We start from the raw sequence: 105,486 nt of genomic DNA, 5'->3' as shown, positions 1-105,486 counted from the left end.
GAGAGAGAGGGAGAGAGAGAGAGAGTTAGGTTCAGAGGTTCAGATCTTCAAATCTCAAACATTAGATTTGAGTTTTGGACCTATTGTACCTGCTGCATGTAGAGAGAGACGAATCTAGTGGGAGAATGAAAATCACTGATAAGTGTGTGAAGAGTGTGTTCAAACATGTAGTGTAGCTGTCAGTTAGGAAGAGTGATAATGATAGTTGAGTGGACTAAGTTACGCAGATGCGGATGCAAAGTGATTCTACAAAAAAATAACTTTCCTTGAATTAAAGTCGTGAAAAAAAAGACACATCTGACACAGGTTTTTATTTTTTTATGTAAATTTCTGGTCTTATTTTAAATAAAAGAAAACAAATACACACACATGCGTGCAAAAAACATAAAAAATACTCCACCTCTGAAACAAATTAGAAATTTGCTGACATTGTTAACCCCGTCTCTCCCACCACTCTCTCATCACAGACCAGTCAATTCCGATAAACACAAAATATAACAGCAAACAGGCCTACATTTATTTCTTTTAAAAATGTTTTTGCTCAGAAATGCGTCACATTTCGTAAGTAAAATGGGTCTAAAATATATTTTTTTCTTATAGATTGTAGAAGTTAATCAATAGACTCCAAATGAAAATCGTTTACTCACCCTCATGACGCTCTAAAACAATATGACCATAAGAACATAAAATAAAACATTTTGAACAATATCACAGATTTGTGTGTGTGTTTCCCATGCAACGGAAGATTACCAACATTTTTCAGAAAATTTGCTTTTTGCGTTCCACAGAAGAAAGCAGGCCAGATTTGGAATGACATGAAGATGAACAAATAATAACAGAATTTTTTTTTTGTGATTTGGTGAGCAATCGCTTCACGAAGACCGCATATGCAGCATCCCTAATGTTTTGACTAAAGATTTGGGCTTTTAGGATCTGAAAAGTGAACTACATTTCTCTATTGCAAAATTCTCCAGTGGCCATAACTCCCTCACAACCTGCACCTGCGAAGCTACTTTTAGTTTTTGGCTGATAAGAAAAAAGTGAGCTCTTAAAGCCTATATATAGCGCTGGACAGGTTTTAGCTTTCCTGCCATATACTGCAGGAAAAAAAGTCACCTCATTGAGGTCTTTTGTTGCTCTTGGGTGGTATTCTATCTGAAGCACTTTCAAGTAGTTTAAAACTGTTAAGCCTTAATGGAGAGACAGAGAGTGATAGAAAGCGATGGCAGCTGGATGTCTCTATGTCCCTGAAACTGACACTAGAGAGACAAACCCATTCTTTGTCAGTTATCCTTTTAAAGACATGTTACATTCTTAAAGGTAAATCTACCATTTGGAGGAACTTAATAACCTTGATCAACTCCTCCAGGTAAGCTTTTACATAATTAGATGATTGATTTCATGTGCGAGTGAGGTTTCAGCTGTATAGAATGAATTGTAACCGCAGACCAGATGATCCAGTGTGCTGGCAGAAGAAAGATAAAGCTTTATTTTTTATTCATTTTCTCAATATCAGCCAACTGTGAGATGAGTCACATTGCAATTTAAAAAAATGTATTAAAATACTGACTTATGGTCATTGATATAAAAACATTATATAAATGTGTTACTACAAAGTTTGGGAAAATAAAGAAATACCGACTTGATTGTTCATAACAATGCTTCATGGGAGTGGGCGGTCCCAGATTTTTTTTTTTACTGCCATTTGTGTTTCCATAGTAACCGTGAATTCTCTTATTGGTGGAGCTCTCTTCGGATTATGGATATTGTAATTAATAATTACATTTTTAAATAATTTATTATAAAAAAATTATCATTTGTACTTATGAAATGCTGTTGTTGCAATTTATTGTAGCGTATTTATTGGGCGGAATAAAGTTTATTGGGTTTTCAAAGCGCCACATATTTTGCGTGTGTGTTTACTGTATACATTTTAAAGATGTATTTTTCATTAAAGCATGCATAGGCAAGGAATCAAGAGATAGTTGTCAGAGGATTATACAAGCCTTAGTCTGTTATATAAAAACACAACATTTGTAAATGGACGGTAATGCATGAAGGTCTGAATATAAGAACATTTCAAATCAGTTTAATATAAAAGTAAGAACCTTTTAAAAATTGTATGTCATCTTTTCGGTGCTGAAGCCTTAATTAACACTGTGCTGCTATTTCATAAGCAAGGCCCTCACCTCAGTAAAATAAGGTGATTCATTCATTCTCTAATTCATTTACAGTTGCTATTCACCTCTTATAAGTTTTATTGTTTTACAGCACTAAAGAGGATTTAATTTGACTTTTTTTGACACTGATCAACAAAATAATATTCATTCACGTCAAAGTGATTTTTTTTCTGTCTTTCTTTTTTCTTTCTTGCTTTTTTTCTTTTCTTTTTTTTCTTTTTTTTTTTACAAATTAGCGCAAATGTATTACATTTATTATACATGAAATAATAATTTGCCTATGTTTTCATTCTCTTTGAGTTGGTTTTTAAATGCACTTCTATCAATGATTCTAGCCTTGAGTCTGTATGGTAAATTATTAATGTGACTTCTAAAACCAAGTAACTGTACCAGTGCTGATTGAGGGGTTGAATACCTTCATTTTCATACCTTCATAATATTTTAAAAATTATGAAGAGATATTTTCAGGATTAATTTTGGTTTCAGCAATGTCAAAAGTGCACTGGATATTTAATATTTTATCGATAAATAAATATAAAGATAAATATAGACATGTGAACAAAATACTATACTATATATATGGTACCCAACCCCCCCCTACCCCCACCCCCATCGAAATGACCCCCTTTGGATTGTTAATTTTGTGCATTACGTAAAACTTATGAAAAAAAATGTCTAGTTGTGATAATTCACGAATTAAATAACGCCGATTGGTACTGTAAAAAGCGCGAGCGAACAAAATTCATCTTTTTTGGCGCAAAATGGTTCAAACGCCACATTTGAAGTTCTTTAGAAAGAAGACACAAGGTATGATTTTATCTTGTTTGGAATTTAATCAGCTACATTTCCCTGACGTATTGTGCTGTGTGACTGTGAGGGACTGCGAGAAGAAAGGAGGACATATGCAAAAAATGTCATTGTTGTTGTTATAATATTTAAACTATTGAATATTGAAACGCGTCCAATAACAGGTAGAATGCTCTTATAATTTCAGCAATGGAAAAAATATATATATATACATACACACACGTGCGCTAGTACATGTGAGCTATACATTTTATACAATAGTGCAGAGCAACATATATTTCGAATCTATTTTTGAGCGAATCGAGTGATCCAGTGAATCAACCGTCCATTCAGATGGACTCGCTCTCTGCTTCCCAAATGTGTATATACTATCCAACCTATCTTACCTAAATCATATTCAAAACTTCAAATATCACATGGATTTTAAGATGGACAGTATGCACACTGGGAGGCAGACATAGTTTCGTTTCCAATCGAATCAGCCGTTTTGAACGAATCGTTTAATTTTAATTAATTGATCAATAGATCGTTAATTAAAACAGGGATTTTCTGCCACCTACTGGCAGTTTTATTGCCATTTATTTAACCATGACAGACCTAAACCAGCCAAAACCACATTCAGCTAAATATTCATTATTTATAAATATTGTCCAAAGTGCCTTAATTTCAAGCCAAAGCAGAAAAACAACTTACTTGCAAATAATAGACTAGTTATTTTAATAAGGCATTTTCATATATAAAATAAAAAACTTTTTTAACTGAGACAAATTTTGCAATTAGTGTGTAAAATTAGCCACAAGACCCATATCACCCCTATCCCCAACGACCCCCTCACCCTTTTTTTTTTTTTTTTTTTTTTTTTTTTTTTTTTTTAACAATTCTACCACTGCTCGTAGTTTTCAGTGAGCACTTCTCACAAGTCCTAGAACACAAAAGTAATTTCGTGGAAACTGTTCTTTTTAGACGCTTGCTGACTCGTGCTCGCGCTCGCGCTTGTACGCGGTCGCGCGCACGTTTTTACGTGTGCGTGCACGAGCGCCACTTCCTGACCACGGTTGTCATATGATTCTGCCTCTTCATCCGCTCTCAGCGCAGATCTGTTTACACTTAGACCATTTAATTTAATTAGCAAAAATATTAACAATGTCTACGCTAGTGGCGAATCGGCCCGTGGATCTGAACGGCCCTGAAGCGGCGGCACGGCAGCACGCTCAAGCCGTGGTCAGAAACTACATCTCCCAGCCCAGACTGAGTGAGTGTCATTAGCTTTCATTCATACAGCTAAGAGCGGCTCTCCGATTGTATTCTCTTTATAACTCTTTAGTCTGCATTTTAACTTTGCATCAGAGGTTAAACACCGTCAAGACAAAGCTGATCTAATGTTGGCGGATTTCATGTTGGAGTCAAAGTAGCACAGCTGTCATGCTAACACCAGCTTAAGCTTTTTATTGTAAATCGATTAGCACCTTTGCCCTTTTTTTTTACAAATTCCTTGAACGGTCGTTGTGTAAATAAACCAAATAAGTGTGTTATTTAAGCTAATTTCAATAAGAAAGTGAATAACCTTTGGTGTCTTTGAATGTCCAAGCAAGTGTAAACATGCTAGCTAGCCGAGCAGGTCTAAATCTCATTATTTCTAGATAGACCGCTTAATCTAATGTGAAATAGTCATTCAAATCTACAGTTCACCATACATTTTTGATATGTATTTTTAAGGTTGGTCTTTAAGTTTATTATATGATTGTTTGAAGGCTCCGTCTGTGCTTGGTTTATTGACCTCCGTCAGTTGAATATTGATAATGCGATAGCATTTATATTATATGTGCTCTTTAGGTCTGTATTTGGTGAACGGAATGGACATTTTTATGATTTTGTTTTCGATGAATTTCTCACGCAATAGCTATTGCATGCAGAGATGGACAGATGGAGTGATGATCCCTCTCATGTGACATAATCACGTGACGCCCAGCTGAGCCGCTGAATAATGTGCAATGAGGAACCACACATCATGTGACTTTTTTGCAACTGAAAAAGTCACACATTTTTGCATTACGCTGACACAAAGTCCTATCTGCATATGTGTAGTTATTTTATTTTCATTTTTATTAATAGTTGTTTTTGATTCAAACAGCAATGAGAGTTGTCTCTTTATATATTGGTATCTGCCAGGTCACCGATTAGTCTTTTTCGTAATTATTGTAAATTGATTAACGGTTAAATATTCGTTTGCCAGGCTCTAATTTTGCAGTGGTTTGTGAAACGATCACTGGTTCAGCTTCGTCTCCGAATCTGTTCATGCTGCTTTAGTCTGTCAGAAATATGGGCTACTGAAGAGTGCTTTTCATCCTTGTCCATCACGTCTTTTTAAATTGACTTTTTGTGTTCAGCCTCTTTCTGTCTGACTCTTGTCATTTCCATTTCTTGTCAAGGGTTTTGTTGTCAAATTGTTTGCCTTGTCAGACGCAACCTAATAGCGCATTCCAAATTGTTTAAAACCCCTTGAAAAGCGCAGTTTCTTTCCTGTGTTGACATATTTTCTATTAAGTTTAGAAGAGACTTTTTTTTTTCTTTTTTTTTTGTTTAAGATTTTGGTTGCGTCTCTGCCACATGGCTTGCTATTTGATATTCGGCTGTATGTCATATTATGGGGAGGGCATTTGATTTGTAAAAAGTGGTGTAGTGCAGCACAAGTCTTCGATTTTTAACGTAAGGTTTAAGAGAGTGTGTGCTAAAAGTGTATTCTCCCAATGTTTGAGTTTAATGGAATATAGTTAGCTAATCTGAAATCAAATTATATTTTGCACTAAGGAAAATCCATTGAGATGCAATGGTTGCCTAAAAGGAGGAAGTAGATCTTAAGCATACTGCTGATGACTCCAGTTTTTAACTTCAGTTGCAAAATTATGTATTTTCCTCCATTTGTTTTATGTTACACCACCATTCAAAAGTTTGTTGTTGGTAAACTTTTTTTGAAACTGTAAAACTTTAAGTATTATTACAGTTCAATATTACTGTTAATACATATTTTAGTGTATTTTCAGCAATCATTACTCCAGTCTTCACTGTCACATGATCCAGAAATGATTCTGATCTCTAAACTAACATTTCTGATTATTATCATTATCACTTTTGATGATTTAATATGTCCTTGCTGAATGAACATATTAATTTCCTTCATAACAAAAAGTCTTACTTGGAACTTTTAAATAGTGCCTTCTGGCATTGAATTTGATCTAGTGAGGTCATGTAATATTAATATTTATTTATTTATTTGGCTTTCGTGTGGTTGAATCCTGCTTAATTGTACAGAGGAAGTATGTATTTTATTTATGGGGAAGTAGGCATCACTGAGAAATAGTACTAGTTTCATCAGTAGAAGTTCTTCCAATTTTTTTCTTTTATATGTATATGTGTAGATTTTTGTTTTTGTTGTCGTTGTAATAGCGTATACTTTGTTCTCTCCGTTTTTCTAGAAACCTCGCAATATCCTGCATTCAACCTGCTGGAACATCAGATGACGCCACTCAGTCATAATGTGTTACCGGCATCTCTTCGATAACATAATTTGACTCTTGTGTATGATGTTTCAGCACTTGAGTAGTTAATTTTGTTTACCCCTTTAATGGAGAACCTCGCTAAAATTACAGCTCGTCTGGCATCTTTCTCTCATTTTTTCCCCTTCATGTGTATTATTGATGTTATTCACTGTAAATCTCATTAATTTAGACCTCAAAACGCACTGTCCCACCGAGAATCGCAGGTAGCTTGTTTCTCTCTCTTTTTTTTTTTTTTTTTTTCCTAAGAGTGTCAAAGGAAAGCTCGGGCTAAAAGCCTCTTAGCAAACCAGGAAGAAAATAAATTACTTAATGGAAGAATTGAAGCCTTCCCTTCTGAAAGCCAAAGAAGCTGCATGCGTAAAGACCCCCGATCTAAAACGCCCCCTGGAATACTGTTAAAAAAAGCCTCTCTAATGTAGGCATGCCAGATAGCAGCACCATTTTGTGCCTCATCAGTGGCAGAGTGCATGCTGATAGTGGGCTGTGATTGAAGGCAATGAAGACTGATGGGAAGGAAAACACACAGATCTGTACCCATGAATCCTTGCAGCGCCTGATATGCCATCACAGTCGAGAGGCTGTGTCCGTCAGCTCAGGTCTGATTGGTCCTGCTTTGTCCTTTAAAAAAGGCTGAAAAAACCTGAAAGGACCTTCAAGTTTAAAACTTTTTTTTATTTATTTTTTTTTCATCTCAAATTTAAAAAAAGAAAGTAATATTGAGGCCATTGAAAGGGCGCAGCGAAGGGAAAGCATTTTTTTTGTGTTTCGTTACGAAACGTTTGGTATGTCGAGAATGCAGATTTAGAGCGTATCAAATATTTTCAATTCAATCATGCTACCCCCCCGCCCCATATTTTTGTTTCACAACTTTTTGTCGTCTCGGCTGGTGTGTTTAAGTAATTTGTTAGCATGCTTGTGCCCAGTCAAATTTCCAAGATGCCTGAAGAAACAAACAAACAAAGTAAACGTACAGTGCATTCATCTTTTCTGTGGAAGCAGAGGCCTTTTTTGTTTTAATCACGTCATTGGCAACAAAAGCAATTAACCCAGACTGTCTATTCGCTTTGTTTTAATGCTGAATAGACGTTTAAATGTGCTGAAAAGACATTCAGCACGGTAATGGTATTTCTGTGAAGAAACAATTACCCGTAATGACATGGTTATAAACAAATCTTTCAGATGTCACAGCCCTCCTTTATTTTATCCACTGTTTCCTGTTGCTAATCCTTTTGTCCGCCTGTAATTAATCAATTGTCGTGACAGTGAAAAAGAAAGCCCGCGGTGGGCGTTCGACTTCATCTTGCCATCAAAGAAAAGTAAATGAAAGACGAGTATAGAATAGTCGACTTTCAAAAATAGTATCCAAGTATATAAAATTATGGACTACTTAGATTAAAAAACCTTTTTATCCCATTATGCACGTCACATATATGACACACAGTTTTTCTTGCCTTTTCATCTAGATGTTATTATTTTAAAAGCATATTGTAGGTTAAAAAGGAAAAAAATCTTATTTTGTGTTTCTGGTACGAATGCTGCTTATTTTGTCATTTTTAGCATTTACCTCATAGCATTTGCATACTATGTAGGTTTATATGTTAGAATTGCAAAATTAATTTTGTTTGTGCTATGCTTTTACATTTAGACTACATACTATTTATTAGAAACCATGCAAGGCAAGAAAGCCAAAGGTTAAAAATTTAGTTTGTTTGTTTATAAATGTTACACTATATAGCGAAGTAATATTTAGATGTGTAACACATTTAATTTTTTTTAATTTATATATTAATAATAGTCGTTTATTTACCTTTTATAGTTCATCCTAAAACACCTGATAGAAAGTGTCCCTCACTCTTAAGCACTTAAAAATAAAAGCATTTTGCATTAATTAGCATTTATCTCACAGAATGCATAACAGGCGTTGAATTCTCCGTTAACTTGTTAACTTCTTCAAAGTTTTATGTAGCTATTTTTTTTAAATATCAGGTTTAATTTGAAATATGTTGTTGTTTCTGACATTAAAGTAATGCGAGTATGCCAGCCGCATGGACTTGAATATGAAATATGACGAACAGCGCAAACTTGGCCTGTCATAGGGGGCCCGCTTTGGACTTTTGTTATAGATCTGTTGCTAGGCAGCGTACGGGTGAAAACCCGCCTGTCCCTGCAAATCACTCTCAAACTGTTGCAGTAACATTACGGCTGTTTCGATCTATTGTAACTGCACCACTTTGCCACCTCTCCTCGAAAGGCAGCGGGGTTAACCAGCTGTCTCAGTTTAGCTGTCACCCCTTCAGTCTGCATCCCGCCAGGAAACACACACAGATTACAGCTCTTCCCACCGTTCCCCCTCACACACACACACACGCGCACACGTACACATACGCAGTCGTCTGATTACACACGACCCAATCAGTGCATGCGTGTGGGGAGTCCTCCGTTACAGCCTCTGCCTCTACCTGTGGGGTTAAAAGCATTCCTGTTTGATGGGGGTGTCATCACTGTGGAGGTCTTTGTTAGGACAGATGAACAGCCACAATTGCGTGTGTGTATGTGTGTGCGCACGTGTCTGTCTTTTATCAGACTGTCTGTGTGTTGCGTGCAGGTCTTGCTTTTTGTTTATTTTATTTTTATTTTTTTAGGGGACTTTTTTTGATGGGTTTAGTAGTGTTGATAGCATGTCAAGTTAATTTCTTCTCTCTCTCGCCGTTTAATCTTGATGTCACATTGTCCCAAACGTCAGACGGATGCGTGTATGAAGAATCTCTTGAAAAGGGCATTGCGTTATTTTCATTAACAGAACATAACCTGAGCTGAATGATAAACATGCGTGGCAAGTTTTGAATAATCGTGCATTTTTGAAATATTATAATGACGTTGTTTGCTATTTAATAATTTAACATTTAATTAATAATCGCATTTCTTGCATTTTCTTTATGTCGGCGACTTTTCAGCACGTTAAAATGTTCTGCTGGGGGATTGTTTGAATTTAATTAGCTAGCACTTTTTAGTTATTCAAAGAGGCTATAATCATCAGTTTTGCGTGTGAAATCATGAAGGCCTTTCAAACAGTTTCCCCGGTTTGTCATTTTTATGCATTCAGAATGATCATCTTTCAACACAGATTTTGCTCAATTCATTTTGATACGTAGTCAACTAAATCCAAAACCTGCCCTTTTGAGTATGTAGCACATTGTGCTGTCAGTGCCATAATTGGATTCCCTCTGTTAGCATTGAAGTCCCAGAGAATACCATCAAGGTCCCCTGTGAGCTCTGATTCACTGTCTTTCATACGTCTATCTATTGGTCATCCAACGTTTCTCTTTTTTTTTCCAAAAAGCATTTTATTGTGCCCCCAAATTTGTACTTTTGTTTAGTGTTCAGCATGTTTCTGAATAGGCGTAACATTGAATTTCGAATCTGGCAGCTATTATATGTATTTACAGGACAGCGGCCCTAATTATTATCACGAAAATAATTTTTATTTTCACAGAAATGTGCTAATGTGCGTTTAATCAAAAGCACAGTGCTACGTTTTGTGCCATTTACGTTTGCGACAAAAGGTCGCTACTGAACGTTGTCTGTGCTTAGAATAGCAGCATAATTTTGTAGCGTTTTGGCAGGTGGCTTTTTGCCATTGAACTTTTTCCACTTATACAGCTTAAACAGTCTGTTCATTATTCTCTCAGTCAGAAAGTAGAGGTGTCATATCAAACCATGTGATTTCGGAGTCTCTATATTCTGACTGTGAGTTATGAAGCCATTGCCAACAAGTTCGCTCATTTGATTATTGCAGCGAAAACCACTTTAGTATTTTCCCGAAATGCACATATGACAATCTTTTCTTGCAATTCCTTTAGGAAAAAACGGCGTTGCCATTAAAGCGCAGTCTTCATTTTAAGCCATGACTGTTCAGAATGAGATTTCATTTCCCATCCTTTTGCTTTCATAGATTGTCCTTGGACGGATACGGACATCTGTCCCCCTCCGACAGGATCAGTCTTTTTCAGTTACGGTATCAAAGACGGCCAATGTCTCAGAATTCATTATCGAGTCTTAATATGTGGGTCTTGTGGGGTAAGTTTAGCGGGTGTCATGGCGGAATTGTGTGAGCCTTGTTTGTCTGTTTAATGACAGCAGCATTTGTGTCGATCTGATCCCAAACATGGGGCAATTAGCGCTCTCTTTTATTACGTCTTATGGGAAACCACAGTGCGGATGCTCAGCAAAAAAAGAAAACGAAGAAACACAGGAGGATGTGCGTGAATGAGACAAGCCTGGCACCTTTGCCTGCGCTTTTGTATCGTTAATTCAGTTTCAGCGCAACGCTACCGGCCGGCCCCAAAAAAAACGCCTGTCCCACCGTGCCCCCCCTCGCCGTCAGCGCTTCTCTTTCACAGCAGAGATGGAAATGTGTTGGAATGCTCCATGCCTCCTTTCAGCGCCACTTGAATGGGCCCTTTAGTATTTCACACCAAGGTGTCCTTCAGGGCGCGGGGTCAGGCTACCAAAACAGCTTCTACCGCCGGATTAGAACCAATTAACATCTCGGCACACAAAAGGGCCTGGCAGCTCCGCAGGCCTCAGGTTGACCCGCGCTGGTGTTGCATGCCTAGCCCTCGGACCGGCGCACTCAAACTCAAGTGTCCTGGGAGGGGTGGGGAAAGTTTTTCAAGCCTAATGGGAAATGTTGCTACTTCACACCATGTGAATGTATAGCCATTTTTTAATCTTTATTTTACAAGGCCTCTTATGAGGCACCAAGTCCTCTGTGTGTGGAGTTGAAGTGGGCCGCCATCTTCATCACAGAGCTGGAAGGCGATTGGCTCATGGTTCGGCGGGGTCGTTTCATCGCCCTCATTTTTTTTTTTTTTTTTAATTAGCGACTGTTTTGCCTTTTTATGATCAGGTAGTTTTGCGCTGTGCTTGTGCTGCTTGTTTTGTTCATTTATTCTGCGTGTTTAGATGAGTGTTAATTTTCGCTTCAAAAACTAGCAGCGTCCTGCTTTGGTAGAGCAGATTAGCACCTGCGTGCCTTCGTTTAGCGTTCGTCTAATGTTGTGCACAATATCGGAGCATGTCATGAGCTTTGTTTGAGTAAAGATTTCAGCTCCTCACTGTTTTCCATTAGCAGTTTGCGTTGCGTTCGAGAGACTTTTAAGGGGTTGATGTACAATTATATGGCCGCAATTTTCCAGCCTCGTAATTATGATCACCTCTCAGTAAATAGACATATGTATCTCTTTTGAAACATATGGGCAATTTGTAGGGTAAGTGTAGCTATTAAATCCATTTTATAAGCACCTCCCTGTGAAGCACATACTGCAATTTGTCTGGGCTAAGGCAAAAAGGACGGAGGGAAGGAAAAGCCATAATGTCTTGAAAAATGATGGAATTTGCAGGAAGCGTGCATTTTAGTGTGTTCGCGAATTTGCGAACGCATCTGTTTTGTGTGTTTTGAGAGAGCGAATATTCAGTGTTGGGGTGATTTGACTACTGTTTTTCTTTCACTGTAATAACGGCAATTATGAGACTAATCATTTATTTAGGGAAGACGTGTCGCTCAGGGAATCATCATAATGGGGGACGAGGTCTTTCACCTGCACAGATAATATCTTTTTTTTTTTTTTTTTTGTGAGGTTTCTTGTTTTATTATACACATTTTTTTTTTCCTCTGAACTTCGGTATGCCAAATAGAAGACCGCATGTAATGTGTCCTTTTTTTATTTGTTACATATGATGGTAAAATAGGATATCGAAAAACAATACTTAAATGAAAATCGCAATATCAGTAAAGTTTATTTAATTGTGCTTTGTTGAGGATCATCCGTTTCCATGTTTTTTTTTTTTTTTAATAATTGTTTTATTTGAGAAGAGTAAATGAAATCAATTGCAGGTGACAGAAAATACATTTATAATGTTACAAAAAATTTTGAAGGGTTGTGTTCTGTGCGCGTTGATTTAATTCTTGCAAGGCAGTAGCTGAAATTGAGGTGGGTTTTTTTGTAGCCAGTGGGCAGCATTAATTAATCAATGTACTATTAGTTATCGTCAGACGCATTTATCTCCATTCACTGTCAGAACCACAGGGCAGCCGAAGAGGGGAAACACAGCAGACGCCTGTCATTTAGCAACTGTGATACTTCTCAACTTAATAATAGATTGTCACAAGACATTCAAATCTTTTTTTCACACAATATTCATAGAGGAATTTGTGAAAGCAGGGGGCCTCTTAGGATTTTAGCATAGTTCTTCCTTTGTTCCTCTAGATGTTTTTATGCAGAAACTTACCAAAAACAAAAAAAAAAGCAAAAAATGAGCCATGGATAAAGAAGAAATGTCTGAAAAGGGAAAAAGACACAAAAGGATGGAACCACGTTTCTCTCCTTCACCCGTCCTTTTCTCCTCAGCCAGTAAGGAAAGTCACGATGTGCAGGTGTGTGTGTGTGTGTGTGTGTATGTGTGGGAAACGGCAATAGTGCATTGACAAATGATTCTGCTGTCTGAAGCCTAATTAGTGGCATAGTGTCTGCTCCCCGTGGGGCTGCTGTGCTGGGCGTTGGAGACAGTCCATTCTCGTTTCCTACTGCCTTTGATATCAGACCACAGTCTGACGGCGCACACAAAACCGGCACACTGAGGCGTGATGGACAACCCGGAGCAGACAAAGCTGACTCTTCTCCATCTAGCGTGCATCGTCTCTCTCTTTCACACACGTATACACACACTCTGAAACAAAGTAAAAGGACACACACCAAATTGGCTCCTGTGACAGGACGGCTAATGTTTTCCCATGCAAAGTAAAAGGCCAGAGTATGAGACCACACCCTCTGCCGCTAATGACAGCCCACCCTGAGCATGCACCTGCAGTCTGGACCAAAAATGCTGGCTGGCTTTTTATAAAAATGTTTCAGTGTTAATAAAAAAAAAAGTGCTTATTATTTTTAAGGAAATCCTTTTAATAACATCTAGTTTGTTTGGTTTGTTTTTGCATCATTAGATTGGACAGGAAAGGTATTGTCCCGTTGCAAGTCTGATTCAAACCTTTCTCAGCACCACAGCTCAATAACACCACTTGAAATTGCAGTAGGAGGTACATTGGGGGTTGACTGGTTTTAAAAATCGAAGAGCAACATAAATATTTTTCAGGATGCTAAAATTGAATGAGATTTGCGTCCTTATGTTTTATTATGTTTTCCATAAACTACCAGTAATTCTTTGGAGAATAGGGAAAAATTGAATATTTGAAGCATTTTTAGAATTAAATTTAGGAGAAAAAGTTTGCAACTTATGTAGCACTTACCATAAACACTTGGTGTATTTTTAATTATTATATTAAACTAAGATTAAAAAAAGATTTTTCATGTATAATTTGACTAATTTTGGACAGAAAAGAAGGCATTGTGATATGTTACAGGTCAGACTTGTACCTTTCTCGCACAGATGAGCACCACAGCTTCAGGAATTATCACGTTTTTTCCCAGATCTGATGTTTCTGTTGTTATATTTTGGGCATACTATGTTTGCTCTCTGATTCATAGTTTAAGGAAAGACTGCCCGTAGTGATTCAGGAATCACATGAGCCCCAGTCATGATGGGGGGGAAAAGGGCCGTCTTAAAGGAATAGTTCACCCAAAAGAGAAAATTGTCATCTTTTATTCAACCTCATGTTGTTCCAAACCTAAACACATTTCTGTCTTATGCTAAACACTAAATAAGTGTAAACATTGTATCTATTGTCCATACGATATAAGTCAGTGCGAACATTCTTCAGAATATCTTCTTAAATGTTCCACAGAAGAAAGAAAGTCACAAAGGTTTGAGATGGCATGAGGTGAGCAAATAAATCATAACTTCTGAATGGACTTTGCCTTTAAAGTGACACCTGTGCCCCATTTTTCCCTGGCCTGCTCAATACAAAGATAGTTCATCCTGTCACCCAAAAATAATTGTAATTGTTTATATAGGTTGTATGAGACTCTCTTGGCACCTGGAACCATGAAAAATTACCATAGTCTGAGCCAAGTAATTGTCCCTCATGGAACAGAGTGAAGATGTCATCCCCCATTGTGACATCTGCCGAAAAAGCCTCCTTGAATGTGCTAACTGTGTTCTTCTAGCCCTGACATTTGGACATGGAAATTTATGAAAGCCATTTAGAATACTCCAGTAAAGGTCACTGTGTACAATTAGATACACAGGTGTCAAGAGAAAGAGTCCTCATTTCCATGTGATTGTGGGCTTTTCTAGCAAATTTCATGCACTTTATTGGTCACAGCTAGTGTGTGCGCGCGTGTGTGTGTGTGTGTGTGTGCACGTGCACGTGTGTGTGTGTGTCTGCACTCACACCTGTCAAAAAGATGTGTAGCAACCTAGAATCAATAAAGGTTTCCCATATATCTGTTTAGTAATTGCATGTTTACTATTCAGGGGCGTCTCAAATTGTCAAATAAAAATGCAAATTGAAGGTGTAAATTTTAATATTAATTTCTTGTCTTCCTTTCGCAGGCAGTATAAAGTTACAAAAAGTTGTATTTGTTTTCACATTGTGTTTCGTTTTTGTCATCCTCAGCCTACTCTACCGTGTCTGGAGTAAATGGACCACTGGTTATTTTGGACAATGTCAAAGTAAGTCCTTTTTCTGTAAAATGTAAAAAAAAATATATAAAAGTATTTCAAAATATGAGCATTTTAAACTTACTTTAAGGAGAACTTTATGTATAAATTAAATGTTAAATGCCCCTGTTATGGATTTTTGAAGATTACATTTCATGCAGTGTTCAGCAGCTCTAAATTAATGAAAACTGCTAAGTTTTAAATCTGAAAGTTCTCGGTGTATAAAGTTATTGTCTCTCAAATGAAGGACCTGTTGTTGGGGACTCCCAAAACCAAAATATGAACCTTTCATAACCCATAATAGGGGAACTTTAAAGCATTTTATTGTTAAACTTCTAAACATTCGATTATGAATAAAATGTTTAGTTTTTTTAAGGTTATTTATGTTTAGTAACGTACTATTCAAAATGTTGTGGTTGAAAAGGTTTATAAATGTTTTTAAAGACGCCTCTCGTGCTCACCAAAATGATCAAAAATATGTGAAATTTCATTATTTAAATTTAAAAAATATTTTTTATTTTATGACATGACTGTACTGACTTTGAACTGTTAAGTTCACAAATTGATAATAAACAAATTGACTTGTAATGGTAGTTTGTGTACTGATCCTGGTCTTTATCATGTTCCCCTAGTTTCCACGTTTTGCTGAGATCGTGCACCTTACCCTACCTGATGGGACCAGGAGGAGCGGACAGGTTCTGGAAGTTATTGGCAGCAAGGCTGTCGTTCAGGCAAGTGTTTATTTAAAAGCATCTGCAGATGTTTGGATCTCTGTGCTCTGTAAATATTTGTTAGACTTCAACATTTGCAGTATCTAAAGTTAATGTCAGGTTTTGTGCCCATCAGGTGTTTGAAGGCACCTCAGGCGTTGACGCCAAGAAGACCGCGTGTGAATTCACTGGTGACATCTTGCGCACACCTGTGTCTGAAGACATGCTTGGTAAGCATATATAATTTAACTTGCAGCCAATGTAATCAGTTTTTTTTTGTTTCTTCTAACCCATACAGATGTCATGAAAAACTTGTCATTTTATTTCAGGACGTGTTTTCAATGGGTCCGGTAAGCCAATTGACCGGGGTCCTACTGTTCTGGCTGAGGACTATTTGGACATCAATGGTAAGAGACTTGTCTTTTTATGTAAGCTTTATGTAACTTTTGAAGGAGCAAGTGGGTTTTTTTCACATAGATGATTGAGCAGTGCTGTGATTTTATTAGCTCTAGAGTTTGGGTTGATTTGAGATAAATCTGATTTTAAATTTTTGCCATTTAGTCTCCCATCAGCCATGCTAAATGTTCTTTGTCTTTGCGTTTGTGCGGCATGCACACAGCTTAGTTGAGAGGCCAGCATGCAAGAATATGCTCATCAATGCTTAAAATTCCTTGGTATTTGAATTTGTGTTTTTGTGAAGTTGAATGGGAATTTTTGTGTGCTTTTTAAGCCATTTACTGACCTCATGACCCTGATCTCTGCTAAGCTGAAATGGCAAAGGTGATCTTTTGAGCTATCCAAGGTATACAATGGCGATTCAGGGCAACGTTTAAATGAGCCGAATGGATAAGAGGGGGCACAACAATAGTTTGATCAGGCCTCAAGGTTGCACTACTCCAGATTTAACGAGAAAACTTTTTTTTTTTTTTTTTTAAGTATAAGCCTTTATCATTTGTCATGGTCAATGTGGATAGTTTTGCCTTAAGAAAATCTTTTTTTTCCCAATAAGTCTTCTTTTCTTCCTTTTAGAAGTTGTACTTTGTTGACTCTTTTACCGGATGTTTTTTTTTGTTTTTTTTTGTGCTAAAGATCACTGTGTACCCCCTTTAACTCTTCGTAGGTCAGCCCATCAACCCTCAGTGTCGTATCTACCCTGAGGAAATGATCCAGACAGGCATCTCTGCTATTGATGGCATGAACAGTATCGCTCGTGGACAGAAGATCCCCATCTTCAGTGCTGCTGGGCTACCACATAATGAGGTGTGTTTTAACTGCAGTGCCAGTGCATACATAAATACACACATATAATATATTATGTAGGTGGCAGGTAGTTACTGTTTCAAGTTAAGATTTAAAATAAAAAAAATATGAAATTAAATATCATGTCTTGATTTTCATCTGATATTTATAGATAATACATTTACCTAACAAAGCTGCATTTATTTGATCAAAGATAATGTAAAAATACAATATTGGCTAAAAAAATTATTACAATCTAAAATAACTTTACTTGAATATGTTAAAAAAAATGTAAATGTAAGTTTCCTAAAGTTTTTCTAAACAAATTTCCTGTGATTATCCATTGTTCAGAAATTAATTATGGTTCTTATTATTGTTTTTTTTTTCTGCTTAATATTTTTTTTGAAAACTGTGACACAATATTTTTCAGAAGTCTTCGATTAATAAAAAGAACAGCACTTATTTATAATAGAAATCTTTTATAATATTATACATGTTTTTACCATCACTTTTGGTCAATTTAATGTGCCTTTCCTGAATGAAAGTGTTATTTATTTAAATCTTACTTACCTCAGACTTTTAAATGGTAGTGCATTTTCACAAAAAAAAAATTGCGTTAAAAACTGTTTACAACATTGATAATAATAAGAAGAAATGTTTCTTGAGCACTTAATCATAGCATCATGTTAATTTGAATTCCAAAGGCTCACACAGTAAATAATTCATAGTATAGTATAATACATATAGGAATTAAATATTGCTAAGCCTGGTTGAATTTGGCCGATATCTGACCTTGGTTTTGAGATGATTGATATTAGATAACTATTTGCCCTGACCAGTATATTTTATTATCACATTTTCTGCACTTTTGTTTCAAAGCATGGCTGCCTTAATAGATTCACCTTGTTTTTGCAGTCGACTAGCAAGAACTGTCTTTGAAATGCACCGCAGGAATGTGTCTTTATGCAGAACCCAATTCAGGAACCGGTGATACAATACAGGCCGTGCTGCTTGCCAGTGTGTTTTAATTATTTTAATTAAACCTAGAGGGATTTATTTAAATTCCCTCATTTGAAGTGTTGTGATCAAATTTAGCACTTTATTGTGCAGCAGCGAGGCAGCAGCAGCAGCGCCTTTTTCTGTACTATGCTCGCGAGTGAGACAAGGCTGTGTGATTAACGTTAATTTGAGAGGGATCTGTAATTGATTTCACCCTGTGGTGTTTCTGTGGAAACAGTGAGGTGGGTCAGAGTTCGTTTCATCACATTCTCCTCTCGTGTGAATGCGGGAGGAAGCGGTATGATTTTGAGAGCTCTAGAGTATGCAAACAAAACCAACCACTTAGTACTGATCAATACATCCAGTACATGCTTTAGGTCAGTTGGTTTGTTTAGTTCCAAGATGAGTGTGATGTCCTTGCTGAACTGAATGATGAGAACCATAAACGATTCTTGAACTCTAAATTGGTTCCTCAAACTTTCAAAGGACAGAGCAGAGGTCATAAACGATTTCTTTGCCACCGACTCATTATCGCATGAATTATTAGGAACTTATTTTCAAGGCTTTTAGTGAGAGATTACAAGGACTTTCTGAGTATACAACTTCACATATTATGATGAAGAGGTTGATTTCGTTTAAGTCATTTCTGTCCCAGAGATCATAAATAGGCTTTTGTAGTTGGTTATTCCCACCAGCTATGACTCAGCTGCCAAATTTATCTGCCGTCAGGCTGGAAAATGAATGTAATAACCCATGACATGAGCTGTTAAGGATATAAGTAGGCTGCCTGGAACTGAGTAGGAATTGTAGGAAGTGTGGGAAGGTCAAAGATGTCTATCATTTTATTTCATAGCTAGTCTACTAGTCCCCAGAGTCTATTTGACTCTCATAAATATATTATTTTTTTATAAAGTATGTTTTGTGATGTAGGTTTTTGTAATTCAAGGTCAAATAATATTGTAACCTCACTGCCAAGGCCTTAAACCTCAAAGACGCCACAGTTTCAGAATCTACTCCGTTCTGGAGTCAAAGGAAGAACATGAATAATTCTTCAACCACCGACTCTGTATTATCTACATTATTTCTTTTCATTTTGCTACATAAACAGGATGGTTAGTAACTGTCTATATCCTCTCATGCAAATTATACATTAAAAAGAAAAGAAAATGTAAATTTTTCTTTTGGTTTGATAACAGATTTTTATTAGATATGCCACTTCTGAATCTGTACATCCTCTTTCTATACACATATTTATTGTTTGTGATCTGTACTGGCTGGTTCACTCAACCCTGAGATTTTAACACTTGAAAGAGCTGTTTTCCCTGAACCATCAACCAGAAAGTTCCCATTAACACCCTAAAACTCATACACACAAGCAATAATAATAAATGACAACACTTTTGGGGCTTTTCACACTATGGATAACCCAGGGCTTTTGTCATTTTAAACCCTTTGTTAAGACCTTGGGTGAAGAATATATGAATATAGTTTATGAAAACCAGTTCTAGACCAAGGTTATTTGTTTTTTCCGCTATTAATTGAAAAGTATACATTTGTAGGCCTGGCACAATGTATGTATTCATATCGAACGGTCATAGTAGGACATTGGGTTCGGTGCTTGCAGCCTTATGACGAATGCAGACGCCTTGAAAACAAAGCTGCGTAGACCGTAACCATGTGCTGATTCTGAACGCGTCTCTCATAGGCTGACAAAGGAGTATACTTTAAAGACTCAACTGTTGCTCTGTATTCCAAGTTTTGTGATTGTGTATCCTACCACTCTCATTTGAAACTGCGCTGTCAAGTTAGCAATGCTGTCTCCTAAAACTCATCATATAGGCTACGTTATGGGCCCCTTGTTTATCTGTCATTTATTTCTTGTATGTATATGTACTACTGATTATATCTGACATTATAACGTAAAATAATATTTCCTATTATCACATCTAGGCTGAAAAAAATGTAATACTGTCTGTATGAGTATGTTGTTTTTTCCCTGTTGTAACAAAACCATATCAAACCTTGAGCTGAACCGTGACATTTGTGTATCGTGCCACCCCTAATACATTGTGAAATTGTTCTGCTAGAATGCTTCAACAGTTAACAATTACAAGTCTGAAAAGCGTGTCTCTCATGTTCAGATCTACTCCATATCTAAAGAAACCTGCTCCAGGTCTTAAAGAGTGAATCATTAACAACATGCATGCAGGAAGGAAAAGTATTGAATTCTGTCATGGCAAAGAGATGAATAGGACAATACTTAATGAATCGGATTAAACTGGGGGAAAAAAAATCTGTTTTCAGTATATAGACTTCGAAAAGAGAATAGAAGCTCTAGTGATTGTCAGTTATGAAAATATATGATCAAAAGCCAAGGTTGAATGGTGTGAACTTCCAACAGCCCAAGTGTAAAGAGGGTTTCAGTGTCTCACTAATGAAGGCGCTGTGCTGTGATATAAAAGTTTCTCGTTTCATTAAACAGGAGTCGTGGGGTCACAGTCGGCTTTATCCCCTCAGAGAAACAGGTGTTCTGGGTCAGAGTTCAGACAGGGGTCAGGCCGGATTAGATGTCCAGGACCATTACATTAAGTGATAAGCGTGAAATTCCTCATGCTTGTGGTCTTAATCTCTTTGTTGCAAATGCACACAAAAATATACATCCACAATTCACACACACACACACATATATCTCTCTGTGTGTGTGTGTGTATACATACATATGTATATGTATGTATGTGTGTATGTATGTGTATATATGTTAATTTTCAACATGCTAAACAGAAAATAGGATCAAATGTGTTTTCTATAATTTTTTTTTCTTCAAGAAAAAACTGAATATGAAGTTAAATAGCAGAGATTCAAATAATGTATTGTACACTACTGTTGATGATTTGGCGTCATTATGATTTTCTTTTAATTAATATTTTTGTTTTGGAATGTATTATATTAATCAAAAGTGACAAGAAACTCAAATAAATGCTGTATTGCCGTTTTATAAGCAGCAGAATGTGTTTTAACAATATTAATGCAGTATCAGCATATTAGAATTATTTCCGCAGGACAACTGTTATTTGTACTGTCCAAAACTAATTATAAGAAATTTCACAAAAGTAGATTTAGCTTGAATCATTAATCAAATAAATGCAGTCTTAGTGACCCAACCCCCTCCTTTTTTTATTTAATTGTACAACTGTGCTTTTTGATTGGTAGATTGCTGCCCAGATCTGTCGTCAGGCTGGTTTGGTGCAGAAACAAAAAGATGTGATGGACTACAGTTCAGAAAACTTCGCTATTGTCTTTGCTGCCATGGGGGTGAGTGGTTTTCCTTGTCTTTATTTGTGTTTTTCTTGCCATGGTCAAAGTCTTGTTTTACTTGAGATTCCTCGTGTGTTCGTTTTCTTTACAATCCAGTTTTACATCTAGGTCTCTATACATGGCTCAAGTGTGCATGAATTTCAGGATGCTTGTGTAAAATGATCCTCTCAGTGGATGGAATTTAAAATTGTGTCCATTTTGTGTGAGTGGGTGAATGTTGGTCCTCGTAGGTGGCTTAATCCTGCTCCTCAACACCACCTTAACCTTCCTGCCCTCACCTGTCTCCTTCCTTCCCAATACCTTTTGTTATTGTCACCTGAGTGGCTGCGCTCTGTCCTCTCAGACAGGTATTACCCGTGTCAGGTGTCAGGTTCCCCTGTGTATTCAAGTGTGGAGGGCTTCCATTAACCCGTGCTTGAAATGTCACTGACCCAGCCTTGTGTCCTGTGGCCGCTGGGCTCCCGGAGAGGACTCGTGTCTAATGCATTCGCTTTTGACATCCTGTAACTCTATATCTTGATTTTATTTGCAGGCTGGTCAAAAAGCTAAACCTTTTATAAAAGGAAAAGGATTTTCCTTTAGCAGGAAATGTACTTTAAGAGGTCATTTCGAACTGAATAGTGGAGATCCTGGTTGAACAATGAACAAGAAATTACCTGCATCGTCTGATGAAACAGGAAGTGAAGGTCTTGCTCTGGATCTGTTCAGTATTTCGCATGTTTGTTTTTTATTCCAGGTCAACATGGAGACTGCACGTTTCTTCAAGTCAGACTTTGAGGAGAATGGTTCTATGGACAATGTGTGCTTGTTCTTGAACCTGGCCAACGACCCTACGTGAGAATTAATTTAAATGATCTCTGTCCTCTTATGTAATGCATTTTGTATAACATGCATATCGACTCTTTTAATCTTTTAAATTGTTCTACGTAGCATTGAACGCATCATCACCCCGCGTCTGGCTTTGACTGCAGCGGAGTATCTGGCTTATCAGTGTGAGAAGCACGTGTTGGTCATCCTCACAGACATGAGCTCCTACGCAGAAGCTTTGAGAGAGGTAAGGACGATATCATATTGCTAACATTATTTACTCATAATGGACCGTTAAAATGCAAGACCCTCAGATTTTTGAGAGAAGTAGATTTTAATTAACTTCCATTAATAAATGCTTAACGTTTTTCAAAATACTTTTTTTTTTTTTTTTTTTTTTTTTTACAGTGAAATAAAATAATAATAGTAATAGTGCACCTTTCCATATTTCAAAAATCCATTGGCGATCACTGGTTGAATTTACACTTTCATCGTTCAAAAGTTTTGATTACTTACTTTCTTAAATACATTACTTTAATCACAAGTGACAGTGAAAAATAAATAGATTTATTGAGTGTCAAATCGACATATTAGATTTATTTATAAGGATCATCCCACATGTGAAATTCATCTTTCAGGTAGCAGGGATTTACTGCATTTTGAAATATATTAAAATAGAAAAATACAGTCGTTTTAAATTATAACAATATTTCACAATATTACTATTTTGCTGCAGTTATTCACCGAATAATGGCAGCCTTGGTGAGCCTAAAAGGCTTGAAATATATTTTAGTGGGTTTATATTGGCAAACAGACGAGCTGTAAGAATTTGCTCAATGCATTTTTAAGGTTGTATGTCTTTTTTTATTTATTTATTTATTAAATCTCGCTATAGTGAATTCAGCCATTTCAACAAACATGGTTGAAGGTCTCCTTTACAGAGTCACAATGCACTTGTATCCCTTATAAACAGTTCATATTGACATTTTATTGCAATAAAAGCATTCAAGGGAAAAGTAGGTTTTTCTATTAGATGCAAGGGCAAGCAAATCTGAAACAGCTTTTGTGCTTTGTGGTAATATTTCCAGCGCCCCATTTTATCATATGTCATGTTGTTGTTCTCCATTTAATTTTCATACCTGCTTAAACATAATTGACCTTGTCAAGTAAATAACCCCAAGTCTCTATTTCTAGTCTCTATATCATTTTGTATTTTCCTAGCCATTGTACTGTGCACTTCTTAGGATAGCTGCGCAGCAAACACATTTAAATTGCGTTATCATGTATCGTATAAATAACGACCTTACTTAGCATCTCTCAACTCTGCTTAGCAATACGAGTAATTGACTTTGCATGTACAGGGCTGTTTCGTTTATATCATATTCCAACTGTTTGGCAGTGAACAAACAGCTATGAAAGAGCACAATCTCTGTAACAAAAGCACTGTAACCTCCTCTTGACATTTGAAACAATATTGGAGGCTAGAGCAATGGCCAGCGTTACGGTTAGTATCGTGTTTCTTCTGTGGCTTATGTTGAAGAGCCACTGTGTCCAATTGTAATGAATAGATTTCAGCACCATCTGCCGAGATGTAAAAGTCATGCTTTAAACAAAGCCTCACGTTAAACCCAGATATTGGCTTTGTTCTGAATAGCATATTGATAAGTCAAATCAAGTGTTATTGGTCACAAGCACAGAAGTACAACGTGCTGCGAATCATTATAAATTACGTTTAAAAAAAAATGGTAATCTACATATAAAAAATGTAATCTAAATGATTAAAAAAAATCATAAATGAGAACACAGCATAGGGAAAAAATATTATGAAATTATTTATTTACGCTATACATACTTCTATATTTACACTATATTATTTTTGCTTTAATACATTTATTTGTGTCTAGTATGCACATTTTATATAAGCATAAAATTTGTAGAGGACCCTGCAGTTTGTGGTATTATACAGCAAGACCATACTACACTTTATGTTCCACTTTATTCCAAAATGCGATTTGCTCAATATGTTGACCTTCCTATTGCAATGTGATGAATAAACTAGATACTTAATATATTTTGAGAATTTATATTATTCTTGACTTATTGAATGACGTTTTTTTGTTTTTTTTGTTTTTTTAGAATTACTAATTTTTTTAAGTGTTTTACGTTTTGGTATGAAATCCTGAGTGAAGAAGAATGTATTAAAAAAAAAATTCACTCCAAGAGTGAAGAAAATGAGTGTGTTGCATTAGTGATACTGCATTCCATAAAGTGGATGTGTACTACACTTTTAGGTCACAGTCCACATAAAGATAATATGAGGTGTATGGTACCATGCCATTATAAACAAGAGTGGGACATTTTGACAGGCATGCTTTGAGTATGCTTCGTGTTCTTCTTCAGCATTCTGAGGATGCTTTTTTTTTCTGGCAGCATCTTCATTCTTCCACACTCATGCCAGTGATTTATCATTTTTGTGCCACAAACATGTTTGGATGTCTAAATGTGTCAAACACATAATGCTAATTCTAAATAGTTTGCGTGCATGTTGAAAGGACCATTCCCTCGTGTCTTTGTGCCGCTGTAACCTTGGGGATACATTTAGCCCTATCGGAGCTGCCTGCTTTGGCTTCTGCAGTAGGCAGATGCTTCCAGAGAGCCGCGGGAGCATTAACATTTAACTCCCTCTCCTATTCAGCCTGGTAAAGGTGAAGCTCAGAAAACAGTGTCTACACTCATTTTAACCTTGGGAGAAGATCTGAGTGTATTTTCTGCTTATAAAAGCGCTTTGGTGTGCAGATGCAGCAAGTAGAAAACAGATTAAAGGTGCAGTTCACCCAAAAAAGAAAATTCTGTCATTATTTACTCACCTCAAACAGTTTTTAAACCTGTATGAATTTCTTTGTTCTGCCGAACACAAAGGAAGATATTTTGAAAAAAGTTTGGAACCAGCCTGTTTTGGGTCACCAAAGTAGGAAAAAAATATTGGATGTAAATGGTGACCTAAAACAGCCTGGTTACACACTGGTTACACAAAGAATTTCATACCGTTTGGGAACTGTTTCAGGGCAAGTAAATGATGACAGAATTAAAATTTTGGGGTCATTTGACCATTTTGAAATGGCTGTCATTTATCAAACAGATTTTGTGTTTTAATTTCTAACTTTTTAATACACATTACACACAACTTTAATTGTCATGATGTAAAACTCCCATTATGTCTGTATGTATTGTGGATTTAGGTTTCTGCTGCCCGTGAAGAGGTGCCAGGTCGTCGTGGTTTTCCAGGTTACATGTACACTGATCTTGCTACGATCTACGAGCGTGCTGGAAGAGTGGAGGGCAGGAATGGATCAATCACCCAGATCCCCATTCTAACTATGCCTAATGATGGTACATGCACATACACATTTATTTTTATGTAATACTAATTGTCAGTGGTATATATATATGTGTATGTAGTTTGCTGCTGTCCATTTATTAGTTAATTGATTTATCTATGATTTTATATTTTTTAGTTAATTTATTTAACTTTTTTTTTTTTTTTTTTTTTTTTGAGAACATCTTGTAATGTTCCTTAACAAAGGTTTTGCATGTTTTAGGTCGCTTCTCGGTCACTCTCAGGTCACTACAGCCAAGCACATTTGCACATTCTTGCACACTTGATTGCTAGGATAGCGTGCATGATTTTAATAAATTGTCATTATTTTTATTCAGTGATTAAGGTGTCCTTCCACCGTTACAAAACGGAATCAGAATGATTGTGGACAGTTAGTGCTATAAAATGTGCACTACTTTATTTTGTGTTCGGGCCGGACACAGCAACTGCGCCCAGTAACTAGGACTCTTCATGGCTTTGGTTACTATAGAAACATCCTTGTGAAGGACCTGTGTGTGTTTCTGAATGGGTGTTCCCTATTATAGCAGCACCAGGAAACCTCCATCTTTCTTCTTTCTCATTTTCTTTGCCCTTCTATCTCAATAACTCACTAGCTCTCTTCTGTCAAAAACATCACAGTATTACCCTAGACAAGAGCTGCAGATGAAATGGCTTATAAATGCTATTAATAACAATCAACGTAGTTAATGACTAGAAAATGCAATTTTGTCTGCATAAAATTGCTTAAATCTGCCTCTGTTTGCAGACATCACCCATCCGATCCCTGATCTCACGGGATACATCACAGAGGGACAGGTGTATGTTGACAGACAACTGCACAACAGACAGGTGAGATGTCCATTAATGTGCTTCATATACATTATTTATTATGAACTTTATGAACCAAAGTTCTAACAGTTTTTGCTATTGCTTTCATAAACTCGTTGTCCTCTTTTTCCCATTTTAAGATCTATCCTCCCATCAACGTACTGCCATCTCTCTCTCGTCTGATGAAATCCGCTATCGGAGAAGGCATGACCCGCAAAGATCACGCCGATGTCTCTAACCAGCTGGTAATTAAGTAGTGGACATTTGTTAGCTGTTTAACCGATATATTTCTTTTCTGGTTAATTCTGACTGTTTTTCTTGTGATCCTGCAGTATGCATGTTATGCTATTGGTAAAGATGTTCAGGCCATGAAGGCTGTGGTGGGTGAGGAAGCTTTGACCTCAGATGACCTGCTATACCTGGAGTTCCTGCAGAAGTTTGAAAAGAATTTCATTACTCAAGGTACAAACCCCTAGCTGGCTCAAAACCGCATTGGCTCATTCGTTTACATGTCTAAATTTGGCAGAATTGTTAGAGATGTTCTCGCAAAGACCTAATTATTCAGTTTTCTAGTGAATGCATGTTTTGCTTTATTTTAAGCAGATTTTGTCACACTAGAGCTGCTTTTTTTTTTAATTCCAAGGTTCTTCCGTCTGTGTAAGTGTGTATGCGTACTCTCTCAGGCTGTTTTATGTTGTAAATCGGAAACCACTAGACAGTACTTCTATCAGCCAATGCTCTTGCTCTGCTGCAAGCACTTTCACCTCAGTGAATGTTCTTCTCAATGCTGTCGCTCTTCAGCGCGGCACAAGGTGCAAGGCCCTCCGTCTCCATCTAACCCCCCACTTCACTTTAAAAAAATAAGTATGTACATCTTTCATAGTTATCCCAGCCCTATTTTAGGATGAAATCTCTCAATCTCCTTTGTGTCTGTCACACAGTTGCTGTGTCATTACCGTCATTGATAGAAAAGGACATTGTTCCACCAACACAAGCTGGACTCCAACAATCTCAGTTATTGCTTCTATTTACAGAGAACAAAACATGCGTTCACTCATCCTCCCAGCAGTTTCATGGAACAATATAGTGTTTCCTTCAAATGAGGCACTTTTCTGTTTAACTGAAATATGCTATTATAGATGCTATGTGTCAGTCAGCGGTTTTGAACTTTTAAGCAACATGAAGCCAAATACAAGGGTGTAAAGCTAATTTTTTGAAGAACATTCTGTCTGTTCACATAATTTTTTTTTGCTTCGAAGCTGAAACAGTAAAGCTCTGAGAAATTACCGTATGATTATAATTCTTTTATACTATCTTGCTATACTATATTTTATTATTTTTAGATATCTGTCTGTGTACACTAATCAAAAGTTTTGAGTCTGTAAGATCTTTTCAGAAAAGACGTTTTATGCTCACCAAGGCTGAATATTTAGAAAAAGCAGTAAAAACAGTAATATTTTTTTACAAATTAAAAAAACTATATCCTAACCATATGTATTTTAGAATGTAATTTCTTACTGTAATGGTACAGCAGAATTTACTGCAGCCATTGCTGTAGTCTTCAGAAATCATCATTCTGTGATAATATTACTATTGTATTATTGTTGAAAACTGTTGTGATGCTTACTTTTTATGAGATGATGATGCACTTTTTTTACAGGTTTCTTTACTAAATATACATTTTAAAAGATAAGTATAGATAATAGGCAAGTTTCTATTTTACATTTTTATCATTTATTTGCAGATAAAAAGTATATGGGATTTTTCATGTCTTTCAGAGACCCCTTTTTGTACCCCTCTAGGAAACCTGTTAAGTCCCGTCAGATATAGCATACTTGAGTCAGAAGAGTCTGGTGCAAAATGACTTTTGTTGGTCTCCGCTTAAAGACTCCAATAAGTCACCTCAGTTTGTGACAAATGGTTCAAGTTATGATACACAATGGAAGCTGGAGTGTTATGTTATGTGACTCTGTATGTCTATTTCTGTAGGCCCCTATGACAACAGAACTGTGTTTGAGACACTGGATATTGGTTGGCAGCTGCTCAGAATCTTCCCCAAAGAAATGCTGAAGAGAATTCCTCAGAGCACTCTGGCTGAATTCTACCCGAGAGAGTCTGCTGCTCGTCACGGAGCCTCCTAAATATATTACACCTTCTGGAGGGCCTGGGCTAGAGGTCACGTGACCTGTGTCCCTCAGAAAACCTCATACCTTGTGTCCACCTCTACTCTAACAAGTGGTGTTTAGAATTACAGGGCATAACTCTGGGATAATACACATTGAATGCATAAAATGGTTATAGAAACATGCATGTCATTATCCCATGTTTTATGACCACCAGAGATTATTGCATTATTCCCCATTGTTGTGTTATATGTTTGTGTGTATTTTGTGTGGGTAAAATATGTAATCACGATTTGCTTTTGTTTCACCGTTTTGTTTTGGAGATGCATACTGTCCTGTAGTTTATTTCTTTTATTTTTTTCCCACAGTTATTTCACTGTCCACAGCCTAAGGAGAATATAAAAGAAACATTTGAGCTCAAAGGGAAAGGTTCAGAGCTTATTTACACATGTATGCGCTCTCTCAAATCCTCCATTCACCACTGTAACAAGCACACAAATAATGCCATATTGTGAAACATTCCAGTGTAAGACATGAGAATATTTGATTTTACGAATTCATTACCAGCCCTTCTCTTGAAAATATTTGCTTATATTTAATGTTCAAAAAAAATAATTCAAATGAATGTTTGTGCACCAAACTTAGTTTGTGTTGTCCAGGCTGACAGACAGGTAATTATAGGTGTTGAATGATCATATAGTGTGTATGCTTGTCACTGACAGCTGTTATTTCCCTTTTAGAGGAGGATGAAAGATGTTTACAGCATCTGTGCTTTGCATTGGGTGCTGAGATATAAGAATGATTAAACATTCCCCTCTTGTATGTGTAAATGCGTTTTACCTGTGTTGATTGCTGTTAAACCTGTCGAACCTCTCAGATGAATTAAATTATATTGTTATATTGTGATTTGCTGACTACTTTATTTATTTGTCCTAATAACAGTAATGTTAATTGAGGTGAATGAAAATGCCAGTGGGTTGTTCTCTGTGGCAATAGATTGTGCTTACAAAAGTCTATCAATATAACAGTTTCCAAAACAATACCATAGCTTTTCTAGTTCTGGCAATTTCAATTTCTTGTTAGTGTGGCCTCATTTTATTAGGGCTTTTGATATATATATATATATATATATATATATATATATATATATATATATATATATATATATATATATATATATATATATATATATATATATATATATTTGTTTTTAACGTTAGTGTATTTTGTTTAAGAAGGAGAGGAAAATAAAATGTGATGGGTGAAGAAAACTGAAAAACAGGTAAATATAAATTAGAATTTTGCGACGTTTTTTGCAAATAGTCTGTAGTGAAAACGTGGTTCTACAAATAGTTATCAATAAGCCAAAAACAAAACAAAAAAGTCATGGTTACTACAATAAATCAATGAATGCAGGTCTAGAATAAGTAAATAAAAATACTGCTAAATCCGGTTATTTAAATGTGATTTTTGTTGCTACCAATAAGTGTAGTATCTTTGGTATTCAAGGGTGAACTGTAGTTTGCCTGGCACGTTTTTACTTTAACGGAGCGCGCGGGTGACCGTAGGTGTGACCAGGTGTCATTTCCTGTTTCGCTCGCGCTGTGCTTTACCGGAGTTTTGAATCAGTAACCGCACGAACTCTCAATGGCGTCAACGGGAGAGCAGAGAGAAGTGAAAATGGTTTCAGACCTGTCCAACCAAGGTAAGCAAGAATGGCGGTGTCAAATGTATTAGGAGAACCCTAACCAGTGCGCTTAGTAGTGTGTAGAAACTAGGTTGCTGGAATTCTCTGTAACAAACAGCACACTAGTACTAACAGGCCATAACAGTGCAATTTAATGATAACAGGATAATTTTCTTTTCTTTTCTTTTTCCCTCTCTGTAACAAAATGGCAGGCTCTCCACACCTAACCAGAGCGGCGCGTGGTCACAGGCCATAACAGTGCAATTTAATGATAACAGGATAATTTTCTTTTCTTTTCTTTTTCCCAATAGTTATAACACTCATCTCAGTGTCGACTTTGTTTTCCCTTTTTCCCCAGAAAGAAAAAGCCCATAATAACAACAAATAACCTAGTTACCAACCGGCAAAATCTGAAGTGGAACAAAGATTGTATTATTACATTCTCTGTACTTTGTAATCTCTTCTGCATCATGCAGGGGAAAATACTCTTTAAAATGTCCATTAAATCCTTTTTGCGTTTAGAGCAGGGGTGGGCAATTAATTTCTATCAGGGGCCACATGAGAAACTAGAATTGCGTCGAGGGCCACCAACTTTTTCATTGTAAAATGCTCTAAATTAAATATTTTGAATAACTGGTACTGATAATCAGAAGATGAACACACTTTGTAAATATTTAAATTAGGTTATGTGAAATTATGGTGTATAGGTTAAAAAGAAAACAAAATCATTTTTGAATCAGTGCAATTTATTTTTAACTTGTTAATTTTCTTTCAACAATGCAACAAATTGTGATTTAAAGCCTTTGCTCTGATGAAGTTAACTGTTTTACTGACAGCATCAATGTATACATGTTTAATTTTTAACACTGTCTTACACAACACTTCCTGAAGTATGATACAATGCAAAAATGTCAATTTCTGAACAGGGTTAATTTCTGTGACTTTATCCTGCATTCTCTTTAAAAGTCCAACATTTTTCCCTGTCAGATTTGGACAAAACTCTGGATCTGGTGTTGTCACACCTGCAAGCTTGTCCCATTTCAAACCTAAAATGTTCAAACATGCATTTACCTCTCTAAATGAATCATTACCAGTAGTTGTGCCTTTTATTGACTACATGGCTGCCAACTCCTCTGTGATTTGAAAGTCTGAACACGTACATCGCAGCTCTCGTCCAAAGCCAGAGAAAAAAAGTCAAAGTCAGACGCTCTTTTCCTCAGCTGAAGCTCTAAGTTTCCAGTGATGTCCTCTATCTGCCTCGTTACAGTGCGTCGGGAGAGTGAAACGCTCTCAAATGCGCCCCTTTTCTCCGGGCATATCAGCGCAGCAGAGTCCAATAAACATTCCTTTAACTCTCCATCGGAAAACGACTTACTTTTTTTTGGCGATTTTGTAAGAAATGACATAACTTGTCCTGACGGCTGCATCCCTGGCAGCGGGAAGTTTAAAAAAAAATTCCTGTTGGGTTTGTAGTTTTGCAAGCAATGCATCAGACTAACACGCTCCTCCATCGTTTTTTGTATTTATCTTCATGCTTGGTCGTGTAATGGCGATTCAAATTATACTCTTTAAACACAGCAATCGGTGTACCACAAATTAAGCACACTGCTTTACCTTTAACTTCTGTACAGAAATATTTGACAGTCCATTTTTTGTTAAAAATACGGCATTCTTTATCAACTTTTCTTTTCTTAGCGTGAGCATATCTTGAGGGTTAACCGGCTTGTATCATTTGTAGTTGTTAACCGTCACACACTTACGTGCATACGTTCGTTTAATTAGTGACGTAACGCTTTTCAAAATAAAAGTTTAAAAAAATTGTTTAATTTATGATAATTATATTTGACTCGCGCGGCGAAACCAACGTACAAAGGGCCTTGTGGCCCGCGGGCGTAGTTTGCCCAGGTCTGGTTTAGAGGCTTGTTTGGACATGCACACACATTTTTGGTTAACATCCTGGCAGTTCTTTTGTTTTCATGTACAGATGAAACATATATTGTAGTCTGTCTTGACATCTTTTTACTCGTTTAGTTATGTTTTTATCCCTCAGAAAAGTAACATTACTACTTGGATAACCAGATAAAACAAACTGATTCTTGTTATGAGTAGTATTGGGAACCTATTTCTCTGCTGATCTGTAGAACTTGCGAGAAAAAGTGTGGGAAAACGTGTGGTTAATAAATCAAAAATAAATGCATATTTGCTCTGATATAAAGTGCATTGATACAACACATTTCAGACATACAAAACTGAATTATTCAGAATTTGGTTCTGGGTTTTCCAATGGGCGCATTGGAAATGTATTGTGATAATATTTTATATGACTTAGACCATTTTAATATTGTTGTGATAGCTCTGCCTGTATTATGACGTTTTATAGCTTTGACACAGATATCATCTCTGAAATCTATAGTCATGTGACTTACAGCAGCCATGTTTCTAGTAATTTCTTTTTTTGTTTCTGACTGTTGTATAATTTCCCTCTAGAATTAGGTTAGTAAACAGCACTCAGAAAAATGTCTTAAGGCGAGATTTGTATGGCATCCTTTTGCTCAAAGCACCCTACTAACCTCATAAAGAGAGAGAGAGAGAACATTAAGATTATTCACATTGTTCTACTGGAAGACTGGAAATTGAAAAAATTAAACTGAAGTCGCTGTCTGCTCCAGACTTTTTTCCACGGTACTGTGTCACTGTGATATTAATAAACCATTTACAGATCATGTCTTCTGTTCTAAAATTAGATGCATATTCAGTAGAGCCGATGCTGATTCATGCAACAGGCAGAATGTAGACAGAAATGAGTGGAACTGTCACCATCCTTGCTAGCAATTGCACTTCTCATCCTGAAGGAAGAATTTCCGCTATTTGTAATTCTATATTTTTGCAACGTTAAAAATACTTTTGTGTAAATTTGCAGTCATTTCCATGAGCAGTCCTCATGCTGAATGAGTTGTGGTTTACAGTTGAAGTTTCCTTCTCCCGTATAGTGTGTTGAAATCACCTAACTGTGTAGTTCATGCAAAGTTGTGAGTGATGTTTAACTGGCGTCCTTGTATTTCTGCAGTACTTCTTCAGTATGAAAGCCTCCAAAAAGAATATGAGAAAAGCAAAAAGAAGGTAAGATCCTCACTGTCGCGCTGCCCCTTATTTATTTTTTCCTTGGAGATTATAATTGTGGTCTTAAAGGTATAGTTTACCCAAAAATGAAAGAAAATACTTGTTTTACAGCACTTTCATTGTATTGAAATAGAAAATTCGGTCATCTTGTTTATACCTTCATGTACTACCTTTTAAAACATGAGGGCCTTAAGATTTTTTATAATTATTTTGAAAGAAGACTTTTGTTTTAAAGAGCATGCTTTTGTTTAATCAAAATGAGTAATAGCTGCTGACAATTCAGCTCTGCTATCACAGGAATAAATTATGATGATGATATCCTCCTGACTAACAAGAAAAAAAAGGTTTCGTAAATTTAATATTTTGTCACGTCATTACATTGTTTAGAGCATAGGAAAAATGACATGAATAGACAGGAAAAGGCAAAAACTGTGGGACTTTTGTTTTAATCACAAGTCATTTTTATGTTTTACATAGAGAAGATAATTCTCAACTATGATGTTTTTCTTCATGCAAAATGTGTGTAAAAGGACCATAAACAAAGGTTTCTATTGTATTCAGTGTATCTATAAATTGTATCTAATGTGCTTTTGGGGCAACATAGAATGAACAAATAAGTGCAATAAGTAAGAATGCTTATAATTAGCAAGATTTTCAAAATAATATCTAAATATAATATTTAAATATAATATAATATATACTAAATAATATTTAATAGAAGATTCGATATAAAAATAATTTTTATATTCATTTGTCGTGTTTCCCCAAATGTGTAATAAACATGGTCCAAACATTCCATAGCTGGTAGTCTGGAGGATATAGAAATGAGTTATGTTAAATTGTAATAATATTTGACAATATTACTGTTTACTCTGTAAATAAATATAGCCTTAATGAACCTGAAAGATTTCCATTAAAAACTGTACAAAGGTGGGTTAGTGATGACAAAATTTTCCTTCTCCATCCCTTTGAAATTATTTTTCATGGCTTGCCTTTAATAAAATAAAAAATAATTATTAATCTAAACAAATTATATACGAAATAATAATATGAAAATAAATATGTATAATGTAATATGTATAATGTGTTTGAGCAAAATATGATATGATATGATATGATATGATATGATATGATACCCAAGTTTATTTGTTTTGTGGGTTTTTTCAGTGTAAGAAAATGCAAGAGGAGAGAGATGAGGCCTTACGGAAGCTGAAAGAATTTGAGCAAGGTTGGTTTTTAAGTTCTTAGATTCACTTCAAAGATCTTCAGATTCACATGAGACATCTTTCTGTGTAGTACATTAAAACACGTGTATTTTAAAATATTGATTCATGAAGATTACTTTTACTTCAGTTTCTATAGGTAATGCAGGCTGTGTGCTTTGCTCCTTTGGACTTTGATCCCAGAATACTGCAAGAACTATGACACCATTCTATATAGACACACCCAGTTATTTCGTAATCATAATTTCCTTTTTTTCCAGTCCAGTTATGATGTTATTCAAGCTGCAAAATGATTTGTGTGACCAAATTATGTATTTGAGTTTACATTCACTTTGCTCAAAATGGGTATGTAATGCTAGGTAGGATGTTTTGTTGAATACATTAGGTACCAAAATTCACATCTGAGATGTTCTTTCTGCAGACTTGAGTGGAGCTATCGACCGCTTTCGCTCTCATAGTCTGAAGTTTGGGATTGATATCAATCACATCAATCACACAGACCTGAGTGGAGGGGGAAAGCGACAGGTTTTAGCTTCAGATAGGTTTTTTGGTGGTCCGTCCCTCACCAAATCGCCGCACTTCACCTCTCTCGTGCTTCTATACAAATGTCACCTTCTTTTTCTTCGCCAGGGGGAAACGTGGAATTCAGACGTGAATTAAAAGGCGAAATTTTAAAAAGCACAACAAATGGCCAGTGGTGTTGGGTAGGAGGGAGCAAAAAAAATCCATTACATTCTCATTTTAATGCACGAAATAGGTCATTATTTGATAGAGGAGAGCGTGTGTTTTTGTGAATAATCTTGGCCTTTGCTCATGTTTCCTCCGCCATAAACACGTATTGTGTATGACTTCCACTTAAATAGTGGCTGCAGCTTCTAGCAGAGCAGCTGCATATTAGGAGCTATTACGTGATTTCATAGCTCTCGGAAAATTGCTTCTATTCAGCGCAAAGCGACCGAGGGGTTGGGGGGGAGGCTGGCTGGCTGGGGGAGCGAGCGAGGAAAAAGCCCCCAACACACAATCATGTCTTTTCAATTGGAGATGGCAAGGTTGATGACAACATGACCATTGTGTTCTAATGATAAGACCACAAAGGCATCTGCCCCCTCATCAAGCTCGGCGCTGTAGAAACAGCATCAGAGGCTCTAATTCACTTCTCCAACACGCAGGCCCGATAGCATTATACTCGGCGTCCTCGCACACGTAATCACTGTCTGTCTCTGAGAAGACGCGTGCGCGAATAGCTGGGGGGAAAACGGAGGAACGGTGCAAGAAGAAAGAGATTTGAAGATGCAACGTTGATGGCGAGGCCAAAACTTACAATTAAAGCTGCCAAGCCTGACGTGTGAAGTAACTCCCCCTCGTCCCCCTCCTGCTCCGCAACTGCCTCACACTTAGCCCGGTTTATGTGTAGCAGCTATTACAATTAACCTGTCACTTAGTGCTAGTACTACCAGTGAGAGAGAGAGATGAAAGATGGGGTGGAGGGGGACCAACTGGCAGCTAAGTACTGTTTAATGAGTGACAGCGAAAGGCTTACAGTGGGAACTTGGATATCGCAGACACGGGCGTTCATCAAGTTTTAATTAGGTGTCATTGGGAGGCAGCCTCTGGCCGTGATGGTGCTAATTCCTGTTTTTGCCTCTCAACCACAATGTGTAATTAGTTAAGAGGCTGTGAGCTGGTCCGTGGCCAGTCTCTGGTGATTACGGACACAAATAAGGTAAGAGCTCCAGGCGTTAAGAGCATCTGCCTCTTCCATCTCGCCATCTTCCGCCTCTTTGGAAGTTGATAGATTGCGGCTGCTCATCAGACTGACTTCGTTTTGAATTTGAATGTTGAAAGTTTCGTCTCAAAGCAGCTTGTTTTGGCTCTGTGAGAGACTAACCTCAAATGTTTAGAAATGTATCACAAAGAGAGACTCTTCAGAGACACAGTGGATTTTTTTGAAGGTTCTTGCCAGTGAAAGCAAGGAAACACCGCAGATAACTCGATTAACCCAAACAATGAGCCTTGGCTAGACAGGCCTGCGCTGATCTCAGTCTCCTGTCCCTATAGGATCAGTATGAGGGACACTGAACTAATTCAAATAGATCTATAGAATAGACAATAGTTCTGTGAAGGCTGGAGGCTGGATGAAGAGGCTATTGTGTAGAAAAGGAAATCTTAAAGAAGGACAATAAGAAGGACATTTTTTCAGAAGATGTTTTATATATATATAAATTTCTATATATGCACATTTATACATTTATTTATTTTTACATATATTGTTTTTGTTTTTGAAAAGAAGTCTCTTATGGTACTCAAAATATATTTTAAAATGTCACTTATTTATTTGATGGCAAAACTGATTTTCAGCTGCCATTAGTCCATTATTCAGTGCCACATGAGCCTTCATAAATCAGTCTAATTTGTTGATTTGGTACTATTATTATCAATGTTGAAACAGTTATTCTACTTACTGTGACACATTTTACTTCCAAGATTCATATGATTATAAAGTTTGAAAGAATATAATTTATTTGAAGTATAAATCTTTTGTCTTAATTTAATGCATTCTTTATTAATAAAAGTATTAATTTATTTAAGCATAACTTTTTAAAGGCTGTGTGTGTCGGAATTTACTACATTATTGGGATCAAATATCCCCCACACATGTAGAAATACCGGTACATTTTAACATTGTGGGGACATTTTTTTAATGAAACAAGATTATAAATAATACATAAAGTGTCTTGAAAATGCTGAATGTTGTCTGTGTGTTAGGGTAAGGATATAGAAAATACAGTTTGTACAGTATAAAAACTATTATGCCAGTGCAATGTCCCTATAATCTTAGTGTGTGTGTGTGTGTGTGTGGAAAAGAGTTCAAATATGCAGATAGTGCTGGAAAACTGTTCACTTATTAGTCCAACAGAATGACAGATCAGTGGATGCAAATATTTCATATCCATCTATATGATATGAATCTTTAACTTACAATTTGGTAATAAAACAAGCATTGCAAAGATGTAATTTTTGATGAAGTACAACATATCACACTACAGAATACTGCTATGACTACTTCATCAACCATTTAAATGCAGATCAAATCCTTGCTTGCATTGTGATACCATGTATTTTACCATATGAACTGTAGTTCCAGCTTTTTCACACAACAAACCAGCCTTGCTCTAAAGGAGTCTGAGGAGCATGATGGCTGATAAAGAGCTGTTCTAAGTTTCAGTGCTCTGGACAGAGTAATTGTATGATGTTGTGACCTTGTCTGTGGACGTCATGATGTACTGAGCTGGCTGCTACAGCATGTGCATGACAGACAATTAGTTGTGTGCTCGCCTGTTGTGACAGTTGTAGTGTGTTCGTGTTGAAGAAAACATCTAAATATTTGACATATTGCTTGTCTTCAGTGTCACACAGGGTGATCGAGGAGGTGAACAACATTCAGGAGAATCTAGAGATCGAGAAGACATGCAGAGAGAGTGTAGAAGCTTTGGCCTCAAAGGTGGGGTTTTACAATAAAGTTATGATCATGAGCTCTGTTTTATTGTTTCATTTGTTTCCTTTGTTTTTCTGTTCCATTTGTTGTGCGCTGGTTCAGTTCTGTTTTATTTTATTTAATTCTGATCTATTCATTTTATTCTGTGTCATTTGATTTTGTTGTTTTTATATCTTTCTGTTATTTTTTAAAACCATTTTATTCTGTTCTGTTTAATTCAATTTGTGTGTGTCTGTGTGTGTGTGTGTGTGTGTGTGTGTGTGTGTGTGTCTCGTTCACTTGATTCTGTTTGGCTCCATTTAGTTCTGTGACATTTGATTATGTTCTGTTTTGTTTTGTTCTCTTCTGTTCTGATTAACTTTGTTTTGTTCTTCTCTTCTATGTTCTGTTCTGATTCATTTGATTCTGTTTTGTACTTATTCATTTGATTCAGTTCTGATTCATTTGATTCTCTTTTATGTACTTACTGCTTTGATTTTCTTCCCTTCTGCTCTCCTCTGTTATGTTCTGATTCATTTAATGCTGTTCTGTTCTATTAATTCAGTTTTATTTTTGTTTAATTTAATTCTGCTGTGCTCTATTTCATGTGATTATCTTTTGCTTCTTTTTCTTTTGATTCTTTACTGTTCTATTCTTATTCATTTGATTTGGTTTGCTTCTGTTTAATTTGATTCTCTTTTGTTCTATACTGATTCATTTGATTATGTTCTTTATTTAATACTGTTCTTTTGATTCTTTTTTTTTAATCTGTTTCATTTGCTCTTGTTACTGTGTGTTCTGTTCTATTCTTTTTTCACTCAGTTACACTCTACTCTTCTCATAAACAAGACATCCAGAATCATACACCTATGTTTTTGCTTATGCTTTCACGGTAAATAGATTGGGATCCATCATGCCTCTATCCAGCCTCCCTTCCATCCATTTATTTCCTCCTCCATCCTGAGCAAAGTACACACAATTGTACTCCACATGGGCAGTCAATCCATTCAGTTCATGCTGGAGGCAATCTTAAAGACTATCTGCCTCTCGTATACCTGCATCTTGGTGTTGACTGCCAGCCCACCTCACTGGACCCGCTCATTACAGAAGTATTCAATTTGCCATCAGTCCCAGCTCAGCACATTGTTTAGTTGGGTTTCAGTTCTGCCGTTCAGGCTCAGTCGGGTCTGAAAAGTGAAGTGGCATCTACACTGAGCGCTCAGCAGGTAAATGGATCTCTAAAAGCCCAGGTGTGAGGCAAATTAGCGGGAACGATTACCGGCTCATTGCCATCTCTCTGATGGATGAATCAACTTTCTTCTGCTGTCTGTCGGTGATGAGCGCTGATCACCACACACGGAGAGAGAAATGAGAGAACAGTAGCAGTGAAAGGAATAAAGACACGGATAAAAGAGATAAAGACAGAGAGAAAATAGTCTTTAGATTGAAAAAGGACACTGTTGTCCTGCATTTTAGAAGCAGGGTAGCTGTCATTTCACGTTTTTCTATGTCCAAAAAAAAAGACATTTCACTATGCAAGTGAAAACTGACATTTATTTTTTTTTTTATACTTGACAAAATAGACTGAGTTGACAAAACCCTGCTGGCTGGCTGTTATTTAGCATGCATGACAGGATTTCTCGAGAATCGTTTGCGAGATTTCTCTTGAGGTATAGCTGCATTTTTTCCTTGAAGTATGTGAAGCCATCACAGATGTTTCTGAGAGCTGAGGTTGAGGAAGACCACAGAGCATTTCATTTGTACGGAGGAAATAGACCTGCAGCTGGGTCGTTTTGTGCCTCAGCATTATGTGTTAGATAAAAGCTCGATTTAACCAATCAATGGTTTCCTGACATCCTTAAATGCACAGCCCAGCTTGTTCTGTGTTCGCTGGCGGCCACTGCGCATGAAAACTGGTGCAGATGCCCTTTGTCCTGGCTGCTCTGTGAACACCCCCACACCGAGCCCCTCACGTCTGTGCGACTAACAGCAGGAGAGTCCTGTAGGTTTCGGCCTCCACAGGTTTGCTCATCTTCCATCTGTCAGGACACATGACTGTTTGAGGATGCAGTTGTGTTTGTCGCTAGTTGCTCTTTCAACACACAGCTGATGGCAGGAAACAATCTGCATTGCATTGATCTCTCAAGCCCAAATTTCTTGCATTAAAACGGTTGATTTTCCCAAGAGTTTTTCAAATAATAATAATTTTTACTTTTTTTATGTTTTTGAAAGAAACTGCATTTATTTGATCAAAAATACAGTAGTAGTATTAAAATTTAAAATAAAATATTTCAAAATGTAATTTTTTTTTTTCTTGGCCCAGTCTCACACAATCATTTAATCATTCTAACATGCTAATTTGGTGCTCAAAAAATATTCTTATTATCAAGACAAGAACATATTTGTAGAAATAATCATAAATTTAGCGTTCAAACTTTTTATGTAATATACAAATTCAGTTATTATCCCCAAAATGAGAAAGATTCCTATTTAGAAATTCACAACATATTGTTACCATGTTGTATATGATGATATTACAATTTGTTGAAATGTATTAGTATGTGATGATATTTGTTATTTAATTATGCTTATATTTACAATTAAAATTGTACATTTTTACATTTGTTATCGTCTAATTTTAAATTAACATTAATTTTTGAAGCACTAAGGTTTAAAAAAAAAAAAAAAAAAAAACGTCCCACAGCACTGGATCAATAACGTCTTGCATTTAAAACTCTTTATTTTAGTTTTTAATGTTTTTGTTAATCTTAAAAAAAATAGATCTGTAATATCGGTGCATTTTTTTGTTTTATATTGCTATAATGACCAGCAATCTACACATTTTTCCACTTATTTTCTGGCTGCTTACCCAGTAAATAAGTAAATATCCAGACATGAAATATTGATATTGCTATGTCGCTGTATTTATGTGAACTAATCCAGCAAATATTTATAGAACAAGTGTGAAAGACATTGACTTGATTTGCATCTCAGCCCGCAGGATGGAAAATAAATCTCACCTCTTTTTTGAAAATCTGAAGGATACGTTGTGAAAATTACAGCATTGGCTCATCCCAAATTTACATTTAAATTAGTCAAAAAAATTTGGTAGTTGTGATTGGAGGACGGCGAGTGGAATTGTCTCAAATAGTCTCTGCATTTGAACGGTATGATTTATTGTGTATGACGGCTGTAATTTTGTCTGCCAAGAGACCCTGAAGCAGACAAAAAGAGAAGAAGGAAAAAATCATAATCAATTTCTTAAACTCTGGAACATTTTGAATTAAAAAGCAGTAATGGATGAGGGTTCGCGGGTGGTGGCAGTCAAATCAAAGTGCAATCCAAACACATGACATTTTGTTTTGATGTGTGATCAGAGGAGATGAGGGGCCTGGCCACCTCGGGACGCACGTCTGATTTCTGCCACTGTGTAATTTCACCGCTGCGCTCTCATCAATGGCGGATGATTATCGCAGAGCGAGTGTGTATGCGTGTGTGTCTGCGTGTTTATCCCCATATTATGTGTTGTTGATTGCGTTTTTAAAAGATGCATTCAGCGGGAAGGACGGCATCAGGAAATGGATTCACGTGCTGTGTGTCCTCACTTGGATGTCATTAATAAAGGCTCGTTAAAGAGGGGCATTTTATCCCTGCCTCCCGCTTTTTTTCTCTCTCTGACCGGAATGTCATCCGGGACTAATTTACATACCTCCACCCCCATTGGCTCTCTGAGTTTCCATTAAGTGGCCGCCCTAATTGAAGTGTGAATGACCAGTCTTAAATTACTTTAATTGGGTGTTCAAAAAGGTAAAATTTCTCGGATACAGGTATGTGCATGCGGCGAGGGAGGGGGTCTGTGCCCGCGCCTGATAGAATGCTGTAATTATTTATGAAAACAGGAGTGTCTGCTGCTGCTGTTCCTGCATACGTGTAATGAAATGTCTATTATTTTGCCCTTGATTATTGCTCTTTTCCAGAGTGTTCGTGCTGTGTGTGTTTGGCTGTGTGATTGAGGGGAATTGCATGGGCGCCCGCTGGGGTTCCAGTGGGCCGGTCTGTCTACATGCTGCTGATTTGATTTCTCATATCTTTTTGCTCTGTGGCAAACACAGAAAATCACCGGCTTGGGTTTTATATCATTTGTGGTGTTACAGGTGTCATTTTGATCTCTGATTATTCCTATAAATGTGACGACATTGGCCTCACTGTATTAACTTCCTTTTTTTTTTTTGTTCTCAGAGCAAGCAAATTCATGCTTTGATAGTGTAGCTCAGTTGGTACTGTGTGATGCCAGCAGCACTCAGATCGTGTATACATTAAATGCGTGTATACATTAGGCTGCTTTGGATAAAGTATTGTTCAAATACACAAATGTATATCTTTCTCTCAGCTGAACAGACAGAACCGTTCTCTGAAGAGGAAGAGTATGCTTTTTATGTCCCGCCTTGGAGCTGATGTCGTCGCTGAGATCAGTTTGGATGATGAAGATAATGAAGAGCCACAGGAGGAGGAGTCTGGTGTCTGTAGCTCCTCCCATTGTCAGATTGTCATTACAGGTGGGTCAGCGCGCTGTCCCGCAATGTTTTGCTTGATAAAATATTTGTAACACTTTATACTTTTTTGCATCTACAGATTAGTTTTAACAGTGAAGTGTATAATTTCTTAACACACACAGCAAAAGAATTGCAGGTTTTTTGTTCAAGCGGATTGACCGGGCCTGTCATAATAACATAGGCTTTGGCATGAAATTAAGGCTTGACAACTTGTTTTTTGAAACAATGGCTGACAAACTTGTGTGAAAGCAGTCATTATTTAGTAGTACAGAAATTAGAAACCTTTTCCCATTAAGTGTCTAGCTTTTAAGGTTATTAGAATTTTTTTATTTAAAAATTTGTATTTAGTTATGTAATTATCTTTTTTTCTATGAAACATTTGTTTTTGTTTTAGATATTAAATATAAAATATTTAACAAGTTCACATGTACCAGCTGTTCAAATTGGCTACTTTACATTTTAACATCTCTACTTATTCAGTTATTTATGTTTTAAGTATTTAAGTTTCTAAGCTATTTTTAAAAATATATTTATATTGAAGCAACAGTTAAACAAAAATTGAAAGTGACCACAGGCTACCAGCAGGCTTTCAAGCACTGAAAAACATTGTAAAAGTAGTCCATACAACGCATGCTTTATTCAAAGCCTTAGATACAATAGCTTTTGTAAGAAACAGACTAAAAATGTAGATCATTTTGCTCTCCGCTGCGATTCTTAATTCTTGGTGTTTGGTTATGAGACATTTAAGAATTCAGGCTGTTTTGTACTGTCCTTTTTTATTAATAGTTTTCTTGTTTATTTGTGGTAGAGCTGAGAGATAAACTAGAGGTGATCCTGGCTGAGAAGAAGCAGATTGCGATCGATCTGGAGATGACAAGAGAGCAGCTCTGTCAAACTAGACAGGAAGTATGTGTAAAAGGCATTTAATCTTGGCTTTTACCTACTCATTTTGGGTCTTAGTACTCATATTTAAGAAAGATACACTGTGCATTATTTTAAAGAAATGTTACAATACACACTAAAAATGGTATTTTTTCTTAATGAAAAGTAAAAATTATGACAGAGTGAAAATGTTTTGATCCACCTCCTTAATGTCTTCAATGTTAACCTTTGCCATGTTTCACAATGGCTTTCAGTCAGAATAATGGCAGCCAAATAGAAAAGAAGGGTATGTTTTTTTGTCATGTTGTTGGTGTTTCAGATGAACCAGTTAAATACTTAAATAAATGAAGCTGTCACTTTCCCTTTCTTCCTAAGCTCCTGAAAGAGAAGCATGATAATACCGTTTTAATAGCTGAAACATTCCAGCAAAAGAAGCTCTTGGGAAAATACAACAGAGGTCAGTTGTGCTTATGCTCTCTTCTGAATCCCCTCACATCAGCCTCTCTCTCGCTCTCTTTTTATTGCTTTCCAGTCCAGACATTCATTGATCCTAACACACTCATCATTGCATCATTCAAAGTCTATACTGTGTTGCAATAGCAATAGTAAAAATCTATAGTATTTTATTCATATCCGAGTGATTTCTGACACCAGATTGTGCAAATATAAAAAAATTGATTTTTCACACAAGCATATTTCTGCTTGCATTTTAAAAAATCATAATGTGATAATCATGTCACTTTAAATAAAGTTATATTTTCTTATTTTGTTAATAATTATATATTTGAGATCTATAATATATAAAAATTATATAATAATACAATATATTTTATGTTACAAAATATTTCAATTTGAAATAAATGTTGTTATTTTGAGCTTTCTAATTATATTTTTGTATAATTTCCACCTAAATGGTAAGCAGAAAAATATTGATAATAATTGACATTCATGCAGAAAATTCAGCTTTGCCATAAGATGAGTAAATTATATCATAAAATAAATTATATATTCAGTTTTTAGAATTGTACTAATACATGACAATATTACTGGTTTTACTGGTGTTACTATTAAATGCAGCCTGTGGTGAATGGGAATATAAATTATACCATAGACAAGATATATAGAAAAGCTTACCTGTGTGTGTTTGTGTGTGTGTAGTTTCTCAATATGCTCTGGATGAATTTGAGGTCTTGCAGGATGATCTAAAGCTTGAGAGGGACCTGCGCTCTGAAGCAGAGAGGTTTGCACATGAGGTGAAAGCTCAGTTTGAATTGAACTCATAATTATTTTAATGAAATCTGTAAGACATGCTAGAAACTCTTAATATTTGTGGGTTCCTGGCGTATGTTAATTAAGCGGTGTGCGAATGTGTGCTTGTCTCTCTGTGGGTGAATCAAGATGCTAGTAGAACAGAAGAAGCTGAAAAGACAAAGCCAGATGTTGATCCAGAGTGTGTCTCCAACAGAGGCTCTGCAGAAAGCTCTGGCAGAGGTCAACACACTGACACACACTTTAGAGACACAGAGACTGGAGCATCAACAGCAGGTAATAAACGCACACACACATACACACATTAATCCCCAAACTGTCCTTTAGGTCACAGTGTCCTGAGAGGGTGTAGACTGAATGTCATTATAATAATAACCGACAAACCAATCAAATCAACCCTACCAACCCCTCCCAGTGTCACACCACAACACACACACATACAGTTCATTGTGTGTCTTTTTTAAAAGGAGAAGAAATGAACAGTATTCTGCATTTAAACAATCATTAAAGGATCAAGGAAAATACTGGAGTCAACATGACTCACTCACTTCAAGGTATTTTCTGGCATCACTATGGAATTTAGTCAGAGTATGTGACATATTTAATATGACAAGAACAATAATGAGGCTGTGAGGGATGGAAGTACAGTCACTATGTTATACTGCCTTAAAATGATGGTTCAACAAAAAAAGTCATTATTTTGTCACACTCATTGCCGTCCTGTTGGAAAGGCGAGACATTTTCTCTTGCATGGAACTCGTAAGGAGATATTTAGCATGTGTACAGTTTACTATAGTTAACTAAAACTACATCTAAATCCATTGCTTGAAATAAAACAAACTAACTGAAATCCTTTATATAAATATATAATATATATAACGAAATTTAAACTTATTTTATTTCAACAGGTTACCAAGTCAACTATACCTTAAAGTTAAAAAATTTCATTCTGATTTTACAACCCATGTCTGTTGGTTTCCAGGTGAAGGCTCTTGAAGAGCAGATACATGGCAGCGAATTAAAGAAGCAGCTGACAGCATTACAGAGACAGACTGAATTACTGGATGAAGAGAGAAAAGAGTGGCAGCACAAACACACTAAAGCTGAAACCGAGGCTAAAGACCTCAGATTCACAGGTACCACATTAGGGGTCAGTTTTTAGATTTTTCTCTTATGCAAACCAAGGCTGCATTTATTTAAACAAAAATACAGTAAAACAGCATTAGTGTTGAAATCAGTTGTTCTTCTAAACATTTAGTGGAAATCATGATACATTTTTTTGAATTTCTTCAATAATTGAATTTTTAGAAGAATTTTTTTTTAAATAAAACATTTTTGTTAATACCTTTGGCACATTTTATCAGTGTAATTTATCTTTGTTAAATAAAAGTATTTAATTTCTTTTTAACAACACTCTAAATGGACTCGGTGTTTATATCTCTGACGTTCTGCAGTAGAGGAACTAAAAAGAAGCTCCAGCAGGTTTCCAACCCACCAGCAGCTGCCCCGGGACCCCTCCTCCACCCCCCCCCCACCTCCTCCACCTCCACCCACTGCCTCCTCAAGCAACCCACTCAGGTGAGTGTCTGTTTGTAACGAAAGCCATCAAATTGAGGGAATATAACTTAATAGTAAAAAAAGTCAACAGGCTGTTTGCTCATTGGCAAGTTTCAGTGACATATATTTCAGAAAAGTTTCAGTGACAGAAAATTTTGCTTTAGTTCTCCATTTTTCTCTTTTGTCTTTATCTCTTTTAGCTCATTACTATCTATGCTTCGTAAGAAAAAAGATGTGAGCGCTGAAATTGCATTAGTGGAGAAGGACTCCTCTGAGAAATCCCCAGGTAAAGAGCAAAGAGCCATCAGAATTCATTTCCAATCTGTAAACCAAAGTTTTGCTTTATAATAATTAATAAATGAAAAGTTTACATAGATTGATAATTTAAAAGCACAGTAATCAGAGATGGCAGATGGTTCAAGGTTTTTCTTTGTTTCATTTCATTAGCAGAGCTGCCCTGCATTTGCATTCGCCGTCAAGCTACATGAAAGACTTCAGACGTTTATTTTGACCTTTTTGATCGGTGTTGAATGAAGTTGCAGTGCATTCCGTCAGATGGAATGTAATTAATGTACACTGTTTCACATAAAGTAAACTTCTGTTCATCATCATAGCAATTGGAGAAAATGAAAGACTTGAGGTCAAGTTCAAGTTTGTTCTTAGCCATTTCTTTTAGCCTTACACTTAAAAAAAACAAGATGGTAGAGAAAAAGGAAGAAGACTTGCAACTGAAGGACAAACACTTTTGTACAGAGTTTGGATAAGTCATTACCTATTTATGCTAAAAAAAAATATTACAATTCTTCAGTTATTGGCATGATGTTCAGGTTTATAGAAACTGACTGATGAACTTTAGCCTTCCCTTTATCGCTAGTGCTTGATTTTCTTTTTCATTGGGTTTGAATATTTTCAAGAAGTGGTTATCTTTCCTGTGGCGAAGCATCAGAGGAGGCGAGATCCATTTGCAGCTTTTATTATAGATAGGTAGAGATACAAAATACTGGCAGAGCCGTAACAAAAAGGCAAGTTAGATGCAGAGTCGATAACCATGCATAGATTGGGTCAATCAGCAAGTATCAGAGTCCAGTGACTTCGCACTAATCTGTGTGTGAGTGTGGCTTAAATCTGTGTGCAGTAATGAGGTTCAGGTGTGTGCGTGATGAGTGCAGGTGTGTGTGTGTGTGTGTGTGATCAGTCCCAGGTATAAGGCACTAATGGAGTTCTATGGGGAGATGGCTAGAATTCAGGACGCTTCCCTCTGACGATTCAAGGGAGGCAGTATGGGAACCTCTACTATAACATTTCCAGTGGATTGAATAAAATTCTTTCACGTCCTATAATAAGTATTGCTGGCCAAAAGCTTAGATACTTTAGTCAAATAATTGCAGTTTTCTTTCAGGTGTTCTTGCTAATATTGAACAGCATTTCTATGATCTCATATGAATAGGTTTTTATTGAACTGTACGCTAGCTCTAAAAACGCAATGCCAATTTAGAGCCTTTGCAGAAGAGAATGTTTTGATTTTTTTATAATGTCAGAAAAACATCAGACTGGTAAGCAGATAATATTTGTATTTTTTGTTACATTTGACAGAATGACTAAAAGTGTTTGCCAAGGCCGCTCAACAAAAACAAACATCACAGATCAACTTTCTTTTGATTTTTTCATGATATTTGTGCATGCCAGCTCAAATAAAACCCTCACAGTTCAGTTTAGTGGTGTCAGTACATCTGATATTATTCAGTGTCTGAAATGACTGCTAATGAAATGCAGCAGATGTATCCACATTTGTGTTGATCTGTTTAAATGTACTTCCATTTGTAATCCCATTTGTCTGTCCATGTGTGTGTGTGTGTGTGTGTGTGTGTGTGTGTGTGTGTGTGTGTGTGTGTTTCTGACAGAGAAAGACATCAGACAGCAAGCTGTGGATGAGATGATGCAGCGCATCAAAAAAGGTGTTCAATTGCGACGTGTTTCCCAGAAAACCAACAGAGCCAGACCAGGGCCGGTACATATTTCTTACAAACACAAAAACACACTACTTTAAACTTTACTTTATTTGGTTAATCAATGTCATTGAAATGACTTATTACCTACAATATACCAATGAAATCTTTAGCAAGGAAGCATTCAGCCGAACCGAAAGTGACAGTAAAGACTTGTTACAAAAAAATGCATATTTCAAATGATAAAATACAGCAAAACTCTATGCAGCCCTAAGTTGTCTTAGCATTTTTCTGATCCCAAGTTTAACAAAGAGTGGTTTCAGACCGCATCAATAAGAACTTTGTTAAAATTATACCATAGATTTGTTTACAAACAAGGCACAATTCGAAGCAGGATTTTTATAAAGATTCAAATAAATGACGTTACTTTACCAACTACATTCGAGTTCAAGTTCATTTAATTCTGTAGCACACTTACAGCAGCTGCTAGACTGACTGCTTTCCAGCGTAATGAAAACATACACAGAAAACAAATAAGTACCGCCCGTTTAAAAATGACTGTATAACAGTAATCCGTACACTGTGGAAAACAAATAAGTTGTCGCACCACACAAGTGCGAGTAACTGTTTTTATTACGTGATCACTATATGAGTTTTTAACCTAAATCACAGCAGCGTTAGGCCTTCAAACAAACAAAGTGTTAACCAATCATAGCAGTGGACATTTACTTCCTAGTCTACAATATGCCATGCCTCTAACAGAGCGTCCAGATGATGTGGGTCTTAGGTTTTTTTTAATATAAAAATCTTGATAACATTATCAACAGAGGAAGTTCACTTAAAATCACTTAAAAATAATAACTCTCTCTTACATAGTCTGCTTTATTGTTTCCTTGGTTTTCCTGCAGAAAGAAGGGACAAATTGTGCCATACTGGAACTTCAGGGAATCCTGGTTAGGATTGCTAAATTTATTTTATTATTGTTACATAGTTCAAATGTGTTTGAAACAAGCTGTTGGTATAGTAACGGAATCTTTCTGTTAGAACTCTGTGAAGCGTCCAGGCCCCTCCTCCTCGCCTGAGACACACCCTCCATCACCATCACAGAAGTCTGAGCTGGAGAAAGCCCTGGAGAGACGGAGGGGAGCACTGAAGGCTGCAAAGAACAACAGTCAGTCAAACACACACACATTTCAGCACATTTTCTCTGTCTCTCGAGCCTGATCATCCGTTTAACTTTTCAACCCTTTCACCTTCAGCGAATTGCAGTACGGCCCTGGATCTGCCCCAGATTAAGCAAACCCAGTCAGAACCAGGCCAGAGCACAAGGGACCAGGTCCAGGACCAACCACATCACGACAACAACAATATCCACTGATCAACTCCAGCCTTCATAGGAGTTACAGGTTGTGAGTATCTGCTCTTTTACGTAGAGCTGTGTAAAAGCATAGTTTATTCATACTAACAAAACACATGTGACAGAATCATAAAATGGGTGAAACTATTCATTTTTAATTTGTGTTTGGTTCAGAGAGTGTGTATATTTAATTTCCATATCCTTAAGAAAATATGCTAACATTTTATTTTATGGTTACACCTATTAGTAGCTTATTAGCATGGATGCTACTAGAATATTAGCCATTTACAGTATTAATGCCTTATTCTACATCCCTTATCATACCCAATATCTAATTTTAACAACTACCTTACTATTAATATGCAGCAATTTAAGAATTTACTGAGAGAAAATGTGTAGTTATAAAATTAATTTTAAAATATTACCCAAAATATTATGTAATCTATAATTCAGTGTTTTAGCATAAACTTTTAAAATGTGTTTTTATTCATTAAAACAAGTTAGTTTCCACAAACATGTTAAGAAGCACAACCATTTTCAACTTCATAGTAATGACAAATGTTTCTTTATTATGATTATTTCTAAAGATTTCTGAAGCTGAAGCTGTCCCTTTCACAGGAATAAATTATATTTTTTTAATTTATTAAAATAGAAAAGTTATTTTAAATTGCATTTATATTCCACAATATTACTGTTTTGCAGATTTGTTTTAGTGAAATAAATACAGCCTAATGAGAATTTTCTTTTACATTTCGCAATTATGTTTTTGAAACAGAGTGAAAAAGAATGTTTCTTTTGAATGGTAGTGTACATACCACTTATACTAGAAACTGTCAGTATGAAAGAAGTAATTGCACGGTAATTTCAACAATTTTAGGACGTTTGTGCATGCTTTGGGACAAAATCTCAGATTTCAGGATAACTACAATATTCGTCACAAATCAAATTATCTAAACTGTCAGCCCTCAAACATTTATAGCTTTATACTATTACAGCATGTGACGCATGAAATTATAGAAAAAGAAAGTTCAGAAATCCATGAAGTCTCCAGAGCTGTGAAAGAGCGTCCCCTAAAACATATTATTCACACTGTATTAACTTGAGAACATTTAAACATCTACAAGTGGTATGTTTTTGATTTTCTTTGCTATGAGAGGCTTTGAATATATGTGAGTGTTTAATAGTAGTGAAACGAAATCCCTTTCCGTCCCACTGTCTACTTTGGCTGGACAGTCACTGAACAGAGTCACTGACACATGCTTTGTCTGTGTGAGAAGCCTTTCTGGAGGGGCGTTGGTGACTAGCCTTGAACGTAACAACCTAGTGTGTTCTCAAAAAGGCTTTGGCTAGACTAGTATTAACCTTCTAACATCCCGCTCGGTAATTACAAGGCACTGATGTGAACTTCTCCCCCTTTTAACAATCTTTTTACTGTTTCTCGAACCTGGATATTTTTCAGGTTCAGCAGCGGTCTCTCAAAGAATAGCCATTCTCACCAACAGTACAGAAGAAAAGCAATTTTGAGTCGTCAATAAGACAATAAATAGATGCTATTTATACATTTATTGATTTAGCCGAAATGAAATGTTTTATTCTTTTTCAAATTACTGCTGACATGACAGTAACCCTCTACTGAATGGAATATATAAAGCGTTTAGTTTAAATGGGTGGCTTAAGTGAAGGATTTTGAAAGCTTGTGTAGGCACGGGCCTGAGGCGGTTTCATTTATGGCAGCCATTGTGACTCTCTAAATGCTTCTTTTAATGAGGTCAGACGTACACGAGGTATTGTTATGAAGCAGAATATTTTTCGGAAGCCTTTTTCTGGAACGAGCATGTTTTGTAAGGTTCGTGACATTTCTTTTCAAATTTAAATGCTAAGTTCAAAATGTTCATGTAGTCAAATCATGAATAAAAATGTATTTTAATTAACATAAAATCTACTATAAAAAAAGTTTAAAATTAAGATCTTTATATCTTTTCAAAGATATCTTTAATGCTCACCAAGGCAATTTTTTTTCTTGATCAAAAGCGCAGTTACAGTTAAAAAAGTAATATTGTGAAATATTATTAAATATTGTTTACTGTTTAAATTTGAATATACTGTAAAAATGCATCAGCATCATTACTCCAGTCTTCAGTGTCACATAATCCTTTTGAATTTTTGAATCCTTTTTGTAGAAAACAGTGATTCATTTTTTTCAGGATTCTCCAATTAATAGAAAGTAAATTAATATCTAATTTATTTGTAAAACAACTTCATACCGCTCCCAAATTTCAGACTGTAGTGCGAGTATGTCTAAAAATAATTACATAAAAATGTTTAGCATATATAAGGTTTTTCAGACCTTGATGTGGAGGCCTTTTTAATAGTCTGCCAGGCTGGAAAATCATTTAGGATGGATTTAGGTGACTTGAGGTCAGTGATTTATTGGTATTTTGGGTAAACATCTTTTTCTCATTTTCTGATGTAAATTGGATCCCTGAAATTTTGTATCTTTCCCCATCCAGTGGACAGAGAAGCATTTTATTCGGTCCGAATCGCACACTAGATCAGATTTACACAATGCAGTGATGTTTGTCATGCCTCGTTACACAACAGGATTTCATTTCCTCCGGTGAGCTGCAGCTGCTGTGTTGTTGTTGTGCTCTGAAACAGGAGATGTGTGTGTCTGCGCTGAGGCTCAGTGACGCCTTTCCACTGCTTTCACACACTTAGGCACAATTTCCAGCGCGGCTTAGAGCTGTTCATGGGGTTAAATCTTCCCAGACACAAGATGAAACTTTATTCTCTCTCGCTCTCCCCCCTTTTTTTTCTCTTTTTTTTTCCCTCTGTTCCTCACCTGACCCTGGCCTGCAGCAGAGAATAACACACACTGTACGCTCCAATTCAAGGCTGTGTTTGAGAAGCGTTTTATAAACGTGTTAGTATTGACTGTCATTGTGTTTTGTGAATGAAAGAGCTTTGGAATGTTGTTGTGCTGCTTTAAATGTTGCTTTGAATCTTTGGGGTCCTTTGAAAGCCGCTAGGATGTTTGTAATGTGAATCTAGTAAACAACGATGTTAAATGTGGGTTAAACTACTGTTGTTCATGAAAAATGTTCATGTTTTGACACTCTGTTTTGGAGTGGACTAGCTGTGTACTAAAGACCATATAGCATTACTCCATATCAGATATTTAAAGTTTCTATATAAAAAAAAAAGTCTTTTGTGTCGTCGCCAATAGCTTTGTGGGAAGTGCACAGCCATATAGCACTGTTGTGCTACAGGCTTCCCAAGTTCCCCTCTCTCTCTCTCTCTCTCTCTCTCTCTCTCTCTCTCTCTTCTTTCTTTCAAATGTTTCACTGGTACACTTTTATTATATATATAGTTAAATTCAACAGTATGTTAATCTTCTATTAAATGAAAAGTTACATCCCATGATTGGCTGAAACCGTGCAATAAATGGTCAAATATATTTGTTTTGTTTTATCAGACTCGCATTAAAATATCATTGAACATTTTTGAAAATAATGCATTCAATTAATAACCTTTTAACTTTTTTTTCAATCAAAGTGAATTAGAAAACGTAAACATAGGATAAAAATGAAAAGGTCTTTTGAAATATCTCAGACAGACTTTTTGCATCTGAAGTCTCTCTCTGTAATGCATTTCTTTTTTTAAGAAGTTCCATTTGTTAACATTAGTTAACGTGAACATGGTTCTAAATCATTTTTATATTAATATAAAAAAAAGTATCTGTTAATATTGGTATTAGTGGTATTATATTAACATAATGGACCTGAGCTTAGATTAACTAACAATGAACAGTTGTATTTATTTAACATAATGCTATAGATAATTATACAAATGTATTGGTTGTTATTATTCAAACTTTCAGTGTTGTCGTAACGGACCATTGATTCCATATTTGCAATTGCCGTTTTTTAAGATCTTCTGATTCACAATCACTGGACATTACTGTAGAGCTTTATACAAGGCAGCCAATATTGTTAATATTAGTTGTAAGTTCATAATTATAATTATGATCATTTTTATTTTGGCCGTATGTGTGACCTTAAAATTTGATTTGGAATAGATCACAAAATAGGACCGTAAACATTCTAGCATTCAGATCCTTTTAGAGTTATATATCTACTCCCCAACAGCACTCAAAAGACAATCAATATTCAACTTTTTACCAGCTCTTCTGTCCGACACGCTGCATATTTTGATTTGTTGACGTTTCCGGTTCGGCATTTGTTGAAGATGGGAGGTGTAAACGAGTAAATATCTCTCTCAATTGCAGTCTTTCTCTCGTCTTCTGGTCTGAGTGTTTTTCTTAATCGATGTACTATAAACATTTTGTCAATTTTGACAAGCTTGTAATGATAAAACGCCATGCTGGGCTGTCGCTCCGTGGCTGTTTGTGTCTTACTTATGCTTGCTTTTTATTGTGTTCTGCAACACTTGTCCTGCGCTTGTTTCCAAACCATAGTGAAGCAACACAAAACAACCTCTATTGACAGAACCACAATTTAGAGCCCAGCTTGTGTATATATATGTGTGTGTAAAACGCTTAATTTAGCCTGTTTTGTTAGTCATTTTGTTTATTTTTCAAACAGAATGATTGCCTGGTGGGGAGCCACAGTAACTTCTCAAATCTCTCTGTCTCTCTGTGGACGCCCCCAGCACCCCCTCCGCTCCCGCCGCGTGCAAATAGCTTCTTTTTTTTTTTTTACAGATGTCACCCATTGTACGCTTACAAAATGCTCTCTGCTCTGCATCGCGCACAAGTTTGGTGTATTTTTTTAGGGCTGCGTTTCTTTTCCTAAAAGGTGCAGTGCTAGTAAATTCACGACTTCTGATATATAATTAAGAGGTAAACAAGATAACGAACATGTTGTGAGTTGATTAGGAGCTGAATGTGTCACTTTCTTGTGGTCTGTAGTTTCGCAGCACAGCTGTGGGTTTGTGTTTTCTCTCACTTGTTAACACAAAATAGTCCATTCACACTCTTTCACACAAACACATAAACAGACACAAACACTTGTATGAAGCGGACACTGCTGCCCTTTTGAACAGGGTGGATAATTGGGCCCATTCAGTCACTGTGTGTGTGTTTGTGTGTGTGTCAGTATCTGTTGTCTGTATACAGTGAGGAGAGGATGTGGAGAAGGAAGTGATGGGTTGTTTTATGCCTCTTCATCACTGAAGAATAGCTTTGATTTCTCTAAAAACCTGTCCGCGGGGAGATAAAAGGACAACGGAGTTCACCGCACTGCAAAAATGTCTTTCTAGTCTTGTTCCAGCCAAAATACCTACTTTTTTTTTAGACAAGTAAACATCATCTTGCTATCAGAAAAAAGTCAAAATGAAGTGACTTTTAAACAGAACACAAACTAAATAATCTGACAATGGGTTTCAGGCAAAAACTATTTTGAATAGATTTATCTGAAAACAAGACAAAGAAAATTACTTGTCTAGCAAAATTCTTCTTGATTTAGATTTTGGCTTGAAAGAAGACTAAAAAACTAAGCTGTTAACAATAATTAAAATTATTAGAAATAAAAACGATAATAGTCAATATATAGTTTAAATACTTGTGTTATTATACATATTATATAAAATACATCATATATGTGACCCTGGAGCACAAAACCAGTCATAAGTAGCATGTATATTTGTAGAAATACAATACTTTGTATGGGTCAGAATAATTTTTTTAATGCCAGAAATCATTAGGATATTAAGTATTTACTAAGTAGATATTAAGTAAATATTACGTTCCACAATGATATTTTGTACATTTAAATTTAATTTAATTTTAATGCCTTGCTAAGAATGTCATTTGGACAACTTTTAAAAGCAATTTTCTTTGATTATTTAGATTTTTTGCACCCTCACTATGTAGTATAGTCGATGTATGTATATAGTAAATCTAATTTCAATTTGTGATTTTTCTGTTACAGGTAAATCTGGAGCACATGGAATGAAAAAGTCTTCACACACACACACACACACACACACACACAATTAACTTAATTTTGGGGACAGTCACACAAAATAATTATATGGTAGGCAAGTCTACAGTGGAAATGTTCACTGTGACTACTGTGAAATATTCTAATGTATTAAATATTGTGGGTGGGCTTTGTATAAAGAATGCTTATGTTTATTTAATAATGTTTTTTAATTAATGTAAAAACCATCTGTAAGCACAAAAGCATATCACATTGAAATATAGTGCATATGATGAGTCAGTTTACATGTTTACAATCTCGCACTAAAAAGATATTTTGATGTGAATTGTAATTAATATGCATTTTGACATCATGCAGTCAGGTCAGACAAACCCTACTGTGATAATGTCAGACAGACAGGAGATAAAGTCACATCAAGTAGAGATGGTCACAGAGTCACCGCCGCTTCCGGAGTTACTGTAAGTGGTTCGTAAAGATCTGACACAGGCAGTTTTTTTTCTCTAACACCTGAAAAACACAAAGGTACTATAGTTTTCTTAATACGCTACTAATACTACTACCTATTATATGAGAGAACCATACCCAGGATCCCCTCCTGCTCCAGTTCCTCTTCTATCGCCAGCAGACGATTGTATTTGTCTATCCGCTCTCCTCCTCTCAACCCGCCCAGTTTGAGAAAGGACACGCCTGACCCTACAGCCTTTCAACACAAGAGGTCCACAAGAGCTCAACATCTAATTAAGTTTTTGGGTTTTGAAAAATGTAAAACAAATTAAATTAAGAAATATTTAAGATGGTCCTTTCTAGTTTTTTTTTTTTTTTTTTTTTTTTTTTTTTTGCAATTTTTGTTGAAATATCCAATTACACTATAGTTATTTAAAAAATTCAGCTAAATTAGAAAAATCGTTGGTCTCAGTATTGTGGACACATTTAATCTACAGTATAATAAAGGTGTAATTTCATGGGCCGCATCAGTTGTTTGACTGGTATTTTGTTGATTGGCACATATTCAGGAACCAAATAAATCTGATTCCACTATTTATTTTTATATTTTTATTAAAAGACTTGATCGGAGACTGCATGCCACTGAAAAATGAATTCCCATAAAAAATAATGAATTTTGGTCAACCCACCAGGTCAACAATTGATGTATCACCACTGCCTGCAGCCAGCATCGTCTCTGCATCTCAAGTGTGCAAAGAGAAGAGAATACTTATTACAATCCAATCGATACATTTAGATTTGGTAAATGTGCTTATGTTAATTACTGACAAAACGACTATGCCAGAATACACAGTGAGCTCCTAGATTTGAGTCAAGTATTTATTCTGTTTGCTCATGTTTGGAGCCTACCTTTTTGATCTGTTATGCTTTGCATAAGGTCAGAGACGGTCATATCACTGTGGTGCCTAATAATGACCCCGGTGACCCCAGGTGGGAGGGGTTTCACTTCACTCCAGCGAGGACAGAGATTGGATGCAGCATCTGCAATCAGGCAACATGACTGACCAATCACTGAAGCCAGCCTCTCCCACTGATCTACATCCTAAACTCAGAGACACGCTGTCAGTTCAACCAGATGACCTGCATGACACTTTATAGCAATAAATGGGGATTAAAGACACGCTTTTTTAGTCTCACCTCTTTCCTGAAAGGATCAATGAGGGATGTGATAGCAGGATATTTAGTAATCAGAGCCTCATACATGTCCACCAGTTCTTCTGGGGATTTGTGACAGCCAGACACCACTTCATACTTCCCACGTGACTAGAAGACAGCAAAGGAACCATTTCTCATGGTTACAGTATTTTAATTTTAAACATTTGGAGTACTTGTTTTGGGTGAATGTCAGAAGAATAATTTCCCTGGTCTGTCTTGCCATCACTCACATAGTCCATCAGGCCATGTGCTGCACAGTTTATAGCCAAGCGCAGGTCTGAACCCAGAGGCAATGCCAGGTTAGCACACGCCTCTGTGACCAGATCCAGAGCCTGTTCGGGACGTTCAAACCCCACTTGTATTGCTCCCTCTTCTGATACACCTATAGGCTGAGAAACAGAGAGAACAGGTGATTGAAAGAAGAATATCATACATTGTGATAAAATACTGAAACCTTGATTTAGACAGTATACTAATTTGGGACTATTTTCTTTTTTATATCACAGAATCATTTTTTACATACACTACCATTAAAAATGAACCGTAATGTTGTGCAATGTTGTAATTTAAAATGACCATTTAAATATGCAATTTATTCCTGTGATGGCAGAGCTTAATTTTTAGCAACCATTAGCCTGTATTCATGTCACATGATCCTTCTGAAAGTCTAATAAGCTGATTAGGTGCTCAAGGAGCTCACAGACTACTGTGGCAAATGCTAAAATATATCGAAGCATTTATTCATTCATTGATTCACGCACGTTTGTTATTATCCAGTAATGTTCTTTGTCAAAAACAAACCAAGTATAGGCACTATAGTATATTCCACATGGATTGTGATGAGTTTACGTGTTTAGAGTCTTGCACTCGAAAATATATTTTGGTGTGTAAATTTTTCAATATACTGATACTCTTTAAAATATTGCCAAAACGGGTGTCTAATTTGCATATTATTGTGTAATGATAACAGCAGAAACAATACACATACTTTTTTATGTCAAAAAACAAAGAGGTGCAGTAATCATGGCCAAACCCCTATCTCCCAAAGCCCAGGATGTCCTCGTCTAAAAGGTATATCTATTGCATGTATGGTTTTAGAGAAATTGATGAAAAACAAAGGACATAAATTGCTGGATCCAGCGAGGTTATACCAGACAGTTGTGCATTTGTTTGTTTACTGAGAGATTATATCGCATCGATTCAACTTCAACTGTAAATCAAATTCACCTAAATAAGCTCAGATAACCAGGGTATGTTAGAACTAAACCAAGCCAGCAGCCCTACTCTGTTACAAAGGTCTTTACCGAGGCTATAACGTTAGTGCTCTGAGATGCCCACAATCCACAGTGCACCAGTAATAGCCTCCCATCTAAACATAAATATATATTTATTGTGTGACATGCTGTTAAGTGTTTCAATCGCCATTCATAAGCCCTGCACGTGATTGAGGCCTGTTTATTTCATTCAGATGGTGATGTGCGGATAATTACCCCATCAAAGCATCAAAAAATACACACATAATTTGTGTGCTGCTTGATGCTTTTGTGTGAGCCAGAGCATAAAGCATTACGTGCCTTTGTCAAAGAGTCAAACCCTGTGAGAGCATCCTTACCCCAGATTTATACGCAGATCCATCCAAAACTCTCTTCATTTCACACTGCAGCTCAAGGCCCATGCCAATGACCTGCAAGGCCAGCACACACACATTACAGATAAGCGGTATGGACACTGGAGTGAGAGCAGTCAGCAAAGCATTAATACTTCTGTGCTGAACACAGCCTACTTTTCTAAAAGAGTGTTTGTTTGTGTTTAAGTGTGTTTATACTTCTCTGACTCTTTGTGATGAGCTGGGAATGAGGATGACCTCCTCCAGCAGGTTGAGTTTACCCACAGAGTTCTTTCCGCAGCTCAGAATTGTAATCATGGGCACAGGCAGGTGCATCTCACTCTGAGCCTAAAGCAGTTCGCAGGAAATGAAGAAAAGGATAAAAGGAGTTTTACATCAGGGTAGGGTTCAGTGTACATCTGTATAACAAGTTAGAACATAAGTCTTCTGTTGTAATGTGATTCTTCAAGTATGCAAGTTAATATGATGATTATCATGCATGATGTATATCTGTCTAGTTACATCTTAAAAGTTTGTTTTTTCCTTGGAAAAGATTCTTAAGAAATTCAACTTGTTCACCACTGCAGTAAATGGGTGCCGTTAGAATGTGATAAAAACATGGCCATAATCCACAGGTAATCAACTCAATAAAGTACAAAGTTGTTCATGAGAAATTAAATATGTTCACATAGACATTAATTGATAGACTGAAGTCTTTCTGCATTATGGTGATATTTTTTTTTAAACTGTTTGGACTCTCATTCTGACGGCACCCATTCACTGCAGGGGATCCATTGGTGAGCAAGTGATGTAATGCTAAATAAATCCAAATCCCTTCCAATGAGGAAACAAACCAACGGATGATCATTTTTTATTATACTTTTATATAACATGGGCACATTAAATTGATCAAAAGTGTCATTAAACAAAACAACAACAAAATCTATTTCAAATAAATACTGTTGATTTCCTATAAATGATTCTTGACAACTAAATAAGCATATTAGAATGAATCAGTATCAAGACTGAAATAATTTACAAATATAAAAAAGGTTTATTTTAAAATCGTATCATATGTCACAACTTTGCTGTTTTACTGTATATTTGATTAAACAAATACAGTATCTGTGAGCATGAAATCTTACCAACCCCCAGCTTAAGATCGCTAGTGTACCTGCGGGACTCTGACTGATGTGATATGTCGGTATAAGGGTTCTCCTAGAAGTCTGGCAGCAGTTTTTGCCACAGCCAAAGAAACCACGCCCACTGCCATAGCCCCGGGCATCTTTGGCACTGGGGTCTCTGCTGGAGGGAGGGGCTTCTCTGTGCTGTTTCCTTTTTTACCTGAATACAAAAGCGGTGATGGCAGAAGAAAGTGCAAAGGAAGAGAGGTCAATGAAGGATCCGCAGTTTAAAGTGCGCTATATTATCTTATATCGCCTGAATCTTAAAGGAGAGCTGGAAAGAGAGCTGAAGCAACAAAGTTTTTCCATTCCTGATTATTTCTCTAGTAGAAATGCCCAATAATGGTGGGGTTACGGAGATTAAGTGAGAAGCATTTAACTGAGCTTGTGATGTCGACATTGCACCCACCAAAAGAGAAGACCCACTCCATGTAATATAAAACAGCTTTTTCTAGGCCACTGATATGACTGAAGGCCATCATTTTAAACTGTTTTTTTTTTTTTCAAAAGTACTATTCATTTCTGTAAGGGGTAAAAGGTTTTCAAAAGTAGAAAAGCTTACCTGGGGCACCTTTAAATCTGTATACCTTTGATTTCTCTAAGATTTCAAGAAAGGATGGATTCAATGAAAAGGTGAAAACAGTCACCGTCTCAAAGAATGAGACACATGCGATTCAGTACAAGCTGCTAATGTATCTGAGAGCAGCTCCCGGTAGGTTTTCTATGAAACAGAATCGTGGAGTCCTTCAGACTGCTTTTACAACAGCTCTCAGATCAGTGAGATGACAGGAAATTGGCTGTAATCTTGTTTAGCCTCCTGTTTTTGAATCCCACAGGGTTTTTTTTGACTTACTGCTTTGGGTTGTTGTTGATGGGTAGTTGTTCTCCTGTGACATCCTCACTGAACCTGACTCTGAGCCCTCTACTATTCTGATATATTTCTGTTGTGACCTCAAATTATATGTAACGTCAGTGATTCACTGCGCAGCTAAATATGCTTTGAAATAGCAAAATATTAAGCTCCTTTACCTTTATCACTTCCTTTCTTGTCTTTGGTAGGTGCAGGTGTGGGTGTGGCCTGGGATGGAGCATCGGACACCGATTCATTCTTCAGCTCATCCTCCTTCTCAATGTTAAGACTGTCCTTGTGCTCCAGGTAACGTGCCATAAAGAAATCACTGCAGGCAAAAGACACAACCTTAGTCGTGCCTGTGTGTATTACAGCACAGTTATCATAGCAACCTTCATGTTTTTTGAGTCATGATCACCTGAGTAGTTTGTCTACATTGGCTTGGTCAGTGGGGTTGAAGTCTTGCAGCATCGGACTGAGATGCACTCTGATCCACTTCAGGGCTGTGGTGATGGACAGACGTTGCTGGTTGCTGTTAGAAAATGCCTCCCCTGACTCTGCCACACCATCAGCCTCCAGGCCATCACTAGGGCCGCTCATCACTGCACTGCACACCACCTGTGATTTCGGAATTTTTCTAATATATTAATTCAGTTCTAGTGTAGGCTTTTCACTTATTTCTCAGATTAACTATTTGACATAAAATATGTTTTATTTTGGTAATATGTCATACTGTTATAGTATTTATTAATATTTTGAATTTGCTTTTTTTAGATGTTCTGTGTGATATATATATGTATATATATATATGTATGTATATATATATATATATATATATATATATATATATATATATATATGTAATTTATTATTTGTTTATTCAATTTTAACAAGAATATAATAATAATAAACACATATTTTAATAGTTTTAGATTTATGACAACTATTTTTTCTGGTTAAAAATATATTATAAAAGGGGCCAAATATTGCAATGTAGTATAATAAAAAACACTTGTTTGCACACACAAATGCTGCATGACTTTTCAGCTTATGCATTTTACAAATATACAGCTATTTCTTCTTGAACGAATGAATAAAGAAGCTCATGGTCAAGAATACAAACCATTTCAAATCCAAGACCAAGGTCTGAATACAACAATCTGTTCATGAATTGTTGGCCTGAGTGTGGGGTACTGGAGTTCATCACTTGATTTTTGTGTGCCATTGTCAAAAAAGTGTGGATTTCACATTGAAAACAATGCATTTCTTGCACCGCAAGCGAAGCAGCAAATATTCTCTGCAAAGATGAATGTGTTCGTATTGGACTACTGCTAAAGCAAGGATCAGATGTCAAAAAGTTCTTTAGAAAAGTGCGATATTATGTTTCAGCACTGCACAAACACTGATATGAATCTCAGCTCTTCCGTCTCATGCCCACAGCCAGTCTGTTCCCTGTCCCAATGTATTACTGTCATAATCTCTAAATGTGACAAACTAAAACAGTAGCACTCTCAGCTGCAATATGGCCACCATGCCAACAGGCATAATGCTACTTAGCATAGAGAGAAGGCAAAACAGATGGAGAATGAGAGTCAGAGAATGATCTGATGCTCATGATTAGTTGTGAGGCACATGTGTCACAAAAGCACACGCTTTCCTACTCTAATTGTTTGTCTGTGTGTGCATGAGTGTGTGTGCATGAGTATGTGAACATGCTGTGACCTAAATTCATGGTGTCGCTACAAATTTCTTCTGTGAACTGTCCAGCATGGTGCAAATGGCATGAGGTGAAAGGTTACAGGACGACCAGCTCCCAGCTTCTTAACCATCGAAACAGAGACACTTAGATATCATATCCACATCGTTTTTCTACAAAAATCCATGTTAATTTCACTATTTAGGCCTAGCCTGCTCACTAGGCACATCTAAACGGGACAACTTAATAGCTGGAAAATTAAAGGCAGGAAACGTGGATCGTTTCAGAACGTACCTTTTCCTCATTTCTGATGATGCAGTACACTTGGGTCTGAATTGCTGTCAATCCTCTTCCGTCAAACACATCTCTTCCGGTGATTTTACTAATCACGGGAATATAGGAGAGCCTGGAAAAATAGTTCGCCTGAAAAATAGCAGCAGGCATTTATTGATTTCAGTTCACTATGTTGGTGTGTAATTATGGGGATCTGACCTACATCAATACTGACTTCATTCTAGTGGAATAATATGTAAACCGGACAAGACGCGAGGGCACGATTGTGATTTAGAATTTTTAAGCAGGTGTAATTATAATTATAAGGTAAAACGTTTACAGCTTTCATGACTCAAAAACGTAGGTATGTTACCAGATAACCATAGATGTCATCCGGCTTCTGCCAAAACATCTCGTTCAGGACGTTTTCTATCTTCTGCGGGACCCCGTTGGACCTGTAATACTCTGCTGCTTTGTTCTTCAAGTCGTAAAACTCCTGGTCCTCTTTTGTTACTTTGCTATTGCTCAAGAATGCTTTGTATGACATGTTTGTTTGATTTACGACAGAACTTCCACGTTTGTTTACACTCCTCCGCTGTCATGTGCGCGTCTTCGCAGGCTTTGTTGACGGTCTGCGGTTGCTCGGCAACCTCAGACGTAACACCGCGAGAATTGAGTCTGCGTTTCTCTTTCATAAAGCGTTTAATTGGAACAAGTTCAATATCCATTTTAACGCTGTTGTGGTCTCCATAAATCTAACAAGACCCTTAAATCCTCTTGCCGTGAACGCCGACTATTTCGGGACCTCTGTTCTTTGACAAGCCTTTCTTTTATTAATAAAGCTGATAACGCATTAACAGGATTAACCTGTTTAAGAAGAAAAAAATAACGCTACACACACTCGCAAACGTAAAGAGAGTAAATAATTAGCGCGGTGCATTAACAGCTAATATAGACTAAAATGGTTTCATAGTGTATCGTTTTTATTTTGTCTCAGAAAAAAAAGCATGATCCAACATATTTTAACATATTAATCAAAATATTTGTCCGCATTATGATTTGGTCCCCAGTGTCAGGTTGTTGGTTAAGAGCTTTATGGAACCAATGGATTTAACACTTTCTGACGTTAATCTTACACTCGCAGCCCATGTGATATATTAGTGAAAATGGCAATGCGGGGATTTGCAGTGTTCAAGAGAACATCCGTTAAGGTAAAATATGTTGTCAGAATAGCCCTAGCTTTTAGATAGGCCTAGCTTTTTTAGCCTATAGCTGTCTCAGCAAACGGTCATGTTACGTTTCTGTAAAGTAGCCCCTAACCTATAAGCTATATTTTACGGAAACCCCTGAATGGTTGTAAGATACCCGTAAAAAACATAAAACCAAAATTAAATGAAGAATGCGTATAGGCTAATGTATATAATCCGAGAAACGCCGCTGCGGTCATAATAGGCTATATCGATATTTTCGTTCTGAATAAACAAAATTACAAATCATCCACTTAATGAAGGAAAGACAATTGGTCAACGAGCCTATTTTAAAAAAGCCCTAATAATAAGAAGTAGTCTATAATATTAATGTGACTAGCCTGTTATTTGTCTAAAATAATAATAATATGCCTAATAATGTGTTATTATTATTTATTGAAATGCTAAAGAATTTTTCGCGATTGCTGCTACGTAACCCACTGCTGTTATAACAGGCTAATGTAGGAGGCCTATATAAAATAGCCTATTTAATCTATTGCATGAGTCCACGTTAATTATTCTGCTAAGTGCCCGAGTGCACGAGCTGTTGCCATTAAAAGGTAGCTATTTGTTTGTCTGTTTGGATGGAAAGAGTAGGCCTGCGGCGGGGCGCCAGTGGCCGCTGTAATGTTAACACAGACTTTAATTTTATATAAGAAACAATCGGTTACTGCAATCTGCCTTACAGCCTGTTAAAACCGTTAAAATGGCAGGATACTGTTTATTTATTTTCAACCCCTTAAATCTTTAAAAACAACACGTTTCAAGTCCTGGTACTGACGTTAAGGTTTTTTTTTTTTTTAAATAATTCGGATAATTTAGGCTAAATGTTTTGGCGTAAAATTTTAATTAGCGTACATATTTTTTTATAGTATGAGAGAAAGCCGAAATGGAATGAAACATTTGTTTTATCTAATTTTCGAAGTTTATATATATAATACACTGAACAATAAAATAGTAAAATAGTAGGCATATATGTGCTATTTTATTGTTCAGTGTATAGTTTTAATCAAATTTCATAAACGTCTTTCGAAATTTATATTTTAAATATTGCTTTTGTTTGGTTTTCTAACATGACATTTAGCTTTGGGTGCGTGGGTTCTTTAAAACGATTTAAACATTTCCCATGAAAAGCAAACGCAGCGCATATGGATATATTTGTTTTGATTTAAGATGTTTTGATGTAAGAGTTCATTTTTTGATTTAAGAGTTCAAAGAGTCTTTTTATTAAAAAAATCTTTTGCTTTTTGCTTTTTCCAGCAAACACAGACTATCAGATCTTTTTCCCGCTGTTGACTGTTTTAGTAAGCAGTTAATTTTTTTCTGTGCTCATTGCCGTATTAATAAACCGTGTTGTGCCTTGTTTCCTTTTTCTGTCCCATTAAAAAAAATAAAATCTAATAACTGATGAAATGAGCGCAGCAGTGTGTGTCACCCAGACCTTTTTTCTTTCTTTTTTTTGCATATAGGCTAGGCATAGCCTGTAGCCTATGTTACGAGCAAATGTGAGAATTAATTTACATTATTTGTACCTATTTATTTATTGACATACATTCGTTCGTTCGTTCGTTTTACGTTAGGTAGCCTCTTCCAAGTTTATTGTAGTAGCCCATTCGTTTGCGAAAACAGTATTTTCTGTATTGCAAATTAATTTGTGTTGCTGTTAAGATTAGTAAAACAAAGGTCGGGACCTCGCCCAGATTAACGAGGGGATCGAGTAGTTTATGGTTTTGATTTTTCCCCGTAATACATGCAGCTATATTATTCTTTGGCTTGGTTATTAAAAGAGATTTCAGGCGGAAATTAACGACATCTTAACATAATCTCACTGTTAAACTAAACTGATGATGTTATTTACACGGAACAATCTGGAGCAGCTATAAGCAAGCCGTTTCTCCGAACGAAGCGCCTGTGTGACTGCGTGGCACGCGCTTCTGCTCGCGACTAAACTTAGGTTCACGCGGAGGTCAGTCGCTCCAGGACAGGAAGTCACCGAGAGGGCACCAGCGTCGCTGACGTCACGGGCTAGAGCGCGTTTCATTGGTTTTTTTGCCGCGCTCGGCTGGGTCGTGCAGATGGGGCAGACACAAACGATATCTGACACAACAAAATATGCCTGCTTAAACGTAAACCGAACCACCATGGCGTTTCCGCATGGAGCAAAAGCAGCACGATTTGAGAAGAACAGGTGTCGCGTTTTGGGTTTTTTTTAGATCAACGCTGGGTATAGGCTGCAGAGCATTGCGAGGGCGATCACAGTAAACATTCACGCAGAAATCAATTAGGATTCAGTCCAGTAGCGTGGTCGGGTCGTCTAATGCAATGCACACGCGTCGCATTTGGTGATGAACAAGCGGGGAAACACTTGCTCTGTATTTCATGAAATAGGTCAGCATTATGATTCAAAAATGATGCGGTCCTTGGAACATGTTTCCCCCCCCCAAATGCAGTTCTTGATTTAAAATGAGTTTAAGCAGATCATAAATGCAGCCAGTGTGCGGTCACTTCTGATTTCTAGTGATCGTGCCTGTATGTTACTGTCGCCACCAGCCGGCCGCGTCTGCGCACTCTCAAAAACAAGCTCTTCTCAAAACATTTGTATTCTTTTCATAGCCTATATTATCCCGCCTAAGAGAACATACATATTTTGCATTGACTGCGAGTTATATAATTCATGTTATCCGCCAAAACCCAGGCTATAGAAAGATACAAATGTATTTGTTTACGTTGCAGTGATTTATTAGTTTTAACGCTTACTCTGAAATCCCTAATTAACAACGTAGATATAAAGCAAAACTTAGGACTATAAATATGTAAATCAAGATTCACTCAACTACTTTTATTTGATGAAGAATGTTTATTGACTTACATTTCGGAGAGGGCACATCCACAGACACTTCCTTTAGGACAACCCGAACGAAACCTGTGGTAGAGACAAACCAAACCCATATATCCAGCTATATATACTGCATAAGAGAATCGTGAAAAGCACAAGAGGCATTAGTAACCAAATGAAGAGAATCGCAATGCCATGCTAAGCGGTGGCTAAAACCGCCTGTTTAAAAAGACCTGTGCCTGCAGGCTATTGGGGCGACCGCTGGGCCCAGTGAAGGAGTCCAGGCTTTTCAAGAGCATTAAGGCTGGAAACATCCACATTGTCAAGACATGTGACTGCCAGTAGGTCAGACACTCCCAGATACATTTGTTTGTCTGTTTTGTTTCTCCTCGCAGAATTTATTGGCGCCCGAAGCAATGTTGTCACATTTGTATTATGTTCCAGCAAGTAAATTGAATGTTTTATAAATATTTATTCACGTCAAATACAGAACCACCATCTCGCGCTTAGCCACTTGTTGCTTTGTTCTCCCTTAGGGTAAGGCCAGTAATTGCGTTTTTGTCGTGCCGTCATAATACACTGTGACCTCATATAAGGCGCGTATCGCGTGGATCATAACAAACACAGAAAATAATGCACTTTATGCCACGACCGGAGCTTTCACCAAAAGCTACATTTGCATTCAAAGGTTTTAATTGCTTAACTAATGTTAAACAGCTTGCCAAGGGTCCCGCTGGGTCACGGGGAAAAAGGGCCATTTCTACCTAATTAGCGCGTCTTGTCCCATCCTTAAGCCGCCAGATGCATCGCCTGATGCCCTGATTAATGCTTTCAGAGCCGCGCACTTGCCCAGTCATGTTTTCAAACTTTGCCAGGTGTCATCTGAATGAACACCAATAGATTTTTTTTTTTCATTTTGTGTTTCATCCTGAATTAATACGACCGCGAGGACTCAATGCGCAATTCCTTGCCATTCGCTAAAGATGTGTGGCGTTTTATGAGTTCAGAACTGTGCCTGTTTGATTTTGTAATGCAGACCTATACGCAAACCTAGCTTTTACTGTTATTTTCTTTATGATTTTACGCGCTTAGCGAGCGGACGCCAAAACATTGCCTGAAACTCAGTGTTATTCGTGTATTCAAAATTTGGCTATTTATTAAAGCTCGAACTGCAATCATTTTATTTTGAGAAAATTGTGATTTTTGTTTTTAACGTTTGTATGCAGGCAATAGATAAATCATTTTTGTGGGGTATATGGATTAATATAATTAATGAACACATTAGGCTGTCTGTTAACGCCTCTTCTTATAGGAGTTGTTTAAAACTCCCATATTTTACAAACAACCATAGACAATGTAAATGTAAAAACTTTGTTAAATATTGTGTATGAATGCAATTCATGTGCACTCATCAAGAATTCGGTAACACGCTTTTAGACTTAAAAAACTGACTTTAAAAATAACTTTATATGTATAGAGGTGTTTACGGAATTCATTTGAAATAATCTTCAGTTTAATAGTGAGTTCCTGCCTTAATGAAAAGATTTTTCCATTTCATCTCGATCGTTTAAGTCTCTTTCCTAAACCCACCAAAGAGGGTTCACGGACAGGTCGCGCGCATTGCTCTGATACCTGGACCAAAAGAGAAAGAGATTTGCTGAATTATTCGATTCTTTCTTTGCCTGCTGCCATCTGGCAAATACATAAGTAAGATCAAACCCTTGACCTTCGCATGTACCCGTATGAGTATGCATTTTATTCCTTGGAAAATAAGAGACAAGTGTTATTTAACCCTGCCGTGTGCACAATGAAGGCTGGGGACAAAAAGAAGCGCTGAAAGATGTACGCGCGGGAATAGTCATTTACAGAATCCTTCAAAGCGTCTCCGGGCTATGAGGCTATCCTTATTGCGTTGTATTTTTTTTTTATCAACTTAGAGTTATCTGGGAAGTGTACCCATCTAGCCTAAAACAAACAGACTAACCTATAAAAATAATTAGTAGCCTAACTTCGTATTCGTAACAAAGAAAATGTGAACTGGCCTACAAACAGTTCGTCGTGTCTTTTGTTTCGCTCTTAAATCAATGTAGCTACAGGGTCTCTCACACAAGCAATGACATTGAACTGTTAATGGTTGATAATTAAAGGTTTGGCCTAATAGTGAAATGTCTATTCAATTAATAAACGCGAAATGGCTACTCAATTAGGCCTACCTATATTATTGCACTTAAACTTCTCTGTCTGTTAGCACGTCCGCCATCTGCGTTATATTTTAACTCTTACAGGCAGAGATTCTAATCCACAGAGCTGTCATGTTCTGGGTTTTTTCAATAATGTAAAGTAAACAGCCGGACAACCAAGTGGTCTTGTTGCTCGTCGGTAACGTCCACTGATCGGTGGTATCCACGCATTTTACGCGTGACGCCGGACCAGAGGAGCTCCGACCTATTGCTTGTATGTGGTATGACGCCGACGGAACTGGTCGAAACAAACATAAATAGTAAAATAACAGTTTTGCCCATCGCTTTATCCTTAATATTTAAATTTGTAAATACTAATTAAGCCTAATTTTAGTTCTTATGCATTTTAAATATTGACAAGTGTAAGTTATGCACCCAAATGCCCAAAGTTGTGTACGGCTTTGACATTCTGTATGAACACTTCCCCCTTGTGGACTTGAGGGCAAGTTGTCCCAACGTCAAGGCTTTAGATTTATTTATTTTTATAACAGAAACCCCTTATTTTCACTCGTTGCTTATATTTAAAGTATTAAAAATTATTGTCAATTAATTTACAGATACCGTTTTTAATAGATTTAGTAAAGAATGCTAGTCTTGTGCAGGAGGTCTTTGCACATGCAGGCTACCGTGACTTTGAGCAGCTGTCTAAGCTGGTTTGTGTGTGTTTTGTTTATTATGAAGGCAAAACTTGCTTAAAGAGTGATGTATATCTTGCATTCTGTTTTTTGTCTGACATCGGGTACAAAACTAATCCAAGCAAAGTAAACTGAGACACTTGCGGGTCTTTGCTTGTTATTGCTAACTATGATTTTGTATACGAAAAGTCACCCACCAGCATATTTATGTTGAATCTATTGAACTTGATGATAGCTTGTCATAAGTGGGATCTGACTGGACCATAATAATGTGATGAAAGTCTCTTACTCTGTGTCATTGTAATGTAATGTATTGTTTGTATTTTGGTTACATATGAAAGGTTACCTATTATCATAAATGCACCCAAAATATAAGTGAATTCCACACTGACTGACATTCACCCAAGTGCCTTGACACATCCATATCCTCAACATAATAAAAACTTGTCTGAAATTGTCATACGGTTAATATGAACAAGGACCAGACGATTTTATTCTTGGATATACTGAATATTTTTGGATATTATGGATGCTGTAGGACGATTTTTGTGAAGAGTACATTGGAACTGGCCATAGCTTGTTGTCATCCAAGACCATCCAAAGCCTAATTTAAAGGCTCTGTATGTTAATAAACCAATGTTCATAGAAAAGGGAAAAGACATTCCTGCACTGTTAATATTTGTATTAAAAAAATTAAGGCTTGCAATTCAGTTTGACAAGACTTATTCAGTTACTTTTTAAGTTCCAGCTAATATTTGGCTGAAATGGGGCAGCAATTTTATTTTTGATTTTGAAATCTAGTATTGATGCAACATCATTCTGATTTTTGTGATGGTTAAAGCGAAAGGAAGCTTGTCAGAACAAGCTCATTGGAATCTAAAAACAAGAAATATGCCCTGTGATTTTGTGCAAGCCAGAAAAACAGAAAACTTTGAGTTAAAGTATGACTGCTTTTTCACATAGCCGTGACAAAATCTTGTATTTTTACTTTCTCTCCATTTTCTTTGTACATTTTCAAGCACGTTTTTGGTGTACATATGAATATGTACGACAAATATACGAGACACTAATAAAATGAAATATTTTAGATAAGGAATATGTTAATGCAGCGCTTATATGGGGTTTGATGGGCAGGTTTGGGGTCTTGTGGGTCAAATTCAGATTGTCCACTAGATGGGGCATTGAGCCTTTTTATAACCTAGCAATGCCAGGGGACATGACCAACACTGGACATTAACTTTCTCCTCTAACTGCCATAGTATACTAAGTTTTAGTTTACTTATTGATTCAGAAAAACAGCCATCACTGATTGTATGCCTAAATGCATTTGTCTAATGTAGACCAATATCTAAGTTTACTTTTTTCTGTCTGTCAGTAACCGTAAGTAACCTCTTTATCTGCATAAAGTGAGATGTTTTTCCACGTTTCACCAATATGTTCTGCTGTGATCGTGTTTTGAGCAGAGATGCATATGTTCTGCAGTATTATGTATGATATCATGAAAATGTCAGTGGCGTTGTCATGTAAACTCCATCCAGGCTGAGATCACACCGATATGTTAATTAAAGTGAAAATAACTCCTCCTCAAATCAAATTTACACAAGCACCATTCCAGTGCGTTTAAAACATATAAGTCGTCCTTTTAATATATGAAATGACAATAAGACAATGCGCACTTATTTTCTATGCAGTGCTGTGTATAATGGGATGCAGTGTGTGCAGTTGCCATAAGATATGGGATATATTTGATAAGAACAGTTTTTCATATACAAGTCTCGTGATAGATAGATAGATAGATAGATAGATAGATAGATAGATAGATAGATAGATAGATAGATAGATAGATGGTAAAAAGGTAGATAGATAGATAGATAGATAGATAGATAGATAGATAGATAGATAGATAGATAGATAGACAGACAGATAGATAGATAGATAGATAGATAGATAGATAGATAGATAGATAGATGGTAAAAAGGTAGATAGATAGATACATAGATAGATAGATAGATAGATAGATAGATACATAGATAGATAGATAGATAGATAGATGGATGGATGGATGGTAGATGGATGGATAGATAGATAGATAGATGGATGGATGGATGGACGGACAGACAGACAGACAGACAGATAGATAGATAGATAGATAGATAGATAGATAGATAGATAGATAGATAGATAGATAGATAGATAGATGGTAAAAAGGTAGATAGATAGATAGACAGATAGATAGATAGATAGATAGATAGATAGATAGATAGATAGATAGATAGATAGATAGATAGATGGATGGATGAATGGATGGATAGACGGACGGACGGACGGATGGACGGACGGATGGACGGACGGACGGACGGACAGACAGATAGATAGATAGATGGTAAAAAGGTAGATAGATAGATAGATAGATAGATAGATAGATAGATAGATAGATAGATAGATAGATAGATAGATAGATAGATAGATAGATTTTCAAAAACAGCTATAAATGGGGCAGTACCCTATAAACCAAAACTTACCTTTCTACCTTATTCACCCCTACACATTAGCACTTTAAAGACACATATGAGTATGTAATGTATATTTCTACATGTTACATTTTTAAAGGCCATTGCCCCAGTGGTAGTTCTGCAGCCTACACTTTTTTTTCCTTTTTCTTCTAAAAGTGGGCTATGTAAACAAACGCCGCACTATTTATAACATAATGCATGCATTAGACCTATATTGTATTTTATCCTCAAAGTATGCATAGAGATAAGAATGTCTACACAAAATTTATTTCGTGTCACATAACAAAAGTTCTCAGAAGTCCTCTGTGTTTACTCCGTTACTGTGTCCATTAGTCTTGCACATGTAGTGTAGCTGAAGGGCGGGGCGGGATGGCGAGCTAACAGACGTAAAGTCTGGATCGGTACACTTCCTTTCCCTGGGTGTCAGGCAGCCTGAGAAAAACTCAGCTGTAGGTCAAACTCGAGAAAGTTTCTTTTAAATGCTCTCCATAGAGTTCGTCTTAAAGTATTTTAGGCTGGAAGGCTGGTGGGCGTAAGAGCCTAGTGAAGACACAGCACCGGGGGAAGTAGCCTACGCTTGAGAAGCAGACAGCTTTTCTGTAAAGAATCTAATGAGCCGCGCAAAAAGTTAAACGTCAAGTTGGATTTGGACCGCAGCAAGGAAACGTGAAGTTTTTAATGATGACCGAGAAAGAGTTGATGATAGAAGACATCATAACAGGTACGTGAAATCCTATTTAAGACTGTTTGAGCAGTTTTATTATACGGTGCAACCCGTTATCAACGCCCACAGAGTCAGAGCCCACATGGTATCATTAGTGTAAGTGTAATTATCACTAACCACTCGAAGCAGACCCATACACGGGCTTTAATAATACGTTTGTGTATCTTTGCGATGGGTTAGCTCTGTTTTGTGGCATAGATACACTGTAGATTAAAAAAAATGGGCAAATAATCAAAAATACCACAACGAAATGGTTAATTGGTTAAGTTACCATAAGCCTACGTTAAATAATATTTTAAAAGACTAATTTTCCCTGTAAAATATTCTCTGTGTGTGTGTTTGCAAGGCTTTTTACGCTGAATTATCGTTAAAATAGGACGTTATATGTTTTAATGGAACAGTTGCAACATTTTCTACTGTGTATTCCTGGAAAGCACGTTACTGTAGCCTATGCTGCAGGCAGTCTGTACCGGACGTGAATATTATATGTCATCTTGAGAATATTATTAGTCTTATCTAGTAAGAGACGTTATCCCTGCACGACTCTTTTTGGCATAACGGGGAAAAAACTGCATCGGTGTAGACTTGGATGGCAGAGATAGTAGCGGTGCAGAGTTGGGTCACGTGGTCCCGCTCCTGGGAGCTTTGAGTCAATGCAGCAAAAGTCTGCACGCTCCATCATCATCATCCCAGGTGAAGCCGGAACGAGGTAGGGCTCCTCAACCACCGACCCAAATACACCACAGGGCTTACAGACACTTTCATATCGCACGTTAAGACGGTTTAGTGCTCTTTTTGATACGTAATAATCGCATTGCAGAGAAATGTAGCAGCCTGATGCGTCTGTTTACGGCGTGGCTTTGCTATCAAACCAGCGTTTCCTACATTAGCGCGGATGCGCGTTTTGCTCGTTTTAACGTTTGGCGTGTTTCTGACAGTTCTGCGCGTTGGAAGGTAACGTTAAATGAGCGCGTGCCGCTGTCTGTCCTTTAGGAAGGACGCCAGTTTGACTGCTGATGTGATGTAATGTGATTCAGGAGGGGCATATCTCTGACACAGCAACAACATATGTGTCGTAATCATCATAAGCATGTTTTCCTAGACGTTGTTCGCGCAGTAGACATCATTAGACGGCATCAAGGTGATATTCAGAGGGAGATGCGTAACATCTTTACGACATTGCCGTCTTTTAGAACCAATCTCGAATGAATCGTTCTTTTGAATCGGATCTTTAAAAATCGGTTGCAACGGTGATTCGTTTATAAATCGCACTGCTTAGGTCCGAGCGCATCCCGAGTCAATTCGCTGACTCATTGAACCGAGAACCGATTCGCGATGGATCAAAAAGTTACTTAACTAGCCCGATAGCTGTTGTAAATCGGACTAGACGTATGTTAACTTGATTTTTTTGTTCCTTCTCAAAATAAAAAACAAAATACAGACATGTACCTTTATTCAGATTTATGAAATATTTTAAATTTAGAGCGCATAGTGGCCGTTTCTCATATCGATGGCCGCATGCTACGGAGGACGCATTTGTAGACCGCATACATCAAGTCTGATTTATTTCAGTTAACTAAGCATTATATTCGCGCGGCATAAGCATGATGCAAAAATGCACACCAAAGTAAGGACAACAGTCAAAATTATAACTGCTAATATTCTAAAATAATTCTTTATGCGGTGTGCAGCCTACAAATGCGACCTCCGGAGGATGCATACTTCCGTTTGTGAAACGGCCAGAATTCCACGCCGAGATACCGGAGACCACGTGATGACGCAGTTTGAATCAGAGCTGAATCATGTTTGAATCGTTCTTCGAAAAGAACTACCCAAAAGAATCGATTCGCGGAAATGAGTGGAACTGTAAACGTTTAAATAGTTCAGGATGTTGCAGGTCTGACACCGACGTGCTAATTGCACCACGCCAGGAAATTTGCATAGGAGCATTGAACTTGCTGCCAAATGTTTTGTTGGACCATTTGGCTGCTGAAATGTGCAAATTAACTTTATAATGTCCTTAAATTGACAATTTGTCCACATGTGCTGCCTGGAGTGTTTGTTTGCAGCAGTTTTAACCTTTGCGTCGCCAGCCTCTGGTCAGGGTGCCAATAGCAGAATAAAAACATGTCCTCCCCCTCAGCACATTCCCACGGTGGCACTTCGGGCCTCGAGTATAAAGCAGTCATTGTTCGAGTAAAGGGGAAAAGGCCTCATAGGTAGCGCGTGGAGGCGGGTACAGAAGAGAAGACTAGGCCCAGAAATGGTTATTAGATGGGTAGTCATGCATGTCGCATGTGGAGGCCTTATATAAACAATATGGCTTTCAAACTTTAGGTATTTTGATATTTTATGCGTCTTCACTCTACTGAGACTCTGAGGTTACTTTGCTGCGTTGGTTGATTTTATGCCGTTTTGTGAATATAAACATCTCTGAAGTTGATGCTTGCATAAGGCTCCGTTTTATGCACTTTCACTGTACAGCTTCTTTTTCTTTTCGATGCTTTGCATCTGGCCACTGAGGAAGTAAAAAGAATACAATTTGTGATTTTGGAAATAATAAAATAACCAGTTGCAAAAGAAAATAATATGGATAAAGACAATCACACTGATGCATATAATTGCATTTGGCGTTTTACATATTTGGTTTAGGAAAGGTTCACCAAGAAATTTGGAGTGGGAAAAATAGCTTTCGCTCATTGCTAGTAAATTTCACCACAGAAATACAAAGAAATTGCAATTAACATGATTAAACTTGAAATTTTAAAACAGAAAAACATAAATAATATTATTTTCTTGTTAAATGTGCACAAATAATAAGGGTTATTATGTTTAACTAAAACTGAAACAACAATTTTTAATTAATATTTTGTTACTTGAAATATAATATTAAAAAGTCTTTTTATCTAGTTGCCAAGGCAGTAGCTACATAAAAAGTACAAAAATGCTAAAACTTTAAGTAAATTTCACACTGCAAAGAAAAGCATTTTTTAAAAGATTGTTGTTGTTGTTTTTTACAGCGTATTTGAATCTGTATCTGTATTGGAAACGGACAAATCCACTATGTTTGTGACCATGTGCCACACAATAGCATCTCTTTCTTGGCAAGCATGCACTTGGAGGCTGAAAGCATGGGTGGAGATGATGGTTGCAGTGCACTGACTGGTGCAGTTAAACAGTCTGATGCACGTGGCTGGGGCAGGACTGCTTAGTCAGCATGGTTGGGATATAGGGTATTCATGTCTGTCTGCAGCATTCATGCATTCAAACACACACACACACGCACAAACTGTGACCAGCTATCGCCAAATACACAGATGTTTAACAAACAAACATACACAAACTAACACATGCACACCCAGAAACCCATAACTCTGGACTCAACAGTATGATGTGAAAGTGGAGATGATGTCCGCTGTCAGGGTGTGGCCACAAGATGTGATGTGGATCCACATCTGTTTAAATAGTTCAGACACATGGCTGAGGAGAGAATATGTAGTGATGGGATTTGCCTTTAGAAAAAATGAGCAAAGAAACCACTTCACTCGCTTCACATGCATTTTTTTGCTAGATCTAAAAATGCATGTGCATTTTATTAACCAGTGCAGTATTCACTGCATTCCATCATGTGTTCTGTGAGTAAATTGCAAAGCTTGTCCTTGCAGTCTAGCAGATACTTAGCTAGTTGGGGGTGTCTGGGTCCCTGGGTGTGTGTTTTGGAGAGGTTGGACGACGGGGTGATGTAATTTAAAGCGGAGCCATTAGCGTCTCCGTTTGAGGTCAGCTCAATGGCTTTTAGCTTCTCACACACGTTCGCTTAGAACAGCTTAATTTGATGAGTCCTGTCTGTGGTCAGCATCTGTGTAGGTCAGACTCACTCTCGTTCTCTCTCGTTTGCTGTTTCCTTTCCTTGGAGTTCTTCTGTAACACAAAGAGTGCAAGGCTTTGCTCTTCAAAATGTGTGCGCTTAAAGGTTTAGACTTGGACCTTTATATTTGGTTTAAATGTTTTTTAGGCCTTAATTGCAACTTGAAAGTCCTTTTATTGTGAGATTAAATCTCTGGCTTTGAATATAAATCTTTTGAAGATGAAATGACTGCAGAGTTTTGAGGCAGGAAAACTTGCAGATGGGGACGGAGAGCTGTCTTTTTGCTGTTTAATTGAAAAACGTGCTGTGAATGATGTAGACTTTTGGAAGCCTGCTACGACACTCACAAAAGCCCAAAAATTCTGTTCTGGCATTACGTCATGGTATAGGTATTAGCTGCGGTTGCCTCGGTCCCCAAAGGGAATGAGAGGGAAGTTGTAGAAGGGGAGCAGGGGAGGCTTTAATGTCAACAGACTATCCACATGATAATGGGAATGTTACGCCTTTGGAGTGTTATACTAAAAACCTATATGAAGCCTCAAAACTGAATAAATAAATCACTTCTTAGCAACCCTTATACGCTTTTATTTACAATATGTGTTTGCCAAGACACAGTCAGTCAGGCCAAGGAGACTCCACCCAGCACATATGTTCTCATCCGTGATATTTATCCCAGTAAATCATGTTTATCTAGGCAGTTTCACAGCTAGACTGTTTATTAAAAAGCTTAATTTTCCACCTTAAACTAAACCTAAGTGAGTAAAACAAATTCTAAGTCGTTTAAAATATTTAAAATGTTTTTCAAAGAATTTTATCTTCAACAAGGCTGCATTTATTTAATCAGAACATTTAGTGAATAGTTATATTATGAAATATTTTTTACAATTTTAAAAAGTGGTGTGCTGAAAAAGCTGAATTTTCAGCAACTATTACTTAAGTCTTCAGCGTCATAAGATCCTTCAGAATATGTCTTATTATTATCTCATTTTAAAACAGTTGTAGAAACTGTGAAGTTTGTCAGGTTTCTTTCATGAATAGAAAGTTTAAAATGACAACATTTATATGAAATATATATTTTAGTGACTTCTTACTAGATAAAGGTATACATTTTTCTTTAAATACAAATATTACTTAACCCAAACTTTTAAACAGTTTGTAACAGCACAAACTTTAAGAATATATTAGAGTAAATTTACTTTTATTTTATTCAAATTCAAATTCTGAACAATTGTAATCATTACCAAACTTCGAATACAAGCTTAGCAGACATCATATCTTAATAGGTGCTGCATTTGATTTAACACAAACTCTGTGTTAGTATGGCCACTAAATCTATTTCTAGACAGACCTTGGATAAAATATAAAATATACAAATTTACAATAAATCCTGTCAACGGGGGAAGTTGCACTTTCTGATATCTTTCAGTAAAGGGCAGATGTTTATGTTGTTCAACCTGCATGATCAAATGAGTTTTTTTATGACCTAATTCATTTCTGAATCTTGACTAGTGTTGTTCATAGAGTTACTAGGTCTGTCATGCAGTGTGCTGGTGGCTCACTTTGCTTTGGAGAGGGTTTGAATAATTTCACATTTGTTTGAATTATTCATATACCCCTTTCAGTAGTATCTGGAGAGATGGTGTGGCCAAGCGCGTGGATATTACTCAGTCCAGAGACAAATGTATCTTCAGGTTGGAAAGAAAAAGATGTGGATGTGTTTTGCCAGATCTAAGACTTTTTATTGGCACATTTGTGCTGCCTCGGACCAGATGGCATTTCTGTGAAAATGTGGTCTTATTTTTGTAGTGTTCAGAAAAAGGGTGGGCGTGAAAAGAAGCATTTACATGCCGCCAAGAAGCCTTGATTCGTTGTAGTGAATTCCCCATAGGCCTGACTGCACTATGTAAGGAAAAACGACCCCACCAGCGTGAAGAGAAATGCCAATAATCCAGTCAAGCTGTGTCTGGCCTTCAGTCTCAGGGGCAATGGGGGGAGATGTATGGATATATATATCCTCTGTAGCTGTAGTGGCGTTACAGGGAAGCATGTACTTCAAGTGTATGAAGCAGAGCTTAGTTTGACCTTCAGAGCATGACTGCAGGAATCTAGACTATTTATGTGGATTTTAAATGAATAGGATGTGATAATAGGCTTAATTTAAGATCTGTTTATAGTCAGCTAATAGTCAACTTAAAGAATAAATCATAAAAAAAAATTGTTTATCTACCCCTCACATTGTTCAAAACTTGTACGACTTAATTTTTTCTGAGGACCAAAGAAAATATTTTGAAGAACGTAGTGAGCTAGACAGTTTTGATTACCATCGACTTCCATTGTATGGGCAAAAAATACATTAATTTTTTTTTTTGCATTAACATGGACAACGTCACTTTATAGTCATTTAGATGAATCAAAATGATTTTGGTGGTGATTGACGGAATGTGTCAGATAGCAGAGATAAACTTGTTTTGAATGAAATGTTTTTCAAGCAGACTCACGGTCTATTGAAAGTTGCTGATTGACCATTTACTGTGGATTGTGTCATTTGCGATTGTTTGAGAGGTTTTCCTTACGCTTTGTGCAGCAGCTGTAATCAGGCTGTCCGAATCCAGATGCACAGGAAGGAAGACTATTGTAACTCCAAGAGGCCATTTTTAGAATTTCCTCACGGAGACACAACAAGCTCATGAGCACACATACAAATACAGAGACTTTCAACTTTGGGCTGTCTTCCTCTCTTTCAAAAGACTACCTTTCTTTATTGTTCGTCAGGAGTCGGTGCATGTTTGGCATTTTAAACTGTCTGTGTTCTCCTGGGGTGCACAGGCCAGTGCGTTCAGCTCCAGTCAGAAAGGTTAATTACTTTAGTCATCATGTTACATCTTTAAGGATTCTTTTTTTTTATTAACAGCTGCTGTTATTATTACCTGCTGTAATAGCTTTGGTAAGATAACTATGAAAAAAAACATCCTAAACCAGCCAAAGCTTGTCATTAGACGTGCATTCCATATATCTGTCTGTACTCATTTTTTTCTGTATTTTATATTTACCTACAATATTTCCAGCAGATTAGAGTTGATTTTTGAAAGAAGTCTTTTATATGCACCAAGGCTACATTTATTTGATATAAAAAGCAGTCATTTTATTCCTGTTGTGAGAAAGTTTAAAAAAAAACCATTTCCTCTTCTTATCATTGTTGAAAACATCTTAATATTTTTCTGAAAGCAGACACATTTTTCCATGCTTTGATGAATACACATTTAAAAAAAAAACCATGAAATCTTTTGTAACATTATATATGTCTTAATTTATGTCTCTATTGAGCCATTTTTAATGTGCCCTTGCTGAAGAAAAGTATTCATTTCTTTCAAAAACTGTGAATCAGTATCAGACAGACAGGTTTTGAAACCCACAACAACTTTAATCAGTTTCATTATTTTACACCAGACAGACATGATTACATTGAGAAAGAATCCTGACGTCTTTCATTCACGCCCGCCTAGTGAACTGATGGCAGTTTTGCAGAATCATCCCACAGAGCTTACACGGATCCGTTTGACTGACACAGCCGCTGGATCTTGCTGAGTTCACAGGTGATTCTGATCTCTCAACTTCACTGGTATTACATTACAAAGAGAAAGCTGCTCTGCTGTGTAGATGACCGCCGGTTACACCTCTATCCAGCGCTGCAAAAAATCAATGCTCTCTCTCTGCTCCTGCTCTCAGTATGTATCGTGTATCTCTGAGGTAGTGGGACACTGGCATCGATTAGGGAGGAGACTGTTGGGATGAGATGATGCGTCATATGCCCCTCTTAAAAGCATCTGCGACGCTATTTATGATTTATGGCTTGCGGTTTAGGGGTGTGACCGAGTTGGAGATGCAGATGTCGAAACACTCATGTGTAATGTAATGGGAGTTTTCTGCACTTTCTGAACCCTCAATTTTTTATTTTTTTTTCTCCAAACTTCACATTCCAGCATTATGAGATGAGAGGAAATCCTACAGACGCATTCTTTCATACTATTCGTCCTGTCTGAGTCTGAAACTTTCAGATATAGGCATATTCATTAGGCCTGTATCAAGCAAAAATCGCTATATAGATTTTTTTAAACGATGCAGTTGTCTTGTCTGTCTCTGATTTTAACATCTAAACGGTGTCATGTATACATTTTAGCGCTTAATGAAGCAATTGTTTAGGATTTTGGCCAGTTGTCATGCATGGGTTGTCTAAAATGGTCCCTGTGAAGAAAAGTGAGAGTGTCCCTTATTTTCCTCTGCTGACATTAACAACCCTAACCGAGAGAGAGAGACTAATAAGATTGCAGCGGTCGCAGCTGTTGCGCAGCTTCTCTCACCCACTGTGTGTGGGATGTGTGTTTGTGTATGAATGTAAGTGTTTGTGAGTGAATAGGGCCAGCTGGAGACAGTGAGTGCGAGCGAGAGGATGGCCGGCTGTGTTTGTTTTTTTGGCATTCGCGGGACTCCGTCTCTGAATGGACCTTCACATACACGTGAACTGGAGCAGTCCTGCCCTGTCATTGGCCCCTCTTTGAGACGGCTTGCCTCGGTAGTTGTTTGTGGTCTGTTTAGCTGGAGTTCAGTGCGTTTAGCTTAGCCTTGAAAAATCAGTTGTTGATTCTGTTCACACAGAATTCATTAGTAAGTGCTAGTGAATAATATAGTCTAATAAAATTGATCAAAAACACTTGTTGTACGGTTTGAGAGATGCATACATTTTATGTTTTTCCTTTTTCTGATCTGGTTTCACTTACTAGGGAATTCTCAACTTGACATCATGATGGATTTGCTTTTCTTTATCTCTGCATTTGGTTATTATTTTTGGAAAACGTTCAAAACAAAAGTTACAGAGCAAGCAGTCATTTGTTTCAGGCATGGTGAGATTTGATTTAAACTGTGAAGAAAAAAAAAATTGAATAATTCAAAATGAAATAAAACTGTAGTGTGTTATCCAAAGATGTAATATTTTACAGATGGGTTTGTCTTGTCCTTTCTATTTGTGTATGCCATAATATTGTTAACCATATTAATGGCACTTGTAGTTTGAAGTTCTAACACCCCAGTTACTGTTATAATGCTCTTTTGAAGATGAAGTATATGAGCATAAACTCTAAAACATTTTATTAATATGACATGTCGTTTAATGAGGTTATGATTAGGAATTAATGAGTTTTCACTTTATAATATTGCAATTAATTGGGTGTCAATCTGTTTTTTGGGTTTTTTTTCCTTGCCAAATTCCCTTTAGCCTACTTTAGTTCTGACTTTGCTTTGAGTAAGAAAATAATGGTGCCATGAACATTGCACATTTGTATTTTTATTTATTTATTTTTATTTTTTTGTCCTGCGTTGTCAGACAGCAGTGTTGGGAAATCATTCTACATTATTGTTTGTTTTTCCTTTTTTTATTCTCTTTTGTCTGGGGAATTGGGGCAAAGGAAATAAAAGTTGCTTAGTGAAGAGTGGGGGGAAAAAGAAAAGGAACAATGATTTTTGAGAAAGGCGGAAAAAAATTCGGTATGCTTTTTTGAATATGTAATTATCAATAATAAACTAAAAAAAAAAAAATGGGAAAGTGTCATTGATGGTTGACGTTGTATTCAAATATATATCGCAGCTCTCTGATTCCCTCTCTTTACTTTGACTCAAATATGTCAGTGTTGCATATTTTATAGATAACTGATTCCAGACCTAAATCCACTTTTGTCTGTGCATGTCAGTGGTCCATATGTCTCTTAGCTCTATTATTTCTTTGTACTGAGCTGCTTGGAATTCCTCTGAATTTGTAATTCCACAGAGGAGGTATGACCTCTGACTCCTCCTGCTTCCTGTCAGAAATTTGTATAACATTCCGAAACGGAGCTTGAACACCCGTTCATTCGCTCCCTTTCTCATGCGGACAAGAGGAGGGGTGAAAACAGGATACTCAACTATTTTTTCGGTCATCTCTCCATCCTCTGTCTGATTTGTTTATTTTCGCTGTTAGAATCCACGCATATGTAATGGCACTAGCATGTGTGATCACCTTATTGAAATAGTCTTTTTGCTTTCAGTGTTTTTAGAAACTTTAGATGTAAGCTGGATTTGGGCTTTCTCAATAAACCTGCTGAGCAAATCATTCCAAATTTTACCCAATAATAATAATAATAATAATAATAATAATCTAAATGGCCAAGAATTTGAAGTGAGAACTTTTGTTGTATATTTACTGTGTTATTATTGTGTTAAAACAACTCAATATGTCAGCCAATTCTGAGTAAAAGAATTGATTTATATGTTTTTTTTTTTTCTTGTTGACAATAATTTGTGGCACATCCATTCAGGTCAGACTGCAGATAAATTCGTTGTCATGCTTATGTGTAAATAAGGCTTTAAAACAGCAGGAAAATCAAAGGAATTGGTCCGTTTCGCACTCTGGCCATAATGCAAGTAATTTTCCACCATTTATGCCCATTTTCTGCTTTCCAATTCCCACACATGTTTGGATCCTCTGTTGTGACTTAAAGAGTCTCATTGAAAAGCCATGTAATACACACACACACACACACACGTACAAAACACAATCACAGCCCTAATCAAGTAGCTCTCAATCAGCCACCAGAGAGACGTTTGCCATTGATGTCGAGTAATTACCCTTGCGCAACTTTAATGTGTTATAATGAAGTCCCTGTACAGTGAGCCGTGTTGCCATGTAAACAAACTTAAGTTCCTTTAACCTGCAAATCCATTCGTGGAAAAGTATAAAAAGACGGTCAAGTGTATGTTTCTGAATAACACTTCACTTATAGGCGTTTATCATTATAGACAATCATTTTACTCCTTCAGTATTGATTTTGACGTTCCATTGTCCCATTTTAAAATCAATCTCGGTAGCTGCAGCTCGTGTATGCGGTGAGTGGTTGAAATGAAGTGCGAGCCGCAGGTAGCCAGTCACTCAACCCGTAATTACTCGCTGAAGAGAGCCACGCTCATTCTGTTCACTCCGGCGCTCAGTATGGGGTAAAGGCTGGAAAAAAGGATGAACACTCAGAAAAACGCGGCGTCCCACGGAGCGAGGAACCGGGGCGCTCGTTTAGCGTTCAGGGTGCTCAGCATCCGAGTGTTTTAGCGAAGCTATTAGGCCCGGCTAATGAGGACGGCGGGAATGGACAAATACAACCTCTAATTCGATTCAAATGTCAGTGTGGAGGGGAGCAGCTGTTGCTGTAGTGGTCTAAAGCTCTTAAAGGATTTGATGATTTTATGACCAAATAATGTAAAATGTTAGACATAAGCGATGTTATATAAAAAAAAAAAAGTATGGCCAAATGAATGGTCTTTCAGACAAATTCGTTGAACATTAATTGAGGCTTTTAAGTCTCGTTCCCACTGAAAATAATTTCTAGTGAAGAATCACCATTGATTGTGCCACTTAGTTCTGTTCTCCATTTGTGACCATGAAACTGAGCCCTAGAGTGCTTCTGAGCACCATTTAATTGGATTTTTGGGAATGTTTTAGAAGTTTAGTAGACATTGGTGAGGTGTTCATTTACAAAAATATACCATAGCAGCTATAGATTTCTTTAGGGCAAACAAAAAACATTTTCAAACTTGTCTTGTTACAAATGACCCAACATAAAACCGAGAAACACATGCTACTAGACCGAAAGTACGGCCACATTTACAGTGGTTTGATTTAAATTTCCAAGCAAAATCTAGTAATTTCTATAGGAATACACAAAAGATTTTGCAACAGGTTCAAGTTTGTAATGTGGATTCACCAAAAGAATGCTGCTTGGTTTGATTCTTCTTTGTGAGCTATACTTTATTTCTTTTACAGTACTTAGTACTTCATTTACATTTCTACGCCTTAATAAAGCCACAACATGTTATTTCTCAATAGACAAACCAACAGAAAAATGCTTGTATGATGGCTAACAAAAAGAAAAGAAAATATTAACATGACTACAGGCATGTCCTTGTAGTTTGATTGTTTGGTTTATCAATGTTCTGTCTTTCTTTCTTTCACTTTGCAGATGCAATGGCCACTCCATCTCCAGCCAAGAGTATGGGCGACCCAGGCATCACGCCACTTTCCCCCACACACATACTGGTGAGCTCTGCGTTTTACTGCCAGCATGACGTCACCCATTACATGAGAGAAATATCCAGCGTGCAAATGTGGCTTTAATGGAACATCTTATTTACACTGAGCTGCAATTACATGCAACAATTTAATGCTTGACATATACTTGAGAGCATCTTTCCCTTTTTCCACTTCCCTCATTTTCCCTCTGCTTCTTTTCCCTCTTTTCTTTCTACAGAAGGACTCGGAAGAGAATGAGCCTACGAGACACCCCTATGTGGTGGTGATGGCCATCGACTTCGGCACCACCTCCAGTGGCTACGCATATGCCTTCACTAAAGAGCCAGAGTGCATTCACACTATGAGGTGAGAGAAAAGGTGCAGAGAGGGGGAGTGGGGGATGTTTATGTGAAAGAATAGATAAAATGTGATATAAACAGGCCCAGAAGTAATCTGCAGACATTTTTTGCTTGTGATTTTATTTTATTTTTAGTGTTTGTTTTTTTTTGTGGGGTAAAAAAAAAAAAAAATAGTATAAAAAAATATTATAAAAACTAAAATTCAAATAAAATTATATACTTTTTAAAAGTAATTATTTTTCCTTTTAATTTGTTTATTAAAATTAAGGGGGAAAAAATCTTGCTGGAGTAATGGATTACCATTTCTAGTTAGCCTGCGTAGTTCATCTCTTCTGCAGACATTAATTTGATTGTCCATCCATTAGACAGTCACGTCTCTATTTCAGTCAAACTCACAGGCGTCTTTCTTTCTGGGCACTTATGCCGCATTAAAAATGATTAGATATTAGAACTGTGTATCATGTGTATCTGTGTGTTGTATATGAGGATGAACCCACAGCTGCTTTGTTACCCTGACCTGATCTACTTGGTCATGTGACCTTTGACTCTGAGGTCAGCTCTCCAGAGTACCTGCTAGGGAGAGACAGTCACGTGTTTCCCGCCCAAATGGGCATGTGCGCTTAATTTTAGGCATCAGACTCATTATGAAAGTTCTAAGTAGCATTCTTGTGGATTAGTTAGAAATAGGATTCTAAAAAAAGTACATCTATATAGAGTTTTTCTAATATATATTCACATATTTGAATAAACAATTGTTCAAGTAGTGAGTGTAGTTGTTTAAGTACTTGTGAGTGTAATTGGAGATAAATAAATCTAAAGATGGCTTTTTCTATTGAAACTTAAAGGCCTATATATATATACAATAGGAATATGTTAGCATTATCTGTAGTTTTCCATGGCTATAGTGTTCATAGTTTTATGAACACAGTACATTGGGAGATTTGCACTTCTTTTGAAAGGAAAGTTTTTGCTACTAGAGTTCTACAGAAACAACACAAATAGCCCAAGGGCTCTGAGATTATTTGGGTTGAACTGATAGTCTAGTCTCATAATCTTTACACAAACACAGCTTTCCTTTTAAAAACTCACAAAACTCTTTTACTAAATCTATTTAAAGTCAGGAAGACAGCTGCTTTGAGTTGGTTAACAGGAGATGAAAAGATTGCCTCACAGGCTCTCCTGATTGCACAGAAAGTTATTTTTTAGTTTGTTTGCGGAGACTGAAATTGTTAGCTCTGATGAACCATAACCTTATGAACTGTGCCAATTTCCTTTTTTTTTTTTTTTTTTAAGATGTGGAACCCAAAATATATTTAGAAATCTAACAAAATATCAAATCAAGTGGCAAGCATATGACTTTTTTCCATTTTTGAAGAGCTAAATTGCCAATTTTGCAGTCATTTTTACTGGTTAATCTCAGTATAATTTTAGTGGGTCTATAAAATCGCTTCTTTATTATAGGGTGTATTAAATCAGAACTCTAATATGATCATTTTGGTTTTCTATGCTCAGACAGTCTGTAGTCAGACTGCTTGTTCTGCTTTGCACTGAGGTGCTTCGTTCTGGAAGTAAAAGCCCATGAATATTTTAAATGCCTCTGTCTCTGTACAATGCTTGTGCTGGTTTTATGACTGCCTGGATAAGGATAATGAGGATGATGATGCTCAGTTGGGTTGAGTGATATTTTAGGTCATCTTAGGTCAGTTGTCTCTTAATTAGGAGAAGCTGTGAAAACTACAACAACTCCAAACTCAACCTCCCATTTGTTGATTTTTTTTTTTTTTTTTTTTTTTTTTTTTTTCTTTGTTGCTAGGCGCTGGGAGGGTGGTGACCCAGGGGTGTCCAATCAGAAGACGCCCACCACCATTCTGCTGAGTCCAGACAGGAAGTTCCACAGTTTTGGTTACGCAGCACGAGATTTTTACCACGACCTGGATCCCACCGAGTCTAAGCAATGGCTCTACCTGGAGAAGTTTAAAATGAAACTACACACCACTGCAGTAAGGACGCACCCGTACAACATACATATATGCATTTATTCATTAGAAGTGTGAGGTGATGCTTCATGCCCAACAATGCCAAGATATATATTTAAATATTAGAGGTTATTGCATAACGTATATAATAACTAATGCAAACAAAAGTTTAACTCATTGCTAATAGGTTAACCAGTCAAAGCTGGAAAAATTGGAATAATGCTGTTAATGAGTTTTTACTCCTACGGAGTATATTTTATTCATTGTGAATGTGGTCACAAGTCTATCAAGTGTACAAAATAATTTGAATTGATATGTCATGCTATTTCTTATTTCTGAGAGGCATTATTGTCATTTTATCTTCTTTAGAATCTGTCCATCGATACAGATTTACATGCTGCCAATGGGAAAAAGGTGAAAGCTCTGGATATTTTTGCTTATGCTCTGGCCTTTTTTAAGGAGCAGGCTCTTAAGGTATGTTTTATCATCATCATCAATATCAATATTTTGTTTCTTTTTATATTTTTACAAGTCACTTATGCTCATTAATGCTGCATTTGTATATAGCAAATACACAGAAAATTGTAAAATGTGAAATATTATATAGTAAATATTAAACATTAAACAAGTAATTTTCCAATTTTAATATATTTGAACATGTAATTTTGTCTTATAAATGCAAAGCTGAATTTAGCCCAGTGTTTACGGTCACGTGATCCTGCAGAAATCAATCTAATTTACTGATTTGATACTGAACGCACTTCTTGCGCTGAAAACAGTTGTGCTATTTAGATTTTAAACGCGTTTCATTTATTTGTAATGCTAAATTTAATTTCAGGATGCTATGATGAATAGAATGTTCAAAAGATCAGCATTTATTTGAAATACAAACTTTTGTAATAGTATCTGTCACTTGACCAGTTTAATTGTCTACCTGCTAAATAAAATATCTCAAATTCATCAGCGTGCTAAAAATGTTTTTTGGATACAGGAGCTGAGTGACCAAGCAGGGGCAGATTTTGATAATGCTGATGTCAGATGGGTCATCACAGTACCGGCCATCTGGAAAATGCCGGCTAAGCAGTTTATGAGAGAGGCAGCATATAAGGTATAACATTTCTTTCTTACAGCCACATATGCACAAAAATGTCTCGCTTTGAATAACAACCTACTTTGTGTTTTGAAATTGGAGAGAGCTCTGTTTATAATGTGCTTTCTATTAATGTAATGATTCAAGAATTTTCACACAAGTTTGAAAGTTGTTCAAATCCCTAGAGGAAGTTTGTAGGTACTGCAGCACTGAGTTGTGCTGTGAACTTCCTCAAGTGTTAGTAAGAGAGAGAGGAGGAGGTCAAAGAGCACTGTTTTGCTGCCATTTCCATCTGAAATAGAAAAGGAATGAGATACACAGAAATGCAGGATGTAAAGAGGAAAAGTGAAGGGATTAAAGGAAAAGGAAAAGGAAAGACAATGATCTCACCTCCTAGATACAAGCCACTGTTTTTCTGTTTTCACTGACTCTCATGATTCCTCATAAAGACCCCACACACTGGAACTGTATCGCTCACTCTGTGTTTGACTCTGTTACGTCATTGTGTGTGTGTGCGTGTGTGTGTGTAGGCTATGTATTTGAGCTGTAATAATAATAATAACAGATGTAAGGTCACAGGTGACCTGATTACAAGTGGCTAGGCAGATCGCTGCTTATACCAGATATAAATGTATCACACGCTACTAATATTACCTAGAAAGGTCTTAGCGCACCGGTTGGTTAACAATTCAATAATCCTTGAATTGTATCCAGGATGCATCAGGACAGATTTATGTTTCCCATATAAATGTGATGTGGTCACAGGTGTTTTTCTACCCATTTGCACAAGTACTTAGTATTGATCCCTTGTGACTGGATGCTAGAGGTGGGAGCAGGTGTAAATAAATGCAGCAGGCAAGTCAAAAGGAAAGAGAAATAAGACAAAACCTTGATAAAACAAATGAATCAAAGAGAATATTAAGCTATTATTGCTGCTTATTCTGTTGTGAAATATGTAAATATACTTAAAGCGTAATTATGGATTTTTTTTTTTATTTAAACGCACTAAAAAACATTAGCTACCCTAAATAATGTGCATTTAAATTCTAATAAGCACAGCATAGTAGTAAGCAGAGGGATGAATGCTCTTATGTTGAAGAGAGAGAGAGAGAGAGAGAGAGAGAGAGTGAGAGAGAGAGAAAGGGAGGAAGAGCAGGGTGTGGCCTCCAGCTTCTTTCATCTCAGTCCAAAGCAAAGACAAAATGAGGTGGGGAAGCCATGAGCGAGTTAGCTACAAATATACCCAGCAAGAAATCAGAGAGAACAGCAGGAGAAAGAGTGGAGAAGAAAGGGGAGTTTGCAACACCTGATATCTGCAATGGGAATTCCTGCAAAGCTTGCCTTAGGAGTGCTTTTTTGTGTGTGTGTGTGTGTGTGTGTGTGTGTGTGTGTGTGTGTGTGTGTGTGTGTGTGTGTGTGCGTGTGCGTGTGCGTGTGCGCAGTGACTCAGCTCTCGGACTGCAGGATCAGGAGAACAGAAATGAAGGACACTGCATTCACTCACCTCTATCTCTCCCTCTCTGCATTTTGCTCACACTGTCTCTCCATAACTCACTGAATCCTGCAGCACACTCAGAGCAAACCGTGCCATTCAGCACATCGTGTGTGGTGTTTCTTTTATACTTTTACACTTTTGCACGCACTTCCAAGCATGTCATGCTAGTATGACACTTATCAGTGTATTTATTTATGCTTTTTGTTTGTACATTAATATGTATATCGATTGAAAAAATGAAAAGAAAATACTGGAAAAATATACATTTAGAGGTTAGCCCTTATTATACTTAGCCAAAATATTAATGTGTTTTGGGCCTGAAAATAGTTTTATTAGATAATATTTATAAAGTGTTTTTAAGTTTCTATATTTAATTTGAGTTCATTTTTAGTTTTTGAGTTTTTGTATGTGTGTATGTGTTTTGTTAAATTATTTTTGTTTCAGTTTTAGATCAAGTTAAATGCTTCATAGTTATACATTTTTTATATATGTAAATAAGTGTTCAGATGAGTATGTTGTTTTTTAGGAGTCAGCTAAGAATAAATGTTCATTTTACCTTTTATGAGTCTTGGTTTCTGTTTAATGTCTTGTCACTGTGCTCTGTATTCTTAGGCTGGTCTGGTTTCTCGTGACAACCCTGAGCAGTTGATCATTGCTCTGGAACCAGAGGCTGCGTCTATTTACTGCAGAAAGCTCCGTCTCCACCAAATGGTTGATTTGGGCAACAAAACGGCCCTGAACGGTTACAGCCCAACTGAGAACGTTGGGGTGGGAATGACCCAGGGTAAGACGGCCATACTGTCTGTTACAGTGATACTGCTGCACCATAAGCATTCTGTTGTGGCGATAAACCAAATCACACTCATATTGTTCCAGTTTATGTTACAGTACTTAAATGCTTGTTGAGTGTCATTTTGTCTGTGTGTTTTGATGGCATCACTCAACCTTTGGCCAGTAATTAGTTGTTCTTCAAAAGGCCAAATAAGCTGTAGTAAGTTGTCAAGCAGGTCATGATGTAGGCTTTTTGTTTGTTTGTTTGGTCTAATCCTTCACACAGAAAAAATGTCTTAGTGTATAGCTAAGTAGTGAACTGTAAATATATTTTTCTCATACTTCAGTATATAACTATCAATGTTTTTTTACAGTATCAGATTTTAGGAGTGTAGTGATGCGAATATGGTGTACCGTACGGTTCATGGTAATTTTTTTAAATCAAAGTCATCGTCCTTATCCCCTTGTTAGTTGCGGACTTTGAAATGAGCAGAGCACATGCATACCATTATTTAGTTGTTTGGACTTGTCGAAGGAAGCAATATCATTTCCTCTTTTTAACTACAGCTGGGATGTGGGATGCACAATGTGCGTCAGCAGATATCGTTAGCATAACTGTTGTAAAAAAATTTAAATATATATATATATATATATATATATATATATATATATAAAACATTTTTACAACAGTTATGCTTTACAACAGTTATGCTATATATATATGCATGCAGCAGACTCGTTAAGAGATGGCATTTTATATATAAAATGTGATTTAAAAAAAAAAAAAAAAAAGTAAAAAAATCGCTGTCTCTTAACGAGTCTGCTGCATGCATTGTCATAGGAACATCCCAGCTGAAGATAATGAGGAAGTGACATCTCCTCCTTTGACAAGTGCATTCCAAACGACTAAATAATGGCACACACATGCTCTGCTCACTCTAAGGCTAAGGATGATTGCTTTGATCTGGAAAATGCTTATTAGACTCTCACCTCAACGAGAGAGAAGTTATTGTTGCATGCAGAAAACACTGAGAGAGAGAGAAATGGATGAAGGCAAGAGTTGAATAGCTTTTGATTTTTGATCATTTTAGATGTCCAATATATCTGTGGCCTTTCCTAACTTTTTTTTTTTTTTTTTTTTTTTTTTTTTTTTTTTTTTTTAAGGGAAGATAACTTTTATTCAGTAAGGACTAGTAGGGACACATTTTTGGCCTTAACTAATCAAGTTTTTGCTTGCATATATATTACTGTTCAAAGGTTTGGAGTCAACAAAATTTTTCTTTTATTCAACAAAGACACATTAACTTGATCAAAAGTAACTGAAATTTTTTATTTCAATCTCCCAAACTTTTGAACCTTAGCGTGTATGCTGTCATGCATGAACACACAATGCTGTTTACAACTATGGGCATAATTCATTCAATATTAAATTGAATTTATAACAATAATAATATATATATATATTTTTATTCATTATTCACTTTGCGAGGCTCAAAAGTGCTCATAGTTGAAGAAACAGCCTATTACATTCCACAGTAAAAACGCTGTGAACACATCCATGACGTGGTATGTCTTACCAAAGTAAAATGTAATCGCATTGAATTCAGTCATAAATGTGTTTGGTATAGAGACAGAGCCTTTTCTGCTATATTTCTGCCTCTCTCACAGAAACACTGAACCACTCTCTGTCTTCCGATTCATTCCACTTTACCTCCATTGCCCTGCTCATGTCCTTATTACAGACTGACAGTGCATGCACTTACACGGTGGGCTTTATATTAAAGAAATAGTTTCACCTAAGTATATATAGTATGCTTAGTATAAATGCATATATATATTTTAGAAATGTCAATGAAAAGCCATTTTTCATGTGCGTTCAGAAGTTAACAGTCATTTGGAGCACAGCTGAATGGTGATGCCAGCATGAGAAACAGCTTTGGCAAATTCACAATCCCCCTGCCTCATAAATTTTTCCCTCCCTCTCTCTTACTAAGTTTGCATGCACATTTATTCATAATCATGTAATTGTTTGAGGCCATGCCTTGCATTCCCTTGAAAAGAAAACAAATTATACCAAAAAAATGTTGCCATTCTTAATCTGTCTCTTAGCCACATTTGTTCAAATGTTAATCATTATTGGTTAATGTCAACGTTAAGGATTTTAAGAACGTTATTTGGCCCTTTATGAGTCTGAGACAGCTAAAGCACAACTATCATTCCTGTAACAAACTATATACGTGCGATGACCTTTGTGTGACATCGGTGACCTCAGTCTGATGACATCAGCAGCTCTGTAGGCATCAGCAAGCACATCTGTAACTCTAAACCTCTGCGCGGACAAAAAAGAAGTGACAGAGCAAGAATATGATCAGATGGTTTTTGTAAGTTGAAAATAGCAGTTGAAGTAACACTAAATGATCGTGATGCATCGAAAGGAAGAGATTTGACCTCTCTGCAAATGCTCTTCTATAGAAAGAGAGAGAGAGAGAGAAAAAGACTGAATGAAGGACAAAGGAAGTAGTGTGTATTGATTGTTTTAGCAGCAGTAGTATTTGTGCTCTGATAGTCCGTATATTTGATATTCAATGGTGAGCACTGAAAGCGTGGTTCATTTTACTTGGCGGTGAGATCCTGAGACAGGAAGCAATTGTGTGTGGCGACCTGTTGTGGAGCAGCACAGAGAGTGTCTGTCTGACAGCCGTAGATCTACTCCCTCTGCACGGGACGACCAGAAACTGACAAGAGATTACAGCGTTTCCCTCTGAGGGACGGCACGCAGAAATTATTAATCATCTGGATGTGTTATTTATTAAGGATGTTCAAATGACATCAGAAAGTTTAGAGTCTGTACTATAAATTACCGTTAAATGTTTTTGACGGAAGTGTTCACAAAGACAATATTTATATAAACATAAATACCATTTACTTGTATTCATTTAGCACACTTTTATGCAAAGCAACTGGCAGTTAAGGAAAATTGTTTTTCTTTTATACAAAATCTTTTAAAATCTTTTATACATTTCATGCCATTAAAATTAATGTTAAAATGGATTCCTATGATGCAAAGCAGAATTTTGAGCTTCATTTGTCATGTGATTCTTCAGAAATCATTCTGATATGCTGATTTGATGCACAAGAAACATTTTATATGAATATTAATGATGACAACAAGTATGTTTCTTAATGTTTTTTTGTACCCTTTCTTAATAAAATTATACATTTATCACCAAAAAATGTCTTGCTGAACCCAGACCTTTGAAAAGTAGTGTATATTTTTAGGATGAAATGTTATCATTTAGAAATCAATAAAGAAACAATATTCATTTGAACTAAATAACATTCCCCCAAAACAATCTCTAAAAGTCTCAAAGTCCACAAATTATTTTTTTTTTACTGCCTATTTTCTAAGTAAAATAGTTTGTGATTCCTTGTGAATGCAGCTTATATGTCTTTCAGGGTGGTTCAGGGTCTGTTGTGTGGTTGGGTCTCCCACGCCCCGTCAGAAGCTGTCATTTACTGAGAACATGTCTGCTGGTCCATTTCATTGTTTTCTGTAGGTTGGAGGAAATCTCAGTCTCCATGCGGTCACTCTCCCTTAGAGCTTACACTTCCTGTTTGGGAAATGTTTACAACTGCCAGGATGGCCATTATCCACTGATGTCATCAGACCAACTGCCCTTTATCAGGCCAGAACAATCTCCCCCTCCACAGTGAATGAACAGAGACTTTTACATTCCGCTTGCAGTCAGGAAGTTCACAGAAGTGAAAAAGAGAGGAAGTAATTGTGGAAAGATGTACTGGATATTTAAGACGTACTGGTTAAACACTGAGCAAAACTATACATATCACGTTTTTAGTTCAAATTGACTTGTTTGCATGCGTGAAATGGCTGGTCTGGTTTTAATAAAACTGAATAAACTAGATTAAAATCAGTGCAGGTTATTCTATTTCATTTGATTATCAGTCGTTGTATTACAGGAAAAATGCACAAATATATGTTTCCCCATAGTGGACGGTTGCATGATTGAGCATTTCTAGGGATGTACACTATATTACTATCTCATCAGTTATTTTGATATTTAATTGTGTATTCTCATTTTTTTATTGATTTTTTTTTTTTTCATTTTTACATTTATTTACTATCTACTATCTAACACCTTTTTAAAATACATAATTTAATAACACTGTTAATGTAAATGTAGCCAATTTAACAAGAAATATTAGTGCGGTCAAACAATTAATTGCATCCAAAATTAAGGTTTTTGCTTACATAATATATGTGCGTGTACTGTGTATACATATATATAAATACAAACACATGCGTGAATATATTTCAGAAAAGATTTGAGTGTGTGTGTTTGTGTGTATATGTATATGTGTGTGTGTGTATATATATATATATATATATATATATATATATATATATATATATATATATATATATACTGACCACGTACATATATAATGTTAACAAAAACTTTTATTTTGAATGTGATTAATCGTGATTAATCTTCTGACAGCACTAATAAATACATGTTCATAATGTTGTTGTCTAGATTCATATTTAGCATTTAAATTTATGCAACTTTTTTTGTGTTTTAGTTTAAGTTTTCTTTAGTATAACGTGAAAATGTTTGAGCTCACCAAGTTTTTGATAATTTTAATATAATGTATCCCTAAAATGTAAGTTTCAAATAATATGAAATAATAATTCTAGCATTTACTGTTTTTTCCTTTAGATTTAATTTTTTTTTTTTTTTTTTACCTAAAATGACAGACGTCTTGCATTCCATTAGAAGTTGTTTTTTTTTCCAGCAGCATCCTCCTGCTTAAAGAAAGCACATTCAGCCCATATTCCTTTCTCATCCTGTCGCCTTGCCTATAGAAACTGCCACATACACACACACAAACAGCTTCACGCTGCCTTCCCTCTCACACACACTTCCTGTCTCTCTCTGTCAATAACCAGCCAAGGAGCATGTGCGCCGTAACCGACAGAGCCGCACCTTTCTGGTGGAGAATGTCATAGGAGAGCTCTGGTCTGAACTCACTGAAGGTAGAGTCTGTGTCTTCTCACACGTTTGTTTTTCCTTGTAGTATTTTGCTCCTGCTGTTTCTAATGCTGCTGTCATAGGTTAAGATACCCTCAAGTCTGAAGCTCTTAGGAAGGATGCACTCTAGTCTCAGTTAGATGTACAAAGAAGCAATGTGGAAATGCAGTATAAGACATCATGTTTAGAATATTACATTAATGAATGCTTACATTAAGAAAATATGAAATGCGTCATTGTTTTAATCTTTTAACATACTGGCAACCACTTTTAAACCACGGGTGGTAAAGAGAAAATTGAACGTTCATTCAAAGTAGCTTTTCCTCAAACTGAGGTAAATGCATATACAGAAGGTGTATAGTGTCACACAAATACAAAACACCATCATGCTGAAAATATACTTAAAATAACTCAATTGGCATACCAATTTTTTTTTTTTTCTAAGGCGTGTTTATAAAAATTACTCAAATGTCCTAATCCTGATTTAGGCTAAGTCCTGTCTATGAAATCGGTTATAATGTAATAACATAAGATGTCCACAAATGTGCATTACTGATACATCTAATTTCATGTCAGTTTATTTTTTTGACTGTAAACGATAACAAATTAATTTTAACAGAATAACAGGGTTTTTTCACAGTCGATCAGATTAAAACTTGCCATTTTTGTGTCCATTATACATTGGACAGTCAGCAAATAGACTTTGGGTGGTCTTTGAATGTGCCTACTGAGACTAGATGCAGCCTTGCTGAGAGGATAAGAAGATGCTTAGTTTGAAATTCCTGCCCTTATTCTGCTGCCTGAATTAGCAGCTGCTCAACCATTAGCCTCAGCACACTTTGCCTATTCACTACTGCTGGAATAACCCTCATGCAAAATACTTTTTTTCAAAATCGTTCAAATTTCAGTGTTAAAGAGCCAGTTAAAAAAAAATGTACTTTGTAATTTGCTCAAAGCCTGTGTGATATTTTGTCCCCCCTTCTGTCGAATACAAATGAAGATATTTTGCAACATGTCCTGTATGGAAAAAGTCATATGGGTTTAGACCATCATACGAGAGTAATTTCCCCCCCGTTTTTGGGTGAACTGTCTCTTTAAATAATCTCATACTGTTAGTACTTTAATTCCAAAGTCGTCTACTTGAACCCAGAGCCTTAAATGTAGGTCACTGTTCCCCTGACACCTTGCAAAAGCACTCAGTCACATCCAACATCTGCAGTTCCTGAAAGAGTGTAAAATGTCACCAGATGAGATTTAGATCCATCCTGATGAAATAGTTTTTGCTGGTGACCCTCACATGCTGTTTTTGCTGCTGTCTAGGTGACCGTTATGTGGTGGTGGATTGTGGAGGAGGCACAGTGGATCTTACTGTGCATCAGATCCGGATGCCGGAAGGGCATTTGAAGGAGCTTTACAAAGCCTCAGGTATAAGACACTACCCTTATGACCTTGTATTTTGCTTAAAGCTTTTAGTTCCTGTAAAAAAAAAAAAAAAAAAAAAAGATCTGTAGAATGCAATTATTTGCAGTCATCTGAAATAATTTTTTTATCTTTTTGTTCTCTCTGCAGGAGGCCCATACGGCTCTATCGGTATAGATTATGAATTTGAGAAGCTCCTGTGTAAGATATTCGGACAGGATTTCATTGATCAGTTTAAGATCAAACGTCCAGCTGCCTGGGTGGACCTAATGATCGCGTTTGAGTCTCGTAAGAGGGCGGCGGCTCCTGACCGAAGCAATCCGTTGAATATCAACCTGCCTTTCTCTTTCATCGACTATTATAAGAAATTCAGAGGACACAGTGTAGAGCATGCACTGAGGAAGAGCAAGTGAGTGTTTTAAACACTGTAATAGAAATCGCCCATTAATTCAGTCTGGTCAAGTCGCACCTTCCGCAGATTATTTCATGGTTGTTTTTCATTATCTGCCCTCATTCGTGTTGCTTGAAAATTGAAAAAAATTTTCCCCCCTTTGAAATAGAAAAAGAATTAAAACGAAAATGTTGACATGTTGAGATATAGAACACTTCTACAGAATCACAGTGCATTTGTGTTTGACATTAGTACTTTTTTTTTAAAATATTACTTAATGATAATAATGTTAATATCAGTATTAATTTCCATCATATACTAATATGAATATTTATATTTAAATTAATATTTCCACAATATCCTAATGTATTATGGGTTTAAAAAAAAAAATTAAATCACAATTAATTGCTTTCAAAATAAGTGATATTTATATTTGATTCTGTTATATATTAATATTTAATTTACTAAATATGAATATTTTAGGTTGAATACATTTAAATTTAAAATGAATAAATATAACTTTTTAATAACCAAATATATATTATATATATATATATATATATATATATATATACACACTGTAGGTCTATTATTTTTCTGTAGTCATAAACTGGTGACTGTTGTGAGTCCTGCTGACTCTCTGCCTTTGCGGTAATTGTTGTCTGTCTCTTTTGAGGTCAGGCATGTGTGACCTACAGCCCCTGGAGAGTTAATCTGCCTATTCATGACTCCTGTCAATACCGTACACACAGCCATTCAATAAGCCATCAGGCCCTGTATAAAGATGGCCAAGTCAGCTAAATGAATACCATGTTTGTTTGTGTTTGTGATTGCTGACTATGTATTAAACTCACTCATAATCAAGGGCCATAGCTACAATCTAAAAAAAGGGAGAGATATGGCACATTATGACCTGTTATCAGCTTGTCATGAATATTTATTTATGTAATTATCACCCAGTAGCACTAACAGATTTGTTAAAAGGCAAGTCATTTTGTTAATGAGATAATTGCTTAATCTTCTGTTTAGCAGCATAGGAATTATATGCATCCAGCTACAATTTCGTAGCAGTTCTAAACATTTCTCAGAAAACTACTTTAAATATCAGTCATTTAAAACTAGTTATAATGCTGCTTCCTGCTTCTCAAAAGTATCAGATATGACAAAAAAATGTCTAATTAAGAGGCACAATTATCTAGTTTTAATCTTTCTGTTATTTTGAAAATACAAGCCTGTTATATTATCTGCATTGTTTAATAATTAAGTTTTGAATTTTTCCTAACACAGTAATGAGATAATCATTTGCGAGTCACGAGTTAGACTACTCTAACTTGCATATTATGGATTTTGAGCTCTTATGTCTCACAGGGGACAGTTTTTCCAACAAGCCTGCGAGTCAGGCATCTCTGAGCACTCGTTCAGCCCTGCATCACACATCTGTTTACTGGAAACCACAGCTATTAGCACACATGGGCTGACTTTTATAGCAGTGTAAAACCTAATAATGTAAACTCGATAATATCAAGCTTCTCGACAGTCTTCCATATGAAAAAACCTTTTAACCTGCAAGTACAGATAATCTGTTATTTATTTCAGTGTCTAACATTCGCTCTCTGTTTTCGTCCCTCTTCTGCAGTGTTGACTTTGTAAAGTGGTCGTCGCAGGGCATGCTGAGGATGAGCCCAGATGCAATGAATGCGCTGTTCAAACCAACTATAGACCATATTATACAGCACCTGAGTGAGTCATTTGGAACAATAATATTATATTCATATCTGGAATTTTTTTGTGAGATGGGAGTGTCTGGATTTGTGTATTAATGGAAAGTTATGTGTTCTTAATACAAGGGCTATTTATCCAATTATTATATCTTGTAACACAACATGGTATAAAACATTTTAATATTTTAATATTTATTTATTTATATACATTTTATTAATATTTTTAATTCGCTTAAATGTTTAGTTATTTTTAGTTGTTTTGGTATGGGTTTTATTTTTTGTCATTTTTATTTCAACTTAAATCTTATTTATTGAAGTCACAGCTGTTTGCCAAGGACTAATTTGTAATTTTCATCTATGTTTCTTCAACTATTTTTATTTCTTTTTGTTGGTATAATTTGGTATTGCAGAATATCAAACACGGAATCTTTGTCTCGGGCAAAACAATCATGCCTATTAACCTGTGTCTATTATATATTATGTGATTTTCTGTGAAATCTGTCTACAGACTGCCCAGTATCTGTCCAATATTCCCTGCCCAAACTCTCACAGACTGCAAATTGGGGCAAAAATCTGGGCAAAAGTTGTGTATTCCAGGCTTTAGTAGAATGTGTAAAGCTGTGTAAACTAATGAGTCATTGGGAGACACAATTGGGGCAAGCGTTGGCCCAGTCAGGAGTGTCTCGACCATCTGCCCAATAATACTCTCACAGAACTGGGTCAGAACTCAGTCCCTCAGCTCCTATGTTGGTCTATATCTGTTCAAAAGGTACACCAATGCTAATAAACTTATTGTGTTGATTAGAACCGGAGGAATGCGTAACATTCTTTGATTCCATTCCATTGAGTAATAGACATTTTTCGTTTTAAAATCCCATTTCTCTTTCTCTCTCTGCTTTCATTCTTCTATATGTTCACCAGCTGATTTATTTGAAAAGCCAGAGGTGACAGACATCAAGTTCCTTTTCCTGGTGGGAGGATTCGCAGAGTCTCCGCTGCTGCAGCAGGCGGTTCAGAAGATGCTTCAGGGACGCAGCCGAATTATTATTCCACATGATGTGGGCTTGACCATCCTCAAGGGGGCGGTGCTATTCGGCTTGGATCCCAGTGTCATAAAGGTGCGTCGTTCTCCGCTCACCTACGGCGTGGGCGTCCTGAACCGTTTCGTAGAGGGGAAGCACCCTCCGGAGAAGATGCTTGTGAAGGACGGTACGCGCTGGTGCACCGACGTCTTCGACACGTTCATCTCAGCCGATCAGTCGGTGGCGCTGGGGGAAACGGTAAAGCGCAGCTACACACCGGCAAAGCCGTCACAGCAGGTGATCGTCATTCACGTATACTGCTCAGAAAAAGAGTCGGTCAGTTTCATCACGGACCCAGGCGTGAGGAAGTGTGGTACGCTGAAGCTGGATGTGAGCGGTACAGAGAGTCCAGCGGCACGAAGAGAGATCCAGACGCTCATGCAGTTCGGAGACACTGAGATAAGAGCCATGGCTGTCGACGTGGCAACCTCTCGCAGTGTCAAAGCTAGCATTGATTTCCTTAGTCAATAGAGAAAGATGAGGGATGAGTAAACCACGCACTGCAGAAACTCAGCATTTTAGTTATGCGTTCCAGTCAAAATATCCAAACATTCTTTAAAAGAAGATAGATTTGTTACTTATAAAATTGCTTCATGTGAAAGAAATAGCAAGGACTCATTCAAATGAGCAAAATGAGCAAAGACATTTACGGTTATAAACAATTCATGCAAGTAAATGCAAACAAACTTTCGTCAGAGAATCTAGAAAAAAATATACATCATAAATTCCACATGAATATTACGCACAACTGTTTTCAAAATGAAGGAAAAGTAATAAATGTATCTTAAGCACCAAATAGCAGCAAAGTATTTATTTAAAAGATTTCTGATAAATCATGTGACACAAAAGACTGGTGTAATGGCTACTAAATTCAGATTAACACAGGATTAAACTACATGGTGTGTATATGTCTGTGTATATACATATCATGTATAATAAACTGAAAACGTTTTTTTTTTATTGTAATAATATTTCAGAATTCGTATTTAACTGTATTTTTAACGTCAATGCAGTCTCTTTCTGTTAGCATAAAAAGATGTCTTTCAAAAAAAAAAAACTTGTTCAACAGCTGATACTGAATTACATTTATTTGCAAATTATTTATTTTCTTGTTAAAAACATCAATCACTAAATTCTTACAACAATAAAGGAAAAAAAATAAGCTGTATTCTGCAAAACAGCCTTAATACTTTGCTTCTGAAGTAATAATTTCTAGTTTAAATGATGTTTAGCTATTTTTCCTGGAAACAAAGATAAAATGCTGATTAAAAATAGTTTTGCAGTGTAGAAGGATAGAGAAAAGGGAGAGAAAGCTAAAAATACAGATTGAACGAGAGATGAAGGTTTGGAGTCTGAACTAATATTCCATGTTTGCCGACCTTCCATGTGACATTTGCTTGAATAGTTTTCAGTCGATGCCATTCATGTTGTTTTATTTGGTCATTTCATTGTCCAGATCCACAACTGGGCTCGAAATGAAACTTTCTCATATTTGGCCAAAGTCGACTATATTTTGTCTCATCGACACTCATCCAGGCTCAGTCCGTTATTCTCTGTATGCTTCTATTATAGTCTATTTGTAGTCTTAGTGGCTATTTTCTGCACAGAGATGCAAACTCTGCATGGATAGAGCCAAAATACAGCTGCGTATTGCTAGTAGTGCAGTTTGGAATAGCACCCTGTAATAACTTAGCAAGACAAGTTCAGGTTAAGGCAGCTATGTTAGGCATTCTGGCAGAAATATAATATCATTGTCTTACAAAAACATACTGCTTTTCTCTTAAACTCTGGTCTATTACCTCCAAGGCCCAGTCTAGAACCCGTTCATTCATTTAGGTTATGATGCGGCGGTTAAAGCAGATGGTTTTATCTTCTGGAATGGAGGCCATTTTCAAACTCGGAATGTTCTTCATCTCAAATGTTTAGAATGGTACCGAAACCTGAGCTACACATCACAAAGGTGCTTATTCCGTGACTAAATTACCATCAGTGCTGCAGGACTACGTGGCAAAACACTTTTTTTGTTTGTATTGTTCTTACGTCTCATTAAGTTGACTTTTTGTATGTTCTAGACAGTGACTCCGTTTGGCAGGAGATTGAGGGTGCCATTTTGTTTGTTTGCGAAATTCATATTGTTGGTCAGTATGTTGCTCAAAGCAGAATGAGAACGCATAAATCCTAGAATGTGAATCTTAATCATCGTTTGAAGTGGCAGTGACAGAGAAGCCGCTAGCTGTACCTGCAACATGATTCGAAACGATAGCCATCGCTATATGCTAGTTGCCTTTTATCCTGCTCCTTAGAAAGAGAAGCCACTGATTTTTTTGTTTAATTTTTATTATTGTTCTCTTTTTTTTTTTTTATTTAGGAGTTTATTTTGGAGAATATGTGACATATGAAAATGTTTATTTCTGTATATACAGTATTTAAAGATATTGTACAGATTTTTAGCCTTGTTTTAGCATTAGCGGCTTTATGAGCAGTGTGTGTATGCAGGCCTTAAGAGCACACATTCTTTCTTCCACTCTCACCAGCCTTCACATGGTTACTAAATTCAGATAGTCCAAACCCAAACATAAACTAAAACTTATTCCCATTCCAAAAACCATAACCTTACCTTCACGCCAAAATAATCCCATTTAAAACCTAAACCTCTAATTTCCCATTCCCTCTTTGCAATTCTCGAATGCAGTTGTGTGAAATGCCTTTGTTGCTCTATTTTTAGAAACTTACATCAAAGATCACAAGACTTGAAAACCTTAGACCTTAACAACTTTACTGGCAGTTATCGTTTGAATTTGAAATTTGTGCTATATTTTGGTTTAGGAAATGATGTGACTGACGTGCATGTGGTCTGGAGATGATACCACAGATGACAGGCAATAGTTTTGAGTTTTTGAGAGGTTTGGAAGATATTGAGATAAATGCGACACTTAAAAAAAAAATCTGAAAGCAATAAAGGTATTGCAGTGCGACGTTTCACGTTTTATTCCTGCTTATTCCATCATGCTATCCTGCCAGTGTGAAGTCTGTGTGTCAAAGCTTCAGCTGCAAAATTGTAATGCTGCTATGGAAATGTATTAATCAACAATTTCAGATCGTTGAGGTGAAGACGACTGAATATTTTTATTCTTTGAAAGTCAGCATGCAACTCGACTATGACTCTTTGAAAAATGTCATCTAGTTGCTTTTCCATAGATTTGCATAGCAATACAATACGAAAAGCGCCAAATAGCCTAGTTCTTGCGCAGGACAATTCAATTTTGTGATAATAGCACAGATCATGGATGGAAAACGTGATGGAACAAAGGTTTTCCTCTAAAAATCATCCCTAGCGTCTGCCAGGGTGACCACAGATTGTGAATATCATCAAACAATGTAATATCATAAAAAAAGAAAAAATAGCAAGATGCACAAAGGATAAAACGCTAAAGCTTCTCAATGTAATCTAAATTTGCTGCTCATGTGATTGTTAATTGCAAATAATTGCATATGCTCTGCACGATTCGCATGAGAGACCAACAGATGAGTTTGTTTTTTCGGGGGGGTATTGTTCATTTACCCTGTTTTAAATCTCTGGATAATAAAACCCAAACTACTGCAGATCACTCTTTCGTTGGCTGTGCAAGGCGGTAGAAGCAGGAAGTGATGTTATCACATGTGATGTGTGCGTGCACCTGTAGGGCAGAACACACAAAACTTTACAAACGTGCAGATTTGTGGAGTAAGCACACCTTTTTGCTCTGAGAGTGTTGATGGGGTGAACGTTCTTCTTGTTTTGCCGTTTAAACTTTTTGCTTTTTGTTCTTGACTTTATTTGCACCGTACCAGTTCATCGGCAGCTTTGCTATTTTTTTTTTTTTATTGATAACACAATGTGTAGCCTCTTTATAAAATGTAGTTATTGCTATAATATGCTTGTATGAGCACATAAAGAGCACTATTCATTTGATCTTTTGTTTTTCTGTTTCATTTTGATCACAGGTATTAAGACACTCATCCCTGTAGAGGGACATTTGCTAATAATTCACTGTGAATTTGATTTTTGAATGGCTTTTCAGCATTATTTTATTTAACTGGTTTTAGCAAGAAGAAAATGCACCAGTTCATAGGGTTTGGGGGGAAAAAAACTTAGAGGAATTTCACTGTTTGCTAGATTCTGTGCTTTAAATGCTTAAAAGTCTCCAAGCCATTCACTTAGATCCAAGATGGCTGCTCGGCCCTAGAACTGACGTGGACTTTTACTCACTGTGTAAACTCACAAACTATATCTACTGGGTCATTTTAAGTCCATGGATACATTTTCACTGCTCTTGCCATATGCACATCCAAAAAGATTTGCAACTGTATTTCAATTGATGCCAAGTACTAACAGCCAAACTGTCACCCAATAAAAAGTATGTGTATTTCAAAATAAAAATGTGTGCGTTGTTTTCCTTGCATATGAATTATGGGAGTGACCTTGCTCTAAAGCATTCTTTTTTAAATCCGGGGGAGGCTTATTCCTCACTGAAATGCTTATGTAGTAGATTAAAATGTCAAATATTGTTTTAAAAAGTATTATATTCTAAACATTACACATAGTGTTATATGAACATTGTATTTAAATACATTTTCATAGTTAAAAATAACAAAAACCAGACACTAAAAAGATTAGCACATTTGAATTGAGGAAAAGACTATATATTAAAATGTTTTATATATATATAATATAGAGGTGTGTTTGTGTGTTTAAATATACACAATACACATATATTACGTGATTAATCAATTTAACAGACCGAACAAAAACATTTTTCTAGAAAAAAGCATAAATTCCACAACTGAATTACTGAAGTACAATATTATAAATTGCCATGATTAAAGTTTACACAGCATAATTGATACATTTATTAAAATATATATATATATATATATATATATATATATATATATATATATATATATATATATATATATATATATATCTACCAATTTCTACCAAATCTACCAATTTCTTATTAGAATTTTTAAAGAAAAAAGTCTGCGTGTCCAGTGAGCAATAAAAGGGACCTTAATTTGTTTCAGTTCTTTAACACTCTCTATAATCAAAAGTTCATATCTTTCTGGATACTGTAGTTACCTC

General features: G+C 36.5%; 4 protein-coding genes across 8 annotated transcripts; 3 read left to right on the top strand and 1 right to left on the bottom strand.

Annotated features, from left to right (window-relative positions):
• The first annotated feature begins 4,009 nt into the window (after positions 1-4,009).
• atp6v1ba (ATPase, H+ transporting, lysosomal, V1 subunit B, member a) lies at positions 4,010-29,463 on the top strand. Its single transcript, XM_043263179.1, has 14 exons — positions 4,010-4,239; positions 15,117-15,172; positions 15,793-15,891; positions 16,007-16,100; positions 16,200-16,277; positions 16,991-17,130; positions 21,319-21,420; positions 22,160-22,257; positions 22,354-22,477; positions 25,470-25,620; positions 26,373-26,455; positions 26,575-26,679; positions 26,767-26,896; positions 28,424-29,463. Exons 1-14 carry the CDS (start codon positions 4,131-4,133, stop codon positions 28,573-28,575), a joined length of 1,521 nt encoding a protein of 506 aa, XP_043119114.1. The 5' UTR covers positions 4,010-4,130; the 3' UTR covers positions 28,576-29,463.
• Positions 29,464-30,147: 684 nt separating this feature from the next.
• shtn1 (shootin 1) lies at positions 30,148-49,674 on the top strand. The gene is given in 19 exon segments (XM_043262204.1): positions 30,148-30,262; positions 33,312-33,364; positions 34,532-34,592; positions 37,995-38,089; positions 42,453-42,618; positions 43,424-43,521; positions 43,873-43,954; positions 44,656-44,750; positions 44,896-45,042; positions 45,749-45,902; positions 46,221-46,229; positions 46,232-46,277; positions 46,279-46,344; positions 46,524-46,609; positions 48,225-48,331; positions 49,178-49,222; positions 49,314-49,440; positions 49,529-49,608; positions 49,610-49,674. Coding segments are annotated over 19 exon segments (1,632 nt in total). The 5' UTR covers positions 30,148-30,204; the 3' UTR covers positions 49,667-49,674.
• A 5,903-nt stretch (positions 49,675-55,577) lies between these two features.
• eno4 (enolase 4) lies at positions 55,578-67,196 on the bottom strand. 3 transcript variants are annotated; one of them, XM_043262202.1, is made up of 13 exons: positions 66,974-67,196; positions 62,879-63,007; positions 61,307-61,506; positions 61,068-61,216; positions 60,029-60,198; positions 59,074-59,202; positions 58,861-58,932; positions 57,479-57,637; positions 57,231-57,356; positions 56,943-57,135; positions 56,723-56,775; positions 56,172-56,289; positions 55,578-56,096 (listed from the first exon to the last, which is right to left on the bottom strand). In XM_043262202.1, exons 1-13 carry the CDS (start codon positions 66,989-66,991, stop codon positions 56,017-56,019), a joined length of 1,596 nt encoding a protein of 531 aa, XP_043118137.1. In that variant the 5' UTR covers positions 66,992-67,196; the 3' UTR covers positions 55,578-56,016. The 3 variants fall into 3 exon arrangements, with proteins under 3 accessions (XP_043118137.1, XP_043118135.1, XP_043118136.1); XM_043262200.1 differs by lacking the exon at positions 66,974-67,196 and adding an exon at positions 63,231-66,956; XM_043262201.1 differs by lacking the exon at positions 66,974-67,196 and adding an exon at positions 63,231-66,956 and having other exon boundaries at positions 56,723-56,769.
• Positions 67,197-72,706: 5,510 nt separating this feature from the next.
• hspa12a (heat shock protein 12A) lies at positions 72,707-104,781 on the top strand. Of its 3 annotated transcripts, none has more exons than XM_043263185.1 (12): positions 72,707-73,049; positions 84,957-85,033; positions 85,245-85,372; positions 87,179-87,365; positions 87,711-87,815; positions 88,333-88,449; positions 90,539-90,710; positions 95,667-95,753; positions 97,069-97,173; positions 97,318-97,576; positions 99,195-99,298; positions 100,201-104,781. In XM_043263185.1, the coding sequence occupies exons 1-12, from the start codon at positions 73,007-73,009 to the stop codon at positions 100,830-100,832; spliced, it is 2,016 nt and encodes a 671-aa protein (XP_043119120.1). In that variant the 5' UTR covers positions 72,707-73,006; the 3' UTR covers positions 100,833-104,781. The 3 variants fall into 3 exon arrangements, with proteins under 3 accessions (XP_043119120.1, XP_043119122.1, XP_043119121.1); XM_043263186.1 differs by lacking the exon at positions 72,707-73,049 and adding an exon at positions 73,627-73,761; XM_043263187.1 differs by lacking the exon at positions 95,667-95,753.
• Positions 104,782-105,486: the final 705 nt, after the last annotated feature.

Source organism: Puntigrus tetrazona, chromosome 17, assembly GCF_018831695.1.
Source record: "Puntigrus tetrazona isolate hp1 chromosome 17, ASM1883169v1, whole genome shotgun sequence".
In the NCBI taxonomy this organism is placed as follows: domain Eukaryota; kingdom Metazoa; phylum Chordata; class Actinopteri; order Cypriniformes; family Cyprinidae; genus Puntigrus; species Puntigrus tetrazona.
This window is presented reverse-complemented; position numbering and strand designations above follow the sequence as displayed.

What these genes read in the sequence shown, in the direction of transcription:
- atp6v1ba (XM_043263179.1), top strand. Translation starts at nt 4,131, where the DNA reads ATGTCTACGCTAGTGGCGAATCGGCCCGTGGATCTGAACGGCCCTGAA. An exon ending in TGTGTCTGAAGACATGCTTG is followed by an intron (nt 16,101 to 16,199) that starts GTAAGCATATAT and finishes ATTTTATTTCAG; the next exon opens with GACGTGTTTTCAATGGGTCC. An exon ending in AACCTGGCCAACGACCCTAC is followed by an intron (nt 22,258 to 22,353) that starts GTGAGAATTAAT and finishes TGTTCTACGTAG; the next exon opens with CATTGAACGCATCATCACCC.
- eno4 (XM_043262200.1), bottom strand. Translation starts at nt 63,404, where the DNA reads ATGTCATACAAAGCATTCTTGAGCAATAGCAAAGTAACAAAAGAGGAC. An exon ending in TCATCAGAAATGAGGAAAAG is followed by an intron (nt 61,507 to 62,878) that starts GTACGTTCTGAA and finishes CCGAAATCACAG; the next exon opens with GTGGTGTGCAGTGCAGTGAT. An exon ending in GGAGCAGGAGGGGATCCTGG is followed by an intron (nt 56,097 to 56,171) that starts GTATGGTTCTCT and finishes TGTGTTTTTCAG; the next exon opens with GTGTTAGAGAAAAAAAACTG.
- hspa12a (XM_043263185.1), top strand. Translation starts at nt 73,007, where the DNA reads ATGATGACCGAGAAAGAGTTGATGATAGAAGACATCATAACAG. An exon ending in TTTCCCCCACACACATACTG is followed by an intron (nt 85,034 to 85,244) that starts GTGAGCTCTGCG and finishes TTCTTTCTACAG; the next exon opens with AAGGACTCGGAAGAGAATGA. An exon ending in TGGGGTGGGAATGACCCAGG is followed by an intron (nt 90,711 to 95,666) that starts GTAAGACGGCCA and finishes GTCAATAACCAG; the next exon opens with CCAAGGAGCATGTGCGCCGT.